Raw genomic sequence first — 124258 nt, forward strand, 5'->3', positions numbered from 1 at the left:
CCTTGCAACATCAGCCAGCTCCCTCAGCACTTGGGTGTGCAACGGTCAAGTTCCATGGACTTGAGCATGCCTAGTTTGTTTAAATGTTCTCTAATCTGATTCTACTTCACTGAGAGTGTCTCCCTTGCTCCAGACATTCCCACTGGTCTCAGGGAGCTGGGATTGCTGAAAGCAGGGAACTTCAGAGAGGCACACAGATGTGCTGACTTCCCAGAAAAGTTACGAGAGCTTTCCCCAGGATGCTGTCCTCCCAGCTCGTCCTTGTTTTCATGCATACACGTGGGCTGGGCCCCTGTCTGCCAGGTTTCAACGTCTTTCCTGTCCGCATCACACTGTAACCTTTGTTTGCCAAGCCAGTCCATCACTTCCTCACCTGATTGTCAGTTCTCCTGTCCCTCACCTGTTGTCCCTGGTTTAAAGCTCTTCTCCACAGGTTGGGCAGCCTTTGTCTGCTTAGCAAAGACGGTTTTGCCTCCTTGGTCAGGTGGATCCCATCTCTTCATAGCAGTCCTTGATCCTTGAAGAGAGTCCCATGGTCATAAAAGCTGGATCCCTATTGGCACCAGCTGCACAACCAGTTGTTGCCCTGCAGGCTACATCTGTTCCCCCTCAAGTACTTTCCCCTCACCAGCAGAAGACCGCTCAGCCCCCATACTCGTGGCCATTGCATCCAGAGCCATGACGCCACACTTGATATGCTCTGGGTCTCTCCGGCGGTATCATCGATGCCCACGTGGAAGAGGAGCGGGGCGGAGGGAACTGTGAGGACTGGACAAGCCTTGGCAGCCTCTCCGTATCATCCCAGATCTGAGAGCCCGACCCGCAGCACATCTCTGTAGGCAGGTTGGTTGATGGTGACCTCCGTCCCCTGCGGCAGAGAGTCTCTCACTACCAGCACCCACCACTTCCACGAGGTGCTGCTGCCCGGCTCAGGCCCAGGCTCAGGCAGTTTGGACGTTTCACTGGACACAGCTTCCAGCCTCACGTCTGCTGTGAGGGCACCGAACCGATTCTGGTGTTGTCCCGTACACGTGCAGGTGGAGCAGGAGACATCCTCCTGGTGCCGCAAGTCGCAAGCTTCCAGCCTTCATCATCATGGGAGTCACTGATTCCCAGCCCGATGAGCACAGACTCTGCCTTCAGTACAGACGGGGGGTTCGGGCTTTTGAAACTGCAGCGTCTCCGAGAAGATCCTGTTCTGCCCCAGCCTCAGCCAAAGCGAGAAGCCTCAAACACTCCCTGCACCACAAGACTTGCAAAGCCATATCCTCCCACAGAAGAGCTCAGCCTGGGTGGAGGCTCTGGCGTTACAGGGAGAGCTGTTCCAGTGTCTGTGGGAGGACATGCCACGTGGCACATCACCATTGCTGAGCGCGGGGACCCTGACCCCCTCTGTGCACCCCACTGTGCAAACCCCCACATCTGTTAGTTGCTCTGTGGGAGCTGCGCTCTAGGCCCAGCAGTTACGTAGGCTTCTCCCTGATACCTGCTATCTATTAGTTACAACCTTATATACACAGTAAGTGTCACACCAGGTAATTGTACAAAAACTGAAATAATGTTGGTAACAGTCAGCTGGTCATTAGACAATTGTTGTAACAGCGAAACGAGCTACAATGCAGCTCCTGGCAGGCCAAGAAAAGTCCAGACAAAGCCTGACAGGGCCCAAGTTACTCACCTAACGCAGAGCCCGTGGCCTCTTAGAAGCGGCGGCAGCACCACGACAAGGCTGAGGTACACGATGTGACAGTGACAGCCATTCCAGCTTCTACTTCCTTTTCCAGCGCTTCTTCCAGGGTTTGATACACACTTCGTTCCTCTGCAAGAAACTCCACCTCCTGTTTCCAAGATGGTCTTTTCATGCACACCATGTCCTTGGTTGTGCTGCTGCCAGTTCCAGCCGAACTCAAGGACTCTGGCCCGGCCTCTCTGGAGAGTCTGGAGCGGGTCCTGTATTGAAAGACAGCAGTGGTCGGAAGCATCTGCTCCTAATGACTCGTTCTGCCTAAGTGTGTGAAGAGGCCTCCTACACTTGAAATGAGCTTTTCTTCGAAGAACAGCCATACGTTGCCCTGGCTGGGGAATGTTTGTTTTTACAAACCCTCTTAGCAGCTGCCTTCATACAACACAACCCTTGGGTGACTGTCAGTTTGCACAAGGAGCCATCTCTTCCCTCGGCTTGTCAAAACAGATCGCGTGCTGTAGATCCCGGCCCGAGACAGCCTAGCCCAGCCCTGAAAGTGTGAGAGCACATCGGGCTCCATCTGCAGTGGTTTCAGCAGCATCTGTGCCTGCATCGCAGTCAAAAAGCCACTAAGCTGCTCCGTCAGCCTTGCAGGCATGTTGTATGCATTGGCATTTGCATGCCCAGCTTCGATCTGGCACTTTGTTTAGAAAAACGGGGGGTTGCTGATTTGCTTGAGTTGCCTTAGTTGCAATCCCTTAGAACAGGGACTTGGTCGTAACTCCCCAGCAGGGATCCTGCGCACGGTGGATCTTTGAAAGGGAAACCTGTTCTGTAACCGGTGCCGTGGGTAGCCGATGGGCAATCAGCCGTGGCTCCCGTCCACGCTCCCTATTGTAGGCAGTGTGGTGGATTTAGGGAGGGTGGAGGAATTACTATTGGCACCATCTCCCATAGCCGTCTTTGAAGCCCTTCATAACTCCTTGTGAAGTTGGCACGGCTCAGACTGTTGTTTTCCCCAGGTGTGCTGGGTGGCGGCAGGCTCTGGCGTATCTTGGGAGCACAGAGCCATGGGGTGCAACCACGAGCTCTGTCAGCGTGTGTTTTGCTTCTCGCCATGCCCCTGCAGTCCCCAGGGCAATAGCAGGAACTGGAAGGCAGTGACATTGGCATTACAAGAAGAAAGCTCTTTGCCAGCCCCGCTCCTCTTGCCCAGCAAAGAGAGGAGTCCTTCACTTACTTAGGTTTGTTTCCCTCTTCACTTCTGCTTTTCGTTGTCTTTGTTGCCCCACACCGCTGCCAAGGCCTTTCTAAAATGGGAAAAAAAATGCAAGTATGGCTGCATACCCGGTGGAGGAGGAGTCGCAGCAGCATGGGACTCCGGGGCTGGTGAAGCAGGGGCTCAGATGTAGGGGCATCCCTGGGCTGATATAGAAAGGATCTCCAAGGGCTGGAAGGCAGGACCTGGGTGTTAAATTTTCGCTGAGAAATAAGGCCTGGTAAGCCAGGGCCCAGCCCTCTGCACTACTGCCAGGGCTTGTGGCCGCAGGGGGAGGAGCTGACCCCAGGCAGGAGTGGGGTCTGCAAACACAGCACTGGAAGCCAGGGCCCCATTTTCTGCTCGTAGCAACCCCAACTCCCTAAGCTGAAGATCCTTCAGGCGTTCCCTTTTCCTATGCTTTCTTGAGATCGCAGCGAGAGCAACAGCAGCTGTCTGGGAATCCCGTGTTCTTCCTGTGCAAAGGTGTTCTGCTGTTCTGGCAGCAGGTCAGTAACTTCAAGTTTCTCTAAAGAAAACCCTTGGGGCAGGTATTTTGGACATATTTTTTTTTAGTCCACCTACTGTAACCCATGCTGTTCCTCTCCTGGACTGTGGACCATGTGCTGTGTCTTGCCTGAAAGGGGCATGTGGGGGAATGTGGGGGAGGAAGAGGATGCCCATCCCTACACAACTCATGCACCCTGCTTGGTTTATGGAGCAGCACGTTTTCTTTCCTGTTGTAAGAAGATCTAAAAGGTTCCTCTGGGGAAAAGAGAACTGACAACAGGGCATAGCAGAGGCACTAGCTACTCACTGTGGTGCTAGATCAGTACTGTGCTGAAGCAAAGAATTTCATTTGCTTTGATCACAGCTGGGGCGGAAATTACATCTCTGGCCAGCCAAAGATCGGGACTTGCTTTTTAAGTTGGTATCCCAAACAGCTTCCAGTCTGTGGTCTGCGCTGAGTCATGCAAACCTACGGCCAAGACAAGTCTCTGCCCTTGCTTAGCATTGCCACTGAAACCCACAGCAAACGCTGCCCAGCCCAGCTGGTGTTCTGCAACCTGCAAGACGAGCTGAGCTAACTCACTTGTGCTCATCTGGGGTCACTAGGAGCCACCCTGCAGCTTCAGCTGCCTGGTACGAGGTGGAAGACGGCAATTAAAGCAGCAGATGAGACTAGTAGGAATGTCCTGCAGGATCAGCAGTGGTCTGCAGATGGTGACGTTGGTGTAGGAGACAGGGGCCCCAAAGTAGCGCACCCAGAGATGCCACTTCTCAAAATGACTGGGGTGGGGGTGGAATGGATGCTGGGTGCGGGGAGGGGAAGTGAAGCTGAATATAAATAGCCCCCCAGTGACTCAAAGCGGGTACCTATGGCACCCTTGTTCTCTTGTGTCTGTTTTGAAGGGGAATTCAGGAATCTGGTCTCTGCATCCATCCTGTGATGATCAGCTGTGCAATAGAACAAGTGCCTTGTTTTAAAGCTGGATTCTTCCTTGGATCATGCATTGCTCTGCCATGACGGAGGCTTCTGGGCTGCTCTCTGGTACTTGTGATGCTTCTTGTCAGGCACCTATATAGCCTGATGGGGGTTTTTAATGTGTTTGTACTGCTGGGACGTGGTGGGTGGGGTGGCAGGAAAGTGAGACTAATGCATTTTCCTTCCCTGTTAGACTCCGCCAGTTTCAGCTACAGAAGCTCATAGCTGTTTCTCCCGCAATTCATTTGGCTCCAAGGAATCAAGGGGAGAACAAGATTTATTTATTATTCCAGAGCAAATCTTTGTCCAGCACTGGGAGAGGGTGGGGAGTTAAAATCAGAAGGCTTATTTCCAGGATGATTTTGTGGGTCTTTCCCTCCTCCTTTTTCCATCAATAAGGTGTGAAGATTGGAGTGTGGCACTGAAATGAGCTCCCAGTACAGTGTCTCCCTGGTACGCAGAGGTTTGGGAGCCTGTCATGGTTTAACCTCAGCCAGCAACTAGGCACCACGCAGCTGCTCACTCACTCCTCTCCTCCCAGTGGGATGGGGAGGAGAATCAAAAAAAAAAAAGTCAAACTTGTGGGTTGAGATAAGAATGATTTAATAACTAAAGTAAAATAAAATGCAATACTAACAATAATAATAATAAAATATAATAATAAGTGTAATGAAAAGGAATATATAAAATAAAATAAAATTAAAAAAAAAACCAAGAAAAAGACAAGTGATACACAATGTAATTGCTCACCACCCACTGACCGATGCCCAAGCAGCGATTCGCCCCTCACAGCCAACTCCACCCAGTTTATATACTGAGCATGACGTTCTACGGTATGGAATATCCCTTTGGCTAGTTCGGGTCAGCTGTCCTGGCCACGCTCCCTCCCAGCTTCTTAAGCACCTGCTTGCTGGCAGAGCATGGGAAACGGAAAAGTCCTTAACTTGGGGTAAGCACGACTAAGCAACAACTAAAACATCAGTGTGCTATCAACATTATTCTCACACTAAATCCAAAACATACCGTACCAGCTACTAGGAAGAAAATTAACTCTATCCCAGCTGAAACCAGGACAGAGCCATACAACAGATATCTCACCAGGCCTGTCGACTGAAAGCCGGGGCAGCCCAAGGCCTGAGGTGTGACCTGGGTCCAACAGCACCCGTGCTGCCAGGGCTTGTAACCACATTCACTGGCTGGGTTAGAGCTGCCACAAGTTAGAACCCCAAAATCATGAGTTTGAAAATAAAGACCTCAGGTGCTCTTCTGTTTACTCGCCGTTTTCTCAGTCTGAGCTTGTACTGAAGGATTTCAGGTCTTTTTTCTGCCACCTGGACCCAGTTCCCCAGTGTCACCACAAATGGTGAGAGAGAGCCCTTAACGGTGGCTTGGGAAAGCGTATGTAAAGGGGTTTCCACCTTGGTGAACTGCATATTATGTGCCAGGCCGTGTGGATGTTGTAACGTCTCATCTTCTGCTATTAGCTGGACTTACTGGTCCTCCAGGCTGCCCCTTCTGCCGGGGAAGGTGACCTGGCAGGACATGGTGGTACCCCGCTTCTTCCCAGGCTGGTGGAGGAATCGAACAGGCAGCACAGCTCAGCACTCAAAAGGCAGATTTCCTGGGGGACTGGGATGGGGTAAGTACTCAAAACTGAGTTTTATCTCCCAGATGGTTAACTCTTCTCTCCCCTTTTCAGGACAGCCTTGGAACTAGGCATAGTGTGAAATCTGGACACCATTTTTGTTTTACTTTTTTATTAGTATTTGTACGTAGAGCTGCGTTGACATATACTGGCAGACCTAGCGCAGTAGTAAAATAGCAAGGGACAGGCTAACTTAGCGTCTGTGCCCTTAACTGGGATGCCGGTTGGGTCTGGGGTTGAGCAATTTGTTCACCACATGAACTGTTCAGTGGCTATGTCTATTGCACAGTGTGATTTAATGAGAAGTTGCTGTAAATACCTGAGAACATCAGTGTAACACTAAGGATGGTCTGACAAGGGTTTTCTGGAAGCTGCACGACAGACAACTGGAAAGCACCAACAGCTTCCTCACACAGCCCAGGACGTGCCCTTGCCTGAGGAAACACGACCCGCACGCTGGCTGCCTTGCACTTGCGAGGTAAGATTCTGCCCGAGGATCCCGGGGGGGATACTTTTAAAAGGAAAAAAAAAAAAAAAAACCAACCCCAAAGAGACAAGGCTGGCGTACGCTGAGGGACGCTCCCGCCTGAGGCGGTGCCGGCTGTTGGGCGGCGCCGCGCGCGCTCCTTGGCCGTTGGCGCCTGAGGGGGCGGTGCCTCTTCCGCTCGCGCCACCACCCTTCCCACTCTTCCCGCCCGCCCCCCCCGCCTCCCCGCCACCGCTCCTGAAGGATTTTGCTCGATTTTTGTGGATGAGGGTTGTGGAGCCGGTGCTTCCTTGGGGAGATGCAGCAGCGTAAGGTCGGCCTGAGCCCCGAGGTACCCGGGCTGGGGTCAGGAGGCTCCGTCCTGTCAGGGGGCAGGCAGAAGCAATGGCATGGAGAAGTCACTCAGGATCTCCGAAACCAACTTGTTCATAAATTGTGAGTAGCTAATATCAAAACAATCCGAAACCGCCTTGTTCACAGACTGTGAGTAGCTAATATCAAAACAATCTGCTCTTGGGTGAGCTGCTGCTTCTGAGGTGGAGGGAGCATGAGGAAGCCTGGCTTCCAAAACCAGGGGGCCAGGGAGTGAGTTTTGTCAGGGCCCGTGAGAAGGGAAAGCAGAAGCCTGAAAGATGGATGGAGCTGCATCTGCTGGTTTGGGGCTGTTGCAGTGGAAGTGTCCCGCTCTGTACTCAAGCCGTGGACATGGGGGCAGCATCCCCCAGGAGCCGTAGCTGTGCCGCAGTCTGTCAGAAGACTTGCTTGCTGCTTTGTGTTCGGATCAGATCACTGGGGTTAGTGCTGATGTCCCTGCCTGGGGACATCCTAATCACTTGGCTCGCTTTTCTTTTTTTTGTTTTCCCTCCCCCAGAGTCCAAGCCATATTTCCTACTCCTGACCCCGCAGCACTGAAGGATCGGCGTATGGAGAATCTGGTGGCATATGCTCGGAAAGTGGAAGGGGATATGTATGAATCGGCAAACAGCAGGGTGAGGTGTCATCCTCTGTCATCTAGTCGTGTGTCTCTCCCCCGACCGCGCAGTGATTGGGGAGGAAGAGGAGTGAAAGCGCAGATGAGAGTCCCAGGCTGAGGAAGCGTGTGTTCAGGGGCTGCTGGATGGGGTCTAGGAACCAGCCAGCTGCAGGCTTCTGCCTGGGTGTGCCAGGAGTCAGGGGGGGTGCCCGTTGGGCTGTGCTGTGCCTGAGACTTCTCGGGGTTCGCTGAAGGCAGCGTGAAGCTCTTCACTGTGATTCTCCCAAAGAAGTGTCGGACACGAGAAGAGAAACGTCTGGTGTTGGTCTAATGGTTGCCAGCAATGCCCTGAGCGGTGCTCTGGTTTTGCCCTCCTATCTGTGCGGGAGCCCCTGTAAAGGGAGAGCCACCCCCACCCAAGCTGAAATGTGTGTGTGGAAGGCTGTTTTCCGAGCTTGGATCACTGTGACCTGTTGCCTTTGCTTAGTGTGTGTCCCCATTCCTTTCCTGACTTGTATTGCTCCCCAACAGGCAGAGTACTATCACTTGCTAGCGGAGAAGATCTATAAGATTCAGAAGGAGCTGGAGGAGAAACGAAGGACCAGGCTGCAGAAGCAAAACATGATCCCAAATGCTCCAGGCATGCCGCAGGCTCCCATGAATCAAGGGCCCAATATGGGACAGCCCCAGCCAGGGATGTCTGCAAGTAAGAACAGTTGGGTTACTGAATACCTGGTGCAGGGGAATCCTCTACTGTCGTGGTCACCATGGTCAGGCTGGTCACCATTTCCCTCTTTTCATTTCACAGTTACCTTTGTAAAGTGTTTACTAATTTGTAAAATTAGTCTGCTAAAAGTTAAGCAGAATACTTCTTTTTTTTATTTATTTCTTCTGTTTGCTTGTTGGTTTTCCGAGCTTTTCTACCTTACTTTCCTTTTTCAAAGACAGTATCGTGAACGTATGACCAAGGGCTACAAGTCATAAGCATTTTTTCTTCAAAATGGCTGCCAGTGCTGATGACAGAAATGAAACCCTTGCAATGTTTTTTGTTTTCTTACGGTGTCGGCATAGGAAGTGAGAGCAAAAGCATTACTAAAGCTCTGTGTGACTTCCCACCATGCTGAAGAATTTGGAAGCTGGCCCTGTAAGGAGAATGGCTGCCACTTGGTGCTGAAGTGAAACTAGGCCCACAGACTGCCAGGATTCTCATGAGCTCTTTGAAGTAACAGAGTAGAAGACTAAAAAAGGAGGCTCTGGAGGAGCAGCGGATGAATTTATGAAGCCTGGGGACCTGGAGCATGAGCTCCCCACCCCAGAGCATGGGCGAGGGGACAGTCCCAGTAGATGAGCACAAAGAGCCAGTGTGCCAAGGCTCCTAAAGGAAATTGTGGTGATAAGGGATAGAGCTGCTGCTGAAGTACAGAAAGCTTCTCCAGCTGCACAGCTTGGAGCTGAGCACCTGTGTCCAGCTCTGAGAAAGCAGCCTGGCCTCTGTCCTGCAGGAATAATCCCCCCATTGCATCGTGGGCTCCGGTGCTTTCACCTGACAGCAGCCTTTTTATAATGATCTTTCTAAAATTTTTACTTCAGGTGGCATCAAAACAGAGACAAGGCCCAGAGCAGCAGTAAGGAAGGAGATAGGAAAAGTGAAATCTAATCTTAGGTTTGGGGTTTTGGTTTCTTGAGATTGTCAGTGCTGTTATATCCCTGAAGAAAGGAGCTGGCTTTACAAAGACGTTACGATTAATGTTACATAGCGAAGTTTTTATTATTAAAGAGAATATAAGTATTCCTTAACCAATTTGAATTTGATTCAAATTAAAATGAAATTATTTAAATACTGTTATTTATTGAAAAGGTTTACTTAGAACTGCAATGACAAATGAACAGCCACAGGATGGGGACTGCCTTTAAACCTGTTCTGTGTCAAGGCAGAACTCATTTTTGCTTAAGCTTTCATGAAGCCTTGAGCCAGCCGGTCTGTGACGTAAGGAAGCAGTGCTGCTTGTTGTGCTCTGGGAAGGAAGCGGGAGATGTGCACCAGCAATAGCTCATAATGCGTTACATGAATGATTACTGCAGCAGAAAGATTTAATGAACCTTTAATTTTGTATCTGTGTCTTTTCTGGAAACAGCTTTGTTGTCTGTCATGCAGTGCACTGTCTGGCAGTATTTATACAAGGGAGTAACAGCCTTTATAATTTATTATCAACTACATTATTTAAATACTTTAAAAGCAATTTTCTGTTTCTTAACAGCGCTGTGGGATTGTTTTTGGAACCTGAACCTGGAGGACCCCTGATGCTACAGAAATTTGCTGATGGAGTTGCACGCAGCAGGCTTTGCAAGCTCGCCGCCACTGTCCCTCTATAATTAGGCTGTGACCCCAGTCACTGCCCAGGGTTCTAAGCATGGTTCACACTGATAGTGACACTCCTTTGCGTTTAGATCGACAGGCTGTAGCCTCGTGTTAGTGCCTTTGGATTGTCTGGAAGAGCAATCCATGCATATCTGTAACATAGGTAAGCCTCTGGAGTGAACCTTCTCCATGCTGCCTTACTTTCGCCTGCAACTAAGGCCGTACTGTCTGCACATGAGAGGAACTGTGCGTATGCCTCACGCATTACTTGTTTAGCTCCTCGCTACAAGGTCTGTACAGAGTAGGAACATTCAGTACAGGTAGGGGGTTTTTTTCTTTTTTCTTTGTCAACACAATGAAGGTGATAACAAAATAAAAGGGGTAGAATGGGAAATAGAACTAACTGCAGGGGACGTACCTTTTGAGTAAGAGAGAATCGATGCCAGAGACATACAGTGAGACACTTGCTTCTTGGCTGTTCTTGACAGCGAGCTGGGGTGAGGGATGTTGCTACCAGTACCGCTAAGACCACACTACTTTTCCATGGGGGAAAAAAAAGCCAAAAGGGAGAGGAGCATTCATACTACGACAAATCTATGCTATAAATGCATAAAAATTTTAAAACCAATTGCATAGCACAGTAAACACTTTAAGGCCTCTTTTGTATAGGTAATACTTTCTTTGCCAAATAAAACATCTATTTTTGCCTGAGATCTCTGAGACTGATGATTTGAGGAGGTAGGGAGCAGCAGCATTAACTCGCATGGGTTATTTCCCGGGTGATTCTCGGACTTGTCGGGGCAGGGTGGGTGTGAAGGAGTGAGTTCTCCGTCCTCTGCACCCTGCTTGCCTGGCAGCCTTTACCAGCACCCGCTGAGGGTTGCCCGGCCTGGGTGACACGCTGGTTACGTCAGCGGTGCGGGACAGGGACAAAGGCGTTGCTCGTGTGACATTAGGCGCTGCCATGCTGAAGCCATTCCTCCCGTCTAAAACCACATCCTTGTTGGGGCTTCGAGGCATCCTCCATTAACGCTTAGGACGCACAACCCCAGCTGTGCGTCTCTGTGGGGCTCACGTTGTTTCAGGGATGCTATGTTCGCACCCGCACGCTGATGGTTACTGGGCGTCAAAGCCGTCCGTGGGGCCGAAGTTTGGGAGTTTCTTGGGTTTGGGGGTTTTTTTTCGTTTTCTTGTTTACAGAAACTTCTGGGAATGAGAGAGCTAATCCAGAACTATGAGAACGGATGGGCTGGGCCCGCTGGCACTCCCCGGCGCCGTGCCTGGGGAGCCGGCAGCAGGGCCCGAGCTCTCCTCCGCCCCGGGCCGGGACCGCTGTGAGGCGCCATCGCCTCTCCTCTCCTCACCGCCATCGCCCCTCCTCACCGCCATCGCCTCTCCTCACCGCCATCGCCTCTCCTCGCCGCCATCGCCTCTCCTCACCGCCATCGCCTCTCCTCACCGCCGCCGTGGCGGGAAGAGAACTACAGCTCCCGTCGTGCCCCGCGGGGAGAGAGACAGAGGCGAGAACAAGCTCGTCGCTGATTGGTTTTGTCTGCCCGCCTCCCGCCAATCAGATGCGCCGCTGGGGGGACGGGGGACGTGCTCCACGCGGGTGAGGCGGGCTAGCGGCGTCCTGGGAGCCATGGAGCAGGACGGGGGCGAGGTGAGCGGCGACGGGCCGGGCCGGGCCGGGCTGGGCCGGGGGCTCCTCCGGGGCCGGGGGTGCGGAGTCGTCCGCTCCTACAGCCGCGGAGCTGCCCGCAGGGTGCTGGGGAAAGCCTTGGGGTAGCGGGCAGGGCCGCCCGGTGCCCTGAGGGAGGACGCGAGGCCCGGGCTGGGTTAGCGGGGTAACGGCTGCCGGCGGCCGGGAGGGGACGAGGAGCGGCGGGTCGCCTCCTCCTGGCCGTCGTGGTGTTGTGCCCGCCGCGGCCGTCCGCGCTGCCGGGGGCCGGGCTGGTGCCGGAGGGGGTCATACCCGGGCGGGACGGGCCTCTGCGTCCCCGTCGCCCCTCTGAGGGGGTTGCGGGCGGTGCTGTGCTTGCTCGTCAGCCCTGGGAACTTGTAACGTGTCCGCGAGTTTCATTCGCGTTTGGTGGAAGAGGAACGATCCAAAGATCCTCCTTTCCTACGAGCTGAAGGAAAGTGCACCCCCAGACAGGGGCGAGAGAGAGTTGAATGTGCTTTTTTCGGAGGAGTTCAGGCCTTTCAGGCGCCAGGAATGCTGTCTGAGGATGTGGATCTGCAGGAGAGCAACTCTGTCCTCAGGGAACCACCTGGGTACCTTGGGTCTGTTTTGTGTGAAAGCCAGGGAGGATGTGGGGAGGCGGCACTGAGCAAAGTTCCTGTGTCTATAATAATACCCAGGAGCCAGGGATCGGAGGGAGTTTAGGACTGGAAGGTGATGGACTTGCTGCTGATCTTTTGTTGTTGCCCGCTTGGATGAACAACTGTATCCTGATGCCTCGTGTGGCTGTTCCAATCTACCTTTCTGTTCCATCACTCTCTGTGCTGATGCTGCCTTCTTGCTGCTCTTTCACGAGTTGCTAACACCTTCTCCCAGCTTCTTTTGTGCTTATTTGGAGCCCAGTTCAAGATTCTTCTGGTCTGAGGAACAGTCACTGGATTTCTGTGCTCCTTCTTCAGTCGCTGCCTCTCTGCTCTCTCACTGTTACAGCAAGTACAAAGAGCTAGTGAAGATGTTTAGTTGTGGAGACATCTGGCTGTAGGCAAAAACATTTAACGAACGTTCTGTCGTCCTGCTGATGCAGCTTCTGAACTGAGGTCAGCTATGGACTATGCGGTTTCCAAAGAACATGAGCTTTTTCCAGAGTCAAGTTTGTCCTGCTGACATCTAGGCTGTACTGGTCTTGTGAGCTATGGTGGCCAGAGTGTTCAGCTTTGTGCTCTGCGCTGGAAGTTTGCAGTGACTTTAATGTTGATGGTGTCTGCGCTGCTGTGCTGTGCAACTGTGTTGGGAGAGACAGTGCCTGGAAGGACACAGTCTCCTGTCTTCGTCAGCATGGCAGTGTAGTTCCCTGTATTCTTTCCATGTTCTTCTAACTTTTTTCTATGTAGCTGCAGCTCTGTGGCTGTTTGTTTCCTTTTGGGAAGCAGAATGCAGCCTGTGAAAGAGCTGTAAAGGGACCTGTTGCGGGGGTAGTAGCTTCCCTGCTAGGGATTCAGACTCCTGCCTTTGGGGTTGTTACGTGGACTCATTGCTCACCCCGAGGCCTCTCCCCGGTCTAAGAGGGCCCCCCCCGGCAATGAAGGCAGATTTATTGTGGGGTGTGGTGTAAAACCTCTATTTTAAAGCAGACTGGCTCTTTTTTCAGTTGGTGTCTACCTTCTGCCACAAAACTTCATCTTTGGAGCGGATGGAGGAGGAAGGCAATGATGACGAGGAGGATGATGAATTGGACATCTTTGGGGGTTATGACAGCTTCCGGGGCTACAACAGCAGCATGGGCAGTGACAGCAGCTCCTGTCTGGATGAGTCTAGTGACGATGAGGTGGCAGACTGGGAAGCTGGAGAGCTTCCAACCTCTCCTGTGCACCAGCCGTCCATAGGCCGGCTCACAGAGGACAGCGGCTCCGAGCCAGGTACTGCGCTGCCTGCCTGTTCTACCTAAAGGACGTGCGTGATGGAAAGAACAAGGGCTAGGGGAGCGGAAGGGTGTATGACTGCACCTTGAATATGCTTTGGGAGCAGCACTGGATTGAGACTGCATTTTCTGGGCTACGTGGGGGAGCTGCTATGTGCCATGAGGGTTAGCTGGACTCAGCTCTGTCCTTGTAGTGTATCGACCCTGCTAACTGCTCACGTTTTTGTGCCTTCCTTCTCTCAGCTGTGTGCGAGATGTGTGGGATTGTGGGCACCAGGGAAGCTTTCTTCTCCAAGACCAAACGTTTCTGCAGTGTCTCCTGCTCCAGAAGCTACTCCTCAAACTCCAAGAAGGCCAGCATCCTGGCCAGACTGCAGGTGAGTCAAACCCCTGCCTTCTTCCCTGGGGATGGAGCAGGACGTGCCTGTACGCAGGGGTGCGTGGTTTCTCTCTAAAGATCAGACTGCCATTACCATGGCTTGTTCTTTCTGCCTGAAGTCCCCACAGAGCACATGCCAGATGAAATGTGATGCTTCCTAGAAGCTGGGGAAGGACACAGTTATATTTTACCTGCTGTTTCTTCTTATTCCTGTGAGCGTTAGTGAAAATGCTGAAACCTGAAAATCACCCCAAAGAAGAGATGCATGTCCTGCTGGCCAGTTGCAGGGCCTGGCTTCCTCTCCTCTCCTGTGTTACTGATGTTCCTAACATCGCTTCTTTTGTAGGGGAAGCCACCAACGAAGAAAGCTAAAGTTCTGCACAAGGCAGCCTGGTCGGCCAAGATCGGGGCCTTCCTCCATTCACAGGGCACAGGGCAGCTGGCAGATGGGACACTGACAGGCCAGGATGGTGAGTGTAGTTGAGGTGTGAGGTACAGCTGCTGGAGCCACAGAAATGGGGACACCTGGAGGGCTATAAGCTCTGCAGTCCACTTCCTCACCTCTGGTACACTGCCTTGTACTGAAACAATGTGCGTGGATTGCTCCAACACAAGCTGGCAGGATGCAGGGCACGTCTATCTCCCTCTCCCTGCCGGTGCTAACGGAGCCCTGGTGGGTTCCTGTCCATCCACTATTGCAGCCTCATCCTTGCTCCTGGTGCAACTTGGGCTGAAGCATAAGCTCTTTAGTCACAGTCTTGTGAGCTACTGGCAAAGCTGACTTAAAGGTGCCCTGCTGCTCCCAGCCATTCGCTGCCCCCCTGCCTGTGGGGAGTTATATTTAAGCAGAGTTATTCACTGATCAACTTGAGCAGCCAGTCACTGCAGCTGAAGGAGTAGCAAGCTGCTCTGTTGGGGCAAAACTGAGCCCCAGGGGGTGGCAGTAGGGATTAATCCCTGAGCATGCTGCTGCTGGAGCAGAGCTGTAGCCTTGGATCAGAAGTGACTGGGTTGAATATCCCAGTGCTTCACTCTGATTTTCCCAGCATCCTCTGGGGAAGCAGGTGCTGCTGCTATGACCCTGCAGTGTTGCTGCTGAGAGGCAAAGCTGCTAAGTGGTTTAGCGCTGAAAGGATGCAGTCTCTACTCTCCCCCGAGTGCTCGAGCCCTGGGCTGGATTTGACTCCTTTTCTTGCCCCTCCTGTCCCCCCTTTCCCAAAAGCAAGTGACAGCAAGGATTGATTAAAAATATATTGTGCCTTTTGTGGGGGCTGGTCCCTGTGTGCTTGTAGGATCTAGTTCTCCACCAGGGAAGATGCACTGGAATGCAGAGTCCCTGTGTGCTAGGGCAGAGGGCTTTGTCCCAGACTGGGCCGCAACGTGGCTGCAAGCTGTAGTCTAGAGGTAACTGAGCGCTCTGTGCCTCTTCTGTAATCTCACCTGATTTTCTGCTCTCATGTCTGCTTATAGCACTCGTCCTGGGCTTTGACTGGGGAAAGTACCTGCAGGAGCACGGCTTCAAGGCAGCTCCTGTCAGCTGCTTCAAACACGTGAGTTGTTCTTCGCTGTGCCTCACAGTGTGCATGGGGCTCCCCTGTACTCCGGTGACAAGTGGTGGGGAGAGGCCTGAGGAACTGGTTATTGAGCCTCAGCTGATGCCAGGAAAGAAGTTGGGACTTCTCACAGCTAAGAATGGGAGTCCCACAGGGGGACCAGGAGTTTAGGGGGAGGAAGCAGAGGGGGACTTGATAGAAGCACTGCTGGTGGTGATGGCCCAGTGCTGGCTGGGGACAGAATTAGTTCTGACTCGGGGGCACAGCAGAAAGCTCCTAGTTGCCTTTGCAGTTTGCGTGGGTGAGCACAGCACAGGGTGATGTGCTGGGTGGAACTCTGCTTATGTGGGCCTGGCAGTAGCTGCCCCTCCAGCATGTCTGGTTCCTATCATACCGATTTGCAGTCCTTATGGGCCAAGTAGCTGAGACAGATATGTGGAAGAATGGCAGTCCTTAGGTATTATAGCAGCCCTAGCCTCTCTGTGTATTAAGACTCGCTTCTTATGTTCCTTTTGAGTTGGGATCTGTGATAATACTAACAAAATTTCCTTCTTCTTGAGGATAGGTCAGGAAGGCATGGCAGTTTGATTGATGGTTAGAGATTTTGATACCCTAGAGGAATGGCAGCAGCTACTTTGGGATACTAGGACAGCTGGCAGTAGCTAAGTGTTGCTATACAATGTTCTGCCTTTTGGGATCCTCAGTGAACACCCCAGTGTTGGGACAGTTCAGTTGCATTTCTGCCTGTTGGCAGATATAGAAAGGGTAACACATGCAAGCCTGTGCCTAAGGTGAAAGTGTAGCTGCCTAAAACTTGTCTCTGAAAGCTAGAACGAGGGCCTGAGCCCTACTCTTAACTGTCAACGTCCCTCTCCCAACGTGGCTGCCTCAATCCTTCAGGTGCCACTCTTCGATCAGTGGGATGATGTGGTGAAAGGTATGAAAGTGGAAGTGCTGAACAGTGATGCCGTGCTCCCCAGCCGTGTGTACTGGATTGCGTCCGTCATCCAGACTGTAGGTATGTCTCCAATGTAATTCCTGACAGCTGGGGATGGCTAATCTCTGAGGGAAGCTTTAGAGAGCCGAGTGTAGCTGGTCAAGCAAAACATCAGCTCTTTGGAGCTCTGCAACAGCTGAGAAATTTTGGATGGTTCTGCCTCCAGAATGGCTGAAGAAGCTCTGATAACCTATGCAGAGCTCTGAAGGCTGTGCTGTAGAGACTAAGCCTGTGGTGCCCAACAGGGAGAGGAGAAATGCCTGGCCTCTAATGCCTTTCTCTGGTTGTCTGCTCTGTCCTGGCAGGGTACAGGGCCCTTCTGCGATATGAGGGCTTTGAGAATGATGCCAGCCACGACTTCTGGTGCAATTTGGGCACAGTGGATATTCACCCCATTGGCTGGTGTGCCATCAACAGCAAAATCCTGGTACCACCACAAAGTGAGTTTGGGGCGAGAGGGGTCAGGACGTGCCTGGGCATGGAGGAGCCTTGGTATATGCCTAGTGCAGTGAGCCAGGTGCTCCCACTGTACTTGGGACCACAGCTCCATTTGTGCTCTGAGTTACAAGGAACAGTTAGTTCTTTGGGAAGCTGGAGACTGCTTGGATTGCTCTCTCCTCATCTCCCTGTGGTTGACCTGGGGGTGTGGGATGCAAAGCTGGTGTCAGACCTATGGACAGAGGCTTATGCAGGTGGCTGTTCCTCCTGACCTTAACCTTTGGGGGAGCTTTTTGGTCCTATATCCTGGACAGTCTCTGGGGAGTGCACTGGATCGATTCCCTGCTCTGCTGATGCTAGTTTAGCAGAATTCTAGCAAGCTGAGGTTTGCTTGGTGTAACTTATGTGTTTTTGCTCTAATACCACTTCCACATCTAGATCAGTGGAGCTGGATGTCTGCTTGGCTCAGTCTGCTCTGTTAATGGTGATCCCTCGCAGCCAGTTGTGAGGGCAAGCTTGCAGAACAGGGTCTGCCTGAGAGCAGGTACAGGATCTGAATGTGAAGAAGGCCTTTTAATGCAAACGGACTCTCAGAGAGGAAGAAAGGTGTAATGTGGTGCTCTAATTCCTTTGGTCATAAAGATGTGCTTTTTCCCTGTTCATATGTAGCTATCCATGCTAAGTACACTGACTGGAGAAGTTACCTCATGAAAAAACTGGTGGGAGCCAGGACCATCCCAGTGGATTTCCACATCAAGGTAAATGTGGGAGGCTATCATTTTATGTGTGGAAATGAAGCCGAAGCCAAGAGATGTCATGTGTGTAACATGTCTCTTCTGGTTCTGATCTGTGCAACTCCTATGCATCCCCTTGAAACCTGGGCAGGATGGGGCAGTGAGACACCTGTCATGATGCTGTGGGTAATGGCACAGCCCCTATGCCCTGTCAGCACAACTGTTTCTCCTTTGGGTTGTAGATGGGCTTTAAAAGCTGTTGTCGTCAACTTGTGCTGGAAAATACTGGGGATGAGTTTGCTTTTTTTGCTGAAGGGAGAGGCCAATGCAGCTCCAGCCTGGCCTTTCCCTGCCCTGTTTCAGTGCTGGGGAATGGCTCTGAGTCAAAAACCTTTGCCTTCAATGTTGGTAGCACAGCAGCTTGTGGGGAGTGAGAGGGGTGCAGGCTCCCTCAAAGTGCATGGAAGCAGCTGCGCCGTGGCCTTGCCAGCTTTATGGCGCTTGTGGTTGTTTTGTGTAGCCTGCGCTGAGGTTAGATCTTGTGGGAGAGGAGAGACTCTTTTGTCACTGGCAACTTTGTAAACCACAGATAGGGAAGACTGTCCCAGAGACAGCAGGCAGGAAGGCAGGTGATGGGTTTTCCTGTGTGCAAGGTAATTGGTGACACTGAGCTGGAGACCTTGACGTACTTGGTGTTTCCCTTGTTGCTCCTCAGAAAGTTGAGAGGATGTTTGTAGATGCTTGTTCCTGGGCTGCAGCCTGTAGCTCAAAGCTCACACCATGGAAGGGAAGTGGTAGAGGGAGACAGATGTTGTCAATATCGTTCTCCCCCCAGCATCCTGACTCCCACCTAATGAACATGAGGTGGAAGGGGGAGACCTTCCCTTAAAAGTTCTTCTGGAATCAGGTGTAGGCTGGTTTGGATGTCTGAGTCTGTTTTGAGCTGTTGTTTGTAGTTGCTGCACGGCATTCTGGGATCCTCAGTGCCGAAATATCAGGTGTTCTTTAAACACCCTTGGGTGTTTGTGGATGGGCTAGGCTGTATCAGCAAACTGAAGGTCTCAAATAAAATCAGTTAGAAGGCAGCCAGTGACTCTTTTCGTGTGCCTGCGCCTTTGAGTCAGTCTGCAGAGTAACTGGCATTGGAGGTGGAATTGGCAGATAGACCATCATGTTGCTCTACCTCTGATCACAGTAAAAAAGTGAAAATAAGGGCCTGACTTCCTTTAAAGTCAACTGAAAATCCCGTTGCCCTTTGGGTAGCTGTGCCTCTAACTTCCAGCCTTGAAACCTTATGGTCTCATGACTGAAAAAGGCACGCAATTCCTCACTCTGTTCCTGCTGAACAGAAGGGACATCTGTTTCTCATGCTCAGAACATTCACACAAGGTACTGGCTGAGCACGGCTGCTGGGCCAGTGTGGGGGTGGCTGTTATAAGGCCACAGCACAGGCAGCACTTAGGGTGCATGTGCCCAACCGTGCTGTCGTGTGGGGGGGTTGGCAGCTCCCCATCCCCCTGATGAACCCACTCCTGTGCATCCCTTCTCAGAGGTTTTTCCCAGTCAGATTTGGGCAGCCCAGGAGGTTGGCTAGGATGTGGGGAAAGGTGTTCTCTGAAGTGTTTGGGGAAGGAAAACACCAAGTGCGATTGATACCTCCTCTGTTGGTTGTTGCTAGATGGCGGAGAGCATGAAGTACCCATTCCGGCAGGGCATGCGGGTGGAGGTGGTGGATAAAAGCCATGTGTCCCGGACGCGCATGGCAGTGGTGGACACGGTGATCGGGGGCAGACTGAGACTCCTCTATGAGGATGGCGACAGCGATGATGACTTCTGGTGCCACATGTGGAGTCCCCTCATCCATCCTGTGGGCTGGTCACGGAGAGTGGGCCACAGCATGAAGAAGACAGGTAGGGATCAGGCCACCACAAGCATCTTCTGATTTGCTATGAACTGCCTGGACCCTGCCATTGACACCAGTCTTGACATGCTGGGAGCCAGGCAGTTGCCTCAGAACCCGACAGATAAAGTCTACGTAGTCATGTGTCTGCTGCTTTTCCCCCTGGATAGATAAAAGCCCAGTGATCTGCTGCCATAGGTCAGGACAGGGGGACTGTAGGGTTTCTTACCTGAAGCAGATAGTCTATGCCTACAGTGTGAGAATGCAGAGTTTGCAACATCACAGATGTTTATAGTCTTTTTGAGGAAATTCATGCTGGCTTCTGTAAGACTGGATGCTGTCAGGTTGTGTTTTTCTGGACTTTACAGAAAGGAATTGTTGATAAGCTTAGACTGGCAGAAAAGACTAAGACTCAAGCCCTGCTGATCCTTTTGGTTGTGTCTCCCTTCCTTGCTGCCTCTCTCTGGTGATTACAGCTGCATGTATAGGTGTCATCACTAGTGCTCAGGAAGCTCAGGCATCTGCTTTTGAGAAAGCCCTGCATCACAGCCTATGTTATGAGAAGGTGTAGAGGGACTGACCTGTTCTTTTTATTACTCTTCTCATGGTCTCTGATCTAGGTCTTTTATAGCAGCTGAGCTCTCACCAGAGAATTAATAACCAGTGTGTTTTCTTACTGCAGTTGCTGCAGGTTTCTTAGCTCTCTTTGTTTCTTCCATTCCTCACAGAAGAAAAACGCAGTGACATGGCAAACCATCCCACCTTCCGGAAGATTTACTGTGATGCTGTCCCCTATCTGTTTAAGAAGGTAGGACAAGTTTGCCTTTCTGTGTTGGCCACAGCAGAGGAAGCCATGATACCACTTCCTTCCTTGGGTATATATATATATTGCTGTGTGGATTGTTGAGGATGGCTCATTTGTCTCTCTTACAGCTAAAGGGCAGTAAGGTGTTTGGGGTGTCAAGGCTGTGGTTGGGCAGGGGCAGGTCAAAATAGAAAGATGGAAGAACTAAAAGACAACAACAGATTGAGGGACTCGACTGAAAGGCAGGCGGTTGCTTGGAGCTTTGAGTTGGAGAGGGAAGACGATTGCATGGGAGAGACCAGTTCTGACAAGGAGCTGGATCATATTGATAAGGACTGAGGTGAGAAGGAGGCTTGCTCTGCTGTGGAGCAGTAGCTGAGTGCTGGGCCCGGTTTTCTGACTGACCAGAGCCTTGGCAGGAGGTTGCTGACACAAACAGAGCATTGGTTTGGCTGCCTCTTTGTATTTCTTGTAATACTTCTTTCCCCTCCCAACTTGGGTTGAGCCAAGTAAAGAAGCTCTAATCCTGTTTGCACTTGGCACGCTTGGTGTCAGGATGGAACTGTCCCATACCCCTGACAGTGCATGGTCTCCCTTAGGTACGGGCTGTCTATGCTGAAGGTGGATGGTTTGAGGAAGGCATGAAACTGGAGGCCATTGATCCCCTGAATCTGGGCAACATTTGCGTGGCCACTGTTTGCAAGGTAAGCTCAGTGGGCGGAAGGGGGTCTACTGTGTTTACCTGAGATAACCCAGCCTCTCCTCAGGTCTTTGCAAATGAGTAAGACCGGGTAGGATTTTGCATGAGGGAGAAGAGAGGGCTGTCAAGAAAGGTAGGCAGGTGGTGTGTGGAGGGAATTGGGGCGTTACCTCAGAGGTCTGAGAAGCTGATGAGACCAGCAGTTGCCCATGTGTGCCTAAGTGGATAGCATGAAGATGAGCATGCTTGGTCTGCAAGCTAACTGTCCAGTGTGTGTGACTGGCAGCCGCCCTTCCTTCACCCTTGGGCATGCAGTAGGGAGGATTTGTTCTCCAGTTCTTGGTGTGCATAAAGAGAGGCCTCTGTAATGCTGCCTTGAGGAGAGAAAGGAGAGGGAAAGAGTTGTGGGATGACCTCTGTGTGGGGAATGGGATGTATCTGTATGGGCAGCATTCACTGGTGCAGGAAGCTGAGGATGGATGTGTCTCCTGCAGTCTCTCTTGATGAGGTGGTAATGAGCTGTACTCCTGTGCTAGTGTTGGGAAGTAAATTGCTTGGCCAGGTTTCCTCAGTGAGGTGTGTTGCATGTCCTGAAGTATAGCATCAACTTGGGCTTTTCCTTCTCCCTCAAGAAGCAGTTTGCCATTGTAGAACCCAAGTAGAGGACTTTGACACTTGTGGTTTGGCAGGGGGATGCTAGGAAAGCTCTTTGTGTCTGTAAAATGTTTCCTTCAGCCATTGCTTGGAAATGTGAAGAGGTTGGGGCAGACATGCCTATCACATTTGGTAGGCACCAGTTACCACTGAGTGACAGGATGGGACAAGTCTTGTTGCTGTAGGAAGCAGAAAGTCTGAAGGTGGTGTCCTTCCCTTCTGCCCAGTAACAAATTCATCACCTGGCTGGTGTAGGTCTCTGGGCTGCCAATAAAGTCCATTTCTGAGGGAGAATGGAGCTCCTGATTGTTTATGGCTGAGTCCTTTTCACAAGGTTATTAGTGTTGGTCCCAGTCCTGCAGAAATTGCTGCTTTGGGGATCAGCTTGTGTTGACTAACATATCAGGAGAAGCTACTGCGTGCCCTGGAGCATATAACATTGCATTTTACTCTCTAGTGGCAATTGTGATCCATCTGGGGGGGGGTCCTTTGAGAGGAGAGGCTTTAGAGCAAGTGAAGCTCTACACTCATGCCCTTCACTCCCATCTCAGGTCCTCTTGGATGGGTATCTCATGATCAGCATTGATGGAGCCACATCTGCTGATGGCTCTGACTGGTTCTGCTATCATGCCTCCTCGCATGCCATCTTCCCCGTCAACTTCTGTCAGAAGAACAGCATCGAACTGACCCCTCCAAAAGGTAAGATTTGGACTCTGCCCTGTGGTACAAACCTGCGTGCAGAATCTGCTGGGCTGTGCTTTTCTGAGAGGTGTCAGGTTCAGGTGAATCAAAACCACACGGTCCCAGTCTGCCTGTTTTGGGGGGAGATAGGGCTGGTTCAGAGAGCCAGTCCATCTGAGCTCTGCCCATATACCAAGTCTTGGTACTTTATGGAAGGAAGTAACATCTCCAAAGGGCATTAATGGCATGGCGGTTAGCTCCTGGCGGATCAGTGGGAGAGGTGTACGATCCCCAAACTGAACAGAATCAAAAGCTTAAAGGACAAGGAGGGTGGGAAGGGATAAGTAAAGCCATTGCTGCTTGACTCAGTACTTAAAAGTGGCAGGAATCACCTCTGTTCTTCTTGTATGAATAAATCTGAGACCAGTCCTGAGCGGAGTCCCTAGGAGTGTTTTTACTACCTCATCTGGCCATACCCCAAAAAGGCCTGCTCTGAATTTCTGTATTGCAACACTTTTGTGCAGTGCTATGCTATCTTCCTTTGATGTTCCTGCTGGTGGGAGAAAGATTGGTCTTGGTGGCGTGTTCTGAACATACTTCTTCCTGCCTGCTGCTTCTCCTCACCTTTCTCTGTGGTCTAGATACATTCAGAGTTGCAGCTTGCGCTTTTCTGTATTTGCCCGCTGGAGGGGGATGCTGGAATGCCATGGAATCTGTGCACTAGATTTATGTCCAAGATCAGGCTGTACGTGCTGGTTCATGAAACTGCTTTGCAACCAGTTGCTATGCCTCCTTCCTGCCTATTCTGCCTTTTCTCCCAGCTGGTCTACCCAGTGACTGCCTTTTTCCCTCTTACCATTTCTTCCTGCTGCAGGGCAAGACGCAAAGACCTTCAACTGGGAGAGTTACCTGGAAAAGACTAAATCAAGACCTGTTCCAGCACGGCTCTTCAACACAGTGAGTGCTGCCAGGAAGAAGAGATGTGTAGGGATGCTTGCAGTCAGCAAGAAGGAGCGCAAGAGCTCTGGCTGTCACAGAATGGTTGAGGTGGAAGGGACCTCTGGAGGTCATCTTCTCCAACCCCCTGCTCAGTCAGGGTCACCTATAGCAGGTTGCCCAGGACCATGTCCAGGCAACTTTTGAATATCTCCAAGGATGGAGACTCCACAACCTCCCCGGGCAACCTGTGCCAGTGCTCAGTCACCCTTACAGTAAACAGTGTTTCCCGATGTTCAGAGGGAACCAACCTCCTGTGTTTCAGCCTGTGCCCATTGCCTCTGGTCCTGTCCCTGGGCACCACTGAGAAGAGCCTGGCTCCATCTTCTTTGTACCCTCCCTTCAGGCATTTATACACACTGATAAGATCCCCCTGAGCCTTCTCTTCTCCAGGCTGAACAGTTCCAGCTCTCTCAGCCTTTCTTCATAGGAGAGGTGCTCCAGTCCCTTCATCATCTTCATGGCCCTTTGCTGGACTCTCTCCAGTATGTCCATGTCTCTCCTGTACTGGGGAGCCCAGAACTGGACACAGCATGCTAGGTGTGGCCTCACCAGTGCTGAGTAGAGGGGAAGGATCACCTCTCTTGATCTGCTGGGAACACTCCTCCTAATGCAGCCCAGGTTACCATTAGCCGCCTTTGTGCCAAGGGCACGTTGCTGGCTCCTGTTCAACTTGGTGTCCGCCAGGATCCCCAGGCCCTTTTCTGCCAAGCTGCTTTCCAGCCACTCGGCCCCCAACATGTCCTGGTGCCTGGGGTTGTTCCTCCCCAGGTGCAGAGCTTTACATTTTCTCTTGTTGAACTGCGTGAGGTTCCTGTCAGACCATTTCTCCAGCTTGTCAAGGTCCCTCTGGATGGCAGCACAACCCTCTAGTCTATCAGTCTCTCCACCCAGTTTTGTATCACCAGCAAACTTGCCGAGTTTGATGTGACACTCTGTCATGTCATCGAGATAATTAATGAAGATGTTGAACAGGATTGGATCCAGTCTTGACCCCTCGGATACACCGCTAATTACTGGCCTCCAACTAGGCTTCATGCCACTAATTACCATCCTCTGGGCCCAGCCACTCAGCCAGTTTTCAGTCCACCTCACTGTCTCCTCATCCAGCCTATACTTTCATCGGCTTCTCTGTGAGGATCTTATGGGAGACAGTGTCAAAAGCCTTCCTGAAATCAGGATAGACAATATCCAGTGTCTCTACTGGGCTGCTCTTTGCTGCCAGTCAGCACTTCTAAGGAGAGCCCAAGGCACAGGAGTATGTACTCTCCAAGTAAAGGCCCTGTTTGGCAGGTCGGGACAAGCAGTGTCATGCCTTTGTGGATGTAATGATATCTTGGTCCCTCTGAGTGTGACCTGCGATTCTCTAGTGTTTCCAGGAGCTGTAGGCTCCTGGTGGGTTCTGCACTGCTTATTGCCTGTGGACATGTGGCTGGCATGTGGGTGGAGTGGGTCTGCATCAGCAAAACTGCTGCAGCACCTGGGCCTGTGCTGGTCTTTCTGATTTCCCAGGGCTATCTCAGCTTAATGGTTTGATCGGGTGTCCCTTAACTGCTGCCCGCTGCTCCCCCTAGGTCAGGATCTTGTTTCTAAAGGCTGGGCTGAGATTCACTAAGGACACAGCTGGCCTTGGGTCTTTCCATGTGTGCCCCCTTCTGTTACGCGACTGGTTCATTCTGTTGCGTGACTGTGGGCTTGTTCTCTCTCTGCTGGCTTTAAGCTGGAGGCAAGCCTGTTCTAGGGTGCTGGTGGCCAGAGGTGGGTTTGGACTGGGTGCAATGGCCTTGGGTTTCCTTTTTTCATTTTTTCTGCACTCAGGACTGCCCAAACCACGGCTTCAAGGCAGGCATGAAGGTGGAAGCAGTGGACCTGATGGAGCCCCGGCTCATCTGCGTGGCCACGGTGAAGCGTGTAGTCCACCGTCTCCTTAGCATCCATTTTGATGGCTGGGACAACGAGTATGACCAGTGGGTGGACTGCGAGTCTCCAGACATTTATCCTGTGGGGTGGTGTGAGCTGACAGGCTACCAGCTTCAACCACCTGTTGTTCCAGGTGAGTGAAAATTTTACTGTGGTTTCTAACGCTAGAGGCAGATTTCCTCCTGCTCTGTGAGTGGCTCCTCCTTTTTCTGGGCCTTGTAGGGAGGAGAAAATTGCCTCCTTGATTTGCGCTGGCTACCATAAATCTTCCTCTGCTGCCACACGTGCTAGCAGCTGGCAGCGGGAGGAGTCTGTGGTGGGGAGAAAACAGCCTGAGATTTGAGGTTGGCTCTGTTTTCCCTCTGTACCCCCACCTGCATACCAACAGAGAATTGCTCCCAATGAAGCTGGGTAGAGTTCTAGGCGGTCCTGTCCCTGTACAGCTCCCTTTTACTAAGAGTACCTACAACCTCAGCCAGGTAGCAGGGGGAGCTTGGCCCCTGTTCCCTTTTCTCATCAATTCTATGACTCTGTCTGTAAAAGGTAAGAGCATCCCTCTCAAGTGTTGATTCCTTCCCTTGTCACAGGGAGGCCACTGCCTCACCCTTGCAGATGTTTTCCTTCTTGTCCCAAGTTACGAATCTTGTTCCTTTACTGCCCCTGCCAAATCTCTCCTGGGCCTCTCTCCCCTACACTGCCCCAGCCTGCCGCCCTGGGCCCTCGCCTGGAAGCACAGACAGTAACTGCGCTAGAGCCTTGCTTTCCCCTCAGCTGGTTGTCTTGGGAAGAGGGCATTGGCTCGGGGGGACGGGTATATCTTGTTTCTCGGTTATGTCACTTCATCCCAGTTACCTACTGGTTATGGGACTTGGCTTTCGTTTCCCTCTCATCTCCATGACAGAGCCCACAACTCCAGTGAAGGCCAAGGAGGTGCCCAAGAAGAAGAAGAAACCCTATGGAAAGAAGAGTGAGTGATGTTTGATTAGTGCCCTCCCGCTCGCTCGCAGGCTGGGCCCAGTTAGAGGAACCCTGTCCATGTCCTGTCAGAGCAGGAGAGAGAGGCCTTGTGTTGCTGTGGATGCCCTCAGTCAGCTGTGGGTCTGACAACACAGCTTCATCCTCCGTCACTGCCCTATTACCTAAAAGAGCAGAGCTGTGTGTGTGGGAAGGATCTGTTCTGCAGTCTGTTTTCTGTTGGCCGAGGTATAGATGGTGCTTGCTTCCAGGCGTGAGGTTGTGCTGCTTTCCCTACTGTGTCCGTGGTCAGAGGGAGACTGTTTGCTGCAGCTGGAGGGTAGCTGGAGAGCAACCCTGCCTGCTTTGTGCTGAGGGAAAGAAGGCCTTAAGGTGGCTGAAGAGGCCAGTAGTGGGGCTGGACCACGTTATTGTTTCATCTTGTCATTGTCGTCATTGTTGCAGTAGCTGTGGCAAATCATGTGTAGACAGGCAAGAAATTCCTTCCTGGGGGGTGGAGAGGAAAGGACATCTAAAGAATATAAAGACGTTCAACTTAAATAAAAACGTCAGCTAAAAATGAAAACATTAATGCTACAGTGTCCATGCCTTGCAGCCAACATGCCTATTGCCTAGGACTAGACCCAGACAGGTAAGCAAAGCTGACTCCAGACCTATTCCAACAGGACCTCATCCTTGGAAGTTAAGCACATGCTGAAGTGCCTTGCCTTTAATGAAGGAGAACACGGAGGAGCTTATTTTGAGATGTTGACTATAGAGTTTTTCTCCAGTAGGCCATTTCTGTTGAGTAACCAGTTGGCAGCTAATGACCGTGTAGCTTGCTGGTCAGTTGTGCTGGTGCCTGGCCTGTGGTTTCTCAGTGGAGCAGGGTTGCTGATTTTCCGGGGGAGAAGAAACACACTTTTCCCCATGCTCTGTTATCTCTTTGTTAAGGAAAAAAGTTACCTGCCAAAAGCCGCAACATCAAGCAGGCTGTCAAGAAGCCTTCCACCCTGAAGATAAAACGAGAAGTAAAAGCTGCCAGCAAGGCTTTGCCAGAACCAGCACCTGATGAGAGTAAGGGAACGAGTTACCCTACCCAGCAGCCACATGCAACTCTCTCGCGTACGCCCTGCGTGCCACTGGCCCTCCCGAGGCCTGTGCTGCCGCTCGGCCATTAAGTCATGGGTGCCCCCAGGCAGGGAAAGGCAGCACCATGGCAAATGTCCTTCCCCACTCCTCCAGAGACAGAGAGAGTGGAAGAAAGCCTTTGTCTGCTTTCCCTGGGAAGGTTTGCCTCCTGAGAAGGTTTGGTGGCACCAGTACAGCTAGATACCGCGATACTGCTGATGCCTGCTGAGGGCCTGACTGCCCTACCGAGCAGCCTGGTTGTGTGAGGTCAGTTAGGGAGGAGAGACAAGGTGGACATGTCAAAGTTGTGCTGTCACATCCCAGTCCCCATAAGGGCTGTCACAGCATGTGAACGCACCCCATCGTGCTGAGCATTAAGAGATGTGGTGACCAGAAGAGCGTCTGGCAGCTGGGTCACCTGCCAACCCTAATGGGTGCTGGGGAAGAGGGTGGGTGAGGTGCTTTGTGCACATGGGGACGGAGCCTCACAAAGGTCCCGTTGCTCACAGAGGTTTAATTTCCCCTGTGCAGACCCAGGCAGGTAGAGAATGGACCACACTGGCTGTTCCTCCCTCTGCCCTAGAAGTTGTTCTTGGGAGCGGGCAGCTGAATGCTGCCAGGGTTTAGCCCCATCCTGATTGCTGCTGTGACCATGGATAGAGCTGTGCTAGCAAGACATGGCTGCCTGCGGTAGGGGACCCTCAAGAAGTGGGCTGGAAACCTGGGGCATTTTGAGTATCTGCGTGAACAGAGCTGGTTCTGGGGTGCTGCAGGTAGAGCAAGGTAGCATGGGTTGATTTTACTTACTTATTTTTTCCTCTCTTTTTCTGTCTCTTGCCAGTCATTGCTGTGCAGGTGAAAGAAGAAACCATCGACCCCTCGATAGCAGAGTTTGGAGCCACAGAGCTTCCCGTTCCCATCAGCAGCATAAAGCAGGAGGTCACAGACTGATCCTGGAGTATCCCCAGCTGCCCACAGCAGACTGCGCTTCACCTTGTGGCTCTTTGGGGAATGTCCTGGCAAAGGGAAGCAGAAGACTAACAGGGCCTTCCCTTTTTGAAGCAAACCACCCTGCAATATCATAACTCTGCTTTCCTGGTGTGCAAGAAAGTTTCCCCCAGACTTGTAATTTTAAGCCCTGGGAAACAGACTCCAGAAAGGCTGCAGGCACGCTGAGGAGCCTGACCAGGGTGGCTGCTGGGGTCGTGTGTGCCTGGCTTTAAAGGCACCTTTCCTAGCAGGAGCTCCCAATGGGGAAAGAGGCTGCCAGAGCACGAAGGGGCGGTTTGCATTCTCGGCTGTGGCTGGAAGTGGTGAGCTGCAGTCTGAGATGATATGTGCAGGTCACATGCGTCAGGAATTCAGCTGCCCTCGTAGGACGTTGGTGCTGTGCTCCCTGGTCTAGGCCCTGCAACCCTTGAGAAAGTCAGAACAGGAAGAGTGGAAAGAAGTGAAAAAACAAAAAGGGATGGTGATGCCTCTTGAGGGAGCAAGAGACCTTTTTGAGTGTCATTTCTTGCTTTTTGAACCCAGAACTGCAGAGGACATGGTGCACTGTTTGAATTTTTAATTTTTTAGCAGTCCTACTGTAAATTTGATCTACGATCTGTACCCTAAAGCCCTGCAAATTAAACTTGAGGAAGAGGCCAAAGGCCTGTGTATTGTTTTACAGGTCACCAAAATACCAGGGTTAGCCAAGGTGGGGAGGAGAAGAGGGCTGTAGGTGGGTTGGTATAAGTAAACAGTGTTTTGGGTCTTTTTGAGGCATGCAGTAGGGTTTTCCTGTCCACTGACCCCTCTCTACTTGCCAGTTCTGCTTAAGGGCTGAATATCGCAAGAGCACATTAGATAACTTAAGGCAGGGGATGCTGTTTCCCATTTTAGAGCAAAGCTGTAGCATTTCTCTCTTTCCCCAGACTGGCCATCGACGTTCAGGGCAGAAATCGGAAAGGTCAGTATGGCAACAAGGATGAAAAACAGTTTTAAATCTCCTGCAGCAGGTTCCTGTGAACTTTCTGCAGGTGAGGAAAAGCCCGGCCTGTCCGTGCTGCTACGGGGCCTGGCTGGCTGTAGGGCAAGTGCCTTCTCAAACCCCACAGGGAAATGGTGGCTGCCCAGGACACTGCCCTGGCCACGGGATGGCTGCCTTGGCCATGTTCCCCTCAAGCTTCCAGGCGAGAACTTGTGATGCCAAAATAGTTCCCGCTTTGCACAGTGGTTCATGATGGGAAAAAAAAAAAAAATGTTGGCAAGCTAACTGTATAGAAAACACGGGGTAGAGACCGGGAGTAATTAACGCAGTCTTCCTCTTTTCCTGTCTAAAGAGGCAAACGGAGCCTTTAACTGGAGAGGGAAGAAAGGGCCGAGGGGGAGCGAGGAGACATAAGTGGAAAAAGTGCAGAGGGTCTCTGTGTCAAACGGGGCGGGAGAGCTGTGCCATCTCAGCCCACCCCTCACTGACCCCCAGCAGGGCCCTGGGCTCCTGGGGAAACCGTGATGGGGCGAGCATGGGGCAGGGGTGGGATTTTTGTCGAAGGCACCTAATCCTAATGGGGCTTCCCTGCCCACCCGCCTGGGGCTGCTCTGCCTATCACCAGCTTGCAATAGATGTCTTAATGCGGGAGGATCTTGTTTCATGGCAAAGCTGTTGCGTTTCTCTCTTCCCCTCCCTCCTGGGCTGCCACCTTTCCCCAGCCTTGTCAAACAGCTGGGCTTGTAAGGCCACCTGTCTTTATAGGATGGTAATTTCCAAACACCTTTGGCTTTCTTCCTCCTGTTTTTTGCTGTAACAGTTCCATGCCCCACACGGTTGGTTGATGGCTAGAAGTGTTTATCTTTTAAAGCTGCCTCAATTTGAACAAACTTCTGACTTTAAAATGGGGCCGAGCAGGGGAGTCCCCAACCCAGGCTGCCGTGGGGAATAGGTTGGGCACATCACTTATGATGGGATCACTTATGGGATCAGTGATCCCAGACCACTGATCAAATTTTGCAGGAAATAGAAAGGTTTTGATCTGCTTATGTTTTAATTCTGAGGAGCTGCTGGGAATTCAGGCAATGTTTTCACTGATGATAACTTTTAAGTTTTCTGCCCTAAGATTTGAGCCAGTGCAGGATCTTGTATTGTTGCTGTTTGCAGTCCCACTCAGGGCTCTTTAACTGTTTCTGAAGCTGTGAAAGCACAATGCTCTCAAAAACAAAAACAAACTTGTGGATTCCAACTTTTCCACATGGCTGGAGGGAGCCTTGGGAAGAAAAAGCAAGTATTTGGCTTTGTTGTTTAAGTCATCAAAGCATGCTGTAAACACTACGGAAGCTTTTTGCACCGGTTCTTTCCAGGGTAATGTGCCTCTGTGTCCTGCAAAAACAAACCCTGCATCTTTGGCAAATTGGCATTGCTCTGATGGTGCCGGGCTCTCTCCTTTGCACCTTGTGCAATATCCATGTCGCCGCGGTGGGGACAAGTCCAGAAAAAATGCTCTCGCCAGACTGTACGTACAGCCCTGTTGTGTCCTGCATGCCTTTCCTAAGCTCTGCTCTTCTTGAAGCCTCTGGCTGGTGATTTTCCTGATCTCTTTGTCTTGCGAGGCTTGCTTGCAGCCTTGGTCTTGCCAGGACTGCTTCCCCCAGCCTCGCCTCGGCCCCATCCAGGGCAGGTTTGGAAAGTGGTGGAAAGCTTCACCTTCAGCCCCTGGGCTTCTGCAGGGGACCCACAGGTGGCCCCTACACGGAGGTTGAGTTTCTCGATCCACCTGGAAATGTGGCAGGAGATCAGGGAAAGGAATGGGAGACGGGGCAAAGGGTGAGGAGAAACTCGGTGCCCGTGAGCGGGTGCGGGTTGCTTCAAAGCCAGGCCAGGATGCTCAGGCTCTCACCCGGGTGACCTTTGAATATCCCAGTATCTGCCCTCCCCAGCATGTGGCTGCTTTCCCTGCACCAGGAAGACCTGGGCTACTTCCACCCTTGCACACAAGTGCGTGCTCTATCTCACCACCATGGGAGAAGACCCAAAATGGGCAGCATGCCGTGGGCTTGTGCCTCTGGTGCAGCAGGGTCCAGCTGTCCCCTGGTGCTGTCCCCCCCCCACGCCACGGCACTTACCTGCGCAGGGGAAGGAGCTGGCAGTCGCAGCGGAAAGGCACGTCCCTCAGGTTGAGGATCTCCAGCCCGGTGAAGTTGCTCATGTCAGGGATGTTGCTCATTTTGTTGCTCTCCAGGTAGAGGCTTCTGATCTTGGGACCAAGGCCAGCAAAGGCACCAGGGGAAATCTGCAATGAAGCGAGGGTGAGTCAGGGGGGTCCTGATGGAGGCGGGGGAGCAAATCTCTGCCACTGCACTGTTAAGCAGCCTGAGGGGCTGAGAGTGTCTGTCCTGAACCTGGTGGCCCTGTGAAAGAGCTGTTTTAAATAGCAGCACATGTACTTCAGGGACTGTTAATTAACTCAACCAGTTTCGGTCACATTTGGGGGTTCACTAGACCCTGCTCCGTCTTCCTGGAAAGATAGTGACATGCAGGAGGTCTTAGAGCGATCCCTGGGTGCTGTGGATGGTGGATAGTCCTTACGAGAGTGGTGCTAACATCACTTTCTTTAGAGGATGTTGGAATTCAGGGTAATAGCAGTGAAAAATCCCACAGGAGAGATTGTAGTAAGAGCAGGAGAAATATGGCCAGGGCTGGGGGGGGGGGGGTTGGGGAATGGTCTGGAACCCACTGACGCTGGGTGTCTCTAAGGAGGAGCAAGCCTGTCCTGGGGGACAGGCTGGAGTGAGACAACGCTCCAGCTAAGCCCAAGGAAGCCTCTGCTCCTGGCCGGGCTACGGAGCATCTCCGGAAGCCTTGGGAGTTCAGGGACATCCGTTCAGATGTCTCTGTGGGGGCCACCAGCCCTGGGCACTGGAATGAGATGGCTGCGCCCCTGGGGGGCGGTCCCCAGCCAAGCGCACCTGCTCCAGGCCCATGCTGTCCAGGTAGAGGTGCTGCAGGCTGGAGGCCACCGGCAGGAAGGCGCCGTCCCCCATGCGCTTGATGGGATTTCGGGACAACTTCAGCTCGCTCAGGGCGGGCAGGCCCCGCAGGGCAGCTGTGGGCACCTCGACCAGGCGGTTTCCCTCCAGGTGCAGCTTCTCCAGCATCTGGGCAGGAGCCAGAGCAGCGGGGGCAACGTGCCCGATGGTGTTCCCGGCGAGGTAGAGCCAGCGCAGCCCCCCGGCCCCGGCCAGGTCTCCCTCCAGCAGCTCCCCGATGGCGTTGTGCTGCAGGTGGAGGGAGATGAGGTTGGGCAGGAGCGCGAAGGCACCCGCTGGCAGGCGGGTGAAGGCGTTGCGGTCCAGGTCGAGATAAGCCAGCCGCGGGACCCCCTCGAAGGCGGCCGCCGCCAAGGCAGAGAGGAGGTTGTCGGCGAGGTAGAGGTAGACCAGGCTCTCCAGCCCCCGCAGCGCCCCGGGGCACAGTGCCCTGATGCCGCAGCTCTGCAGGTGGAGGGACGCCAGCTCCTTCAGGCCGGGGAAGGCGCCCGGCGGCACCGTCCTGAAGGTGTTTCGGCGCAGGTCGAGGAGACGGGTGTCCCCGGGGAAGCCGTGGGGGATCTCCCGCAGGTCCCTGTTCTCGCAGGACCCGTGATGGAAATCGGGGGAGCAGGCGCAGCCCTGGGGGCAATGCCGGCCGCTGGCCATCCTCGGCCGTGCCGAAGGTGCAGCGGGGCTGGGGGGCGGCCAGGGGTGGCCGCACCTCATCTCGGGGGGCCTTAGGGAGTCGAGGGGCCGGCCGCGGAGGGCAGGGGGTGCGGCGCAGGACCCCTCCACCTGCACCCGCGCCCTCACCAGCCAGTCGCGGAAGGGGCGCAGGAGGCAGGAGCAGAGCAGGGGGTTCCCGGCCAGGCTGACCTTCGCCAGCCCCCCGGCCCCGGCCAGGGGCGGCAGCCCCCGCAGCTGGTTTTCACGGAGGTCCAGCGTACGCAGCTGGGGGCTGTGGGCGAAGGCATCGGGTGCCACGTCCTGGAGGGCAGCGTGGTCCAAGAAGAGATGCTTCAGGGAGGTCATGGCCAGGGCTTCCTCGGCCACGTAGGTGATGGGGTTGTGGCCCAAGTCCAGCCGGGTGGCCGCATCCAGCCTGGCCAGGGCCTCGCCAGGCAGCGCCTGCAGCTCGTTGTGGTCCAGACTCAGCCTGCGCAGGGCAGGCAGGGTGGCAAAGGCCTCACTGCCCAGCACATGGAGGGCGTTGTGGGACAGCCGGAGCCACCGGAGGGCCTGCAGACCTTGGAAGACCATGTCGGGGAGGTAGACCAAGGCGTTCGCCCTCAGGTCGAGGACAGTGAGGGACCCCAGGTGGCCAAAAGCACCCGGCTGGATCTCCTCAATGCGGTTTCCCTCCAGGATGAGCTGCTGGAGGGAGGAGAGCCCGTCCAGGGACTCCTGGTAGAGGAGGGCTATGCCATTGGAGGCCAGGTTGAGGTAGACCAGCCTCCCCAGCCCCCGGAACGCCCCTTCTTCCAGCTTCTCCACCTTGCAGCGCTGCAGGTCCAAGTGCGTGAGGTATGGGGTGGCGAGGAAGGTTCCCACCGGAATGACCGCGAAGCTGTTGCCCCGAAGGTTCAGTTTTTTGGTGAGCTGTCGGTCACACAGATAAAACGCTGAGTTACCCCAGAGCTGCCATCTCCACCTCCTCTTCCCCCTGTTCCCTGCCCACCCCTTTGCCCACCTGCGGGATGGTGCTGGGGACAGCCGTCAGGGTCCCGTTGAGGCAGAGGACGTGGGCGCGGAGGTTGTCGCAGACGCAGGGTGCGGGGCAGCAGGCAGCAGCTGCCCCCCCCAGCGCCAGGGCCACCGCGAGCAGGAGGAGCCCCCGGGACAGCCTCATGGCGGAGGGTACTTGCGGCTGGGGAGAGACAGCGGTGAGGCCATGTGTCCCCAAACAGCATCGCCTACGGATACCGGGTGCCGTGGGGGCTGTTGCTGTGATCTGGTGGGGCGGGTCTCACTGGCTCTTGCTCTCACACCGTGATTTTATAGGTTATAAATGAGGGAGAGAGGGGGAAGAAGGAGAAAAGCAATAGAATGAAAAGCGAAGGTCACAGATAGCAGGTCTCCACTTGGAAACAGCTTTTACCTGGGTTATCTAAACTCCCTGTGCAATAATTGGGAGCATCTGTGAGGGGCTTGGCAGGAGCACGGTGGTCACTCATGGGGAACTGGCTTGGAGCAGGCACCCCCCCACACCCCTTTTCTTCATATATCACTAGCATAAAATTGTATTCATCTGTACAAGGTATCAATATTCATCCTACAATCAAGGCTTGGGGTTTTGTTTGTAAGGAAGGCAAGCAGGTATAGCCACGCAGGGGATGTGATCACGCTGGCTTGCTGAGCTGCCACCTTTCTTTTAATTGCAAATGTCCTATCTCTACCACCCTGGCCACCTCCCAGCTCTGCACCTCCCACCCTGCACGCTCCCAGCTCCGCCCCCCCCCCCCCCCAAGCTATTCATAGCAGTTTTTGGAATAGATCTCCACTGTTTAGCTCCAGGAAGGACGGGTTGGTTTTGGCTAGGCAGCAGCGAGCCCCTGGGGTGGAGGTGCTGGAGAGAGGCCAAGGCTGGAGCGAGCACGGGGGGGACGGTGGGGCTGCAGAGATGGCCAATACACCCCACCCCACCCCCCAAGCTCTGGGGAGCAGCAGCAGTGGGGTCTGTAAGGCTCAACCCGTGGACCCACCGTGGTGCCCATCTCGCCCACCATGGCTCATCATCCCCCACGGTCCCATGCCCCCACTCTGCCCTCCTGCCGCCGCCACAGCCAGCCCTGCCTCGGCGCCCCCCACACGCACCGGGGTCACCCCCACACACCATGCAGCCACCGGCGAGTGCCACCAATGCAATGGCCCCAGCTCAGCCCCCCCCATCCTGCGCCTGGGCACTGCCACGTGCTGGGCACCATCCTGCCACCCGCTCCCACACACCTGGGGGGGTGTCACTCACCCAGGGGCTGGGGGTACCTGCTCCTCAAGAGGTGGCAAAAAAAAAAAAAAAAAAAGAGGCGAAAGCGGTTCCCCCACCTCGTCCGGCGGCTGCCAAGTTCCTGCAAGTTTGCTCTCCTCGCAGAAGTGAGAGTTGAATGGGCCCTGTTGTGCCGTTTTCCCAGCAGCGCTCACCGGACAGAGCCAGCAACGCAGGAGGAGGAGAAGGAGGAGGAGGGGAGGAAAGGTAAAACACCCCTGGAAAGAGGGCAGTGACCCAGACATCGCCTCCCCCTCGCCTCGCAGGGGGCCAGGAGCCAAAGCCTGGCACGTCGCAGCACCAGCCCGGCCAGAGCCCGTGTGGGATTTGCACTTTCCTTTCCTGGCTGCGTAAGTCACAGGAGTTACGGAGGTGCAGGGCAGAAAGGTGACATCCAAAATTGCAACAGCGGCAGTAAGCATGAGCAAAAGGAAGGAGGCACCTGGCAAGGCAGGCTGCAGGGCCGTGCCACATTTACAGCCCTCCGTTCTCCTGATTTTGCTTCACTTGTTTTGAAGAGGCCAGGGGTGGCAGTGCCTGTGTGAAACAGCATTTGCTTGCAGAAGGGCATGGAGGTCTTTGTTTTCCTTCCCGACTCTGTCATTTCCCTTTTTTGGCTCTGCATTGCGCTCTCCCAGGGAATGTGAGCAGGTCTGCAGCCCGAAAAAATCTGGAAGATTTGATACTAATGTCTTCTCCCCTTCAAGCCCTTCCCCTATTCAGCAATCTCAGTTGCCAGAACCAGTATGTCACATCCCAGTGGCACCTGTGGGTGATGGACCCACCGGCCAGGGTCCGCAAGCCTCCCCACGGCCAGATGGCCAAACCCTCCCTGGCCGCTGCCTTGGGCCGGCATCTCCTCCGTCCCTGCGGGCTCCCGGGATGCTTCTTGCTCTCCTGACGCAGGGTGACTGCCCGACCGCACCAATGCGACGAGCAGCTTGGAGGCAGCGGCTCTCCTGCTCATCTCCGCTCTGCTGCGCAGGGAGGACCACCGGGGACGTGGGTCTACAGGGGACGAACCTGCTCCAGGCTGGCAGGAGTCACCCTGGGGGGCTCGCTGCCTGCACCAAACCACAAAGACCCATTTCGGGGTCCCTCAGGGAGGGCCAGCTGAACGGAGCAGTGCCTGTTCTGCGTCACAGCCATGCTCCGGCCGGCACTGGTGCCGTGGCTGGTAGCCTTCACCCTGCCCTGCTCCGTGCCGCCAGCGCAGCCGGACCCTCGTGCCCCCCCCGAAACTGCTGCTGCTCTGTCTGGCAGTGCTGTGTCCAGTGCCCCGCCAGCCTGTGTCCTCACTGCCCGCTGCCATCCCCCTGCCACCACAGAGGTGACCTTGCAGCACCCCCTCTTCTCCACGCTGGATGCCGGCTTCTTCCCAGACCTGCCGGACATCACTGCCCTCCACCTAAGGGGCGGGGGGGGGGGGGGGGGGGGGGGGGGGAGCAGCTCCGGCCAGGCACTTCCAGGGGTCTGAGAAACCTTGACCACCTCCAGCCGAACCTCAGCCTCCTCCGTCCTGCTGCTGGCCACCCTGCAGCTCAGCAACAACCCCAGCTGACACAAAACCACCCACTGCGGCCACCATCACCCCCGCCACAACTCTGGCCACTGTCTGGGCCCCCCACCAGCCCCCCTGGCCAGGAGCCCCCAGCCCTGCCCAGCCAGCCACCTTCTTGGCAGTGGCCTGGGCTCTGCTGGAGGACTACGGGGAGGTGGAGGTGCATACCAAGCACCCAGTGCCACGTCTGCCCTTTCCCCAGGCTTTTGGGTTGTTCGCTTACCCAGCGATGATCTTGCCAGCTTTAGCTTCTGCCAAGGCTGCAGGGAGGCAGCCAGTCTTTGCTTTCTCTGCTGGGGCACAGGACATGAAGGCAGCACACTTGAACTTCCACTTGGTGGGGTTTAACCCACCTCTGCCAGGCTGGGTACTTTTGCTTTCCATTAAAGAAAAAGTTTCACCTTTGCCTGCAAGGAGCCCGATCCTATGACTACCACTACAGGGTTTCACTGCTCACAGATGCACCCAAAACTGCTCCGTGCAGACAGAGCTCTGCACTGCAGCTGCCTTGCTGGACTAAAGAAGTTCAAATTAAAAATACTTCTGACAACAGCAGTGCTTTTGGGGTGAGATGGTTGCACAAGACAGGCTGAAGCAGTACTGGAATGAATCCACATTCCTCCAGGGCACCACTGGGAAACAGTCATCCTCTGGGAGCAACTACTAATGGAAACCAGAGTTAGCAATTCCCATCCTGTTTTTTTTTTTTTTTTTCCCTAATCCTGAGGCATAAGCCAATTTTAAGGGACTTCTGAGTCCATGTGAATCTGTCTTCTGCAGAGACTGTCACTTCTACCCTCACACCCCCCTTTTTCCTATAGACATCTAATCTTGACCCTGAATCCCAGGACCAGGACAATCCTGTTTCTATATATTGTTTGCTTTAGAAAGAAACTTAGGGATCAACATCTCACGCTTGTTCTGCTACTATGGCTTGGCTACTCAAAGCTTCCCATGCAGGTTCTCACCATGACCTGGCCCACAGACCATCATGCAATCATCAGCACCATCCCTCCGACCTTCACAGGCTCTGTTGGACAGCCTTGCACCCAGGACACACTCCATGGGACCCACTGCAGACAGCCTGCTGTGAAGATTAACCCCTTGGCTTGGTCTCTGCACCACGTTCCTTTTCTCCATGACCCTCCTCCAGGGCAGAGGGACATGAAGAGCAGCAAGAGGCCAGTGAGCTGTAAGGAAAGCTACGCTAGGTTCAAGACTTACAGAAAATACAGATTCTTTTATGTCTCGGTTTTGCCCTCAAGCTCATGGCAAAACTTAACAGATTTGCTTTTGCAACAGACAGCTGAAGGAAGGGGCTGGGGTGAGGTGAAGGAGGCAGGGCTTGGCCTGCAGTGATTGAAGCTCCTGTAGGTGCAGGTACCTTCACTTCAGTTGATTTTTACAAATTTGGACACAGAGGAGTTCCAGTTTCAGTCACAGAAACTGGGCGAAAATGCACTTTGCTCTTAGCCTTAAGGCAGCCTTTTTTTAACGAGGGGACACCACTCTTACACAAAAGCCAGCACCTCCCCTGCCAGAGCAATGACAGACTGCTTTCCTGAGCCTGCTGGCTCATAGCCCCACAAAACTTCCCACAGCCACCCCAGTTTCACCAGTGGTTGCCTTGAGCAGGCCCACAACCTGAAGAAATTTAAGGAGAGAGCACATGCAAGTAGGTCTTGCGCATACCACACACTTTATTTCAGTCCAGTGCTCCAAGCCCTTTTTTCTGTCCATGCTGCCTGCACAGCCTGCGAGTTAAACACCAGCTTTTCCTGCACTTAGGCCAAGCACACGCACCCTGCCAGCTGTGGTACACATCGCCTCTCACAACAAAGGGACAGCTAACTCCATTTCCTTGACTTCTTCCTGGCACTGGCTCTATTTATACTGCACGTCGACTGTCAGGTTGGGTAAGGGAGGATGAATTGTCTCTTCCAACTGAAAACAGAGAGGGAAGGAACAACTCTTTGCTACCTAAAGAGAAAGAGATGGGTTGATTCTCAGAGGCTTGACAGAAGAGGGAGCAGGACCAGCCTGTGAGCTTGCACGCTCAGGACTGGTACAGGTAGGTGCCACAAATGTGTAGGCACATGGACAATTCTCCATACAGAGATTTAGGGGCATCTGCTACTACTCCTTCAGCACAATTAAAAAGAAAAGCACAGTCCTACCCAAGAACAATCAGCACAGCCCTAATTCTTTGTGCTCTTACACGTGCTCAGCTTTCAAACATGTGAACAGTGCACACAGTCCCAGTGTTTTGTCAAAGGGAGGAGAAAGGGAATATGTATTCCACAGGGACTTCATGGACTGTATTAATTTCCAAACCAAGCCTATTTAATTAGGAAGAGAAGGGAAAGGGACAGGGAAAAGGCAGGAAGAGGGAACACCACAGGTGATGGGAAAAAAATTTACAATAAAAATACACTTGCTCCCTTCAGCAATGGCCACCAGGGTCAGCCACACTGCATGAATATTCTAAGCCACAGCAGCAAGGGAGTAGTATATTAAAATACAAATCAGCCACACACTGCCTTCGACAAATGGACTTGAAAGAAGAAACAAGGGGGAGCACAGCTTGCCCCTCCGACCCAGCAGCAGCAGAAGGGGGTCAAGCACTCCCCTGGCCTGGAGAAGCAGGGGCAGCAGCTGCCTTCCTCCTGCGCAGTGCTGAATGCTATCAGGGAGGAGTCACAGTCCAATAAAATAAAACAAAATGCACAACTGGGTTGATCCGGATGACACCTCTTCTGGGCCCCCTGTTAGTCTTGGCACACCCTTGCCAATGCGACCAAAGTGGAGAACTCTTCTCTTCAATTCATGCAGAGCTCAGAGCAGCACTGACTTATTCTAGCATAAGCACCTGCCCTGCAGACCAGGGAGCCACTTCATGAGGCATAGAAAAAAAAATTCAGCAGGATTTGTCCAAATTTATGAAAGCAGAAGGAAGGACAGACCTCCTATGAGGGGGGGATGGGGAAAAAAGAAAAAAAAAAAAGAAAAAGAAAAGAGAAAGGACAGCATGTCTGTATGGGCTCTGGAATCCTCTCCCACCACGCAGCTCTGAGTTCTCTGCTGATGACAGTCCTATGAGGAGGGAAGGGCACAGCAGCACATCTCTTGTCTCTTACAGCTGGTGGAGCGTTTGTAAGAGCATGTGGCGAGCAAATGAACAGGAGTCAAGAGCACGGTTTGGTCTGTGGAAAGAGGAGAGAGAGAGAGATTTAAAATACTAAATTTAAGAGCTGCTTTGTACTCGACTTTGAATGAGCAAATAAACACTATTTCAAACGCACTGGGCTTGCACGCCCAAAAGCCTACATCTTTTCCCCTCGGTTATCTCTTCTGAAACCATTCCCTCATTGCTGCATGGATCACTGCTTCCCATTCAGAGCTTGCTGTGGAAAATTCTCTCTCCTTTGCTGAGTCTGACTCAGGAAGACAACGACCAAGAATCCAAACATTTATTTCCATGGGTAAAAAAAAATCAGCAGCAGATTGTTGATCTCTGCAGCCTGGTGTCTCATTTTGCGTAGAATGAAGTGGGTGGGGGTGGAAGCCCCCATCCCTCCCTTCTGGCAATGGAATTTTCCATATAGATCCACTGTTTAGAGCCCCAAAATGCAGAAGATAAGCCTGCTCATACTCAAATCTTTTCTTGCCAAGTCATCTGCTATCTATGACCCGATGGTAACTTTGGTCTTGGGGCTTTTTAAGTCTTTTAAAGAGGCAGAAGTAACCTCCTGCCCTCCCCACCCCTGAGGTCAAGTTAACACCTGACTGGCTTTGCTGGGCCACCTTTCAGGGTGCCTTACAAATAGCCCACAGAACCTGCAGAGCATCTTCTGAAAGGGCCTGGCACAGAGATGGCAATAGCGAGGTCTACCTCACACAGAATAACCTGCTCCTTGAAACCAGACGATGGTAATATACAGTCACAGCAGGGTTAACATGGGGCTAAATTGCCCTAACATTCCCATCACCTCCCAGTAATGTATATTTCTGTTTCCACAGGCTAACTGTTCTCTAAGCACCACTGACACTTCCAACAATCTGTATCCACCTATTAGGGAACTTCCACTAAAGAATTTTAATGCAATGTCTTCTACTGTTCTGAGAATGGAAATAATTAATTTTACCTCTCTCGTACCCCACCACAGCAAAACAACTTCTAATATGCAGAATTAATTAATTGAATCAATAAATTAATTAATAGCAATGAGGTCTACATAATTTGGGGAAAAAAGGTGAGCTGAAATAAAGACTGGAATATCTAGGTAGGAGCAAGAAGTTCGTCTCTGGATTTATAGTACATGGGCAATAGCTGCAGAGGTGGTTTGGTAGAGGGCTCCAAGTCTGCTGCAGTTTAACAAGGCACATCCTGGAGAAGAGTTAACCGCTTTTGCTCCCCCAAGAGCCATTCAATGCCCCACACGGAACAGACAGGACACAATTACAACTTGCCATTTATCTTCAGAGCAGCTGGGTGAGGTATTTCAGTCATCACCTTTGGAAGACCCAGCCCTGTTGGCAATGAGCAGGCTGATTCTGCCTAGGCGACTCCCCATTTTTGGAAATAGAGAACCTGAACTGCTGATGTTGACTACAGCCAAGCTCCCTCAGCCTCCACTCCTAACACCAAGCCTCCTCTAACACCAAGAGCCTCCTTACTTGCTGTGGAGTTAAATTACCTGCCACTCTGTGCTACAGATGTTGAAAGAGGCCAGTGATGTGATCCAATACAACAGCAGAGAGCAGCAAAAAAACCCCCCAAAACAACAACAAAACCCCCACCACCACCACCTCCAGCAAGTCACAAGTAGGCAGACAGCCACATACTTGCAGTGTTTCCACCTCAAAAATTACGGAAAAGCACATGTGGATTCACAGCACCCTCTTGTGTCCAAAAAAAGAAAATAAGGACTGACATCAGCAGACTAAGATGGATGCTGCTTACACAGTCCGTATCCATAATTCTATTATTATTTTTGAATGGAGAACACTACTTACATCACAAATTGTCACAAAAGAAAGGAGGAGAATGACTACTCCAGAAGCAAGCCTCTTGCAGCAAAAGGCAACAGAGCTCTAGCCTAGGCAGCTACAAGAACTTTACAGCTCTAGAAGCCTGAAGGAGCTAAGTGCAATCCAAAAGGAAAAACTTAGACAATATCACAAAAATGCATACCAGTTTGCTGCAAATGAAGGACTCATGGGTTTGACAGAGTGGAAGTAGATTTGTTGCAGAAACAGAGACCAAATGAGCTCTGCAAATTACTAGGTTATTAAACAGTTAGAGGTTTAATTCAAGGTTAGGATGTGATTTTGTTCTGACTGAATTCCAAGGAAAGACTAGGGGTGTAGGTAAGCGGTTTTAACTGGACTGTTCTCTCCAGGCAGCTGTAAAGGGTTTAACAGCTGTTCTCCTTGTTCCTTTAGGGAAAGCATTTTAAGAAATACACATATTTATAAAACACAAAGGTATATTGCTTGTATATAGTGTTGACTTCATTATGCTGCACAGGACATAAGTTTTCCTATGATAATATCACACCTTGCAACAGAGGGGTTTGCAAGTCAGAGAAAGCTTCAGCTCCAAGAATTCCATAGCACCAGGGTCACTGCAGGCTTGGCATGAGCACCCTTGCGTACCAAAGGCAGGCAGACAGATCTGCCTTCTACTGTGAGAAGCTCTTGGCTCTCACACAACTTTTACAGAACATTTAAACAAATCTCAGTCTTTCAGAGACTTTACCCTCTTGTACTTGGTAGTGAAATGCTGGCTGTGGATTCAATGGAATTTTTGTTGATGAATTCATTAAGACCAGAATTTTACTCTGATTTTGTTACATACAGCATCATCTACAGATGAAAAACATTTATTGGTATTTTGCAGGCCTAGAGCCTGGGAGAGGCCTACATACACACACACAAGGAGGGGGACAAGTGTCTTTTGTGAGCAAATTCGTTTAGAAGGACACGTCAAGTTGAGTTACAGGGCTACTCTAGGCACTGGAATCTGACATAAGCAATTAGAAGGGTCAAATGCACTGAACCAAAGTCCCTTCTTCTGTATTCCCAGCTTCGAGTGATTTAAATCCTCTGTTTGGAGGGCTGGGGCTGATAGACACTAACTGGTACTTGTTTTGATCAAGCTGGGTCTCTGCATAATTAGTGCCTGATGAAGTAAGCCATTTTCTTCACCCTTTTATTTTAGGACTGGTATTGGATCCTTACACTGTACATATCTATTTGATCAACAAGCAAGATCACAGACACAGGCAGCAGTGTAGGAAACAGCAGAAACCCAGTGATATGTCTGGACAGCTTCACACAGCAAATCCTGATACTTCTTGCTTAAACCGATCATGATTGAGTTGGAGGCGTATTTGTTCATTTGGTAAGGCATATGGTCACTGGCTTCTAACTGCCTAATTCTTAGCCTGATCAAGCCAAAGAGAGGAGACAGGAGACAAACTGTTCCACAAGAAGGGCCTCTAGGTTAGCATTTGCACATGCATAAACAAGCTAGTTACATAGTTTTGTTTTCCAAAACTGACTTTGGAAACCATGGCTGGTTGCTGGACACATACCACTGCTACACATCAGCTTTGACAGCTTCAGCCACACCAACGCTTGGAAAAAATTCTCCCCTATCACAACTGGCCTGCTTCCAATCCCAGTAGAACTAAGACTGACTACCAATATTTGACTGCATCTCTATTGCCCATGTTTTGTATTGACCACAAGTATTTGACGCCTCTGCTTTTCACCAGCAGAAGATCCCAAGCTTCAACATATTCCCCACACCAGGAAAATCAGGAAGGCTTAAGTCTTCTTCTGGAACCTGCTAAAAAGCTGCTCTCACCCTATGTGGCACACGGTCCCTGCTGAGCCAAAGAGCCACTGAGTGCCAAACAGATTTCAGACCTCTGCTGGTTTTGCTTCAAGTGACAATTTTGGACTGTTTGTCCCCTTGACTGCTGAAGTCCTTGCTCTCTTGAGGAAAGGACTATTTGGGGTGTTTTTTCTAAATCACATCAACACTTAAGTTCACACTGATTTAATCCAGAAGAGATACAGATTCCACTGCTATTGCATTATCTACGCTTTAAGACATTAAAGAAACTAAAGCTGGTGGGGGCAGGAGTTGATTCCATACCTATACCAGAAGTAACAACGTTAAATAGAGGCAGGCAGTAAAGCAGCTTCTTCAACACTTATGCTCCCAATTTAGTTCTCAAAAAAATCACTAGCCTTGTTGCTGTCACAGTAGAAACAGTTTCATTTAGGAATAAATTCAGTCTTTGTGTTTTGCACTGGTTTGATCTGCTGGTGTTCAGTGTTACACAGCATGACAATTCAGGTAGAGCTCTGCTGACCGTCATACTCAGAAGGATGATTTGGAGGGCACAGTTAGATCCAGTGTGCTCATAGTTCACTCAAGCAGTGGCTAGAAACCCACCAGGTTTCCTTAAGCTCAAAACACCTCTTCTGTGACTCCCATCAGTCTCTGCTTCAGAGTCAGTTAGTTGCAAAGCCAGCTTTCCACCATTTCTTCTTTAGGGTCAAGACTTTTTACTCTAAACCTTGCATTCTGGAGTAAGCAAGATAAAAGTAGAGGCCCATCAAACAATTAATCCTTAATTTCAGAATGGATATTTAGTGGGCTTTAACAGAACAGCTTGCAGGTAGCTATTAAGCCTCAGTTTCACTAGCTCCCACAAAGAAGGCTGCATGGCAAGTACAATACTCACTTTGTGACAAAAGCTGAGAGAACTGGGGCCAGGGATTTAGGGAAATAATCCTGCTGGACCATATGGTTCAAGGTCATGAGAATACCATAGAGGCTTGGGACAGCTTTGATCTTGTCTTCACTCTGAGAAAAGGACAAGAAGGAGGAAATCAGACAATCGCTATTTTATCTAATACACTCTAGTTCACAGAGGTAATGAATTCTCTGTTGAATGAAGTGCTGCCATACACTGTAGGAGAGAAAGCTGCTCACTAGATTAAGTGCAATGTTCCTCAAACAAAGGTAGCCAACTCCATAGCTTCCCAGCACCAGCATCTGAAATAAAGCAGCATCAAGAACATTCTAGTACTTACCAATTAGAGCCTAGTCATTGATAGCAGCAGCAATGGGGAAAGAGAAGTAATGAACTTGCAAGTGAAAAAGCCAAATCTTCTGAGGCCCCTGTGTCAAAGTGTTCTCCTAAGGAATTTCACCTGACTTTAATTCATAAAAAATTCAGTTGCCTTAATTACACAAATTTTTCGTGTATTATTCTGTAGCTCATTTTTGTACCATCTCCAGGTCTTTGGCAGGCTTCCTCCAGAACTTGATGTAGTATTCCCAGAACTGGTCTCTCAATTATGTACAAGATAAAGCTAATAGTCATCCCTATTGCTGTTGCCCTGCTTACATGATGCATAAGTTACTCTTGCTCCTAATGTGATGCTAACCTACATGTCCCAACTCTTACATTGTTTTCATTTATTTCTCCACTACCATCCCAACTAAAGCCCTTCATTCTGTAGGCAGGATCTGGACCTGTGTTTCTAGGTGTATGACCTTGTATTTCATGGTGCTAGGAATACCTGTTGCTCGTGTACTTCCAGCTATGTGGGACAGAAAATGATAGAAGCTGCTCCCTTCTCCACATATGCCTAATCCATCAACAATCCTCTATCACAGGGGACAAACAATCATCTGGCTGATCCTTAAGGGCTTTACCATCAACGCCACTTCCTGGTCTGAAAGAGTTCTTCTAGAACACAAGTCTGTAACTTGTGCCTCATGCATATTTGCAGTTTTCTATATGGGATAAGAGGTAGGTGGTATTCCCCAAAACAAGCATTCTGCAGAACAGAAACCATCTCTGGTTCTGTTGAACTGGCGAGAAGTGGAAAGCCCAGCATTGGTCCAATGTACACACAGAAAGGCTAAGCTCAATCTTAGGAAATTAAGATGTATCCAAGCATGTCAGCAGCTGTCTGCACCCCAAGCTGGATATTACCAGAAGGAAATCTATAAAATTAAGAGCAGGCAGCTACAACATAGATTACAGCTATTCTGTCGTTTAGAATTGTGTTGGTCCAAGTTTTGATTCTCAGCTTCTAGGTCCTGAGGCAGCAAGAAACATTAACCCTTGTAGCACAAGTAGGCAAAGGTGCTCCTTAAGTTTGCACACAGAACCTCTCACCAGTCATCTCACTGAAAGTAAAGCTACGGGTATTCTAATGCAATTTCCAGGTTTCCTACTGACCCTCCATCCTTTCTTGTGAGAAAGTTTATTTCCTGTAACTACATACTTGACTCTAGTATTTGGCAAATATACTCCAAAGCATGATGTTGAATGCTATTGATCATGCTACTATGCTATAGCTTCAGATGCTATTCAACCTTAGTCCTATGCACCACAAAATGCTCTACTCAACGCATTTGAACATGCATGAGTTGTTGGATATATGTTTTTGAGCCATGCTAAGAGGTTCCCTAAAGGACCACATTAACTAATAATATTGTAGATTAGACTCCTGGACATGGCTTTTTATAGACATCATAGTCCAGCAGCAGCACTCTTTCCTTACCTAACCCTCCCTGCCTTTAGGGGATGACTGAGAATGCAGAGCGTGTTAAGCAGAAGAGGTACAAAGAGCTGACACCTCCTTCATCCTAATGCAACCTTGTAATTTGCAATTTCTGCTGGACCTGCAGACTTCCATTGTCCCTGGGCATCAGGCATGCACAGGCACCCAGCTGCTTCCATGGCAACGTAATTACCCAAAACCCAGCCAGTCTGGTCTTAAACAGGCAAAACAACCATAACTTAACTCTTTCCTGCTTCCTCACCTTAAGTAGTCCCATATGGATCAAGAGGCTTGTGATAAATGCATCTGAATTAAATGTGGCAGAAGTGAAGGCTTTTCTCATCAAGGCATCTAAAAAAGAAATAAATGCATCATATTAAACAGTATAGAAAGGGATGCTGTTACGGATTTTAAGATCAAGATTGATCATACAGGACCTCAGGGAATATCAACTGTTAAAGGAGTTTTGGGAGGTAGTATCTGTTAAGATTCCAGTTGTCTTTGTGGGGACTAGGTATAATCTCTGAAACACTGAGACAAGTAAAACCCAGCCCTTAAGTACAAGGCCTGATACAAAGGGAAAAAAAAAACCAACCCCCCCCCCAAACCCCCAACAAAAACAGCAAAAAAACCCCCCAAAATTCTCACACTGCCAAGCTTCAGATGCTATTCAACCTTAGTCCTATACACCACAAAATGCTCTACTCAATGCATTTGAGCATGCATGCTATGTGCGTACATGCGTATAAGTATGATCAGATGAAGTAGACCAGCAAGAGTTAGAGCCTTGACATTGTAAAGGCCAGCAAGAATTCACCTTTCATTTGAAACCACAAGGAATGAGAACACAAAGAAAACTTGTTCAGCTGTTTTCTGGGCTCCCTCAGGGCCAATATTCTCCCACAAGCTATGGGCAAACTAGTGCTTTAGCCTCTCATGTCTACAAGGTAGGCAAGGTACCCGTTTTGACCTCTGACCATTCTGGTTTCTTGGAATGGGCAGAACCCACTAGAGCAGCTGCAGAACAGTGTCAGACCTTAACCAGGGACCTCACTGTCAGCTGATGGTTACTTCTCTGGAAGGAGAACAATTGCCAGGTTGTACCTTTCCCTTAGGAGCAGGAGTAGTAAGGAACAGCTATCGAGATAAATACATACACAAGCACACTTCAGACAACAGAAATACCCTGTGCTCCATTTTTTGTTGGAGACAACTCATTAACGGGCATGAGCCAAGGCCAGCACTAGCTCAACGAGATGCCAACTGACTATTTTTGGTTGATTGGACCCATAATCAACTGCAGAGAACAATATTACATTACTGTTTTACAGACAACAGCTAACAGTTTTACCATGTCTGTGTATTCCAAACTAAGAAATCCAAACTAGGGAAATGCACATTTGTTTGCAGTAAATCACTCTAAGTGGTCTTAAAAATAATTGATCCAGTTCTTTTGCACAATATTGATAGGTAGCTCATGTATGGGAGAACTGTACTGTTGGGGGATTTGAAAAAGATGAAAGTCAGTGGTCAGATGCCTGGGAGCATTTGGAAGTTCTTGTTTCTGAGTGAGAACACGGAGGGATACTATTAGTCCACGCAAAAAAAAAAAAAAAAAAAAAAAATCAGACCTAACCCGAATCACTGCTCCAGAATATACAGTGAGGAACAGTCCCTCGCCTGTACATTAGCTTCTGTGCCTTGTCCCATGTTGCAAGTCTCTGCTTCCTGAAGAAATTAAAGATTTTTCAGACTTGTAAGGAGAGACACTAAGAGGTCTCTCTTTACACTCTCTTAATACTACACTGGAGAGGCTACTTCCTGCAAAATGCTTTTTAAATAAACGGCCTTGAAAAAGTAACTGACCTTTGAACAGAGGACTACTGGCTATTGACAGCCTAGCATCAAGGAGATGCAATAAGGGCAGCACAGGTCCACTAAGACAGCAATTACAACTGACACTCATCATCAAGCTTTGGAAGCACAAGATACGCTAAGTTCAGAATGAATCTCTGCTTTCACTCCACACAACAGCATGGCACAGCTTGGTACTTTGTTATCTGGGGTTTCCTGCTGCCAGGGACAAAACAGTCCAATGGCCTGGCCCACAGGGGCCTTGACACTGAAGCAGGTCACACCGCAAAGTGAAGAAAGGCCCAGTCACCTGTTGTTTCATGCACTGCTGTTTTCACTGGGGCTTCATCTTTGAAGACTGAGGATATCCTTAGGAGAGCTGTAACAACTTTCTCTACATCAGATGTATCTGTCTGAAAGACAAGGGAAGAAAAAAAAAAAAAACAAAAACAAAATCAGTGGCCATTCAGTTCACTGCTCACCAGCTACAGAAGATGTGTCTCTGCTAGGGCTGTGACAAGAATTACAGCCTTCAGCTGACATCAGGTTTTCCCTTGGCCATACCACAAGGCATAAGCAACACTGTGAAGCAAAGTTATTCTGTGTAGAAGCTCTGGGCACCAGTATAGGCATTAACTGCATCATCTGCTTCCATAAGGTTCCTCGGGATCACTGGGGAGAAGATGCAAATGTAGGTCTCGAGAGAAAGTTATCACCTTTGAGGATTAAATGATTCTGAGAGACAGTCAACCACAGAAGACCACTGGCTCACCTACCTGCTGAGCTATCAGCACAGAGCACTTTGGTCCTAGTCGCAGCAGCTTCTCTGGTGATGGGAAAGCAAGGAACGTGGCAACATCCACGGGAGGAGATGGTACTGGAGTTGAATCCTGAAACAGGCAGAATCCATCTCAAGTTTACTCTTGGAAGTAAGTAAATTGGTTCAGCAGCAAAGGCACATAGGACAGGTCAGGACACAGGTACATCAGGTCAGGATTTATTCTATTTGAAAACTGTTTGAGGCTGGAATGAGCCCAGAGTTGGAATAGCCAGAATACTCTAGCGCGACTGCATGGTATTGCACGTACAAGGCTCCCACCATTTTCTGGACATGGGAAGACTTTTTCTACCCGTGTTTCTTACAACCGCTACTCAGCCTTTCCCTCCATCCATGTGTGCATATGCACACTTTAACAAAACATGTTTCCAAGTCATCCATTTTCTTTATTTCCTGCATGTTATCTCCCTGACTGTTACTACAGTGCCAGCCCACGCAGGAATGTGAACTCCCGCCAGCACACCAAGTTCAGACTCACTCCACATCTCAATTCCTCCTTTACTCTCCTCCAGCTGAGGAAACAAGAATGCATCTGGAAGTAAGCTTACTTGTGAATCAATTATCTTCTTAGGAGTCAGTGACTCCTGTTCTCCCTGTCCTCTCTCCTTCAGCTGTTGCTGTTCTTCCTCCTCCTCTTCCTCCTCCTCTTCATCTTCATCCTCCTCCTCCCCTTCATCATCTTCCTCCTCCCCTTCATCATCACTAAGGTTTGAGAGTTACATGTTACATTAATTACACACTTGTAATTCCAGTACACTGGAACTCAAACATTTTTTCAAGAACAAAAAAGCAGCCTCTCCTCAGGTCTTACTACCACAAGTACATCTCCACCTACAACAGATTAAGAGGACACTCAGGCTTCAGTCACCCTGTTGACAATGACAAGCAAAGAGTGAGGAATACAGTCAATAATTAACATTGAGATAAGTCCATCAGTGAAAATAAGACACAAGGCTTATCCTGCTTTGGAATCCCTTGACTGTGCTGCACACTCAGACCAACATCCATCTGCAGTGTTACAGTCCTTATTTTAAAACAGGTAAGTGAATGAAAGTATTGATGAAAACTGTTGGAAAACTTCTGATTTAAGTTCTGGTACCCTGCCTACCTCAAAGATCCCAGCACAGCTGCCATATTGAAGCCTTCAAGGATCTCCTGGAGCTGCTCACATCCCTCTTCTCCCAGACAGTTACCTAGGTTGACAGATGAAAGGGAGCAGACTTAACAGATGCACACAAGTTTGTTCTTGAGGATTTAGCTGTATAATCTTGTCTACCTGTTATTTCTGAAATTGAACAGTTATCAGTCATTTCTACACAACACCTTAGAGACAGCAACACAGACTCCAGCTGTCAGAATCAAACACTTGTTAAACCAAATTTCAGCAGCATTACATGATGGTTGGAAACAAACCAATCCCCTAATTTTTCAGAGTGTCTTTGAGAGACTTCCTGCTAGTTCTATAAAGAGCTCTTGTTCTCAGTGATTCTAAAACAAAGACACATGGCACAGTACCACCAAAATGCAGTGACCCAAGGTATGAACAGCAAAAGCCAACACTGGTCAAAGTTCTCCCACTCTTCTGCATAGATGCACACAGAGGGTTTTGTTTGCAAGTATGAAATATCTGATATCACAATGAACAATTTAAAAAGTTTTACTGAAGACAAGTATAGGTATCAGTTTAATCTTTCCACCTTACGAGATGTACCAAAACTGCTTAACTTTAACAATTAACTGAGTTCATGGCTTAAGAAAACTTTCAGGATCTAACTGCTTCCTGTCCTGAGGTCATCCAAGTTTGGCTACTCTGAGTACCATTTTTTAAATGCTGACAGTTGCAAGACTAGAATATGTGATACTGTCAACATTCTTCCTAGTGGTTTCTTGTTGGGATCAGACTAGACATACTTTGACCTAGCAAACTTACATACCATTGAGATCCAACTTCTCCAACTCTGCCTTATCTTCAATAGCTTCAGCAACAGTCAGAGCAGCATCTCGTTTGATCTCACAGAAGGACAAATTCAGTTCCTAAGAAACAGAAGAACATTTCTTTGCAGAATTCCTATTAACATCCATCATCTCCATAAGCTTCACGTGCTCACAAGTGTTCTGGAAAGAATCTCATTAGAAGAGGCTCTTAGCAAAAAAAAAAAAAAAAATTATTTTTAATTGGAAATAAATAAAACCTGACACATACTCCTACTTCATATATCTAAAAGGGGCATTTTGAAAGATAGTATTGTAAAGAGCAGCACTGCTGAAAGTAACCACTTTACTAGAATAGCCACAGAGACCAGAGCATTTTGACTGCTCACCAAAAAGGTAGCAGACATTTAAGTACATAGCAACCAGCTAACTGGAGATCCTCACTTATTCAAGGGTCACAAGAGCATTCCAGAATTCACACACCAGCAAGTCTTACTGAAGAAGGGTAGCTACTATACTAAATGGACTGCACATTTGCTTTTGAACAATTACATTGCAAATTAAGGCCTTCAAAACACAAACTGTGAGTGGTACTATTTCTGATAAACACAGCCAGCAGAGAAACAGTGTGGACAGACTAGTAAGAGTAAAGTTATTCAACAGCCAGGCACCATCCCCCACCATTCCACACTGTGCTCAATCAATCCTTTCCTGAGAAGAGATTTAATATTAACAGCAAAAGGGAAGCAGTCCTTGAACAGAATGAATCAGCTATGATTGCTTCATGCTACCCTCCCTTAACCACTTCTGCTCTAGAAAAAAAAAGGATTTAACCTCTGGCTGTTCGTCTCAATACCCCCATCAGAACCCTTACTTAAGTTTTCCTGGGAGATTCAGACATAAGCTCCAGTAGAACCAGCAGAAGCCTGAGCAAGGGACCTGAACACCACAAAGCACCTACTTCTTTCTGTACCAGGTTCATATATGTAAATAAATATTAACACTTAGCTGAATTTTTGTCTTTGACTGTAAGCTTGCAAGATTAGGAATTATGTGTTCAGCATCTGTCCCAGTGCAGTTGTGACCCATGGCAGGTGTTTCTAGAGATCCTAGTTTACATACATTACTGACTGGACTTGGGCCTGTCTAGAATGTTGTCAAACGCAAGTCCTGTGCAAATACTGATGTAGGAGGCTGTGATATTGCCAAAAACCTAAAAATATTTGGACCTTTGATACATGCACTAACAAATAAAGAGCATTAGCTGTATGAACTCTGAAATGCTGAAGAGATGACAAGCTGTTCATGATAAGGAACGTACCAGTCCCCACTCATGACCCTCTGAGAGGTTCTAAAGTCAGATACTTCCATTACCAGATTTCTTGAATAGCACTTGCTCTGCTGAACCAACAGCTTCAAAAACATCAAGTGGAGTCTAAACAGATCACTGGTACATCTCCATGTAGAATAGTCTTAGCTGGATGTGGCAATGCCACTGATTTACAGTACAGCTTATTGCTTTTGAGTTGTGAGCACAGAGCCTGCACTGAAATGAATCCCACTTTAAAATAATCAGTAGTGCTAGGAGAATGGACAGAAAACCAGGAAATGGGAAACAAAGCATTTTCAAAAGAGATTCAAAGCTGAACACCAAGACGACAATACCTTTAATTTATGAAGCCCTTCTTTAACAGCATCAGCAATAGCAACAGCACCCTTCGAACGCACCAGGCAGTCTCCAAAGTTGATCACTTCAATCTGCCGAAGCGCCTTCAGAGTCTGCAAGGCAGCACAAATTTCAAAGTACAGACTTGCAAGGAAATGAATGTCCTATCACTCCTGGAAGGTCATCTTTCCCACCGCAGCATGTCATGTGGCTCCACCAACCCAGAGGTGCTAATGCTAACTGTATTTGAGGTGACTGGGAGGCAGAAGACAAACCCAAAGCAGCTTAGAACGACTCACCTCTGCCATGGCCACAGCTCCTTTCTCTGTGAAGGTGTTGTCATTCAAGTTTATAACCTTAAGCAGTGGGTTGATAGCAAAGGCCTGGGCCAGTGCCGTGATGCCAGGATGATTAATTCCATTCTGTGGCATATGGACCTCTTCTAGAGTCCCAATGATCTGGGAAAGGATGCAGATGAAAAAAAAGCTGTTAGAAGACATAGTTCAACTCCAGATTATAGTGTTCTATTCTAGGATTTGCTTAAAATTGTTTTCCTCCAACTCAAAACTCCATTAGCTCTTCTACATAGAACTATTTACCAGGAATTATGTCACTAATCCAAGTGAAATTGCAGGCTCATGGCAAGCATCAGATTAATATAAAGCCCCCAATTCTAAGAGTCACAAGTAGTATCTTCCCCCTGCGTCTGCTCTAGGATACCTTAAAACAAGAGTTCTTCACCTGTGGTTCAACAACACTGAAACAGACCAAGCAGCATTACTGGATACAATATTTTTTAAATTAAGATCTACATTTCACCCTGACTGCAGAAGCAAACCCGTAAGAAAATTAGTATGAACAGTTTATGGACTAAACAGCATGTCACAAAACACAATAATGAATCCCATTTTGGTAGTGCCATTCAGTCTGAATTCCTCAAGAATCACTTTGTTATGTGCCTCTCAAGTATTTAAGAAGTCTTATTTTTGCCATGATTGCCGATTAGTCAAAATCACATCCAGACAGCTCTTTACAAAAAAGAACAACCTATAACCTGTGATATCATTGTTAATATACCTGAAAATACGCATTCTAATTCAGAAATTGCTTTTAGCAGCAGTGGAGGAAGGAAAAGGAAACTAGATAGCCCCAAACACAGTGAATTCTCTTCATCCAACAAAAGCGCAAGTTGGCCAGTGACAGCTAGAGAAAGCTAGGCACCACTTAGAGACCTCACAGGATGATCCTAGCGAAAACACTAGGTTGCTTTTGCCAGATGATTAAACAACTAGGCAGAGAGGCACTCAAGAGGTCAACTGGTACACCTACCCTAGTGCCAGATAACCTCCCTTAGCACAGAGGGAGAAAAAGGAATAGGACTACTATTAATCTACTCAGGAGACGCCTATTTCTCCCTCAAGTAACTAATTTACACAGCCACTAGTTATGTGTTTGGAAACTTACACCACAAACATTCAGTCATCAGTTCTAATTGCACTTGTTGAAGACTCCAGTTTCAGCAGCAAACATCACAACTTTAGTAAACCAACAATCAGGCCCTGCCTCCAAGGTGAGGCAAGCCCTGTATGCATTATCTTTAACATTAGCACTTAAGCACACCTTGCTCCAATTTGCTGTCAAGAAGCTCTGGTTTGCTACTTACCCCAAAGGCTTCAGCCAGGGCAGTGGCACCATCATTCTCCAGACGGTTTCTGCCAGCCACAAATATTTTCAAAGCAAGCGGCTTGCCCTGGGCACTTGATTTCCTGTGACACTCTTTCAGAGCGGCTGCCAATATCTAGAGATAAAGCAAGCAGTTTATACTACCTCAGCATCTCATTCTGAAGGAATCCAAATGTGTTTTGTATATCCAGCTCTAGAACTGGACGATCACCAACCCTTCCAACCTCAACCATTCTGTGATTCGGTGTAGGCCAGTCTGGAGCCAAGTCCTGGCTCTGATCTCATTCCCAAAAAGGAGACAACCCTTACCTTGCCACCACCAATGCCCATGCCACAGTTATTGAGCTTGAGTTCCTGCAGAGTGTAGCACGCGGGGCTCTTCAGCAGTGCCTCAAAGCCACGCACACCATCTGGGCCAAAGGCATTGTCACTCAGGTCCAGCTCCACCAGTTGGGCTCCAGCAGTGATGAGTGCATCCCCCAAAGAGATCTGTAAGGAAACAGATGGCAGTGGGTGGGAAGGAGGGAGGGAGGGAGTGGATTGACTTTTAGTGACAGCATCACTGCAGTGGCTAGGTATGGCAGTGATGCTGCAAAAAATTTCCACTTTGAAGACATTCAGCAAAGCTGCATAGGGAAATAAAACTTTACAGCTAAAGCCAGAGAAGAAGTTGTGCAAATTAAGCCAAAGATAACCATAAGGCAGTTACCAAGAAGTTATCCCATCCCTTTAGGTCAAATGCTCATTTTTCAAAGTGAGTTTCCCACTCTACACTGCTAAAAGAAATATTGTTCTCATTCTGTTGAGTTTATCATGTTCTTGCTTCACAGGACTCAAGGCGGTAGGGAGTTCCGAATGCTCTTGGAAGAGATGGCCTTATGCTTTTATTTAGAAAGCTTAGTTCCCATTCTATCCATCAGGTCATGAGGATGTCTTCCCCAGTGACAAGGTTCTTCACTAGCATGGACCTGCATTTGGCCTTTTATCAACTCTTCTCCACCACATACAGAAGGAGCAAAAAAGAATCACTTGCCTATTCTGAGACACTTAGTGTTAACAACGTAGAGAAAGATCAACTCTGTGCTAAAAAACATACTCCCACAAAAAGCATGACAGGTGAGAAAAGAAGTTATATTTGTCAGAAGTCTCAGATCTAGTTTTTACTTACCAAAGCAGGAGGGATCTCAGACCTTAGTCTCCCTGTGAACATGTCACTCCAGTGACACCTCTAAAATAAGAAACATACAGATAGAAACCATTAAAATATTTAGGACAACATAGTTGTACAGAGGTTTACACATACAAGCTACATTACATCACGGGGGACAGCTTAATACCGTCTCCCTTCCTTTGGGCTTGTCATTTGATTGTACTAAAGTGCTACAAGAACTAACATTACAATTATTTCACTTGTAAGGACATAAAGCCACTGAAGTGCACATTGTAAATAACACAAGAATTTTTGCTTGCATTCAAGCTGGAATTCTTTTCTGCCGAGAAAATTACCACAGGAAAAAGAAGCAGGAAATTGAAGGATACATAGAAATGCATGTTTTACTAAGGTATGGAGCTCAACAATCTGAACTTACTTGAAAAGCCACACCTGGGTGATTAACACGAATCAATGTTTCATACTCCTCTCCTGCAAAGGACAGTGCCTCTAGCAGCGCAGCATCCTCCTAACATTAGGCTAGAACAGTAGCAGGGAAGCATAGCTTGGACATGGAAAAACCTCCTGATGCATTTCCTCCATTATTTCTTCCCTATTCAGGCATTCTCTGAAGACTTATTCTTCAGAAGATCTGATCATTCTCCAGAAGATATGACCCAGCTTTTCCATTAGAACTTAAGTTTTGTTGCCACAGTTCTTTGTTTACAGATCCCACCTCTGCAGAGAGGCTCTTCCTTGCACAGCTTCCCAGCTTTACGATTGGAAGCCTTCTGAACAGGAACGGTTAGGAATGCAGAAAATGTTCCCATTATCCCAAAGTCCCCATGTTCTGCCATATTTTCATATGGTTGTTCCTCCTACTGGAAGAACCACAAAGCAAGCTTTGGGGCTAACTCAAGGCACACTACTGCAGGAAGAGTATTCTCTACATTACTTCTTCCCTTTCACCACCACCCACTTGAGGATCTCACCTTGAGCTCCGATTTCTTCTCCAAGGCTTTGGCAATGACCTTTGCTGCCTCCACACCCACTGTGTTGCCTTCCAGACGCAGTGCTTCCAGGCCATCAAATTCCTCAATTTGCTTGATCACTTCTTCAGCTGCAAAAAGCAGATAGCCTAGTTGGCCTTTTAACTGTCATCTCGGGTACCACAGTAACACTCCGATGCAGCAATACTCGCTCAACTCTACTCTTAGTGAAAACAGCTGAGCAATGTTATCTGAAAGAATCCTGAAACAGCAGTGGAGAACAGAGCTAAAATGTCAGGTCACTAGAGAGAACGTTCTCCATTCCCCACCCTGCCTTTTCATAATCTATCTCTAGTTCTATTCTCTGATAGCCATCCTCCTATTTGCAAAAGTAAGTTTCCTTACATACTCCTAAGTAAGATTCCTCTGCCATTCAGCACATGGTTTAGGAGCAAGAGTGCATGTGCCTACAAAGATGCAAGGACTAAGCTAAAAGTTAATGGGAATTGGTGCCACAGCAACAGGAAGAAGTTCCCACTGACTGACAAAAGTAGATGCCCGTTTAGCAAATACGTCAGGGTGGAACAATTTAACTCAAGGGTAATCCTATGCAAGACACAGGAGCAGGCTGCAGACTCTCTTCTGTCACTGGGCTCTTGCTATCATTCCCAAGCTCCAAAGCCTTTCCCCATAGCTCAGTGGCTTTGCACTACATTGAAATTTTTTACAATGAGGGTGGTGAAACACTGGAACAGGTTGCCCAGAGAGGTAGTAGATGCCCCATTCCTGGAAACATTCAAGGCCAGGCTGGACGGGGCTCTGAGCAACCTGATCTAGCAGAAGATGTCCCTGCTCATGGCAGGGGGGGTTGGACTAGAAGACTTTTAAAGGTCCCTTCCAACCCAAACTATTCTATGATTCAGAGATACTAAAATGGCATATAAAAAACCATCACCTTTGGAATCAGTAAAAAAGGTATGCACTATAGCGAATAATCTATAGCAAATATATACATATTCTCCAGATATTTACTACATTAGCAGCCACTGCAAGACGTTTTTAATTGGGAAACAGACATATACCAGCAAGAGGTATTCCAGGGAAAAAAACCAAACAAACAAACAAACAAGAGTCTAACCAATCCATCAGAATTTGGGAAGAAACTGAACTATTGCAGTGGACTAACATATCAGCCCATTCCTCTTTGCAAGTCTTTGAAGCATCTACTTGTTCCAAGTGCTGTCATGCACTTGCTTACTCTTTTTAAAAGGAGCACTGACTTCTAACGCACAGTGACTGCCAAAAGCACTTGGAAAGAACAGCAAGAAAACAAGAATCACACACCAGAGACCCAAATCCCAATTCTGCCAGCTGTAGCACTGCCAGCATAGCAGGTCAAAGCAGGGTACAAGAAGGGAAGGAAGTGTCTCTATCAGAAGCAGCTGTAGGTGAAAGACCCTTCCATCACAGCTAATATTATGGCAGCTTGGCCATGCAGGATTAGCAGGAGGTTTACCACAGGACTTTAGAATTTCAGGGAGACACTTCCCAAACACAAGGGTATTTTCTCTTACCATCTTCAGCTGTATTGAGTTTAAGGCTCTGGCCTTTGAAGCTCAATTGTCCACCACCCACTTTCGTTTTGGCAAGTGACTCCGCAAGCTTAGTGATGTCTTCTGATGCCATTTTCCTGCTTTTCCAAATGTTAAGAGCTGTCAATTAAAAGAAACTGTCAACATAAAAAAAGCAAACTACAATACATAATCTGTATGAATAATCATATTTATTTGAACACTAATGTGTTTTTTGTTCCTGAGATACTGAGTTTTCAGTGTCATTAGTGTTTTCCCCATAGCTCACTTATGACAGCTAGGCTAGATTAATATTCCAAAGCCAGCCAGTCAGGTGGTGTTGATTCTTCCAATACTGACGAGACTTGGGTTTTGATGGAATTGTTATACTTCATAAATAATCGGTAGCTAAAGCTATGGATTAAGGCCACATTAAAACATTTTACTCTTTCCGCAATGCTTTTACAATTAAAATGTGACATTCCTCTCTCCCCAAACCCCATCCTTTAATTATACACACTGCACATTTCCCCTGTTCTCCAACGCAAGCTAGAATGAACACAACTGTTTTTTTCTTTTCAGTGATATCCCCAGTAGTGGCCTCGTCAGCACAGTTCCAGAACCACCGAGTTGCTGAAAACATCATGTGTGTTGCATACAAAACTCTCTCTCAAGTTTATCGGTTCTCTTTCTTTTCGGATGTCCCACACAGATTTATCACACACATTAAACAGGATGATCTTACACTGATGATGAATTAGCAACCATTTTGCCTTGAGGCACAAGTTTGAAGCTAGCCATGCCTAGTAGCATCTGCGTACCATTATTTAATGAATATCAATCACTGTGTGAAGTAACTGGCCTCCATTCATTCAGCAGGATAAATAGAGCATGTTTCTTATCCCAGCACCTCTGCTGGGATAAAAGACTACACACAACTAGCGCTTAGAAGCAACATACTTAGAAAACAGACTTCTGGTATCAGTTGGGATGAAGGTTCATTCCTACAACAGAAAACTGGTTCCCTTCCATTCTTGTCTGACTTAGAAGTGGGCCCACACTCTTGCAGCTCTTTGAGCTCAACAGCACTGGTTTCAAAACACCCCCTAAGCGAAAGTTGTACGTACATCCTTTCCTCCTGATGGCTAGCTGTGAAGTATTTGCCTTCAGCTTCCCCACGGTACAGCTTCTCTTCAGCTTTCGTTAACTTCAGTATTGCTTTTGGACACAGGGGGAATGAAACCATCCCCAAGGTTGATCAACATCACTTCTCTAGGATGACTGTCCTCTCAAGTAGGTGCTACCAGGAGAAACATGCTCACACAACTTACTCTACCCCTACCAGGCCACACAGACACCAGACTGATGGACATTCCCAACCTCTGCCAATCCAACACCGAGAAGGGAGAAAGAGAAGACATCCTCCAACCCGTGAAGGCTTTACCAGACAGGAACAAAAGTTAGGATCCAAAGAAGTCAGTCAGCTCACCCAGTTCAATTATCAACTTTACTTTTAAATACCTCATCACTCTACTGTTTAAAAAACGAGTTCTGTTCCACTATGATGCTCTTCTATACTCTACATGTGTACTCAGTCCCTTCGCTTCTCTTTCCCTTAAATCCCTTTTACTGTCTTCGTCTTACACACAGGCTACTTCCTAATTTCAACATAAGAATTCATCATCGCATCCTGAAGCATGTTTTATTGCAAACACGTCAGTCACACCGAACTGTGAACCTACCAGAGGTCTCTTCGCTGCTAGTTCGTCTGCACAGAAAGATTTAAAAAAAAAAAAAAAATTGAAGAGTTAGTACGCTTGGTGAATAAAAACAAGATCTGGAAATGGCTGAAGAGAGGCTACCTCGTTACTTAAAGACTGTACGAAGCCGTACGCTTCTCGACGGTCAAAAAAGTTGGTTCGGCCGAACGCTTTATTTACAACAGTGTGCCCACGCCAACAGACAACACACCGGCTACCTGCTGCGCTCTCCCACGGAGGAGCCTGGCTCTGCTCTGCTCTCCCGGCAGCGGAGGGCCCGGCTCCCGGCTCCGCCGGGTGACAGCTCCCTCCCGGCGCCGGCCGAGGGCTCCTCTCTTCCCCCGAGGGAGCTGCTCTCCGCGGCGGCCCCCGTGACACACACCCCCCCCGCCATAACCGGCCCCGTCAGACGGCGGCGATCGCCCCCCCCCTTCCCCTTCCCCTCTTCCCGCCGCAGGCGCGGGCGGCCGCCGCCGTGCCGCCGGGCGTGGAGGGGTCTCCCGTGACCTGCATCCACGAGCGGGGTTACCCTCGCCTCCGCGTGGGAGCGCCGCGCGAGGAGCCGGGCCGGCGGGAAGCGGCGGCGGCGTGTTAGTCCGCGGGATGGCCTCGCCTCACGCACAGCCCCCTCCCCCGGCCACCAACGGCGGCGGCTGCCGCCTCCCCGCCGCCTCCCCTCCACTCCGCTTCCCCTCACCTCCGCGCCGGGACGGATCCGGCGCCGCCGCCCGCCGCTGGTCTGCCGGTGGAAGGGGGGGCGGGGGGGGGGGCGATGGAGCGGGGCCGGCCCGAGCCCGCACGCCGCTGCCGGGGACGATGAGGGAGGGGCGGGCGGGGGAGGCGGAGGATTTGAAAACCGGCAGTTTTGCTCTCCCCTCCGGGATTGGCTGCGCGGCGTGACGTCAGAGGGGACCCGCCCCGCCCCGCCTCGCCCCGCCGGTGCTGACGGCCGGCGTGCCGCAGCCGGCCGGCCTCCACCGCGCGTGGGCGGGGCTACGGGGCGGTCAGCCGCGGGGCACGCCGGGACGTGTAGTCCGGTGGGAGGGGGGAGTACCCGGCATGCTTCGCGCGGAGCCACCCCCATGAGGTGGCGACCGGGGCCGCGGCCTTCGCCCTCTCCTTTCGTCCTCTCCCACTCTTCCACCCGCGTCCCGTGGCGCGGGTGAGGCCCTGTGACGCCGGAACCTTGTCCCTGCCCTCGGCCGCCGCTCCCGCCTCTCCGGAGCGCAGGCTCCGAGGGGCGGCAGCCGTGCCAGCCGTCGGGGAGGGCTGAGTGGGTCTGCGGCGGGCGCCCGGGCCCCTCTCGCAACAGGCGTTCGGGGAAGGGGTCGCCGGGGGGTGGCTCGGAGTTGCTCTGCAGGCCTCCCAGATACCCACGGATGAGACACGAGTGCCTTTTTCTGTGAAGCCTCGTTGAGATAATGTCTCTGCGGAGCCCATCTTTGCGCTTAGGTGTTATTGTCGAACCTTTCCGCTAAGGAAAGCATTTCATCTGGGAGCGCGCAGTCATGCCTACTTAAGGATGCAAAAAACGCCGGTTTGCTTGACAGCTTTGTGTGTACATAGTGTGTGAGGTTCTTAACTGAGCATAGAAATAAAAGTACCTCTGACGGGACAAAGTGAGCTGTGCGTAAACCTGCTTGCTACTGCAGCGTGTTTGCACAGGCCGTCTTGACCCAATCCCTCCTCTCCGAGTTGCAACCTACAGGCACTGACGGAGGCACCGTTTCAGATGGGGCCGCAGATACCTGGTGAGATCAGCGTTGAGGTGGGTAATAGGCTGGATTTATTTTGCCATCTGGTCCCAAAACATTAGAAGAGGCATTTTTCATTCTCTGACAGTTCTCCCAACTGTGGTTTTAAGAAACAATGTCAAATGCTTATATGGACCCAAGAAACGAATGCCAGGGATTGGCAATGCTGGGTGACCTGGGAGACTGCATTGAGGCTGAAGGGCATGGTAGACCACCTTCCTTCTGGGGGAGTACAAAAAGCAATTAAGTTTCTTTATGGAGCATGACAGCTGAAAGAATAAAAGCCATAAACCGGTACAGCAACCAGATGGAAAAGTTGAGCAAAATTTAACTCATAAATAATAAGAGGAGTTTCTCTTGCAACTGAAGAAAGTTAAGAAGCTGAGGCACTGACTAGATTATGGTTGTATGTGAGAAGCATAAAGCTGCCAGAAAACGTAGAGCAGATGAGGGAATAAATCAGCGTGATCTCGAGAAGGAGCTTGAACTTGGAAAATATAAGCAAGGAGTTTGTCACTTGTTGTTAGTTCCTCACAATCTTTAGCAGTAAACAGGATCATATCAAATACATCTGATTCCCTTCTCCGTTGTTCTCCCAAATTTTGGCTAGTTACCTGGGCCAGAGGGGTGAGAATAAGGTCTTTTAACTGCAGATGCAGCTGTATTGGAATGAAGGTGTATTGTGCCATTAGATCCATAGATTCATTCTCCCTGAAAGAACAGCTTTACAAATCAAAGTAATTTTTACGACAGTGTAACAAGTTTGTAGCGGGGATTGGCGGCGTTTTGACTCTGCTGACTACCTGCACACAAGACCTTGATAACCATGCTTGCAAATTGTGAAAATCTTCATGTTAACTACTCAGGAAAGATGTTACTTCATGAGAGGAGCAGTATATGCTGGCTCATGACTTTGCAGGGCACCTCTCAGTCCTACAGGCAAAGGAAATTGGGTTGGAGGGAAGCATAACATGACATTCAGTTGGGAAAAGCAGTCTTGAAAATGAATGTTCTTGAATTGAAAAATAGTGCTTATTCCAGTACAACTCTTGATTGTGCGTGGATTTTGGTTTTGTTCCTCTTTCTCCTCAGCTCCTCCTAAGCCCTTTTCTTCTCATCCAGCTGTGATGTCTTGCCTTTCAGAGGTGCTGCAGGGCTGGAGGCATCCTGGGCTCTGTGACTCATCTGATGCTTAATGGCTCCGTGACGCTGCCCTCCCAACATGATCTGGCATGTCAGGTATCCCGTGTTTACTTTCCCTCACCAGGCCTGCTCCACCTCTCTTCTGCCCAAAGCCACCCCTTCACAGGGATTGTCATTTAACGTACATTTTGCCCAGCGGCTTCTACAGCAGAGGCCTAGCTTGGTTAGACTCTACTCATTGTCATGGTGTCATTGCCTAAAAATAAGAGGTAAAAAATCTGCTGAAGAGATAATAAAAATAAACATTGTCTTACCCATGAATAACAGCAATCTTTGGATCATAATAAATATCTAAAAAAAAGTGCATTGTGATTAAATATTGTGAAGAGCGTAAGACTGTTCTCCAGTGTCATATGGTACATTATACAATTCACAGCCTATATTTCATAAATTATCAGTTTATTGTGTTGACAGAGCTGCCAGAAGCCAATCCTACTCAATATAATAAAGTCTTTCCTTTTCCGATCAACATGTTTTAAATATTAAACAAGTTTAGTACACTTCAGATGATACCTTCTACCTGCCTTTGAATCTTGTCAGAGTTGCTTAGCTGCAAAGCACAAAGTGACACTCTTTTTTTGGGTCACTGTAAATAGAGAAGCGAGACACTGAGGAGTAAACATGTCACGGATTACATTGGGAAAGAGGTGATAATTTAAACCAGTGTCAGTCTGGAAATGATGATTTGACGGTAGACAGAATCCTTTAGGGAGAGGAAAACCTATCCTACCAGGGCAGCTGGGTGGGGAGCCGAGCATAAAACTCATTTCAGAGGGTTCTTTGAAGTTAATGGTAGTGCAGCTGAGCAGGGGTGGATGAACCCCCCGTCTAAGGCAGTCTGCGTACCGCTGTCTTCACAACCATTTCCCACGACAGAAGAACGTGTGCCGCCAGGCCCCCGCTTCCCACCGGCAGCTCTGTTCCTGGGGCTCTGTCTGCATGGGCTGCTGTGGAGATTCAGTCCACTTTCTGGGAAGATTGAGGGATTTGGGGTGAAAACAAGCCAAAAATCTGGTTCCAAAAAAAGTGTCTAAACTCATACGTGTATACATAAATATAAAAACAGATATATATGCATGTACATATGTATGTATATTGTATAATACACAACAGTATATAATATAATATTATGTTATATACACACAGACTGCCTATTCTTTTCCACCCAAAGATTGATGTTTTCAGAAGATTTTATCTACAGGGAACCCCCTCAGCAGTGCGGGGTTGAGTAAGTAAGTTCTGGCTAGAATAGATAATTGCTCTGCCATAAGCAATGGCTCTGGCCCCCTTCCAGCAAACATACATGGGTGGGCAAAAGGGTCTCTGCTTCATGTATATGATAATCCCATGGTGGCGGGGGTGTCTCGTAATTCAGTTCATTGCTGCGCTTCGCATGCATGCAATCGCTCTGCAGAGGCAGCTTTCCTTTCTTTTGGGGTATATTTTATATATCGGCGAAGACAACCAGGAAGAAGAAAAATGTTGCATTAAAATAAGAACAGAGCCTCGACTGCTTAAGCGCTTTCATTTATTATTATTTTTTTAATTTTTTTTTTTAAGCCTACTTCACCTTAAAGAATCTCAAAACCAACCACAAGGGAAAGATCTGTGAATTTTTGTAATGGAAAGCGGTAGCCTCTAGGGCCCAGAGGATATGCAGGGAGGCATTTTCTTTTGCTGGTGCAGCTGAGAGCGAGCGAGCGAGACCTGGAAATGAAAGTAAAGAGATCAGAAGGCACATGGAGGGAGCTGCAGGGGCAGCCGATCCAGAAGCAGAATGCTGCCTTCTATAATTAAATAGCACTTACTATTATTATTACTTCTAGTAATAATACATTAATAATATCTCTAGTAATACAATACCATTTATCAAGGAAAGTTTATACATAGTGTGGGAGGGAAAACCCAAGGAGAGGTGAGTCCTTTATTATTATTTTGGGGGGATTATTTTTGTCTTAAACCATTTCTGTATGTGTGTGTGTTTGTGTATGTAGAAAGGGGTGGACTCGAGAAACAAGAAAATCTGGATGTTGCTTCATTAGAAAGTAAAGGTTTCAGATAGTAACTGCATGGATGAAACGTTGTGTAATTGCAAATAAAAAAGTGGTGAAAAATAATATGGGCGAGATTTTGAAGCTAACCCCCTCTTCTGCCAAAAATGTGGGGTTTGCAAAAAAATAATTGTCAGAGATCCTAATCCCACCCCCTGGAAAAAATGTGGTAGTAGTCTAAAAGTGGATAGCTAGGGGAAAAGCCCCTGGGTTTGTATGAAAAACTTAGTATTAATTGCGTTTGTGCCTGTTTGTGGTTTGTGGGTTTGAGAGCTGTGTTCAGGTCTGTATTTAGGCTGCAGTTTTCCCCCTCTTGTTTGGTATAAACCCCATGAAGCAGCAGAGAAGCCCTTGCGGAATAGCTTTTCAGATGCACCTTCCGTAGGGGCTTGTAAAGTTTATCAAATAAGAAGGTTGTGGGATTTTTTTAAATTTTCTTTTCCTTCTCCCCCCCCCCCCCCCCAAATTCTTTAATGCTTTAGACAGTTTCCGGGTGGCAGGAGAGGTTATCTTTTTTTTTTTTTTTTTTATCTTAAAGCCGCCTCCCAGGCTCCTGGAGATGTGTGATTCTCATTTAAGCGGATGGGGGGTGGGGAAGGAGGAAGAGTATGTTTTGGTTTGTTTTCCTTTTCCCGGGGGAGCCTGCATATCTCCTGCCGCGGGAGACCCCTCCCAGCAGGACCGGGGCGGCGGGGGATGCCGGGGTGCCGGCGCCCGGCCGGGCCGCGGGGGGGTGCGGGCGGCGCGGCCGGCCCCTCTCCGTCCCGGCCGGCCGAGGTGGTGCTTTTGTCTGCGGCGGCCGCTACGCAAGGCCGGGGATCGGCGGCCTAGTGCTGGGGGTGGGGAGGAGGCGAGCGGCGGCTCCCGCTCCACCCGTGTTGGGAAGCAGACCCGGGATTTAATTTTTAAAACGAGGCAGGGAGAGGGCGAGCTGGGTGGGCACGAAACCAGGAGCAAGTGGCCGAGGGACGGGCAGCGTCACCCCGCCGCCGCCTCCTCCTCGCTCCTCGGTTGCACTGCGGTGCCCCGCGGGCTGGGCCCGGTGGGCCGGGGCAGGAGGAAGGGTGGCCTGCAGGGCGCGGAGGGGTTACGCATGGGGTGGCCTGCAGTACAGGGGATGTTACGTGTGGGGCACACGGCTGGAGGGAGCTGAAAATGGGGTGACGGGGGCCGGGGTGGTCTCTTGAGGCTTTGACCACCACTTCCGTCCCCCTGCCCGGGAAACTTACGGTCGCTGCTTTTCTTTTCGGCTGGGGGTGAGGGGATTGTCGCCACCTCGCCCTGCATTCACTGGGGGTGTTGCTGGGTGAAGCCGGTGGCGCCCTGATGACGGCCGCCCCGATGTGGCTGTGGGGCAGGAGTAGGACCGGCGGGGCGCTGGGCTGTGGGAGAGCGGCCATGGAGGTACCTTGGGGTGGCCGGTGCATGGAGGGACGGGGTTGTCGGGCCCGGTGGGCCCAGCACGGTGGTGGGGACTCCCAGGGCTGTCGGCTGCGAGAAGCGTTCAAACCCAGGGAGTGGGGGCATGGCAGAGGGCAGCCCCGGGAGCGAGCGGGAGCCCGTGTTTGTAGTGGGCTGTGCGGCTTGTCTTCTGCCTGACGTGAGTCCGGTTACCCATCCTGCTGCACCACTGAGGTGGCCATACTGCGGCCAGTGAAAGACCGTGTTACAGACTAGTGCGTCCTGGAGCCTTTTGCCTGGAGGAGAGCGCACACAGCCTGGGGCTGAGCTCCGTTCTCAGCTCTACAACCTGCTACTTGCATCTCGGTGCACTTATTTCGGGCTGAAATGTTACAGTCAAAGCCTGGAAGTCAGTCAAGTGTGAACTCATGGCCATCCCAGAAATATAGTATGAAAAGCTTTGCCCAAATTCAGCTCTGGCAGGGTTGGGAATAACACCCAGGTCCTTGATAAGGTAAATTCAAGTCTTTCTGTTCATCTCGTAGCGTCTCGTAGAGCGTATCTACCCAGTTTGTGATTGAGTCACTCTGTTTACTGGCTCATGCTTCCTTCTGAAGGCAAGAAAACCATTTTGCCTGTCTGCAGCATTTTATTTCTGTCTGGCAAATAGTTTGTAACTCATTGACAAACTATGAATGAAGTCCTTTCTAGATGTTGGACCAGAGAGGATAAACATCTCTGGACTGGAAGGATAAGAGCTTTGTAGTGGAGATATAAATACTCTGGATTCAAATTCTGCTGGTGATTTGAGCAGACAAGTCTGGACAGACAGATGTGGTGGGCGAAAAAAAAGAGGATGCTTAGGCACACTGCTTCATGAAATGTTTTCCACTGCGTTTCTAAAAATATTTGAAAGACTGAGAAAACAAAAGCTAAACAGGCTCTGTGCTTAAAATTAATTATGCATCAGCCATGGTATGGCGTGCGGCAGAACTGAAGTATTGCATGTATGGGCAGCTCACTGTGTGTTGGGTTTGCCAGCGTAACGAGCGTGCGGCTTGGTCCGAGGGTCAAATGAGACACTGTGGAGAGGCTGCAACGACAAGGGGAGACAGAAGTGACCGAGTTTGCCAGGGAGGTGGCAGGGGAGGAGGCGTGAGGAGCAAAAGGAGCCCGAATGGTAGCCTCCAGCAGTGGGGGGGCAGGCAGGACAGGGGAGAGGTCTGCCACGCATAGAGGAGGGTGCTGGTGTGGAGTCTGATGGAAAGGGAAAGGTGGTTATTCCCGAGAGATGTGAAAGAAGTTGTTAGGGCAGCAGCATGTGGTGTGCGTTTTGTGGGTGTAGCCATGAGGAGATGAGTCTTATGTGCAGATTTGTGACATAAGCCTGAAGGTGTGTCGGAGCTTTCAGGGGAAGCTGGTCACCCACTTGCAAGGAGAAAGGAACGTGGGGCAGTATCAGGAAGCAACAGTCTGGAGTGGAGATCAGAGCTGTGGTTTTTGTCTAAAGAAGGCAATGGAAGGTCTTGGGTTGGAGAACGTTCACTGTGGAAGATGAGGGTAGGATTGCAGAGAGTAAACAGCATGCAGGGCACAGAGGGGTTTTTTTAGGAGGGTTTTGTAGCAAGGATCAAAACTGTAGCTGGGCACTGTGGGACTTACAGAGGTGCGGTAGGTTGGTCAGCTATCCACATGGAGCAAGGATGGAGATGCGTACGTTGGATGCGGTGGCAGTGGTGGTGAGGAGAGAAAAAACAGTAGGGGAGCTCTAGGATGCAAGAAGAGTTGGGTAGCTCTAGGAAGGAGACATTCTGGAGCCTTTCCCTGTAGTTCTTGGGCTCCACTCCAGCTTTTGGTGGTAATGTTTGAATGCCCTTCTCTGTGGGCGAGCAACAGTAACCAGTGCTCCTTGTAACACGTGCCCACATCCTGTTGTGTAGGATGTTTTAGCAGTGGGGTCAGGGTAGCCATGAAAGCAGGTACTGATCTCTTCACTCCTTGCAGTAGTGTTTTAAAAGCTGAGCTCAGAAGCAGAGGTTGAAGCTTCTCTGCCTATCAGAAGCTTTTCAAGGTGATGATCTGTTTTGTGGATACACATAATTGCAAAGGTGTGCCACAGCATTTTTGGAGTGCAGCCATTGACTTTGTGATGACCAGCCAGTGTCAACTGCTCTCCCCACAGTTCCCAATAATCTCCCTCTTTATCAGATCCGTGGGCTGCCGCTTCACTTCTCTGACTTTTGTTCTCTCCAGTGTGGCTCGTGTCAGGGAGCAGCAAGAGCAGGGCTGCTCCTCCAGGGAGGACAAGCTAGGAGCTGAAGGTGATGATGATGGCCACCAGCAGTGCCCTCACTAACTAGGGTACAGTCCCACCATGTCTGAACAGCGCAGGCAGAACAAGTTGCTGATAGTAGGGGTCCATCGACAGTCCCAAAGAAGATGAGGTGGTGAATCGGGTCTAGGATTCACCCAAGGAGTCCAGCAGTAGGAGATGGTGCCAGAGACAGGACTGGAGACAAGCTGCCTACAGTGCAGGTCCAAGGTTTGTCCAGGAGAGAGGGCTGAGGACAGGTCCACCTATAGTATAGCTCAGACAAGGCAGTATGCCTGGACTTGAGCTGAAATGGAGCTCCTGGACCATGAATGGGCAGAGGGTGCGTGGGTGAGGGTCCAAGGTGAGACCCCAAGGTTTGGGGCATTTCAAGCCTGTTAGTGCACTCAGGGACCAGACAGCTAGAAATTCCTCCTTCCTCCCTGTGGTTTCCCCCATGAGCCTTTCTGAAGGTCCAGTTGACTCTTTTGCTCCCCGTCCCCCAGTTTATCTCTTGTCATTTCCCATGGCGGCTCTTTCCCCACCCTTGTCTCTGATGGCCCTCACAGTTCTCCTGCAGTGGTCTGGGGTTGCTCTGTCCTCTTTCGTGGCTTTGACTGCTGTCTATGTGGAAATGGTTCCTACTGCTCCTTTTCACCTTGTCTTTTCTCTCTCTCTTACTTCTTCTGTCTTTCCAGAATTTCGTACAAGGAGAAATATCAAATGAATTGCCTCTGTCTCTTTTTCTACCCCTCAAGCCTGTCTGCCTGTGGTGTTGGTGATCATATAAACCTCACAATCTCCTTGTTAAATTTCCTTCTTTCTTGCTGATTGCTCATTATCCAGGCTATCTATAAATCATTCCAGGCCTTCTGTTGGTGTTGTGCTGAAGTCTACCTGCTCCATCGCTTCTGTTAAAAGCCTTTGTAGAGATGCTGGTCATCACTCACCTTGTCTGTTGGCTTTCCCTTTCTTGCTGCACTGCCCATCCTGTTCCAAATGCAGCTGCTTAAAATCTTCTACCTGCTGCTCAGACCAGATTGCTCTCAAATTTAATGTCTGATGACTTACAAACTGCACAGTGTCACTTGCAAGCCCTTGCTTTCTTCTGCTGCCACTTCTTTCTGGTCTTTCTCTTGTTCCTGCTTTTCCCCCTTCCCCCAACTCTCCTTCTTGGTAAAGGGCAGGTATCAATTCTTCTACATTTTGCATGGCACAGAGCACAATCAGTAAGGGCTTGCTGAGTTGTCAGGATTGATTTTCACGTACCTTAAAGGTCCCTTCACCCTTTTCCAGGCTGAACATGCCAGAGATACTGTAAGATACCTTAGGGATGGTCTTAATGTAAAAGGGAGCTGTGAGATAACGCTCTCCAAGCTGTTGTAGAGTAGAGTTAGAGAAATGACTTTTGTTTTTCTTGTGATCTCTTCAGAGGCAATCCCAGGCTTGGAACGCACAACATCTTCAGCTCCATCTCATCTCAGTGTTTCTGTGCTTGCTGCCTTTGTCCCCAAGTTACCATTCCTCAAAAGCTGAGCATTGTTTGTGATCAGAGCTGGTTGATGGCAAGGCTGGGAAATTCACTTTCCCAGCAACTCTGTTTTGCCACAAAGTGCCATCCCTTCTGCCATTTATTCTTTTCTTGTGTGGCAGACCTGTGTACCTTGGGGAAAGGTCAGGGAGGAGCCATTCTAAGATTTGCTCTCACACTGCAGGGGATGAAGCTCATGTATCTAATGGTGTGATTCAAGCCCATTTTAGTTGAGAAAAGGGACATTACTGCAAAATGACTCCATCATACTTATTTGTCTGTGCTCACAGAGACCCAGACTGGATTTGATCAAAGCCAGACAAGTTACTGTGCCCATTTGTGTCCCTGACTAAGTGAGGATAACTGTCTCTTGAGCCTTCCTCAGGCACTGCCCACCCCAATTTAAAACACTGCAGGATGGGGCCCTGTTCCCTCTTCAGAGGAGCATTCTCAAGTCTGTGCTGCTCTTGCCTGCTGATTTTCAGCACAAAATTCCAATTGCATAGATTCATCGCTGTCCTTTTATGTGGACCACGGCAAGCAATTCCATCTCCTTCCTTCATGTCTGTCTGTGATATGCCTCTATACAGTTTACAGAGATTACTTGTTTTGTCTGCTGTGCAGTAAACCAGTTTAAATCCAGCCCAGATAAACAGTGGTCAGAATTGCTTATCGTGGGAGGGTCTCAGCACAAATTCCTGAAATGACTGCCAGTGTAGGGGAAATGTTGATTTTTAAAAAAAAATTTTTTTTTCCTTTCCTAGAAGGCAGTCATGATAACAGTTGGTTCCCATTGCTTTGTTTACTGGCAGCCTAAGTAGAGAGCTCAAAGTGAAGTAATTCCTCTTTGCTCATGTATCCTGGCGGTGGCATGTGAGAAAAAGCAGATACTTGGTAGTGAGCTCCTTGCCGTTCTATATCTGCAGTGTGGATAAATCACGGACTTCGGTGTTCAGGGCATCTGGTCTGGAACATTTTGTTAGTAGTAAATTCAGGCACACACAAAATACTGTGCTGCTTAATTGCCAGCAAGACCTAAAATGACTCACAATGTTTTCTTTCTTTTTCTTCTTCCTGTGCAGCAACTATAATGGAGAGACAGAAGAGAAAACAAGAAATAGAGAAAGGACTTCAGTTCATTCAGTAAGTGGACAACCTCATTGTTTCCCGTGGCTTTGGAGGTGGTTGTCTTTGTACCGAGGATTGCAGGAACTGAGTTCTTCCTATTCGCTGCTTTGGGTCTGCTGCATGGGAAAGAGATATTGGTACTGAAGATTTTCACTGTGATTCTTCAGGGTGCTTCTTGTCCTGACAGCTCTCTAAACTTGAAATTCTATCATTTTAATTTCCTTGGGTCTTACCCTCTGCTGCAGTTCCAGGATGATCTTTATAGTCAGCATAATGCTAATAGTACTTGGACCTTCTACTTCATCTTCAGCCTGAAGATCTCAAAGTGCTCTCTCAACAAGGTTATCCCACCTTTCTTAGGAAGGGAAATAGTGTTTCTATTTTGTAGGTGGGGAAAGCAAAGTAAATGACTTGCCAGGTACCCCGTATAGTGCCTATAGGAGAAATAGATGACCTGGGCTCTTTTACAGTTGCCAACCTGGTAGGTGCCCGAGGTCATTCTTCTGTGAATATCGTGTGGCCTTCTAGAGCTTGAAGTAGTTGCTTATGTAGTAGTTACAAGTCCAAGTACTTCCTTATAAAGTAAAGTAGTGTTTTTTCCCTCCAATGTTTGAGTTAGCAAAGGCCTCAGACTCAGGTCCAGGTCCCGTGTTGAGTAAGGAAGTAGCAAGATTCTAATCAGATTGGTTTGGGTTTTTTTAAGGTCTGCTTTGAGTCCTGCAGTTGTTATGGCTGAAATCTGTGCATCTACAATAGGGAAAAAAAGCCAAATCTTCCACGTTACCTATTTATACCCTGTGGCATGGCAATGATATTTTCACCTGTTGTGGTTTAACCCCAGCCGGTAACTAAGCACCGCGCAGCCGCTCACTCGCTCCCCCCTCATCCAGTCAGATGGGGGAGAGAATCGGGGAAAAAAAAGTAAAACTCGTGGGTTGAGATAAGAATGGTTTAATAGAACAGAAAGGAAGAAACTAATAATGATAATAATAACAATAATAAAATGACAATAATAATAAAAGGATTGGAATATACAAAACAAGTGAAGCACAATGCAGTTGCTCACCACTCACCGACCGATGCCCAGTGAGTTCCTGAGCAGCGATCCACCCGCTGGCCAATTCCTCCCAGTTTATATACTGGGCATGACGTCACATGGTATGGAATACCCTTTTGGCCAGTTGGGGTCAGCTCTCCTGGCTGTGTCCCCTCCCAACTTCTTGTGCCCCTCCAGCCTTCTTGCTGGCTGGGCATTAGAAGCTGAAAAATCCTTGACTTAGTATAAAAACTACTTAGCAACAACTGAAAACATCAGTGCGTTATCAACATTCTTCTCATGCTGAATCCAAGACGTAACACTATACCAGCTACTAGAAAGAAAATTAACTCTGTCCCAGCTGAAACCAGGACATCACCCCACTCTGAGATTAAATGGGGCTGATAAACCAGTTTCAGAGAGGCAGTTGTGAGGTTTATTTTGGTAACATTTATAAAAATGTGCAAGATTCCCGGAAAGAAAATAATGTAGAAAAAACGGGGTGTTGTTCATGCTTCTGGAGCGTATCTTGAACTCTGAACCAGGGGCAGTGTCATTTGTTGGCTTGTTTTGATGTGGAAGAAGGGTACTCCAATTTTATAAGCAGAACAAATGTTTCTACATTTCTTGTAGTTAATTTTAAGGAGCAGCTGATGATTAGGTTAGATGAAATCTAAAAAATGTTTATGCTCTGACCAATGAGGTCATGTATACAGTGTTATATTTCAAAGGTGGGGAGGGCTAGGAAAGGTGCTAAGGATTTCTCTAGAGCCTAGTGTTTTCCCCTTGAAGAGAAAAAATAAATACATGTGAACCAAGCCTGGATGACTGGGATGGTCTGATTTGAAGAACAGAACCTTTCTCCTAACTCTCACTGCTCTTGTGGGGTAGGTGTTATCCACACAAGCACTGCCAGTTTTGTGGCACGGCTTGGCAGCCAAGACAGCTGAGTTAAATGGCCTCCTGAACCTGCAATGTTTTCTTACTTTTGTGGTGTAGGTGTGGAGGCATGTGGCTAAGTTAATACAGAGGAAAGTGATTGCATTTATCACTCTCTTTTTGGTCTCACAGAGGACTTGAGGAGGTCTTGGAGTGCCAGTGTGGTGCCTCTCATTAGAGCTAGGTGCACTTAAAATATGCTTGTATTCTCCATGGCAATCTCTCATAGGACTTTCTTAAAGATGTTGTGTTTTTAGGTGGCTGTCTGAAGGCATGTTACAGAGAATTGTGTATGTGCAGAAAATAGCTAAGAATAAGATTCCTCTAGTCTGAGATGCCTTTGGGACCTGACCATCTCTTGACACCACTGTGGCCATCGCTGAGTGTAATGCTCCCTAATTGTGTTCTCTTTGCCCCAGCTGCCTTTGAAGTGATAAAATGTTCATTAACTCACTGAGATCATCAACACAGGACCAGAAAGGTGATTTCTTTATCAGACAAAAGCCCTTGTTTGCCTGGATGCCTGTTTCATGAGCCTCTTCTCTTCTTTTTTTCAGGTCCACATTACCCCTAAGCCAAGAAGATTATGAGGTAATGAAGAATTTGTTTTCTGAAGTTGGGAACCCTCTGGTTAGCAAGATTTGTTTTGTTGCACAGCCATTAGTTTACATACCAAAAGTGGAGAGCGTGGGATGGTCTGTCACAATTTGTCTGTAACTTAAAGTGTTAAGGTTCTGACAATGACAACTTTCAGGGAAAGGAGAGGACACTTGAATGTTCGAGAAGAAAGGAGATTTGACTGGATTATTCTCTTCTACCAAACGACTGATGTTTTATAGGAGAGTGGGGAGGCAGGAAAGTCTTGGTGGGTGGGAAGTTTGCTAAAACATATGGAAGGGAATGGGAAATTGGGAAACCCCTCGTGCCTCTGAATATCTAGTCTGTTTGCTTTCTTCTTGCTGCCCAGGCCTTTTTGCAGAAGCTGGTGAGAAACCTGTTTGCAGAGGGCAATGATTTGTTTCGAGAGAAGGATTTCAAGCTTTCACTGGTACAGTATGTAGAAGGGCTGAACGTGGCGGATTACGCAGCCTCCGACGAGGTGACCATCCCAAAGGAACTCCTGTGCAAGCTGCACGTCAACCGAGCTGCCTGCTACTTTGCTATGGTGAGTTCCTTCCCAAGTCATCCCCAGGGGCCAGGGAGGACATCATGGTCACAGTGCCATGCAGTTGGAAAAGATGTCAAGAGGGGTTTCACTTGGTTTTGTCCACGCCCTGTTCCAACACTGGAGGAGATGATGACACACAGAAAAGTCTGATATCTCCTCATGATCACACTGTTGTCTTGCGAGACCAGAGGAAGGATGTGAAGGAGAGGGGGCCAGGCCTAGGGTACTGACAGTGCAGTTATGGTCCATGTTGGTGAGGACTTAGTACAATCCAGTGCCTTCCAGTCCTGACGGAGTACTTCTCTGGAATACTGTTTGAGTATTGCTCTGGAGGCTCCTGCCTCTTCAAGTGAAGCACTGGAAGACAGTGAGAAGGGTTTGGGTCTTGATGGAACTTTCAGCACCCACATGGAAAATGATTCTGAAATACTCAGGCTCTAAAGGGCTGCATGCTTCCATTTTCCTAAGGAATCCGACAGCTTTACTCTATGGCACAACCCCAGAGCAGGTCCATCCTGTTCATAATGAGGCTGAGTCCCATGAACAAAATTAGCAAGCAGTCGCATAATTAAAGACTGTCAAATGTAACATGCCCAAGGTAGAGGGGGAGGCAAGATAAGGTTGCTCAAGCAGCCTTAATTCTGGCATTCACTGATTTTCAAGTGTTTTGAATTTTGCAAGACTTAAGAAAATGTTCTGTTACTGTAGGCCTTGTGTGTTTGTACACTGGTCTGTGTATGAGGTAATACATGTATGTTTAACTGCCTTTTATATTCCTGTGTTCTGCTGAGAGATGAAATGTTTGCATTCACACAGAAGGAGGGGTTAGTCTCCTGTGCCTCAGCTGACTCAAGGTGGTCTCTTCCTTGCAGGGCTTGTATGAGAAGGCACTGGAAGACAGCGAGAAGGCTTTAAGTCTTGACAAGGAGAACATCCGAGCGCTCTTCCGGAAAGCCCGCTCCTTAAATGAACTTGGAAGACACAAAGAAGCATATGAGTGCAATAGCCGATGCTTGCTGTCCCTCCCACATGTAAGTTTTTGACATACAACTTTTCTTGATTTCTGTGGCTCACCACCTTCCTCCTCCTTAATATGCTTGGTGTGAGGCTAGAGGATAGTGGAAGAGGAAGCTTGGCTGTTGCTGGAAACATGCTTATGCCCAGAAATTCTGTGTCTCTGATTTGAAGAAGATGTTTGACCTCCCGTGTTTCTTCAGTCCAAGTCACCCTCTACAGATAGTACTAGCCAGAGACACTGGTTAGTGAGGGCAGGTGTGGTGGCCTATTTGTGAAGAGCAAAACCGTACCCTAACAGAATGTGAACTAAAGCCATGAGATTGTTTTAATTAGCTGGTTTTATATGTCTAATGGGAGTCACTAGGAGCATGGGACAAATGGGAACTGGAGCACTGGAAGGAAAATATGTATACTCTTCCTGTTTTAGTTAAAAATGTCTCATGTTTTACTTACTGATTGCTAAGACAAGCTGATAAAGCTTTTTATTTCTTCAGGGACATGCAAAGGTGTCCTTGACATCACATTTCATAGTTATTTTTATGTTCACAGGTGTGTAAATCTTTGCATTCAGAGGGGACTATCTGCATATACTAGGCCCTAGATATTTTCCTGACAGTGCTTTTGTTGAGTGTCCTTTTAGGCCAAATACTGAACAGGAAACCAGACTGTGATTAGATGGATTCTAGTGAGCACTGGTTGTCCTTGCTAAATTTGGTTCTGATCCATCACAGTAATGCTATTACAAGAAAAATGCATCTACATCAGCAGAAGTTCATTTTCCTTTATTATTAGTGTTACAGAAGCAATCTTTGAAAGCCTTGTTAGTGGTTAGTTATTCCTTTTGTATAGCTTGTAAATTCTAGTTTCTTTGACTTGGCAGAACATGGTGACCAAAACATGAAAGGTATCATGTTAGGGGAGTTCCAAAGAACTGTTTTTTAAACAAACCCTTTTATAAACAAACCCATCTAATATATGTGTTCACATAAAGCCATAATTGGCTATATTTCACATTGCAGTTGAGCCACTTAATTATATGGTTAAAAGATAAATTCAGTTACGTTTACATATCTCCCATTATCATCATTACAATCGTCGTGGTCTACAAACGCTTTATCAAACTTCTCTGTGGCAGGAAAGTTCAGCCTACAAACTCCATATCAAGTGATCTGCATTCCCTATTCTAAACAATTCAGTCTTGTAAATTAACATACCCCATTGCCTTATTACCTGATTAACAGAAATCATAAGCCTTCTCTGCATCAAAAGCAAGTCATGCTATCCATCATCTCACTCTTGTTTCCATTATGCCTCTGGAGCACATGGGTACTCCCAGCTTGCATTGCTGTAACAGCTGAGAACTTTGTTGTGGTCAAAGCGGAGCGTGTATTAAAACTTCCGGTGATGAAGGATCTGCCGATCCGTTGACTCACTATCTAGCAGAGTTAACTTGCTTCTGGGGGCAGATACTCAGTGCTGGTAGTTTGCAGAGGTTCCCAGCATGGGGAAGTTGATACCCCTCTGTGGTATGCTTTTTTTGGTATGGCATGGGGTGTTTTTAGTGTTGGAGGAGAGCATGTTGCATGCCCTTGTTGAGCATCCCCTTGTTTCGATGGGAGGTAGTAAGCACCTGAGGGTGGCATTTGGCTGAGGGGAGGGAAAGCTAAAGGAAGAACTTGGGGGTGGCAAAGAGCAAATAACCCCCCACCCCCACACCTCAGGTCTGCTGACAAGAAGGACAGTAATTAACTATGTGTCGTTGGGAAGGGAAGTGGTGGCAGTCTAGAGGGAAATACATTGTTGATCTTGTCCAGGAATCTGAGAAGACATCTCAGAGTTACATTGGCGTGTGGAGTTGGACAGGGTAAACCTGGTAGGTATGGGTATGAGATCAATGAAAAGAAATGATGTCAAAGGTCTTTCTGGTGAGTTTTCCCCAGGGAGCAAGACTTCAGAAGACACCTGAGAGAGTGTTTGGAAAGGCAGAATCTCCAGAGGCAAACAGAGCAATGAAAACGTGATTGGTGTTAGAAAGATCTGAGCGTGAGGAAGGAGCAGTGACCATGAGATTTGACCAACAAGAGGTCTCTGGAGGGTGTGGGGGCAGTGTCAGGAGAAGAAGGTACATCCTGAAGGGGTGTCAGATGGGGAGAGAAGAGGAAATGGGCAATATAGATTTTGTCTTCACTGAGTTCAGAGAAGACGGTGACAAGACCAATGTTGAGGGTGTAGGTGAGCAAGTACAGTCAAAAAGTGACACTCCAAATTGAAGGGAAAAGTTACTGATACTGTGGGCAGGAGGAACCAGAGGCTAGTGAGAGGTTGAAAGGGAAGGGATGAACTTGCAGGGAGAAGGAGATTGGAAAGACCAGCATGGCAAGTAGAGAGAAGAGAGCAAGCTTCAAGGCTGGAGATGAGGGAGGAGATGTTGGGACACTAAGGAGGGATATCACAATAGGTTGGGCAGATATTTTTTTCTTCTTTGAAGAAACTGTTAAAGCTCTCCAATATTTTTGCAAACAGGGAGAGAGGAAAGCAGAAGAAAAGAGTTGCTGGTGATAAGTGAAGAAGGTTGTGGCAGGTTGTTGTCCAGGCAGAAGTGGAGAGGGAGGAGCAGGGGAATGGAGCATGGCCCAGAACTTTGTCTAAAGCCCACGGTGGTGTGTGAGCGGGCACGGGCAGTGAGCAGGGAGGATGGTAAATGGCACGCAGCGGGGAAAGCAGAAGGATCTGCTTGACGAAGCTGAGGCAGTTTAACCAGAGCTGGAGACAGTGAAAATGCCTTGTAGCTAGGAAGTTGGAAACTGAGACTTGGTTTCAGCTTTAAAAACAAGCACACAAGCAAAACAGGCTAGTGAGTACTGTCTGCATATCAAAACTGATTATTAACTCTGCAGCTGACAGAGAGGGAAGGCATGCAGACTCCTTACCAGACATGGGGACCTTGTGGAAGCTGTGTCAGCCCACAGCAGCCAGCCTTGGCAGCCTCTCCAGCCATCTTGCCAGCAGGATTCGTGAACCCCGCTTTCAGAGGGTGGGGGCTTTCTTGGAAGCAGACATTTGATTCTGATTTTCTGCAGCATCGAGGCAGTGTAGGGGAGAGCTCCTGGTGCAACCCCAGTATCTCAGCAGGACTGAATGACAAGAGCCCTCAGGTCTGCATGGACTCTCCTAGGGCTGCTCTGGCAATTGTCCACTGGCTGCTGTCTACAAGTGAGGCTTCTTGGTGCAGCCCAGTGAGGATAACTGCATCCCTGTTTATTTCATTGTGCGTGCCACAAAGGCAAAACTGAAAGTGTCCTGCTGATGGTTTTGTCCCCAGGATGAAAGCGTCACGCAACTGGGACAGGAGCTTGCCCAGAAGCTGGGACTGAGGGTTCGAAAAGCATACAAAAGACCTCAGGTATGACTTCTTTTTTCTTAGAGGCTATCCTTTGGCTCTTTCAGATTTACTTTTGCAAAAGTGGTAGGTGCTGCTCTGCAGTTGCAGACACATGTACACTACCCTGCAATCCGTCTAGCGGGCGGCTGGCTACCCTCCTTGTCCTGACCCTCTGACTCGCTTTGCCTAGATACATTTCTAACCCCATTGCTGCTGTGTCTACTGCCAGGATGTTTCCTGAGTCCCCAGCTAAGCCAGCCAGAGCCAGGCTGGTGCTGCAGGAGAGGTCTCCAATGCACTGGGAGCCTGTGTGTTTTGGAGGAGAGGGACGTGAGGCCTGATCCCAAAGGAGGTTTTGTTATGGGATGAGAAGGGTGGGATCCTCTGCTGCATTGGAGGCATGGCTGGTTTTGTAGTGCGATGGGTCATTAAGGGTTCCTGCCCCATATCTAGGCGTACACCTTCTTTGTGGTGGGGAAAGGCCTGAGCTTTGGGAGAACAACTGGTACACATCTGGTCAGATGCTAGGAAAGAAGGCAGCAGAAAGCGAGTCATGGGTCCAGTTAATTGACGCCAGTGGCGGGATCCGTAACCTGGCTCTAGAGGAAAGTGCTGCTGTAACTGGAGTACTGTTGGTGCTTAAGTGTGTACTCTGGGATGGAGCTAGAGGGCGTTAGGCCACTGCTAGCACTCTTGGATAAAGCTGCCTTGGTCACGTAAAATCCCAGGATGCGTTTTCAGGAGTAAGGAACATTAGCTAGTAGTCGAGGCTTAGCTTTGCGTTCGCATCCTTGGCCCCATGCACAGTGGTGTATTAAACAGCCAGCATGTTCCATCTCCAGAGGGGCACCTTTGCAGTATGCGGTGAAGTGATTGGTGGGCATCCAGTTTGCAGAAAGCTTTGGAGGTAAATTTGGCCATAGCATCTTATTCCTCTCCATGACCAACCTCACATGTGATTGGCATACCCCAAAAAAACGCTTGACATTGTAGCAGCTCTCAGGACTCCAAAATGATTCTGTCTCAAAGAAAGGGAAGTTTTACGCAGAAATGCTTTTTGTAGCTGCTCACTGTGTTGGCCTTGCCACCTTTTTGCTGCTGTCATGTTACTCAGCTCTGATGGGCTTAAACCACCTGTATGTTAGACAACTAAAAATTAAAAACTGCAAAATGCTTTTTATTATTTGAAATTTAGTGATCAGTATTTTGATAACACCTTGCTATCTCTTGTGCTGACTTCCAGCTTTCATTCCAGTGCTGTAATGCCTTCCCAAAGTAGTAATTTCTCAATGAAAAGACAAAAACTTATGTTCCTCAGGGAAGTTTTTTGTTTCCTGATTGTGTGTTGGATGTTGGGTGTTTTGCACCGAGGTGTCCAGAACAAATATATGGCCCTTTCAGCGTTCAGAAAACTGTACCCTTGTGTCACAGTAGTATGCCTTTTGGGGCGGCTTTTATTTATGGGCAGTGCCTGGAAGGAAACCGTATTGTAACCCAGCTTTACCTAGTTTACGAGCATTCATGGGCTGTCTCTGTTCTAAGACCTCTCTCTTCCTTGCAGCAGGAATTGGAAACATTCTCGCTACTCAGTAATGGCACGTCAATCAATTTGTCAAACCAGGTAGAATTTGCATCCTGTGGTTGTTACTGTTAATGGACTGTGCTAGTAGAATGCTTTGCAGTTTTATTTACATGCAAATTTATAACTGTCTTTTAGGATTTAAATGTATAAATTAGTGTTTTCAGCTTTTAAGGAATATTGCCAAGGAAATTAATTTCTTTGAAAATATTTCTAGTGACAACATTTTTGATGTCAGTAATTAGATCACTGAAGATGGTTATTTTTCTTAGTTATTGTGAATGTTTGTTTTCTCTTGCATTTTAAGTAAGTTTTAGTTTTCAAGTTTTTACATAGTTAGGGCAATGCTAAGTAAAAGTCAGAAAGTGCAGCTGCTGAAGAAACATACAAAATTAAATCATACAATGTACTGAGCAAAGTACATACACAGTTTATGCATTCTTTGTATTGTCCTGTCACCTGGGGGATCCAGCTTGGGCAGGACGCTGTACAAATACCAGGCTAAATCAGAAGAAATTGCTGATTTCCTTGTTCCACCAGTGGGCAAAAAAAACCCCAAACACTTGCTGTTTTTACAGGCTATTTGGTACTTCACGCTACTCCTTAAAGCAAACAAACTATAAAACATAAAAATTGTCATTTTGTACGACAAGATGGGATACTAAAGAATTAGTTTACCTCCCACCATTCAGTGACTTGCCTTCACATCTGTCTAGGAAAGCCCGTCAGCTTTCTTTAATAGTTGTGCCCAATTTTTCATTTGAAAATCTTTCCTTTTTTAAGAAAGGAAAATAGTGCAAAAACTAGAACTTGGAAAAACTATTGCAGTAGATGCAGTATCTCAAGAGTAATGCTTTGCTTGTGCCTTTTTAAGCTTAAGCTGAAGGCACACATACGTAAGTACGTGTTTATGTTTCTGTAAAATACGGGCTCATTTTATTCCGTGCCTGGAGCTCCAAGTCAGCAGTTGTCTTGGCGGAAACCTTTTCCTGTTTTGAGTTTGCTGTAAAAGTTTGTGGTTGTTAGATTGCAAAACATGTGAAGTAAGAAAAGGAACGTTGTGTAAGATCAGGCTAATCGGATCTCACACTGCATGGGGCTGACCGATTGATGTCTTGGGACTTGGGACACAGCGTTCTCATCCACACATGAAAAACCCTATTCTATGTACAGATTTGCTCACATGGTTGGGTATTGTGCAGGGCTGGTACTCCTTTGCAGCAACAGGGTTTGTCCACTGCTGGAGGTAAAAATGAATAGGTTCTTTGAATTAATGGCCTCTTAAAGTTCGTTGGTTTTACTGCTCTTGCACTGAAAGAGGCCATAAAGGAAAAGAAAGGGCCAGATGCATTTAGGAGTAGTAGAGTCTCATCTGTGAAGTGTGAATATCTTTTTAAAGATTAATTTCTGGTGATATTTTTCTCTCCCCTTTTCTACACCCTCTTTGCAGACCACTTCCAATGGATTGGGTTCAATAGATGACATCGAAACAGGTAAAGACATCACTCTTCTCTGATTTTTGTGGCTTCGGTAAGGTATCTGACCAGGCTGACAGGCCTGAGAGGTTCACTGTCTTCATTTGTGTCTCTTCTGCACACTCCTGGCTTTGGCAACTAGGAGGAGGAAAAGGTGGTGGGAAGCAGGAGTGTTTGTCCTGCAGAAAGGCTTTTTGTCCAGGCCCAGTGAGAGACGTCTGGGAATTAAAAGGGTCTGCTGAGGTACACAGATCTCTCCAGTTGTGCTTTCTTAAAGCTGGGCTTGGCAAAGCTTCTGAAACTCTGCTCCTAGCCAAAACAGTCCAGATAAAGTGAAGTTAAGGTTGTAGGTGGCTGTTTGTGCTCTAAGCGCGTATAGTCCTCCAAGGCATTGAGGTGGAGGAAATGAAAACAAAGGGAGCTGGGCGGGACCCAGGGAGAGCCGTGTTCAGGGCTAGGCACCCAGGAGGAGCAGAAGGAGGGCTACGGGGTTGCTTTTCTCATGCTGGGAAACAAGTGACCTTAACTCTGCCCCTGTAGAAAGGTTTGCTCTGTGCTTTGCCCTTTGTTGTGTGCTGGAGCATTGAACTCGTGCCTCTGAGCACATTAGTCTGTTCCTTTGAAAGGTAGCTCTGTGTGTGTGTGTGTGTGTGAAGGTAAGTGTGAAGACTTAACCGCTGCAAGTAGCAATTGCTCTTTTTATAGAAAGAAACTAATTTCATTATTAGGATGCTTTGAAAACATGTTAGTTCTCTGTTGAATGCCACTTCAGTAACTGAATGCTATGTGCAATCATGAGACCCAGTTCTGTGAATTAAGGAGAGTTTTTCACATTATCTTGCTGTGCTAAAATGAACTGGACTTCGGCTGCAGAGTAAAGAGTGACTGCATCCAGTAAGCTATTTTATCTAATCAGGATTTGGTGTAAGAGCAGCATGCCACCTTTGCTGCATTTCAGGCAGAGAGAACCTTTACTGCTAGGAAATCTTTTCAAAAGCACTGAAATTACATGTTATCCCGTTGCCCTGAGAGCGATAGGCCACCAGGAGGGCTGTGGGTGCTAGATAGCTCAAGAGTTTCAGATTCAAAGCATTTTTAGCAAGGGTGTTTTTTAGTTGTTGTTTTGTTTTTAAGATGCAAAATCCTGAAGCCCCTTCCCCCATGATTTGCTTGAAGTCATCTGATTAACTCAGCCCTGCCCTGCACAGATCATGGCTCAGATCTGGTTCAGTATGGCCTTTGGCCAGCTAATGCACTAGGGAACCACTGCTGTTTTGGGAAGCAGAGCTAGAAAAAGGGCTTTTAAAAGCACTGTACTCACCCCTGTGGGACAGGCAGGTGTATGGCCAGAGAAGCTACCAGGTAGGGGGCATGGTATGAGAGTCTTGGTTCAGGGGAACGGATGGACAAGACCCTTATTGAGCTTATAGTAATAGTAGGTGGGGCTTAGTGTCGTGGCAGTGGCAGGAATCAGGGGGAGGCAGGTGTGTGCCTGTGATTTGCTTGTCAAAGAAGACTTTTACTTTTTTAAAATGGAGCAAACATTAGGTGAATGCAGAAGGTGCATGAGCTTTCTGGAAGGAGAGTACATGAGATATGGGTATGGTGGCTGGTGAGTGAGGTCAGCAAATGGGATGTCCTGAGGAAAGCAGGAATGGGAAAGGAGGGATAGGGGAAAAGATTGGACAGAGGGGAATGGGAGGAACTGGCTGAAGGAGTGACAGGGTTTGGGTGGTCAGGGAGAGGGGAGCAGACATCTCCCCTCTGCCCCTTGGAAGTAGTGGAGCCTGTTGGTCCCTGCTCTCTTCCTCGCCCTTCACATGCACTGAGCTGTGGGGGATCCTGTATCGTTCTCTGCCTTTTGATCGAGCATTCAGCTTTTCTGGGTTTTGGGCCTCTTAGGGTGTGTGAGGGCCTCTTTCCTCTGCTTCCCTGAGTGGGAACCGGAGGGCCTGGTTCATTCCTCAGAGAAGGTCTGAACTTCTGGATCCTTCAGGGCTCTGTCATTGTGAACCCTTTTGGTCCCCCCTGCATGTGTCCCTGGCCCTTCCAGCATGTCCTGAACTTCTTGTTGGCCCCTGGAGGGATCTTGATGGTACTCCAGATTTAAACATCTGAAAAACGGGAAGGCACAAGCCATCCCTTTGTACTGAAGGAAGTCCGGCCGAGCTGCCAGTGATGAGGCCAGCACCGAGGGAAGCTGGATGGCTGGCTCCCGAGTGCGGCTGGGGGGCCCACGCAAAAGGGAGGTGAGCTGAGAGAAGTTGTCGCAGAGGGGGCAAGGGGTTGGAGCTGAGCCTGATCTGAGGGACGACTGCAAAACTAAGGACGTTTACAGCCTTCCTTTGAGCCACTGCCTGTGGGGAATGTGTCCAGCTGCAGCATTGAAAACCTGTGTTGGATCCCATAAGGTACTACATGCGCTTTCCTTTGATCGCATGCATGAGGTTGTGGAGAGGGACCTGTGTCTGCCCCTTGCAGCTTCCCCGTGCTTTCCTTGCCTTTTGTCACAGCTTGGCCTCCAGTGCCTTGCACAGCAACCTCAGCTGTGGTCCATCCGTGTGGACCACTCACAACAAATGCCGGAGGAAAGGCTGCAGGGGGTGGTGGTGTGCTGCTGGTGGGGTTAGAGATAAGGCGGCCTGCATGTGTGTGTCATCTCTGCTGTTGTTTTGTTCAGGACTTGGGGGTTTGCAGGAATTGCTGATTCGATGAGCTCTCTAAGGGCACCAACACCGTCCTCGGTCAGTGAACGTGCAGTGTAGAGGATAGCAACATGGCTCACTCACCCAGTCCCAGTTACAAAGGGATGGCTGAGTTCTTGTGGAGGCTGAGTGAGCAGAGCTTGTACAGGCAGGATGCAGCATTTCTCACTGGATCAAGATTCGTGTCTCGGAAGCTTGTCTGGTTTCTTTCCCATTCTTATCAGTCTTTCTAATAAAAGCTGTTGTCTCTCCTTCCAAATTTTGCCTTGTTTATAGCCTTAGACCGTCGTAAGCTATGGTGCAGCCACAGCTATGTGGGTGGAGAAGGTAGCATCTTTGTCTTATTTCTTTTCTTTTATTCTAGGACATCTGCACAGGGGCAGAATTAAGGTAGTTTGGGTGCTTGGTTTGAGAACTGCAAATGTAACGCTTCATTTTCCAAATTTCTAACTTTTGAATTTCTTTTTTTTTTTTTTAACCTTTAATTTTTTTGAGAATAAAATGCTCTTCTGTGAAGAATATGTGCTTGTAACCTTAACTTCACTTAACAGAGGCTTATATTGCATGATGGGAACGTCTTACCATTTCAGTAGTGTACTGGAGAGGCAAGGAAGCCTTAGGGAAAATCACTGCCTCTCTCCTGCCCTGACCCTGGCTCACACAAGTTCCCAAGGGGATGTTTGCTGCTGAGGTGTTGAGGGGGAGTGTGAGCAGCAATCTCCCACCTGTGGACATCAGGAAGCAGTCAAGAGCAGGGAATTTACTTGGGTAAAGACAGCTGAGTGAGTCTGATGGAGTTTTTGGGGAACACATTGTTAGTACAACCTGGTCTGAGCACCCAATCTCTGACTCTCTTCCCAGCAGGACATTGTGTGTTTTTGTCTTCTGCCATTTAGGATGCCTGAGGTTTTAGAGAGGGTGTGCAAGTAAGCAAGCTTTCAGCTGGGATATCGAAGCTCCAAGGAGTAGAGAAGACAGTGATCTCTGCAAATGCATTAGTGAGGAACATTAAAGAAAACACCAGGTGGCGGGTTATAGAGAAATCGGATTATGTGCCCCTGGCTTTTAGTCCTGGCTGCAGTGAATTTAGTAACTGCTCAGCCACAGGTTTTTTGTTTTTCCTGGTTACTGTACGTGCTTGCCAAATCTTGACAGTCTGGGCACTGGCCCTTAGAGCATATTTCAGCTATTGGTGAGCCATTGGAGACTGGGAACAAAAATGAAAGGGCAAGAACTCTTCAGACCAGAGCCCCTCCTCTCAGAAAATTGGCATAGTTGTTTTTTGTGATTTGACGGAGTTGTACAATGTTGTTTTTGCCAGGCTGTGCTCTGCTTGCCCCCTGCAAGAGGCTCTCCTGGGTGACTGGCTCTGTTTCTCCCTCATCACAGACTGCTCTATGGACCTGCAGTGCCTCCCAGCTCCCGTGGTCACCTCCATCCCTGTGAGCGAGGGGCTGGCCCCTTTCCCCTCTGACTCGGATGCAAAGGGCTTGCCTACCTCGCTCCCTGCTGCCAGCTTGCTCCCATCTCCAGACTGCGTGTCCCTGCCAGTGCCTGAGAGCGTGGAGGACTTCACAGATGGGGACATCATTGGGGAAGAACTGGACTCCCTCCTGGACTCCCTCGCCGAAGGGTCACCATACCCTCTAGTAAGAGTGGGCACTGCTTGAGTCCCCTGCTTCTTGTTCCAAATAGGTCCTTGCAGCATGCGGATATGCATGCTCTCTCTCTCTCTTTCTGTCACTCTTTCCTCCTAGCTCTTCCTCTGGCAAAACTCGTTCATTCCTTACTTTATTTCTGCAACTGGCTTGTGAGTATCTAAAGAGCTTGCCTCCAAGCCTGCTTTGCTGTGTGCAACTTCAGGGAGCTGCCTCTCAAAAGGTACCCAAGATAGCCTTCCCCCAACCATCACCTTCCCCCTGGCCTCTGGTCTCCATGGAGTTGAAGCAGGCCTGAGGGTAGAAATGAGTGTTCTGAAGCAGGAATGATGGATGTATTTTATACAGTGGGCATGCTCTAATCTCCTTGTATTTTGTGCAGGCTGCATTCAGCCTAAGCTCTTTGAACAGGTCTGGGAGCTGTAAAGACAATCTGTATTCATACTTACGTTGGATATTAGTTGCCAGTGTTGCTGATGTTATGTGAGCCAACCTGGGTCTGGAAGCAGTATAATCATATTGATGCAGGACACCTCTCGAGCCAAAAAGCTCTGATGAGAGGTACCACAAGTAATGGTTGTTACCCTAACCTCAGCGCTGTGTGTACTCAGCTGCACTGTTTCTCAACTTGGGCTGGTTTAAGTGCCCAGCGCAGGGCTCTGCCTTGCAGACTGATGAACTTAGGTAGCCCAACACCTCCTCAGGGACCTTGGTCCAGACTGTGTGCGGTTGTAGATAGATTGGAAGGTCTGTGGGAAGTCTGCAGGCGGATTGAGCTGCCAGGTGTCCTTTTGCTTCAGATGATACAGCACGCACTTGAGTGGGAGCCTGTTGCCCTCTGTGTTCACTCATTCTCTGCTCCTCATTCCTAATGTGCTGTTTATCCTCCCTCTTCCCGATTCCCCAAAGTCTTTGGTCCAGGGCGCCATTCCTACCAACCTGCCAACGGAGATGCCCCAGCTGATCCCTGTGTTTCCGGGGGGAACTCCACTGCTGCCCCCAGTCGTGACAGCCAGCATCCCTGTCTCCACCCCACTGCCACCTGCCTCCTTCGGCCTGGTGATGGATCCCACCAAGCAGCTCTCCTCCTCCTCTGTCCTGGATGCCTTCGAGGCTCCGCCGGGAGGAAGTGGCGGCTCCACCTTAGATTCGCTGGATTCCCTGGATCTGCTCCCCTACACAGACTCACGGCTCAATGCCCTGGACTCCTTTGGGACAAGCAGAGGGTCACTGGATGCCTTGGATTCCTTTGCCATTGGTAGGTGTGGGACTGACGGGGTTTTGTGCTGCTTTAGCTGTGAATGCATGCCAAAATTATTTCCTTCAGTGCTGAGGGCGTTTGCCATATAGCTCTGTCTGCTGGTGCCGCAGAACAGGAGTATAAATGTAGAAGAGGGCAGGGAATTGTCTTGGACAGAGCAACTGAATATGTCTAGCTCAGGAGTAGTGAGAAAGGCTATAAGTGTGTAATCCCAGATAACCAGTGTGTGCATGGTGTGAAATCTCAAGAGGAGAAAGGAACACAAAGGTGTATAATGATGAGTGATGAGATTTAAACCTGGCTCGGTGTCCAGGACACCTCCCTTGGCACAATTGCTAGACTATAATGTGATTCCTCCACCCTCGACGATGACTCTTTGACATTTTGGACCAAATGAGCAAAATCCTGGTGACTGTTTCAGATGGTACAGGACCTTGCTGTGCTGGGCAGAATGATAGAGGCCAAGGTGGGCCTCTCCCATCTCTGGATTCAGGGCATCAAGTGTCCTGTTGCATGGGGCACTGCACTCTCATGTCACAAGGAGCAAAGCTGTGGAGGATGGTGGGCAAAGAGTAAGTCCCCTCCTGTCCCAGGAGGGAAGGCAGGCTTCTTCTTGGCTAACTTGTCCCCACTATTGCAGTATGTTGGCAGCAAAAGTATTTTGAGAAGACCAGAGACTGGCCAGTCAGCACTTCAGTACTCGAATTCACCTCAGCATTGGGCTATCTTGGAGTTGCCACCTTGGGAATGCCAGTGTTCAGCAGCACAGAGTTGGGTTCAGTAGGGTTTGGGGCACAAGAAGGCCTTTTCTGGAGTTTTTCCAAGACGTAGACAGGTGGTTTGGGGAAAAAGTATTAAAATATTATGAAATAAATAAAGCAAATAGATTTAATAAGCATTTGTTTGTCTTTTTGTGAGCAGAACTACCTCTGAAAGTGAAATGATTGTTTTTGTTTTGTGGGGCTCTTTCCCGCTTCTTTTGCCCAGAAGAAACTAGCCCTCAGGAACTGCGACACCCACCTGGCAGCCAAAAACCATCCCCTGTGGTGAGTGAGCCGCTCCCCCGTGCTGATGTCCCAAGGTGCTCTGGAGCCAAGGTAGTAGTGACTTGGGTGATGTAGGTAATTTGGGCCCCTCTTCTTAACCTGCCCCAGTGAGTGTTGCCTCCCATGCTGTGGCAAGGCAGGTAAAGATTTCCCCAGAGTCAGCAGGAAGACATTTGTTGCATGTTCATTTTTATCTGCAACTCTGCATATTGCCAAAGTAAACATGGTGTAACTTAGGTTGTAGGGTCAACAGGGGATCATGGAGGCCAGTGTCCCACTATATCTGGCAGCCACATAACACTGAAGGATGGGGTGGAGGAAGCCAGCTTTGTCTTAAAACTAGTGAGGTTCTTTGCTCCTCTGTGCCCCTCTCAGGAGGCTTTTCCAGATACACTGTCCTGCCCCTGTCCCATGTCTCCAGTCTTGGAGGAAAAGGGGAGGATTATCTATGGTTAGCAAGCTTGGAACAAGAATTATTCTTAAGTTTCTGGCATCCTGCTATCCCTGTTACTTCAATGCAGACTCAAGTCTCTGTCCTCAGATTAATCTGCTCCCTGAAGACTCACTGATAAGTGGTTTGGTTTTTTTTCCAGGTTGGGATGGGGTTGATTTGAGAGTCTTCAGATTCAGAGTTGGTCATGATAGAAGGAATGGGAAGGAGTGAGGGGGGCATTTTTTTCTGTGGCTCATGATAGAAAACTGAGGTCCCCTACCAAGAGAGAGAGAGCCCCGTCTTTGAAGTGAACATACCACACTGTTATCTTTGAAAAGGTTGCATGCAGCTCTTTTGGAGGTGTAGTTTCAGATGTGAACATTTTGATGAGAGAGAAAATGAGGAAGGTTTTTGAGAGACTGGAATGGGGCAAGGGATTAGAGAGGTTTCTTACCCATATGGTTGCAGAGCTGAGAGGAGAGGTATGTGTGTTTTTGCTCAGGTCAGCCTTGGTGGAGTGAGTCACTCAGCTGTGCCCAAGGTCACCGAGCACCTGCTGTCCCAGCCGGAACCAGTAATGCCCAACACAGCCCTGCTGGTGAAGAACCCCCTGGCATCTACTCACGTCTTCAAACAAGCCTGTCATATCTGCTACCCCAAAACAGGTGATGCGTTTGCTCTGCCACCCAGAGCGCTGGCCCAGGCAAGGGTTTGCTTTTCCCCGGGCTGATGGGGTTATTCTATCCTGCAGGGCCCAAGGCTGGCGATTACACCTATCGGGAAGGCTTGGAGCACAAGTGCAAGCGGGACATCCTGCTGGGCAGGCTGAAGAACTCAGAAGACAAGACCTGGAAGAGGATCCGTCCTCGCCCAACCAAAACCAACTTTGTAGGATCCTATTACCTGTGCAAAGGTGATCTGGAGGGGATAGGGCTGTCGGTGGCTGGGAAGGGGCTGTACAGTGCATGCCAGGGGAGGTTGGGAGGGGACTTCCAGTTGGTATCACCTGATGTCTTTGGGGTCTTCCTGTCCCATCAGTAGCCCATGGACTGGGAGGCTCAGTACAATGAAAGGCAATGAGCTCCCATGCTGTGGAGAGCAGGCAGCTTTTAAAGTGGTGGAGCAGAAGAGTTGCAAAGGCATAGTGAGGTGCTGTGCACAGCCAAGTGCTCAGAGCTGCCCTGTTGATGTGGGCTTTGCTGAGAACCTGCCTCCTGTCCATGTGCCTGCATTAGTCCCACTTCACCCAGCAGCCCCATGGCAGGACTGTGGTTCTGCCTAGGGAAAAGCGCTCTCTGCCTGCTCCTTTGCTCCAGCCCATCCCTCTGCAATGTGACCTGACTGGTCCCTGTGGCAGTGTCATTACAAAGTACCTAGTGAAGTGGGGAGATTGCAAGAGCCAAGATAACAGAGCTCCTTAGTGCTGGGCCACTAAGGGAACTTAATCTGGATTGGCTTCAAAAGGGGTTGGTTAAATTGTGGTCTTTCCCTGGCCAGGCACTGAATTAATGCAGGCCTCTATTTTGAGACAGTTTCCACAACACATAGCATTACTTGAGATTGTCACCTTTCAGTAGTTTGCATTAGCTTTCCTGAATGTCTTGGTATAGGCAAACCTGGGGGAAGATGTCTTCTCTTTTTTCTTTAACTCTGTGTTTTCTTGCTTTCAGCTCCTTGTGAGGTGTGGGCAGTGGGAGGAGAGGAGAGAGAGTTTAGTTTCTGACTGGGCCGCCCTCCCTGTGTGGTGGTGTGTGCTGTTTGTTGCTTTGTAGATATGCTTAACAAGCAGGACTGTAAGTACGGGGATAACTGCACCTTCGCGTACCACCAGGAAGAGATCGACGTGTGGACGGAGGAGAGGAAGGGGACCCTCAACCGTGACCTCCTCTTTGACCCGCTAGGTGGGATCAAGCAGAGTAGCCTCACCATTGCCAAGCTCCTCAAGGAACATCAGGGCATCTTCACCTTCCTCTGTGAGGTACAGAGCTGGCGGGAGGGAGCAGGCACTCTTCATTGTCTCCTCAGTGTGTATCTGGACCATTCATATGTTGATAGTTGCCATCACAGAAACATGGTGGGATGACTCGCACAACTGGAGTGCTGCAATGGATGGCTATAAACTCTTCAGAAGGGATAGGCAAGGAAGGAGAGGTGATGGAGTAGCCCTATATGTTAGGAAGTGTTTTGACTGTCTAGAGCTTAATGATGGTGATGGTAGGGTTGAGTGTTTATGGGTAAGAACCAAGGGGAAGGCCAACAAGACAGATATCATGGTGAGAGTCTGTTATAGACCACCCAACCAGGATGAAGAGGCAGATGAAATATTCTATAGGCAGCTGGGAGAAGTCTCACAATCGCTAGCCCTTGTTCTCGTGGGAGACTTCAACTTACCACATGTCTGCTGGAAATACAATACAGTGGAAAGGAAACAGTCTAGAAGGTTCCTGGAGTGTGTGGAAGATAACTTCCAGACACAGCTGGTGAGTGAGCCAGCTAGGGAGGGTGCCCCGCTGGTCCTGTTGTTTGTGAACAGAGAAGGACTTGTGGGTGATGTGGTGGTTGGAGGCCGTCTTGGGCATAGTGATCATGAAATGATGGAGTTTTTGATTCTTGGAGAAGTAAGGACGGGGGTCAGCAGAGCTGCCACCTTGGACTTTGGAGGGCAGACTTTGGCCTGTTCAGGAGCCTGGTTGACAGAGTCCCTTGGGAGGCAGTCCTGAAGGGCAAAGGAGTCCAGGAAGGCTGGATGTTCTTCAAGAAGGAAATCTCAAAGGTGCAAGAGCAGACTGTCCCCATGTGCTGAAAGATGAGCTGGTGGGGAAGGAGACCAGCCTGGCTGAACAGACAGCTTTGGCTGGAACTCAGGAAAAAAAAGGAGAGTTTATGACCTTTGGAAGAAGGGGCAGGCAACTCAGGAGGACTACAAAGATGTTGTGAGGGTATGCAGGGAGAAAATTAGAAAGGCCAAAGCCCAACTAGAACTTAATCTGGCTACTGCTGTAAAAGACAATAAAAAATGTTCCTATAAAGACGTTACCAACAAAAGGAGCACTAAGGAGAATCTCCATCCTTTAGTGGATGCAGGGGGAAGCATAGTGACAAAGACTGAGGAGAAGGCTGAGGTACTTAATGCCTTCTTTGCCTCAGTCTTTAATAGTAAGACCAGTTGTTCTCGGGGTACCCAGCTCCTTGAGCTGGAAGACAGGGACAGGGAGCAGAATGAAGCCCTTGTAATCCAAGGGGAAATGGTTAGTGACCTGCTGCACCGCTTAGACACACACAAGTCTATGGGGCCATATGGGATCCACCCAAGGGTACTGAGGGAGCTGGTGGAAGTGCTCACCAAGCTACTTTCAATCATTTATCAGCAGTCCTAGCTAACTGAGGAGATCCCAGTTGAGTTGGAGGTTAGCAAATGTGATGCCCATCTACAGGAAGGGCCAGAAGGAGGATCCAAGGAACTACAGACCTGTCAGTCTGACCTTGGTGCCGGGGAAGGTTAATAGAGCAGATCATCCTGAGTGCCATCATGCAGCATGTACAGGACAACCATGCGATCAGGCCCAGTCAGCATGGGTTTATTAAAGGCAGGTCCTATTTGACTGACCTGATCTCATTCTATGACAAAGTGACCCACAGATTTAACCTGAGCCAGCGAAGCAGCCACTCAGTCACCTCCCTCACAGTGGGATGGGGGAGAGAACGAGAAGGGTAAAAGTGAGAAAACTCGTGGGTTGAGATAAAGACAGTTTAATAGGTGAAGCAAAAGCTGTGCGTGCAAACAAAGCAAACCAAGGAGTTCATTCACCACTTCCCACCTTCAGCCATCTCCAGGAAAGCAGGGCTCCATCACGCATAACAGTGACTTGGGAAGACAAAACACCATAACTCCAAACGTACCCCCTTCCTCCTTCCCCCAGCTTTGTATGCTGAGTATGACATCATATGGTATGGAATATCCCTTTGGCCAGTTTGGGACAGCTGTCCTAGCTGTGTCCCCTCCCAACTCCTTGTGCATCCCCAGCCTACTCGCTGGTGGGGTGGTGTGAGAAGCAGAAAAGGCCTTGACTCTGTGTAAGCACTGCTCAGCAGTAACTAAAACGTCCCTGTGTTATCAACACTGTTTTCAGCACAAATCCAAAACGGAGTCCCATACCAGCTACTGTGAAGAAAATTAACTCTATCCCAGCCAAAACCGGCACACCCACTTAGTGGATGAGGGAAAGGCTATGGATGTTGTCTACCTAGACTTTAGTAAAGCCTTTGACACCATTTCCCCCAGCATTCTCCTGGAGAAACTGGCTGCTCATGGCTTGGACAGGCGTGCTCTTTGCTGGGTAAAAAACTGGCTGGATGGCCGGGCCCAAAGAGTGGTGGTGAATGGATTCAAATCCAGTTGGTGGCCGGTCACAAGTGGTGGTCTGCAGGGCTCAGTATTGGGGCCAGTTCTGTTTAATATCTTTATCAATGATCTGGACAAGGGGATCGAGGGCACCCTCAGTCAGTTTGCAGATGACACCAAGTTGGGTGGGAATGTTGATCTACTGGAGGGTAGGAAGGCTCTACAGAGGGATCTGGACAGGCTGGATCGATGGGCTGAGGCCAATTGCATGAGGTTCAACAAGGCTAAGTGTTGGGTCCTGCACTTGGGTCACACCAACCCCATGCAATGCTACAGGCTTGGGGAAGAGTGTCTGGAAAGCTGCCCGGTGGAAAAGGACCTGGGGGTGTTGGTTGACAGCTGGCTGAATATGAGCCAGCAGTGTGCCCAGGTGGCCAGGAAGGCCAACGGCATCCTGGCTTGTGTCAGAAGTCGTGTGGCCGGCAGGACTAGGGCAGCGATCGACCTCCTGTACTCGGCACTGGTGAGGCCACACCTTGAATACTGTGTTCAGTTTTGGGCCCCTCACTGCAAGAAAGACATTGAGGTGCTGGAGCGTGTCCAGAGAAGGGCAACAAAGTTGGTGAAGGGTCTAGAGCACAAGTCTTATGAGGAGTGGCTGAGGGAGCTGGGGTGGTGTAGTCCGGAGAAAAGGAGGCTGAGGGGAGACCTTACCGCTGTCTACAACTACCTGAAAGGAGGTTGTAGCGAGGTGGGCTTCAGTCTCTTTTCCCAAGTAACAAGTGATAGAATGACAGGAAACGGCCTCAAGTTGTGCCAGGGGAGGTTTAGATTGGATATTAGGGAAAATTTCTTCACCGAAAGAGTTATCAAGCATTGGAACAGGCTGCCCAGGGAAGTGGTGGAGTCACCGTCACTGGAGGTACTTAAAAGTCATGTAGATGTGGTGCTTGGAGACATGGTTTAGTGGTGGACTTGGCAGTGTTAGGTTAACAGTTGGACTCAGTGATCTTAAAGGTCTTTTCCAACTTAAACGATTCTGTGATTCTATATGTCCCAGCCAGTGCCCTGCTCCCAGGAGGGCAGTGAGCAGTGGATGCAGCTGTGTAGGAGAAAGGAGAGGTAGTTTTCCTCCTTACCCCTGCAGCTGAACCAGGTGCACACAGCCTCATGGGATCACCTGTCTCCTCCTCTGTCTTCAGATGTTGCTTTGAATTGTAGTTTAGCCCCAGCTACTTAAGAAGTCAGAACCCCGTAATGCAACAAATTCCCACTTGATGTCTGTGCTGAGCCACTGAGTCAGACAGTTGAGGATTGGCTTGTACCGTCTTGATGCTCTGCAGCAGAGAGTTCCCCACACTGGCAGCGGTACATGTAAAGGGACATGTTCTTTGCTGTGAACTGGCTGTTCTTTTATTTTTCCCCATCATTTCCCCCTTTTTCTTGCTCTGTTGGCTAACTGGAAAAGAATATGTGGCTCTGACCAAAATTTTTCCAACCACAATGGAAAATACTATTGAGAATAATCCAAAAAATGTTGTCTGGAAGCTTTTCCAAAATTGCGCTTGCTTTATTTTAAAGCCCTACCACAAAGTTTTCAGCAGGCTTCTTCCAACTTTGAACATTAGAATAGGCTGGCTCTGGTTCTTCTTCCCCTTCTAAGTGAAGTGGCTCTGGTTCACTGCTCTCTAAGATTTTTCCAGCATGCTAATTCTTCTCTTCTCAGATTTGCTTTGACAGCAAACCCCGGATTATCAGCAAAGGGACCAAGGATACACCATCTGTCTGCTCCAACCTTTCTGCCAAACACAGCTTCCATGACAACAAGTGAGTGAATGTTTTTTGTGCTGATGGGAGCAATCTCTCACAAGTCCAGCCAGTGTAACTCCAGGGCCCTGGTCTCTTTCTTTCTTTCCTCCCTGTGGGTTCCAATCATAGGGCAGCTCAAAGCATGATAAATAGCACTATATGTTTCACCCTGTGTGGTTGCTCCTGGTGCTGAGGGATTTCAGGCATCAGCAAAGCCCTTTGGAGTCAGCCTGAGTTTCCTATTGACTTAATTTGCCTTTCAGCTTGGCCTTTACATAAAGGTCAAACCAAAGATCCTCTAACTGAGGATCCTGCCTCTGACTGGCTGGTAATGAATGTTTAGGAAAACAAGCATAAGAAACATGTCAAGTACACAGTAATAGAACCCCTTCTGGTTCCTGGCAACCTGAGACTTAGGGACTTGCTGAGCCAGAGGAGTTGGTGTCTTTGTTGCATGTTTTGAAATGTGTCTGATTTCTGAACTTAAGCAGAGCATCACCCATGGGCTGAGGAGATTGAAAATACCTACCTAGGGCTGATAGGGTGGGAGGGCAGGGGTTTGGTTTTCCCAGTGGGAGTCTGCCTCTCCCAGAGTTGATTTTCTGTGTCCTTTGACTGCCCAGTCAAATGTCTGAAAGTCACATATAAGGAGGAGGGAGTGAAGATTTGATCCTCTGGTGCTTCATGTTTCTCCGGCCTGGCTGCAGGTGTCTGGTCCACATCGTGCGTTCCACTTCCCTGAAATACTCCAAGATCCGCCAGTTCCAGGAGCACTTCCAGTTTGACGTGTGCCGACATGAAGTGCGTTATGGCTGCCTGCGCGAGGACAGCTGCCACTTCGCTCATAGTTTCATCGAGCTCAAGGTCTGGCTGCTGCAGCAATATTCAGGTGAGTGTGACTTGGTGCAGGGCTGGTGGTGTGTACACCTGAGTTTCTTCCAGTGTGTACCCGGGGCCAGCTGAGAGGGGAAGAGGGTGATTTGGGAGTACTAGAAGTTGTCACTCACTTGTGTATACACTTACTCTGTCTCCTCAGGGACACATAAAAGAGGGCCAAGGTGTTCTGTGAGATGATTTGGCCCTTGTTCCTTTACATCCGCTACTGTAATTTGCAAACCAGGAAGCCTTTTCTTTGGGACCAGCTGCATAAGTTGAAATGATTATTAGGTAGGGCTGAATCCCCAGAGGGGTTCTGCACTTAAATCCTGCGCAAGACCCTAATTAGCAGTTGGGCCCCTGACTGAGTGCCTGATGCAGTGAGAATGGCAGCATGCGCAGGTGACAAAGCAGTTATGTAAAGGAAGGCTGTGCATTTCCAGTTTCTCTAAACAAATTCACCGACTGGGAAATGACAAGATACTTGGTGTTTCCCAAAAAGGCTTAGATGACATGCCTCTGAAGAGGCTATTGCAGAAATTATATTCAGGTCACTCATATAATGACACTGCCACATCTGGCACTTTCAGTCCTCTCTCTCTCTCTCTCTGATATGTCGGAGGGTTCCTCTTGCTGCTCTCCTGTTAACCGAGTAGATGATGGTCCACCCATGATGCTACCAACATCTTTTTTTCACCACAGGGTCTTGTTTAGTGCCGGACCCAACCCGGTAATGGGAGTACTTCAGAGAGGAAACACGTTATGGATGTTTCTTACCATTCTTTGATGTAATTGGGGGCAACCTCTTTAGTTTCTGTTGTTCAGTGCAGTCCTTGGCCTTGGCTTGGCTCATGAGGGACAGTGATGAACAAGTAGCACACTGTGGCGAATACCATCTTTGATTCTTCCTGTTTGGCCTCACTTACTTGTGGCCACAGGAAATTAAAAAATTACAACACCTGAGTTTCTAAGACAGCATGTTGCCTGTGAGCTGTAGGCCACCATTGCTGCCCTACATGCTTATGGTACTGCCTGTAGTACTCTGGGCACTCTAATATTCAAGCACCTTGCTTTTTTCCCACCCCATGGTTGGTTTATTTTTGTTGGTGTTTTTTTTTTTTTTAGAAAGAGTTTCTTTTTCTCCCTCCTTCCCTCCCTCCCTATTCCTTCCTCTTCAGCCTGTAGAAGAAATGGTTAGATTGATTTTTTGCTTCTTGCCTTCTTTACTTGAAGAAGTGATTTCCAAAGGGGAAGCTGAGGAGATGAACCAGCACACAAGCCATGAGTTTAGCTGCAGAGGTGGTCAGTAAGCCTTGTGCTTATTCCCGTCTTTTCCAACAATGGGAGAGCCATCATCTTTTTGGTTTTTTTCTGCAGGGCTGTATATATGAGCCTGCTTTCCTTGTGAGTGGAGTGGTAGTTTATTACCTCTCTTAAGTGTAGCACTCATTACTGAAACAGAGATGAAAGGTAGTTGTTGCCATTCTCTGGGAATGCTTTAGCTTTGGAGCAGAGAGTTTGATTTGGGCACCATTTGCTTGGCAAGAATAGGAAGGGGACATCATTCATAGCAGCTTGCATTTGAAACCAGGGGGCTGTTGCATTTCACAGCCATTGGAGCTTTTACAGAGCTTGTGACTTTGTTCATGGGGATAAAGGATTGTATTGGTGGAGTAAAGGCTCCCAAGATCTGAAAATGTGGACAGGCAGGACTGCTTTCTTGTTCACTGTGGCTTTTCGTAGACATATCTTCCTATCTTCTTCCATCAGTGGAAATCACAGTCTTTGTCCTCACTAACGATGTTGCAAAAGGTGCTGAAATGTTATAAGTAATCAACACATGGGCTGTTTGGTTCCCACATCATCTCTTTGGGACAGTTCATGCTTTGGAGAGCTGGTGTATTGGAAAACATCCTTTCATATTTGGGAGGGGTGGGTTTCGCAACCACCACATTTCTAGACCATGTTGTTGAGTTTGTTCAGATTTCTGGGACTGGAAGAAGACAGTCACTTGCTAAGAACTTAATTTGAAATTCAGTTTTCTGACAAGAGCTGTATATGCTTCTGCCATTGGTTCCGCACCCCAAGGATCACAGTGCAGGTGTGCAGAATGGAGAAGATGGGAGCTACTTTGGCCCTTTCTCTGACAGGTCCAGTGCAGCACGTTAACTTTTTGCTTTCATTTCCCCAGCTTTATAATTTTTGTCCCCAAAGTGCAGATCAGTGTTGTGTCCAGCCCTGGAATACTTGGACACAGAAGAGGGAGTTGCAGTTTTTCTAACTCTACACAGTTTCTTTTGGGATTAATGGTTAAGAAGGAGAAAATCCACAAACAGCTCTGATCTGGGAGTAGTACCAGCTATGCAGCAGCTGCCATTTTGGAAGCCTGAGCAAATGTTCTTGAAGAATGGTAAAGTTCCCTGAATGCTTTTCATCCTGTCCAAGCCCTGTACAAACAGCATTATTGTTGCCTGGCAGGGACCTGGACAGCTGAAATCACAGATGGGGAAACTGAGGTCAGGAATGCTGTGACTTGCCCAAGTTACACACAGCCTAAGCTGAGATGAAAACTTGTGTTTGCTGGCCCTTAAGTTCTGGAACATGCTGGCTCCCAGATCAAAGATCATGTCCATGTGGCATGCCTGGGGAACACCTCACTTCAAGCTATAGGCAAAAGCAAAGCAAGCAATTTTGCAATCTCTCTGTGCTGGGGGTGCTGCATCAAGGCCATCCTCAGCACCCCACTTGTTGCAGTCAGCTGGCCGTTGTAAGATACTTCAGTTTGTTTTGGCAGCTATTTTGGGTCTTTACAGCACTTAAATAACATGGCTTTTTTTGTAACAGAGTCCTCACATTGACCAGACAGTTCCAACTCTTAGGTACTTTTCTCTTGCTGTTCAGTGCTCTGAGAATCGTAGCACCCATCTAGCTGGTTGGTGCTGGCAGGAGCTGTTCCCTCACCACTTAAATTGGTCAGGAGCTAATTCCTTAGATAAGGTCAGACCAACCCTTTTTCTTGTTGTCTGATGTTGCATTTCTGATTCCTGAAACCTTGCAGATCTTTCCTTGCTGGTTACATACTAGCAGCTGTTCCTTTGTTGGTTTTGCACTGTCAGTCTTTCCTTGCTACCTTGGTTGTACTTGGTGTTTGTCTGTGTTGAATTTCAACTTTCCTCTTCGCCTATTGATTGATGGGCAGCCCCCACAACTTGAAGTGCGTAACACGCTAATTAATCCCAGCAGGGATTAGGTGAGCTTCTGGGGTCTTGGAGGTGCTAGATGTCTCAGTGGGATATCTGTGATCTTCCAAGCTAGTGGCAAGAACTCCAATATACAGTAGATCAAGAGTAACAAAGCATTGTCTTAGGGCCTTGGGTAGGATCTGTTGATGTGGTGTTGGGGGACAGCCTTGGTCAAGGTCTTGACCCCTAGTCAAGAATCATCATCTTGGAGGCAGCATCTGGGTCCTTTGCAGACAGCCTGAGCAGAATGCCAGGTCTGAATGAGCCCAGGAGACTGAACTCTTCCCTTTTCATTTGGCTTGTGTGGAAAGAGGAGCTTCCTTAGCCTGTGCTTAAACACAGTCTGTGGTAGGTCCCCTCACAACCCATGTCCTGACATTACCAGTGGGACTGTTGGGAGCTGTCAGCCACACAGGGGTTCCTAAGCCCCAACGTGGGAAGTCCTGCAACCCTTCCCCCTGTCTCTTCTCTTGGCCAAAGCAGGGTAGCTCAGTCCTGTCTCCTTTTGTTCCCAGGAATGACCCACGAAGATATCGTGCAGGAATCAAAGAAGTACTGGCAGCAGATGGAGGCACATGCCAGCAAACCAGCCAACAGCATGGTAAGTAAGGTGCATCTAGCACTTGCAGCCTGTTTTTGATCCCAACTGTTCCAGCACTCTCTCTCTTTTCCTCCCACTGCTGTACCTGACAGATCCCAGGCTAGCCATTGAGGAGGAGGACAGCTGAGAGCTTTCCTGGTTGCAGTGCTAGTGATGAGCTTTGTGCCTTGTTTTGCAGCATCGTTATCTGTTCTGTTCAGTGGTGGAGTGAAGCCTCCAGAGCAGGGAGGGCAAGGCACAGAGAATGGTGCTTCCTGTGACACTTTGCTAGTGAAATCGGGAGACTTCGGGGCCCATGGCCACACAGAGTGGGGACCAAAGGTGTCCTGCTGCCCTTCAGTGGCCAAGGGACAATACAGCAGTTTGAAGGACTCTAAGAAATGACTCATGACCCACAGGACTGCTCTAAACGCAGGAGTGGGTGGAACTTGGAGCTCAGGTGCTGTTGAGGCTGGGCAGAGATCATAGTGGTGCTTTGCCAGGAGGAGGCTGTGAGCTTTGCGTCTCTTTGTGCCACCAGTCTCTCAGTGTGGGAGAACGTGCCTCTGGCTGCACGCTCCAGCACTGCCAAGAGCTTTCTCTGGAGAGGTGTGTTGTAAGCAAAGGGCACCTCTTTGTTTGCTTTCTTCAAACCTGTTGGCTACAGGTGGTGCTGCCTTTTCCTTTTTTTTCCACCAAGGGGGTGTTCTGTAGTGCAGGAGCAGAGCCCACCCAGTGAAGATGATTCCCAGCCCAGCCCTGAGGCTGAACTAAAGCAGTTTTGCCATTAGAACAGGGAGATTTTTATTCTTTAATTACTTTCAGAAGATACGTCTGATGAGATGAGAAACTTCATGCCTCCTAGCAAGCTCTCAGGTGGAGGGGCAATTCCCTCCTCTGCAAAATGGTGGGGAAAGTATTGTGAATCCTTTTTGTTCCCACTTGACAGCTTGCTTTCCCCTTGTGGAGGCCTGAGCTCACCACCCCTTGGCCTGTGCTTTACTGTCAGAGCAAGGGTGCTTCACTTTGGTTTGGGACCTCTCACCTAGGAGTCCCTCTGCAGAGACCAGCACTGAGTGCAGCCTGGGAGCACCCCGCAGAGGAGGTGTTTTATAGGAAAGGGATCTGAGTCACTCACATGGTGTGTAGCAGCTTCTTTTGGCGAGGTTATGGGCCAGCAAAAGTGTTCTGAAGGCTGTAGGGCACAGACACTGGGGAAAAGCAGGTCTGACTGGCATGGATTAGCCCAACAGGAAAGATGCAGGTGACTGCATTGATACTTGCAGTGGGCTCTGTGTCCACCTATGTACTGGTTATGCTGCATGAGATGGAGTCATCTTTGAGGAGATGCTTGGCAACATACCTGTGTGGCCTGTTCTGCTGTTGTGGTCTGAAATGGTTGGGGGAGAGGAATGCGAAGTAGCAGTCCAGAGTAACCAAGGTCTCTAGTTCCCAAAGCTGTCTGACTTGCTTAAGGAGTATGTTCTAGCCTCTCAGGAAGCTGAGAGGACAGGTTTCTACAGCCTGTAGTATATGAGAAGTGAGCCTGGATGATCTGAACGGTCCCTGCAGACAGAGCTGGCTATGATCTGTTTCTACCGGGTGTGGGGACAGAGGCAGCTGCGTGCATCTCTGCAGTGGAGGAAACGAAGTATGAATTTGTCAGTTTGTGACAGTAGTTGGATTTATATCAGCAATCCCTGCCCCAGGGAGAGTGAAGTCTAGTGTCTGGTTCTGTCCTGCCTGCTATGGACCTGCCTGCATTTTCCAGAAAGCTCTGTCTTGCCATTCTCTGTGCATAATCTGGGGATAAAAAAAGACAGATGTTTTCCTGTAAGCCTTGCAGCTTCAAATTCACCTTTTGTCTGGAGGTGCTGCTGTTGGAAGGACAAGTTGTTCAGTGGGCATGGTCAGACCATGTCCTCTGAAGCACATGGGATCTGGATGCTGAGTGAGGGTTTCATTTCTGGCTGTTGGGGCTTGCAGGGGGCAGAGGATCAGGAAAAGAAATGCCGGCGCCTGCTACATCAGCTGTCAGGGGATGGGCAGAGCGCTACAGTTTCTGGGCCCTATGGGCAGTGTTAGGGCTGATGGCCAATGACAAAGTCTGGTTGTGCCCCACAAATGCCTGTTGCAGAGCTGGACTGCACTCTCCACCCTTCCAGGGCATCAGTTTGTGCGGAGGCAAAGCAGCAGCCTTGTTGGTACAGTCAGAAAGTGCCTACCAGCGGCACCATCAGTTGTCTGTAGGGATTGGCAGCCTGGCACTGGCACTGTACAGGGAGACAAAGTCAGTCAGACGCATGTGTTTGCAATAGCAAACCGTGGCTTTGGCATCAGCACGTACTCAGCCAGAGGGCTGTGCTCCGGGATGAGACACTGGCTTGCTGCCGAAGACCCCGGGGGCAGGACTAACGTAGCTGTTGAGAGATGTTTACTTTTGCCATTATTTTCTCCCATCCAAGCAGGCTAACATGACTCAGAGTTTTCTCAGCATCCTTCCAGCTTTCGAAGTTGGCTGCCTGGCAAAGACAACTTCCCAGGAGTGCTGTAAAAGCAGACCCCTCCTTCCCCCCATCCCGTGTGATCCACGCTCAGCCCGGTGCCCTCTGGTCAGCGGAAGCAAAGTCGCTCCCAGGGATTTTGCTGCAGTTTTGTCACAGCTGCCAGTTGGACTCATTTAGCGCCTGGGGCCATCCAGTTGTGCAGAAAAGAGGCAGGCAGCATACAGGGACCCAGCAGCTGTGACGATGCAGGTCAGGAGACTTAGCAAGAAGTGGAAGGTGAAGATACACTACTTGCTAAACACCTGCCAGGGATCTCACACTTGGCCCCACAAATTTGGCCCCGAAGAGGCTGCTGTAGGAGTAAACCCAGTGGCTGCAGATTGAAGATGCAGTCAGCAGGAGAGACTGTTGTAGGCAGCTGGGTGTCCTCCCATCACATCCCTAGGAATTGAGGGGTTTTAGCCCTCGTTTTTTCTGGTTTTTGAGGGCAATTCTGGTTTTACTCCACTAGCCAGCTGCAGAACCCCCATAAAAATTGGCTGCAGAATTAGCAATTTAAGCATGGAGAGGAAAGTGTCTAATAAGGGCTACTTGCACCTAAGTACAGCTCACTCGGTTGGGTGGCTGAGTAACCTGGGCTCCTCATACAGTCCCCCAAGGCACGTGGCTCCTCCAGAAAGCATTTCAGTATCGCTGAGAGGGGTTCCTGAAGTTGGGAGACAGTAGTGGCCATGCTAGGGCTGTTGCTTTGTGCAAAGCCTGAAGTGGAGAGCTGTCATGCCAAAGATTTTTATTTATTTGGTTGCCATGGTGCATAGCTAACACTATATTGTCTGGCTTCATAGCAAGGGGTGGTGCCACAGCTCGAGGCAATTTCGCCTGGCTTCATCTGCTAGAGCCTCATGTGATACTAATTTCCACACTGTTGGTTATCAGCAGCCTGCCAGGTATGTGTCTTGCCTTTACAAATACAGTCATGTAGCAGCAACAGCAGCAGCTTTGATTTTTTGCTTGGCTCCCAATCCCCTGGGAGCATACATGCCCACTGGATTGACCGGCGGTTTGCATGACTGATGAAGAAATGCACAGGGCTTCTTTTGGTTAAGAATTTGTGGAAAAAGCACCCAAATTACCTGAGAAATATTTTCTTTATCTCTGATCTATTGTGCCTTCTGGAGCCACTCAATTTTTATTTTTGCTGGGTCAGTAGATTTGAGCCAAGCTTCCTGGCTGTGCTGAGAGATCTGTCGCCTGGAGGATTATAGGGCAGATAGCATGGGGCTGATAAAGCAGAACATGCCGGCAGAGCCGTTGTGTTACCTTAGGCCTGTAGGTTTGGTAGGTCAGTGGAGAGCTCTAGCGTAATTTCCTTTGGAGACCAACTGGAGATTAAAACTACTGTTCAAAGGCCACACATCTGAGAGGGAGGCACCTTACAGGTCTCAACCCTGCTCATCCCGCAGCCGGCCGCTTTGATGTGTTCCTGGTGGTCACCAGCACTGGTGAAAGCTGACAGATGAACAAGTCATGAGCTGGATGCCACCAGAAAGGCTGTCCTGCAGGCGAGTCGGCCAGAATAGCTGCTGCTTTTCAAGAGAGGTGATGGTTCTCTGGAAGGGTCTTTTTCTGGGACATCCAGAGCGGTGATGGCCTCTTGTAGTCAGCACAGACAAAGGTCAGCTCTCTGGTCAGCTTTTCACAGCGATGGAGGACCCTTTGTATGTCAACCCTGCTTCTCCAAAAGGCTGGGTCTGGAGGATGCAGAGTGGTAGTTGATAGCTTATGTGGTGTTTCCTGGGAGATGCTTTGAATCTGCACCACCTGTGCTTGCTGTTTTCCCTTTGCCGAGGGATGCGCATTGGGTCCGTGCTACTGCTAATCAATTGCCAGCAGAAGCCTGGTCCCTGGGGATGTGGTTTGCCTGTCTGCTCCTTACTAGATGCTCAGGGTTAGAAGTCAAAGCACGGCAGCTGGGAAGGTTAGCAGTCAGAGAACAGTTCTACTGGTATGTGACCTTTGTGCTTCATGGTTGGCTCGACGACCAGGGTGTTCTTTTAGGTTCTTGCTTTGTGCCCTCACATACTCCTGGGCCCGGGGCCACTGGCGTCTGGTCAGGTTTGCTCTTTGGTTTGGAAATGAACGGAGACACCAGCCTCATGTCTTCCAGTGGTGGTACAAAATGTAAACACCTTTCCAGATATTTGCCCAGAAAATACAAGGCAGCAGTGATATGGGACTGGCTCCATTTTTTTTTTCCCCCTCCACAATATGTTAGTCATAATCCCAAAAGAGCCTTCTCAAGGAGACAGGTAGAAGGCCAATGAAGTTAAGCAGCTGAGAGGATATGAAATATGTGCCTTGGCAGTTGTACCTCTGTCCAGAGATGATGATTAACTGCCTGTGAGGCTTAGTGCAAAGGAACTGTGAGGGGTGGAAACCTGCCCAGAAATGGCTTTGAAGGGTATAAACAAAAGGACCCAGCTTGGACTTCAGTGCGTCAAATGCTAGACATGACATGAGCCTCTTGGTCCAAAAGCTGGAGTGGTGGGTCCTGTGCTGTGGCACAGCCTGGCCCCCTCCCAAGGGGGCTCTCTCAGCTGTGCGACTGATCTCCCCCCATGGGTAGCAAGGGGGACGTGGATTGCCCTCCCTGTGGGGAAGCAGGGATTAAGTGCTGGGGCAGGTCTTGCAGAGCTTGCCTGTACATGGAGATACGCTGCAGGGGTTTTGCAGCCAGGCCTGGTCAGTGCTTGAAGCTGCCAGGCTGGCTGTGCTTTTGGCCAGACGTCAAAGCCCAGGAAATCATGCTGAAGCAAGCGGTGGTTTTGCTCCTGTCTGGTATCTCGACGGGCCACCAGCTAATGCTGGCAAAGAAGAGCTGGACTGTCTCAGATTTATTCTGGCTTGTCACTGGCACGCGGGCATGCGGGGAGCCACCAGCATCTCCGTGGCAGTTTGGGGGGTGCATTTTGGCTCTGTTTGCCTGAGGTTGTGGTTCTCTTCCCCAGGCTTCTCCCCGGGCTCCCACGTCAAGCACCTTTGACCTCCAGATGAAATTTGTTTGTGGCCAGTGCTGGAGAAACGGGCAGCTGGTGGAGCCAGATAAAGACCTCAAGTACTGTAGTGCCAAAGCCCGCCACTGGTGAGCAATGCAACCTTCTCTCTCCCCCACCCCTCCTCAGGGCAGGAATTTCTCCTCTTACCTCCTCCAGGGCTTCATTTGGCTTCTTTGGAAGAAGCTGTAAGGTTTCCTAGCAGCCTCTTGCTGCTTGGGGTGTTTGTCACTATAGCAAGCATTGCAGATAGCCGTTTTCCAGTTTCCAGCTCTCTTCTTTACTGTTTGTATTTGCTGCCAGCATTGTGCAGACTGTTACTCCTGGTGCATGCAGTCCAGCTCCCACAATTCCCTTTTTTCCCAGTTGCTATCATTTCTTCTTAGCAAGATCACTAAGATAGTTCTCCTCTGCACTTGTTTACACTCCTAGCTGTTTGCAGATGTCTGTCAGGTCACTATTAGCAGTGATTCACGGTATTCTGCTTCCTTTTAAATTAGTTTCCTTGGCTTTTTCATTGCTTTGGTTGCTCTTCTCTGACGCATGTCTTGTCCGTTTGCACCTCCTGGCTCCTTGGGGCCTGTAAGGATGTTCAGTGTGATAGAAGAGGAATATCAGTTGGGAAGTCACGGGAACTGTGGCACCTCTCACCCAGGCAGCCTGGCAGGATAGGATGGAAGGGTTTATAGGATTTCACTTCCCATAACACAAGCCAAAAAGGCACAGTCCAGCATCCTATTGCAAATGTAAGACCTTTGATGAGAAAGAGACAGAAGCAGCAGTTGCTGGAGGAAGCGAGCAGGTGAGGATCAATTCCTGGAAGGGGAAGGATAACACCTCTTCATGCAGCTGCTGAACAGAGCTGAGGGTTTTGCCCAGGGTATCTCCTGGTGATCACTTGCTGGAGCCACAGAATTAATACTTCCTGGCACCTGTGCATAAGACAGTGCTTGTAATGACTTGCATTTCTACTGCACCTTTCAAGCAGAAAATATTCCCAAACGTTTTTCATGGATCTGATTGCACAAGCATTGGCTGTGTCGAAGGGTGGAATGTAGCTGTTTAGTAATCCATGGTGATGCCATATGAGACTTGGGGGACACTTTTGTGGCTTTATGAGAAGAGATACCCCAGGAAATACGTGATAAGTACAGGGAGAAATCCTCCTAAAACACCCTTCTTGTGGCTTCGCTGTCACAGATGTAATGTGTCTAAGAGCAGCCAGGTAGTGCAGGGACAAGCTGGACTGGAGAATCTGGTCATCTCTCAATATTTAGGGGTCTCTGAAGAAAACAAAACCTTGTTCTGCTCTTCTCTTTGCCTCTCTTGACTTATTCTCTCTTCTTTAGTTGGACGAAGGAACGTCGCGTCCTGCTGGTGATGTCCAAAGCAAAGAAGAAGTGGGTGTCTGTCCGACCACTGCCTTCCATCCGCAACTTCCCACAGCAATATGATGTAAGCCCTATGCCTGGCACGGCCAGGTGCCCATTCCCCTTCCCTCCCACCGTGGTGCAGTGTTTTGAGGGCTGGTCCCTTGTAGACCTGGCAGGGAGGCAGGCACGTGTTGGCTGAGGTGGGAGGCAAGGACAGACTGATGGCAGCAAGATCTGAAACACATCCAGCAAAAGGGTGGAGCAGGAAAAGGAGCAGCACCCCTTTAAACCACTCTACACATGTACGCGAGTTTCTGACGTTGCTGTTAATGCAGTCACCCTCTCAAGAAGGGGCTGGCACAGGGTTTGGGAATGAGATTTAAGTCTCCCCTTAGGTCAGGGTTTCTCAATGTGGGTGAGAGGTGAGATGGAGCGCTTGGGAGAAGCCCGTCCCTGCCTTTGCTGTGGCTGTGCTGCTGTAGATTGTGAAACGTGCTCACGATGTGTTTTGAAAGCAAAACTAAATTCAGCTAAAAAGCCGTGTGCTGTGAGGAAAACTGCAGCTATCCAACCTCCAACCCCAGCCTTGAATATGGCGACTGATAGTTTCTCTCTCTCTCCTTTCCTTTCTCCCTGAAAGGAGGAAGCTCCTCTCCCCCTACCCTATGGGATCTGCTGCCCTTTACTCCATGGGCAAGCACAAGGCCACGTGTGAGGCCTTGAGTGCTCTCCAGTTGCAGGCCAGTTGCTAGAAGCTGGGGAGGGGAGCAAGAGTTATTTACAGCTGCTGCAGTAGGAGACGAGGCCAGCAGGTGAGTCGCAGATTGTGCAGCAAAGCAGGTTGCCATACGAGCGTGTGCGTTCCTGAGCTCCCACCCAACCCCAGCCAGAGAGGAACAGCGTCATCTCTTCTCCCCAGTTTGTGTGGGCCAGCTGGTCTCCACACTGCTGTCCTCCTCTGCTGGCAGGACTGGGGGAGAAGGCATGATCAGTAAATATGATGCTTGGAAAGCTGCTCATTCTCTCTAGCAATGATGCTGTTCGTAGCTGGGAGGTCAAGTTGTGTGCACGCTGGTGTGGTGGTCTAAGCAACCCGTAAGGCCACTCTTCACCCGCTTGGAGATGGCTGGAGAATGAGTCACCTTGGGGACCAGCAACGTGACCAGCAGGAGACACTGTTGGGTCGATCCAGGTTGCTCCCTGTGCTCTCCTCCAGGGCCAGTGCTAAGCGAAGCTGCACCCGGTCGCCTATGGAAATGGCAACGAGAGAGAGGCCAGGTGCTGAACGGAGCTGCCTGCATGTTTATAGGGAAAACGTACCCTTTGTGTCATCAGGAGCTTGAGGAAAAGAAGCATGAGTTAATGACGTATGAAGTGTCCCGTTTGCGACCTCTCCTGTGTGCAATATAATGTCCCAGCTGAAAACCCACTTTCCAGTCTAGCAAGGAGTGTTTGTGCAGATGCTAAATTTCGCTCTGTCTTTTAACAGTTGTGTATCCATGCACAAAATGGCAGGAAATGCCAGTATGTGGGTAACTGCTCCTTCGCCCACAGTCCTGAGGAGAGAGACATGTGGACCTTCATGAAGGAAAATAAAAGTGAGTGGGGGAAGCATGGGCCAGAGAGGTTGGGGAGAGGGAAGAGGACATTTGGGCAGTGGATGCAAGTTCTCATAAGACATACTCTTGACAACAGAGATGGAGCTGGGCAGAGCTGGTACCATGAGCTTAGGTTGGATTATGGGGCAGGTCTGTCTACAGTAATTTAGAGCTGCTATTTTGTTAAACGTGCATGTATATCTTGAGTCCCTCGCTCTGGGACTAGTGCACATTGGTCCCGTGTCTTGCACTGCTCCATTGCTGCCCTCTCTTTCTGCAGCTCTTTGAATCCACCCTGTGCTGTCCATCCAGTTGCCGTACTGTCCCAGGCCTGGCTCCGTATGGAGCTCTGCCCAAGAACCAGTCCTGACCTGTAGCTGCTCCTGTATCTTTCTTGTCTGTCTTTTATCTGCCTTGGCTTTCTTGCCCATTTCTGCTCATATCCCTTGCTCCTGGGCTGTGGCACTCCCTGCTCATGGCATTGTATTCAAAGGGGTGAATCTGAGATCCTGAATGAGAATATTGTTGGGTGGTACTTGTGTGGAGGAGCTTATCTGGAATTAATTATGCAGGCTCCCAGCTTACCTTTTGGGGGAAAGCTGGGTGGTTGCCCATGACTTGGACTGCCAGCTCTCTGGCAGCAATCCTTGTTTTTTCAGGCCAACAGCAAGCTCTTTGCAAGGCCCAGTTGTCCAGGTGCTCAGCTAGTTCTGTTGGGAGATGCTGGAAAGCCTGAAGGGTTTCAGGCCTGCCCTGAATTTGTTTGGTCTTTGTGCTTGGATGGAGGGTCTTTCTCTCTGCTGGGCCAAACGCTGTTAGTTGTTACAGTTCAACTCATTTTGTTGCTGAGGCGTTTAAAGCACATCAGACCAGTCTGGGTGTGTTTGCTCAAACACGAAGGTGAATCTTCAAATGACAGCATTGTTTCAGTTTGGGGGAATTTGCATTCATTATCCCCAACTGCCTTGAGTTCCTCAATTACCCATTTAGTGAGGAGTAAATCACTAACGCATCACACTTACAGCATCACATCAGTGTCTGCAAACATTTATGTTTCCATTGCTGCTCTCAGGAGCTGATCTTGGAAAGACAGATGTGCAGTCAAAGATTCTACCCAAAATTTCCCTTCCCACTAGTATGCCGAGTGGGTTTTAAACCACAAGCACCAAGAGACATCGACTGCACTCCTCTGGACAGGTTTTGAACTTGGAGCAGGCTATCATTAGGTCTTCCTCCCCTCCCCAGTGCTTCCTGTGGCCAGCTTGCTTAAGGGCTCTCCTCCCTCTCGAGTGCTGAGGGTGAAGCTTAGGCTTGGAGGGAGGGGACAGACCTGAATCCAGCCCCTGCCTTAGCTCCCTGGCTGGAGTGAGATGTCTGCTGAGGTCAAGCAGAATGAGGCCCGATGGAGAATCGCCTTGTGGGGTGAAGTCCACGGAGATCTTGGGGCACTTTCCCTTCTTCCTGAATACTTGGTGTAGCTGCTGTCGCAGTTGCCCCTTGACTCATAGAAGAGACCGCCCATGCCAGGCGGTGTGGTGTGAATTTGGTTCCTCTCCCCAGGGCTCTCATCTGGGCAAGTGACATTGGGCCTCCCAAGCACAGGTCTTCAGTCTGACGGCAGCTGCTGCTGCACTGGAGAAGGGAGGGAAGGGCTGCCCCAGCGTTCGTCCTTTTCTCGTAGTTAGCGCACAGTGCGGGAGGTTGTCTGAGTGACTTCACGGGTCGCCTTTGTGCAGTACTAGATATGCAGCAGACCTATGACATGTGGCTAAAGAAACACAGTCCTGGGAAGCCTGGAGAGGGGACGCCGCTCACCTCGCGAGAAGGGGAGAAACAGATCCAGATGCCCACCGACTATGCTGACATCATGGTAATCAGCTGCTCTCTTGTCCTTTATCCCTCCTCCTCCTCCTCGGTGCTGACAGCCCGCCTCTCTCCCGTGCTCCAGGTGTGAGCTAGCAGGGACTGCCTGCTCTTGTGGGAAAGAGCCCGTGCTAATGTAGGTTAGATGGACAGCTTGGAGCAGCACAACCAGGGCAGCACAGATGAGGCGGGAAGGGATTGACCCGGGGTCAGCAAGGCTCTGCAATGGCTTTTCTGTTAATCCTCGAGTCAGTAGGAGTCTACCTTAGGTTCCCTTTTGTGTGGGCTCAGCCTCTCCCCTGCTTCCTGCCTGCTCCTGGGAAAGCTGGCAAAGCCATTGCTGGCCTGTCAGAAAAGAGGGAGAAGGTTGGAGAAGAGCTGGGTCTGGAGCACAGAGGCCTGGGAAAACTAGAGGCAGATGTGTCTCCTTAGCCCAGGGGTGGTGGCTGGTCTAAGAGTTTCTGCTCCTGCAGAGTCCTGCCTCGCCTGTGCACCTGGGGGCCTTGCAGTCAGACCCCACCTGGGCCGTCAGCAGGGGCAGGGGGACCACGTCAGTGAACTGAGCTGTTCTGTTCTCTGAGCCCGTTTTGAGTTGTAGGTAAGCCTCAACAGAGCATCTCCTCTGCTCCCCCTTAGTGGTGGCACGACGCCCTAAAGATGACGTGGCAGGGAAGCGCAGGAGGTCGTAGACCGAGTGGAGCTTCCAGGATGCTCTGGAAAGAGACGGGGAAAGGCAGTGTCAGCACAGGGAAGGCTGATGGGGGTGACTGTTAATGCACTGACTGGCCCTTTGCCCTGTCTGCACCGGTTAGATGGGCTACCACTGCTGGCTCTGCGGGAAGAACAGCAACAGCAAGAAGCAATGGCAGCAGCACATCCAGTCGGAGAAGCACAAGGAGAAGGTCTTCACCTCGGACAGTGACTCCAGCTGCTGGAGCTACCGCTTCCCCATGGGCGAATTCCGGCTCTGCGAAAGGTACCGTTGCCTCGTCTCCCTCCTGTGCTGCTGCTGCTGCCGGGACAGGGCAGCAGGCCCAGGGCCTCCATCCTCCCCCCTCCTCCTCCTCCTCCTCCTTCACCATGTCCTCCTCCTCTCACAGAGTCCCCAGGGACTTCTGGTTGCAGGAGTGGGACAAGCTGACAGGTTTGGGTGATGGTGAGGCTGCTGTTGGATCCCAGAGGTGCTCAGCCACACTACTGAGTGATAAAAATACATTCCCGAGCACGTATCTTTAGAAAAGGAGAGTGAGCTTCATGTCTGCACCTGTGCTCTCCATGGCCAGGATGCTCTCAGCTCTCAGGCTGCTGAACAGTCTGCTTGGCCTGATGCTTGGGGGAATCCCACGTGCTTTATTAAATGGTTTGAATGTCTCACACCCTCTGAATCAGCACCTTGAGTTGTCTTCAGGAGGCTTGTGATGGTTAGAAATGCCATTTTGGTTAGAGAGAAGGGTCTGTCTCTTGTGGCTGTTACCTGGCATTTCCTCTCTTGTGTGGTGGTTTCTCCTCATCCCTGCTGGTCCCGTTCCAGTTCACGTTGTTTTGTTCCGTTCACTAAATCCCCTCATAGACATCGCTCTGTTCGCTGCTCTGTTTCTGCGCCCAGCCTCCACGTTGCCTTCCCCAGCTGCACGTGGGTTTGTAGGAGAATCACTTCACCCTTAGAAAGGAGAGTTCGCAGCATGTGTTGGTGGGCCCCAACCGAGTATCCCAGATGGGGAGCTCGAAACTCTGTCCTGGGGGTGCCTTCCTGATGGTGCTCCTTGTGCCGGCAGGTTCCAGAAGAGCAAGGCCTGCCCCGAAGGAGAGGAGTGTCGCTACGCCCACGGCCAGGACGAGCTGACGGAGTGGCTAGACCGGAGGGAGGTGCTGAAACAGAAACTGGCCAAAGCCCGCAAGGACATGCTGCTCTGCCCCAGGGATGACGACTTTGGGAAATACAACTTCCTATTGCGCGATGACGTATAGTAAGGGTTGGGGGGGGAGCCTGTCAGCTGGAGAAACGTGGGGTGGGTTTTCCAAGAGTGGCAGTAGCAGGGAGAGCGAGATCTGTGTCTCGCAAAGAGAACTTTTTCTTTTCTTTCGTTTTAAGATTATGAGACAATGATTTATTAGTGGTGAATGAAATAGTGAATTTGATTCTTCTTGGCCAGCGAACGCCATGCTCACTGAGTTTGTGATCCATCTTCTCACTCTTCTTTCCCCCAAATTCTCCTTCCTCTCCATCTTTTTGTTTTCGCTGTCCTTCATTCAGAGGAATGAATCCAATCTGTACTGGGCTGCGAATTGGAGAATTCCTCCTTGTGTCATTCTCCAGCCCTTCAGTTCAGAGTGTGGCTGCAGAGGTCCAGAGGACAAAGCTGAGAGAAAGGGCCAGACATCTGGTGAAAAGGTGACCGTGAAGTTCATGTGCTCCTTTTCTCAGTGCTGCAGAGCAAGCCCCACTTACACTGCTGCAGCCAGCCTGCTCTCCTAGGAGTTCAGTACCAGAAGAATTAGGGATTGAGGTGCAAAAGAAGGAAAACCACTAGATCTGGCTTAAAACATCTAGGCTTAAGCTCCTGCTGTCTATATTGCCCTGAGGCATCAACTGGTGCTGAGGAGGGTAACAGCCATCTGGTATAAAGAGCACAGCTAAAAGCAGCAAAGTAATAAAACTGCTTGCAGCAGCAGGAACTGGATTGTAGGTGAGACTGTTTCAGCTGACTGTACCCAGAAAGCAAACTGGTGACACCTCATTAGATGCCTTTCCCGGTGTGCGACAGGTATTCAGGGTGGGTAGCTTTGGTTTGGTTTTTTGGCTGGTGTGAATGGTGCAAGTAAGACTGAAGCCATCTAGAAGGTGTAGTGGAGACTGTGACACACCCTGTGTCACTGTAGTCCACGCAGCAGTATCAGTCAGGAGGAAGGCTGTAACCAAAAGGAGCCTGTGTTTCTGTGTTGCCTTGTGTCCTGAAGAGAGGGAGGGAGGTATTGGGGTTCCCTTTTTGCTCTTTAAATGGCCTGTGTTACTGATTATTTACGGTATATTTTTCCCCGCATTTTTCCCTGCATTTTTCCCTGCACTGCCAGAACTGGGTGGGGACCCATTTAAAAGGACACCATGGAGCAGCACGGGTGATGCTTTGCTGATGGGAGTCCAGCTGTAAGAGTATTTACCAGCACCAGAGGTCCAGCCCCCTCCTCCTCGGAGCCGGGGCAGGGAGCTGCGGACACGCAGTGCAGCCAGGATGCGACCCAGGGCAGGGACCGTGGTGGAGGGTGAGCGGCACAGTGGGACCCAGCCATGCGCCTGCTCCTGTCCCACCTGATGGGCACCACCATGGGGGAATCAGTGATGCTGAGCTCTGGGCCAGGAGTTTTGGCTTTTGTAGTGGTATCAGTGAGAGGCAGTACTGCTCTGTATGCCAGCCTTGTCCCTTCTGGCGGTCTCATCCTGTAAGCAGTAAACGTGTGTCCTGTCCTGAGCTTCCCTCTCCTTCTCTCTTCTGCAGTCCAGCTGCGCTTTGCAGTTTTGCGTGCATGGATGGCACCATCCACTCCAACACAAATACATCTCCCTCCCAGCCTTCGTAGGGGATGTCTTTTTCATACAGAGTCTCCCAGGACAGCAAGCTCAGAGCCCTTGGGGCTGGCAGGGCTGTATCCTTGGTAAATATGATCTGGCCGCGAACTGCTTGGTGCTTTGGCATTGCTGGGTCCCCCTTTTCCCTCCCTGCTCCCATATCCTTGGGGTTCCCAGCTTCAAGAGAGATGGGATGTGGAAGTGTAAGAGATGTGGAAATGCAGGAGATGCTGTGGGGGCAACTGGCACCTTTGTAAACCAGCCTCCAGGGAGGTACATCAGCTCCACTGGGGCAGTTACGGCCCAGGAGCAGCGTGCGCTGCATGCTGGTCTTGGGTCTTTCCAGAGATACTACGTGCTCTAAGTAAGCTGGACGTGCCTCTGAGCTTGTTTGCTCTCCTTTAAAATGTGGATGGCGATCACTGGTTTGGTGTGAGCTTCCCTTCCTAGCTGTACAGCACCTTGAGATCTGGCCTGGAAGGGGCCAGGATCGTAACATCTGATGCTACACGGGTGGCTTATTGGGAGAAGGCGGCAGTGGTTATTTCTATCTCTGCCCACGTGAGGGGAGAAGGACAAGATGGGGAAGGATCCATAGTGCTATGGGGAAAGAGAGTGACCAATGCAATATCAGACATGGCAGTTTTTGAGTGGTCAGGTGCTGTATTTTCTCCTCTGCCCTTTGCTGTAGCTGTCCAGATTGTACCTTCTCCTGGTGCTCCTTGTGCTCAACTGGTCAACTTTATAAACAGAGAGGCGGGAGACAAGGTAGGCTTCAGCTCCTGGGTTATCTTGTTCTGCTCTTCTTGGGCAGTTGCCAAGGAAGCAACTCTGGATCGGGGAACGTTGGAATGTGTTTTTTCTGTTTAAAACAAACCTGCATCTCTCGTGTGACTCTAGCGTTCGCTGTGCCGTGATTTCTCATACGATAACTTGTTTAGGTTACAGAGTGGGTCGCTGTCCCCTCTCTCCATCTCTGCGATGAGAGCCGAGCTGCTCGGCAGGGCTTCAGAGGTTCAGACTGGGGCCGAGGCGGGGAGAGGGCGAGCGTGCGTGAGGTGAGGGAGGCCCATGGTCACGGGGGTTGCGTGGAGTATCTCTTTTTGTTTTCCCTGATATGATAACCTGGTCTGTGGTGTTGCAGTACTTTGTCACCAGATTTGTTTTAGTGTGTATATATGTGACCCCTCCCATGAAGCATATATACACAGGTATTAAATATATCGCTCTATATAATATTATATGTGTGTGGTATCGAAGGAATCTTTTCAATGAGGGTAAAGGAAAAGGACTTGGGCCAGGAAACGCAGCATCTCCAGTTTAAATATGAAGACTTTATTTGGGTTAGGGAAAGGGCAATAGCAAAGAGGGGAGGGTTTTGTATAGGTAGGTATAAATTTTGAGATGGGACAGGTTTCCCTGTTCACACTTTTGAAACCCCCTAGGATGCCCTCGCAGTCCCATCTCAGTGAAAGAGTATTATACTGCTAACGAGCGAGTAAAGTTTTAATGATAAGGCTTTGCTTATATTATTTAAAGGGATATTGTGAAAGGCAGGAAGCTTCACAGTTGACTTCCCAGGCTTGCTTTATCAAGCCAAAGAGTGTTTTCTTCGGCAAGTTATGTACTCTCAGCAGAACCGCTCAGCACTCAAGGCTCTACAATAGATAAACCACGAGCTGTAGGGCTGCTTTAGTGGTGCGTTCACAAGACCCTGTGATAACTCTCTCTTTTCTTCATTCACATGAGGGAAAAGAAAATTTTGCAGCACAGAACCAAATCTGAGGGTTATTAACAACAGAAGTGATGTTTTAATTTTATAACATTAGAAGAAAATCTCGTATCCTGTAAAATAACCACAGACACACACTCACACAGAGTCAAGACTTTGATTTAGATCAGCTTGTCTAATGCTGAAGGACTTAATGGAAATCTTTTCCCAAATCCTTTGGTAGGGGCAGGGATTTAAGTGATGCTGGTGTTGGAGTTAACCTGACCTTTACAGGGGGAAGTAAAAAAACCAAAAAATACCCTACTTAGCTTGTATGAAACTGTATGTCAAAAATGGATGGGTTTTAGCAAGTGAAAGGAAAAGATGGCAAGGGGATGCTGCAGTTCTGAGCTGGGTAGTAATGATTTCGAGTCCTTTAATATGTCTTTGTATTAATATAATTTAAGAATACCACGCTTTACTATTAAAAAAGAACTTAGTATCTTTCATAAGGTCTAGTATCAGGATAATAATGTAGATGTTTTAACAACATTTTTGTTTCTGTTCTTAAATAAAAAAAAAAACCAACTTGCTTCTTTTAGCCTTTGTAATAGAAAATAAAAGTGTGCACTTTAAACCCTCTCCTGATCCAGTGTGTGTTTGCATTTTTCAAAGAGCCCGCAAAGGCTTTTTATCTTGGTTTCAGGTTTCCCTGCTGTAAGGAGGCAAGCAAAGGGAGGACTTCAAGCATTGGATTGCTTTTGCTTTCTCCCATTTTTAAGTACAATCTACTGCTCTTCTTGCTGAGTGGAAAATTGCCTATGTGCGTATTAACAGATTCTGCAGTTCTTCATCAGATGCACGGCTCTGATGAACTTCATGTGTGTTTAAGATTTTTTTTTTTTTCTTTCCCCCAAGCACCAAGACTCTACACGCTCTGCATTAACATGTTGTTTCAGGTGTTATGGTAACCTGTGTTTTGAAACCTCCAGTAATCAGGTCTCGTAATCACCTTCATCTAGAGGTTGTTCTGCTGTGTAGGCTGCTGTCTTCAACTGGGTCAGCCAGTTCTTTTTCCTGCCAGCATGCACCCTGCCCGGGAAAATGCCCTTAGCCCTACTCACCGAGTCGCATGCAGCTTGGGCCATAAGAAGCGTCTGCGCAGATTCCCCCTGGAGAAGATGCTGTGTAGTGAAGATTGCACCTGGGGGAAGAGGTCAGTGTGACAACATTTATTAATAAAACTGCTTTCTTTATTTTTCTAAATCCATCATGATGCAGATTAGTCTGGGATTCTTGATGACACCAAAACTGGAGATGCGGCAAAGACAAGGGAGTCCTGTGGAGACACCCTGCTACTGCTGTTTAAACTGCTAGAGTGACCAGAAGGTCATACCCAGTGAGACCTGAGGAGACTTGTTACGCATCTCCCCAGTGTGCTTGGATACAAACATGACAACTCATACAGGCCTGAAGACAAGCTTGTAGTGCAGAGGGAATGAGGAGACCAGCGCACTTTTAAGGTGCATCCATTGAGTACGTACGACGTGAGAGAGGCATTAGTTTTACCCTCCACAGATTATTGAGGCCATGCTGACAAGAGTGAGGGTAGCTTCTCCAGTACAGTGGGGACCAAAACTCAAATTGCGAGGCAGACAAAGCATGAGGAGAAAAACGACAGCATTTTCTTGCAGGTTTGAGCCTCCAGCTGTAAACCCCTCTCCACCGGTGTTTCTTCATTGAAGAAAATAAACTTGTGTGTTGGAGAGGCAGGGAAAGGAGTGGTTACTTCAGTATTCACATCCTCCGAGGAACTTCAGCAGACACTGAGGCAAGAGGGAGAGCCCCAGGTCAGCCAGGAAGGATCCAGGATTGAGAGGAGCAGGGGTAGAGACCCCCGAGCGGTGGGAGGAAGGCTTCGTACCGAAGACCTTTAATGCCATCCCACAGCAGCCTGGGAGAGGGAGTTTGCCTTGCAAAGCATGCATGCTGCAGATGGGATGCCTAAGTAATGCTGTGACTGAGTCGGTCTGCCCACACTATAGGGAAACGTTTCTGGGCAGTGACAGCAGGTGATGCAAATGCTGTCATCACTCTTCATTGTTTTTGCTGCAGCCGTTGCAACCAAAAACAGAGCCGTGTTGTGTCCTGCACAAGGAGAGCAGCAGACAGGAGGTCTGGGGTGGAGGGCGTGGAGGAGGTAACGCTGTAGGGCGCTCGGGGGAAAAACATTGGGCAGAAAGCGGTGTGCTAAATAGTGAAAGAGCCCTGGGCGGGAGTGACTGGTGGGAGGGAGGTGCAGGGGGAAAGGCTGTAGGAGCACCGGCTGGAGCAGATAGCTGTTTGGTGTGGGGTGGAGGAAGGTGCTGAACAGACTTCGTTGGGTGCCTATGGGGTGGCTCTGGACAGAGGTCCTGAGGACAGTTAGCTCCTGGGGCTTCCCAGAAAGCCACGGGCACTGCTCAGGAGCTCTGCGCCGTGTCTCATCCAGCCTCGGCCCTTTCTCCCCACGATGGGAGGGGACAGGATGGGGCCCATCCATTCCCAATAACCTCTCTCCCTTCCCAGCTGGATTGTCACCTCCCGCTTCTCTGTGGTTCCCCTCCAGGAAAGAGCAGCGGTTCCCCTCCAGGAAAGAGCAGGTGTGCTGGTGCCCCCAGGGCAGGGCTGGTGGTTTCCAAAAGCAGATCCAGGTGCAGCAAGGATGAGAGCAGGGATCCGACCAGAGGACAGCTCCAGCTGGCTCCTTCCCCACGGTGCAACAGTCCTGGCCCTGGCGGCTCCCGAGACTGCCCCTTTCAGGGGTGCTCCTCTCTGCAGTTTAGCTTATAGATGGCAGTGCCCCAGAAAACTCCTACTTTTTCCTGGGAGCCTCAGGAGGCACAGACCTAGCAGAGAGTTCCAGGAAATAGGGTTATTTGTTACCGTCTGGATTAATCCTCCCCAAAATGACATTTACCCAGGGCTGGGATAGAAATCTCTAAACCCAGATGCCAGAGTAGATTTGGCTTGCTTGGAATGAGAAAAATACTCAGTGCTGGAGGTGCTCTTTGTTGTATTTCCCTTGTTCTCTGTGGATTTCCTCTTTCTGCCTTAGCTGTGGGCTTTCGGTAGTGCTGGGGCCCTCCAGGCAGACGGTCGGGAAAGATGAAGAGCTGCATAGTTTCTCTAATTGAAAACCAAGGCATGCTCCCCTGTCTGTACCCCAGCAAAGCTCAGAGGCAGAGAGGGAAAGTCCTGCTTCCGCAGGAGCGAGATGGCGTCAGTTTTCCTTAGCCAAATGGCTTGAGGATAACTGCAACACGGCTGGACGTTGCCCCTGGGAGCTGTGGTGGGGATTCAATACAGAAGCAGTGTTTCAAAAGAAGCTCTCGGCAGGCTGGATCTTGTCCTGTTCGAGACCATTCGTATCTTGGCTTTTGGGGATCAGCGGCAGCCAGACTGCCCAGACTTCTCAGGGGATCGGTTGTTATCTTTCAACCCGCATGCCTTCCCCAGGCTCAGCTGACTCCCGTATCCATCCATTGGGCTCTGACCTCTTGGGCCATGGTGCTGCAGGATCCCTGCTCCTGGCGGGGGCCACGTCGTTCCCGGGAGAGGTGAGTGAGCCTGGGAAGGGAAGGGATGGCCAAGGGACAGACGAGGTCCTTGCAGCCAGCCTCTCCGTTTTGAGAAGGAAGCAGCCGGAGGAGCGTGCATCTTCCTTGCTGTCCCACCCAACAGTCTCCCACAGACCCTGGCAGAGGCCCAGCAACTGCTGTCCTTGGATTTCCCCATCCTGCTTTAAACGCCTTGGTTTATTGCTGCTCTTGGCACCTCCTGGGCTCTGCCTCCTGCCAAGGCTTGTTCGGAGAGCTCCCAAAGCTGGCTCTGCCCAGGCTCCCAGAGCGTTTCTGGAGCAGGGAAATGCAGAAAGGCAGCTCTAGGTGTCCTTCCTGCCCAGGGCAGCACAACTTCTGGTGATCCCAAGAGCCTTTCTCATGTTTTCTCCCTGCCTAGCACCTAGTTTGCTGGCAAATGGCACCTCACAAGGGAAGGCCACGTGCAGAGGAGCAGAGCTGCCACGTGAGCACCCCGAGAAGGGGGAGATGTCTTGGCGGGGGGGTGGGGAAGCAAAGCTCATTAGCTTTTTGGCACTCAATTTGGGGAATTAATTTTTAGAAATCCTTTCGCCTCAGGCGGGAGGTGCAGGCGGTTCCTTCCACTGAACTGTACCGCTTGCTCGGGGGATCCCGGCGCTGCTCCTCCGCAGAGGGAGACAGGCACGCACCTACACATACATGGGCACGTGTATGCGTGCGATACTCTGCCTCACACTAGGAGCTAGTACAAAAAAAAAAAATTACGGATGTCTGCAAAGAGGCAGTGACTGACCTCTGGCAAAGGGTTTGCCTGGATAAAAGAAGAAAGAGGAAGCCATTTACCAAGCTGGGTTTGGTGCAAGAACCAAATTCCGTGGGTGGGTCTCCACACAGACCATGAGGAGTAGGCTTGATGTGTGGGACCTGCAGCAGAAGACATCTTGCATGAGGAGATAGGGAAATTTCCAAATAATGGCTATGCTGCCAAGGTGAATGGTCTTGGGTGACTGAAAAAAAGCTGCTTCGAGAGCAGCAGGATTTGTATAGCTTCTAGAGATTTTTACAGATTTTTGTCCTTATTTCCAGATACACTTCAGGGGAGTAAGCTACCTTGTCTGTCACCACAAAGTCCCCTCAGTACTGCTGGCTTCTCCCTGTCCCCTCACTATTGCCTGCCAGGGGCAGCACGTGCTTTGGGGTGTTGACTGCCAATGTGTGTGCCCCAGATCAAAGAGAACAAATAACAGCAGGTTTTCTCTCTGAGGAGGCATTAATTTGACTCTTTTCTTCCTAGCTTACCTTTCAAATAGAAAAAAAGATATTTAAATATATTTATCCCTTTGGCACCCTGAGTAGCGTGTTCTCGGGAGGGAGGGTTAGATGGATGGATGGATAGATAATACTGTTGTGTAAGCTTTGTGTCCTCAGAAAATCAGACAAAAATGGTTTTTATTTTCTAAGAGGACACATTCCATTAGATTTTCAAGCCAAGATTTCATCTCATTGGAGGAAGCTGAGATAACAGCAATTAGTAATTATAACCAATAATGCCTTTCTTTGGTCAAATGTCACTGCTGCTGGTGGGTTCTGCATGAGCTGTGCTTTCAGATACCCGTAAGAAAAAAAACTAAGTTCCCTTCTGTAATGGTGGCCTCAGAAATCGATGTGCAGCCAGGTGCCACCACCAACTACAAGACCCACAGCAGCAATCCAGGAGTTTCTGACCGAGGCGGCCCTCAGGTGTGCCACCATCTCTTGTTCTGGGGCCAAGGGTAGCTGCAAGACACCGGCAGGAGGGGAGGCAGTGGAAAGGCAGCTCCAGAAGCACCGTGGATGTGGCCCTGTGAAGGAGTTGAGGGAGCACTTCTGGGGCTGAGGGAAACAACTTGGAGAGATGCACAGAGAGCCCCCTCGCCCAGCTCCTGGTAATGAACAGGGTTGTATCAGAGGTCTGAGTGTCCAAAACGATTCTTCGGGGTCTCAAACTGCCAGGAAGGCTGTACCTACCAATAACACCTGAACAGTGGTGCTCTGCGGTTCCTGGTGTGCTTTGGGCCTGATGGCAGACCTCTGTAGAGAGATCACTCTAAAGACAGGAGTAGAATTAGGGGTTTTAAGAGCGACATTTCATGCTCTGGTACCAACAGAAGTACCTGAGCACTGCAGAGAGGCAAAGGGTTCGGGGCGGGGAGGCAAAGCAAAAGACAAGAATGTGGTTGTGCTTAAAAAAAACCCCAACTCTTTGAAATGAAAAATCTAAAAGGAGGGAGAGCATGGACCAAGGCAAACATTGAAGGACCCCCACTCCTGCCCTTGGGACTGCGTGCGGCCATGGCCCTGCTGAACACGCTCCTCAGGCAAACGTGCCGAGGGGCCCGGCCAGCACGGCTGGGCGGTGTGGGTAGCTGCACCGGGAGACCTACAGAAAAGACACTGAAGGTAGTCCTGGCCTCTGCCATTTCAGCTGATGTTTCTTGGAGTTTGGCCCTCTCCGCCACATTAGGTGCCCCCTTCTGCGTGCCACCCACTTACGGCCAGCATAAGTTGACTGTAGCTGGTTGAGTCTGTGAGAAAGTGTGCTGTTAAGGGCTGGCTGGGCTTCTGAGTGATGGAGTGGAGCTGCTGAGACCTCCACTAACATGAGATTACAATAATAATAAATAATGATCTGATCCAATAACAGTGCAGCCAGCACAAATGATGCAATCTGCGGCCCTGCCTGCAGCTTTCCAGAGCCAACATTTCAACTCCATTCACTAAAGCAGCTCAAGCACTCTCCGTGGTAGGGACGCAAGGGCAGACGGACACTCCCCGCTGCTATGGCTCTACTCCATTGTACGGTTTCTGCTTCCCTGGGGCTCAAAGTCGGGGCAGTGTGGATGCATCCTGCTAGGGATGTTACCCAAGCTCCTCTCCTGGGTGGGAGCTCATTTTTCAGGGATTATGAATCAAGAAGGACACACAGTGTTGGCAGGAGACTTTGTGGACATGGCAAACACAAGATGAGGGAGGCACTCTCAGATCTCTAGACAAGAACTTACAGATGTCCATTGCAGGCTAATAATTTAAAATGCTAAGTGACAATTTAGATGATCTTTATGGTTCCTTCCAACCCAAACCATTCTATGATTCTGTGAATTTCCTCTCAATGAACTTCTTCATTTTCTGAAGCCATAAATGTCAGTCAATTGCTGTAGCAGCTGCTGTGAAGTCCTTGGGTTCTTCCAGACAGGCGGTCAGATGTTTGTTCAGCTTTCAGGACAAGTTTGAGCCTGGGGCAAAACCAGGAGGTCCAGCTGCACCTGGCATTGGGCAGCTACCACATTCCCAGTCACTTTACCTTGCCATCATTTGATGAGAAGCAGACCTAGGCATATATGATGGTAGCTCTCCCAAACATTAATGATGCCTGGTGGGATTGAGTGATCCTACTCTGCTTGCTTTGCCCAGACAGAATGGACCAGAAGATTTCAGGAAAGGCCATGGACCTCCTGGCTGGCAGGCTGTGCTCCAGGAGGGAGAGATGCAATCGTTTCTTTTGCTCCCAGCAGCCAGAATGCACTGACCATCTGTAGGGTCTGTCTGCTGGCTCCAGCTTGGCGGGTGGAGGACAGGGTAACAGCCTGGGGTTAGTAGGGGACTATTCTCCCTGAATGGCTTCACCACCGATGGTTATCACTGGCTGTTTTCTTACATTCTCTCTGGGGAATGGGGGGAGCAAACCACAAGGAAAATCCCAAGAGGTGGTAATGTAGTTGTATCATAATTAAGAATTCTACCAAAGCATCTGCTGGGTGACTTCTGAGCCTGATTAGATTGGGATCTAGATCACGAAACTTCGCCAGCTAATATGAAATTCCCAACCACCCAACCCGGCTAGGTAATTCTTTCTTTTTGGTTTCTGTTGGGTTAAATCAAATGCATTTCCTTATGGGACCAAACACCATGCTATTGGGAGTGAGCAAAACCCTATCACTTTTTAAGACTCTGAATGCTGGGCCAGTGAAACACTTCACTTCAGGCACAAGAAGAGTACTAATGACTTCGCTCAGGCTACTTTCATGCTTAGAGCCACGGACGGTTTTGCTGGGCTGTCCCTGATAGCTGGGGCTCACAGCCCAGTGTAGGAATACCTGGTTCCTATCAACTCACACTGGCGCTGTAAGGCTGAGCCTGGCAAAACAGACAGGAGCAAACTGAGAAATAAGGGCACTTCTGTTCTAATTATCACGCCCAGCAAAAGAGAAGACCCTGGCTCTTGTAAGATGCTCCTTCCCATGCCAGATCCCAATAAAGAAGATCAGAACCTTTATCCTCCTGCCTCCAATCCATCCCTCTGTGATAATAGATAAGCGTTTGTTAATCAAATCTTGCTTATGTTAGTAGAAAAACCAGATGTTGGCCTTAAAACAGGAAGGAGGGAGTCTTGCATTAGCTACAGATAACTGGTAATGTAAACAATGTTTGTGCAAGCCTTGTGTTTATACAAAAGGTAATAAAACATGTATGTGTCAAGTGAGGGGCCCAGGGTGGTCACAGGAGGAAGACTTGGGGCCTGTAAAAGGTAATAAAACACGCGTGTGTCAAGTGAGTGGCACAGGGCAGTCGCAGGAGGAAGACTTGGGGGCCTTCATCCCAGCAATCACCAGAAGGCAGAAAAAGACCCCCCTAGCAACAGATCGGCGCAGACGCGGAGTACACTAAGGAAGATACGTATACCGAAAATGACACATATACCGGAAATAGAGGACTATAAGAACTGTGGCTACGGGAAGGGGGGTTGCGAGCCGTTGGTGGAGCAGTGGCTCCCCGGCCGCCCAGCGCTGTTTTGCCTATTTACCGCTTGCTTAATAAATTACTTCTAATTATTCACTACAGTCGGCTCCTGGACCTTTGTCCAAACTTATAACACCTCCATGCTAAAAACTTCACTAACAGGAGAGGAGGGGCTTTGCATGCTCAAGATCTTACTTAACCAGCCGTTATCAGAGTATTTGCAGGGTGCATGAACTCTCTTGCCTTACATCACTGCTCCGAGAAGGAGTCAGCTGGCTTTCTGATAAAACTCTGTGCCACTTAGGAAGAGAAATTCTGCATTTTGGGGATGATGCACACCTGATAAGAAAGATGCCTTACACCGTTATCTATAT

The 124258-nt window shown here is 49.4% G+C and overlaps 5 protein-coding genes across 20 annotated transcripts; 3 read left to right on the top strand and 2 right to left on the bottom strand.

Annotated features, from left to right (window-relative positions):
• Nucleotides 1–6779: 6779 nt before the first annotated feature.
• Nucleotides 6780–10603, top strand: LOC128142880 (histone acetyltransferase p300-like). Of its 3 annotated transcripts, none has more exons than XM_052789538.1 (4): nt 6780–6995; nt 7432–7549; nt 8065–8239; nt 8605–10603. In XM_052789538.1, the coding sequence occupies exons 1-4, from the start codon at nt 6859–6861 to the stop codon at nt 8655–8657; spliced, it is 483 nt and encodes a 160-aa protein (XP_052645498.1). In that variant the 5' UTR covers nt 6780–6858; the 3' UTR covers nt 8658–10603. The 3 variants fall into 3 exon arrangements, with proteins under 3 accessions (XP_052645498.1, XP_052645499.1, XP_052645497.1); XM_052789539.1 differs by having other exon boundaries at nt 9792–10603; XM_052789537.1 differs by having other exon boundaries at nt 8065–10603.
• Nucleotides 10604–11092: 489 nt separating this feature from the next.
• On the top strand, nt 11093–28987 carry L3MBTL2 (L3MBTL histone methyl-lysine binding protein 2). 3 transcript variants are annotated; one of them, XM_052789533.1, is made up of 17 exons: nt 11093–11555; nt 13225–13492; nt 13738–13871; nt 14220–14343; nt 15344–15423; nt 16327–16444; nt 16729–16863; nt 17531–17619; nt 19274–19505; nt 20224–20303; nt 20900–21004; nt 22206–22353; nt 23210–23292; nt 25150–25384; nt 26153–26218; nt 27160–27282; nt 28178–28987. In XM_052789533.1, the coding sequence occupies exons 1-17, from the start codon at nt 11127–11129 to the stop codon at nt 28285–28287; spliced, it is 2559 nt and encodes an 852-aa protein (XP_052645493.1). In that variant the 5' UTR covers nt 11093–11126; the 3' UTR covers nt 28288–28987. The 3 variants fall into 3 exon arrangements, with proteins under 3 accessions (XP_052645493.1, XP_052645494.1, XP_052645496.1); XM_052789534.1 differs by lacking the exon at nt 26153–26218; XM_052789536.1 differs by lacking the exon at nt 28178–28987 and having other exon boundaries at nt 26153–26227; nt 27168–27270.
• Nucleotides 28988–29919: 932 nt separating this feature from the next.
• On the bottom strand, nt 29920–36116 carry CHADL (chondroadherin like). The gene is given in 6 exon segments (XM_052789540.1): nt 29920–31088; nt 31438–31604; nt 32281–33942; nt 34034–34210; nt 35386–35723; nt 35726–36116. Coding segments are annotated over 6 exon segments (2796 nt in total). The 5' UTR covers nt 35952–36116; the 3' UTR covers nt 29920–30862.
• Nucleotides 36117–38567: 2451 nt separating this feature from the next.
• On the bottom strand, nt 38568–60737 carry RANGAP1 (Ran GTPase activating protein 1). Of its 2 annotated transcripts, XM_052790171.1 has the most exons (17): nt 60628–60719; nt 59913–59938; nt 58174–58311; nt 56603–56730; nt 55629–55688; nt 54770–54949; nt 54441–54575; nt 53077–53235; nt 52777–52890; nt 51114–51213; nt 50288–50372; nt 49728–49881; nt 49118–49231; nt 48652–48754; nt 46750–46838; nt 44651–44772; nt 38568–40090 (listed from the first exon to the last, which is right to left on the bottom strand). In XM_052790171.1, the coding sequence occupies exons 3-17, from the start codon at nt 58283–58285 to the stop codon at nt 40021–40023; spliced, it is 1725 nt and encodes a 574-aa protein (XP_052646131.1). In that variant the 5' UTR covers nt 58286–58311; nt 59913–59938; nt 60628–60719; the 3' UTR covers nt 38568–40020. The 2 variants fall into 2 exon arrangements, with proteins under 2 accessions (XP_052646131.1, XP_052646130.1); XM_052790170.1 differs by lacking the exon at nt 59913–59938 and having other exon boundaries at nt 60628–60737.
• A 3677-nt stretch (nt 60738–64414) lies between these two features.
• ZC3H7B (zinc finger CCCH-type containing 7B) lies at nt 64415–116175 on the top strand. 11 transcript variants are annotated; one of them, XM_052789094.1, is made up of 23 exons: nt 64424–64802; nt 71264–71324; nt 73842–73875; nt 74252–74449; nt 75325–75483; nt 78792–78872; nt 80413–80472; nt 81881–81923; nt 86000–86259; nt 87178–87526; nt 88517–88629; nt 89511–89673; nt 89760–89921; nt 90781–90986; nt 95077–95177; nt 95867–96048; nt 99793–99878; nt 105373–105506; nt 106767–106872; nt 108280–108388; nt 110125–110258; nt 111064–111227; nt 112027–116175. In XM_052789094.1, the coding sequence occupies exons 2-23, from the start codon at nt 71272–71274 to the stop codon at nt 112217–112219; spliced, it is 3090 nt and encodes a 1029-aa protein (XP_052645054.1). In that variant the 5' UTR covers nt 64424–64802; nt 71264–71271; the 3' UTR covers nt 112220–116175. The 11 variants fall into 11 exon arrangements, 10 of the variants coding, with proteins under 10 accessions (XP_052645054.1, XP_052645059.1, XP_052645058.1 ...); XM_052789099.1 differs by having other exon boundaries at nt 88520–88629; XM_052789098.1 differs by having other exon boundaries at nt 64425–64802; nt 88517–88626.
• The last annotated feature ends 8083 nt before the right edge of the window (nt 116176–124258 follow it).

Source organism: Harpia harpyja, chromosome 6, assembly GCF_026419915.1.
Source record: "Harpia harpyja isolate bHarHar1 chromosome 6, bHarHar1 primary haplotype, whole genome shotgun sequence".
In the NCBI taxonomy this organism is placed as follows: Eukaryota; Metazoa; Chordata; class Aves; order Accipitriformes; family Accipitridae; genus Harpia; species Harpia harpyja.

Bases quoted from the DNA above. Each gene is read 5' to 3' on its own strand.
- LOC128142880 (XM_052789537.1), top strand. From the start codon at position 6,859: ATGCAGCAGCGTAAGGTCGGCCTGAGCCCCGAGGTACCCGGGCTGGGG. The intron at 6,996-7,431 runs GTGAGTAGCTAA...TCCCTCCCCCAG, and splicing joins AACCAACTTGTTCATAAATT to AGTCCAAGCCATATTTCCTA. The intron at 7,550-8,064 runs GTGAGGTGTCAT...GCTCCCCAACAG, and splicing joins ATGAATCGGCAAACAGCAGG to GCAGAGTACTATCACTTGCT.
- L3MBTL2 (XM_052789533.1), top strand. From the start codon at position 11,127: ATGAGAACGGATGGGCTGGGCCCGCTGGCACTCCCCGGCGCCGTGCCT. The intron at 16,864-17,530 runs GTGAGTTTGGGG...GTTCATATGTAG, and splicing joins AATCCTGGTACCACCACAAA to CTATCCATGCTAAGTACACT. The intron at 27,283-28,177 runs GTAAGGGAACGA...GTCTCTTGCCAG, and splicing joins AGAACCAGCACCTGATGAGA to TCATTGCTGTGCAGGTGAAA.
- RANGAP1 (XM_052790170.1), bottom strand. From the start codon at position 58,285: ATGGCATCAGAAGACATCACTAAGCTTGCGGAGTCACTTGCCAAAACG. The intron at 49,882-50,287 runs GTAGGCAGGGTA...CTCAAACCTTAG, and splicing joins GCTGTGCTGGGATCTTTGAG to TGATGATGAAGGGGAGGAGG. The intron at 48,755-49,117 runs GTAGGTGAGCCA...CTTGTCTTTCAG, and splicing joins CTGTGCTGATAGCTCAGCAG to ACAGATACATCTGATGTAGA.
- ZC3H7B (XM_052789094.1), top strand. From the start codon at position 71,272: ATGGAGAGACAGAAGAGAAAACAAGAAATAGAGAAAGGACTTCAGTTC. The intron at 96,049-99,792 runs GTGAGTGTGACT...TTTTGTTCCCAG, and splicing joins GCTGCTGCAGCAATATTCAG to GAATGACCCACGAAGATATC. The intron at 110,259-111,063 runs GTAATCAGCTGC...TGCACCGGTTAG, and splicing joins CCGACTATGCTGACATCATG to ATGGGCTACCACTGCTGGCT.